General features: G+C 43.9%; 9 protein-coding genes across 12 annotated transcripts in view; 2 read left to right on the top strand and 7 right to left on the bottom strand.

Moving 5' to 3' along the window:
- Positions 1-38,422: 38,422 nt before the first annotated feature.
- On the bottom strand, positions 38,423-65,519 carry LOC311099727 (GDNF family receptor alpha-4-like; the record flags this gene model as incomplete). The annotated part of the gene is made up of 8 exons (XM_084140465.1): positions 65,419-65,519; positions 55,651-55,914; positions 55,450-55,542; positions 54,888-55,239; positions 53,920-54,029; positions 53,507-53,641; positions 41,911-42,068; positions 38,423-38,629 (listed from the first exon to the last, which is right to left on the bottom strand). The coding sequence occupies exons 1-8, from the start codon at positions 65,468-65,470 to the stop codon at positions 38,423-38,425; spliced, it is 1,371 nt and encodes a 456-aa protein (XP_083996591.1). The 5' UTR covers positions 65,471-65,519.
- Positions 65,520-70,017: 4,498 nt separating this feature from the next.
- On the bottom strand, positions 70,018-74,975 carry LOC311099549 (M-phase inducer phosphatase 1-B-like; the record flags this gene model as incomplete). The annotated part of the gene is made up of 15 exons (XM_084140248.1): positions 70,018-70,821; positions 70,925-71,036; positions 71,256-71,389; positions 71,502-71,600; positions 71,707-71,769; positions 71,862-71,957; positions 72,053-72,253; positions 72,355-72,438; positions 72,694-72,864; positions 73,235-73,300; positions 73,401-73,428; positions 73,801-73,843; positions 74,173-74,258; positions 74,504-74,620; positions 74,899-74,975. The coding sequence occupies 15 exons, from the start codon at positions 74,973-74,975 to the stop codon at positions 70,675-70,677; spliced, it is 1,524 nt and encodes a 507-aa protein (XP_083996374.1). The 3' UTR covers positions 70,018-70,674.
- Positions 74,976-81,398: 6,423 nt separating this feature from the next.
- Positions 81,399-84,385, bottom strand: LOC311099334 (putative nuclease HARBI1). The gene is made up of 4 exons (XM_084140055.1): positions 83,907-84,385; positions 83,693-83,808; positions 83,464-83,575; positions 81,399-83,372 (listed from the first exon to the last, which is right to left on the bottom strand). The coding sequence occupies exons 1-4, from the start codon at positions 84,337-84,339 to the stop codon at positions 82,981-82,983; spliced, it is 1,053 nt and encodes a 350-aa protein (XP_083996181.1). The 5' UTR covers positions 84,340-84,385; the 3' UTR covers positions 81,399-82,980.
- Positions 84,386-87,736: 3,351 nt separating this feature from the next.
- Positions 87,737-94,520, bottom strand: LOC311099300 (UDP-glucose 6-dehydrogenase-like). Of its 4 annotated transcripts, none has more exons than XM_084140022.1 (12): positions 94,357-94,520; positions 91,905-92,073; positions 91,572-91,673; positions 90,946-91,146; positions 90,636-90,833; positions 90,349-90,496; positions 90,087-90,181; positions 89,808-89,938; positions 89,552-89,694; positions 89,217-89,308; positions 88,917-89,027; positions 87,737-88,469 (listed from the first exon to the last, which is right to left on the bottom strand). In XM_084140022.1, exons 2-12 carry the CDS (start codon positions 92,064-92,066, stop codon positions 88,365-88,367), a joined length of 1,488 nt encoding a protein of 495 aa, XP_083996148.1. In that variant the 5' UTR covers positions 92,067-92,073; positions 94,357-94,520; the 3' UTR covers positions 87,737-88,364. The 4 variants fall into 4 exon arrangements, with proteins under 4 accessions (XP_083996148.1, XP_083996145.1, XP_083996147.1 ...); XM_084140020.1 differs by having other exon boundaries at positions 88,380-88,469; positions 88,683-89,027; positions 94,357-94,445; XM_084140019.1 differs by having other exon boundaries at positions 87,737-89,027; positions 94,357-94,445.
- Positions 94,521-95,967: 1,447 nt separating this feature from the next.
- Positions 95,968-100,058, bottom strand: wdr55 (WD repeat domain 55). Its single transcript, XM_084140743.1, has 10 exons — positions 100,022-100,058; positions 99,837-99,896; positions 99,664-99,720; positions 99,407-99,540; positions 99,214-99,314; positions 98,965-99,052; positions 98,592-98,771; positions 98,355-98,454; positions 98,040-98,209; positions 95,968-97,729 (listed from the first exon to the last, which is right to left on the bottom strand). The coding sequence occupies exons 1-10, from the start codon at positions 100,034-100,036 to the stop codon at positions 97,393-97,395; spliced, it is 1,242 nt and encodes a 413-aa protein (XP_083996869.1). The 5' UTR covers positions 100,037-100,058; the 3' UTR covers positions 95,968-97,392.
- Positions 100,059-101,501: 1,443 nt separating this feature from the next.
- Positions 101,502-133,138, top strand: LOC311100011 (uncharacterized protein; the record flags this gene model as incomplete). The annotated part of the gene is made up of 16 exons (XM_084140742.1): positions 101,502-101,589; positions 101,991-102,033; positions 102,161-102,224; positions 103,922-104,028; positions 110,658-110,716; positions 110,817-110,927; positions 111,032-111,162; positions 122,611-122,750; positions 123,415-123,514; positions 123,630-123,780; positions 123,919-123,942; positions 130,949-131,006; positions 131,418-131,455; positions 131,567-131,747; positions 131,876-132,052; positions 132,308-133,138. The coding sequence occupies 16 exons, from the start codon at positions 101,502-101,504 to the stop codon at positions 132,429-132,431; spliced, it is 1,596 nt and encodes a 531-aa protein (XP_083996868.1). The 3' UTR covers positions 132,432-133,138.
- A 1,451-nt stretch (positions 133,139-134,589) lies between these two features.
- LOC311100283 (ADP/ATP translocase 2-like) lies at positions 134,590-137,004 on the top strand. The gene is made up of 4 exons (XM_084141140.1): positions 134,590-134,832; positions 135,688-136,171; positions 136,273-136,413; positions 136,563-137,004. The coding sequence occupies exons 1-4, from the start codon at positions 134,722-134,724 to the stop codon at positions 136,718-136,720; spliced, it is 894 nt and encodes a 297-aa protein (XP_083997266.1). The 5' UTR covers positions 134,590-134,721; the 3' UTR covers positions 136,721-137,004.
- A 1,269-nt stretch (positions 137,005-138,273) lies between these two features.
- Positions 138,274-140,229, bottom strand: LOC311099852 (putative defense protein Hdd11; the record flags this gene model as incomplete). The annotated part of the gene is made up of 5 exons (XM_084140584.1): positions 138,274-138,383; positions 138,472-138,536; positions 139,323-139,432; positions 139,554-139,666; positions 140,037-140,229. 5 exons carry the CDS (start codon positions 140,227-140,229, stop codon positions 138,274-138,276), a joined length of 591 nt encoding a protein of 196 aa, XP_083996710.1.
- Positions 140,230-140,964: 735 nt separating this feature from the next.
- Positions 140,965-144,179, bottom strand: part of LOC311100225 (U3 small nucleolar RNA-associated protein 14 homolog A) — a 12,790-nt gene continuing 9,575 nt past the window's right edge. Inside the window, exons 11-15 of the mRNA XM_084141045.1 lie at positions 143,204-143,609; positions 142,653-143,062; positions 142,277-142,461; positions 142,048-142,147; positions 140,965-141,894 (exon numbers count right to left, since the gene is read on the bottom strand). Coding sequence (XP_083997171.1) covers positions 141,604-141,894; positions 142,048-142,147; positions 142,277-142,461; positions 142,653-143,062; positions 143,204-143,609 — 1,392 coding nt within the window. The 3' untranslated portion in view covers positions 140,965-141,603. The remainder of the gene's footprint in view (positions 141,895-142,047; positions 142,148-142,276; positions 142,462-142,652; positions 143,063-143,203; positions 143,610-144,179) is intronic.

The following is a 144,179-nucleotide window of genomic DNA, read 5'->3' as shown; positions in this document are numbered from 1 at the left end:
AACGTCCTGTAGGTTTTCACTACAACCCTGTTCCTGGAGAGCTAACGTACTGTAGGTTTTCACTACAACCCTGTTCCTGAAGAGCTAACGTACTGTAGGTTTTCACTACAACCCTGTTCCTGGAGAGCTAACGTCCTGTAGGTTTTCACTACAACCCTGTTCCTGGAGAGCTAACGTCCTGTAGGTTTTCACTACAACCCTGTTCCTGGAGAGCTAACGTACTGTAGGTTTTCACTACAACCCTGTTCCTGAAGAGCTAACGTACTGTAGGTTTTCACTACAACCCTGTTCCTGGAGAGCTAACGTCCTGTAGGTTTTCACTACAACCCTGTTCCTGGAGAGCTAACGTACTGTAGGTTTTCACTACAACCCTGTTCCTGGAGAGCTAACGTACTGTAGGTTTTCACTACAACCCTAATCTGGCACACCTGATTCTAATAATTAGCTGGTTGATAAGCTGAACCAGGTTAGTTACAACTGGGGTGCTGAATAACAACTTAAACATGAACTTACTCATAAAAACAGCAGCTCTTTGCCGAGTGGTGCAGTGGTCTAAGGCACTGCATCGCAGTGGTAGCTGTGCCACTAGAGATCCTGGTTCGAGTCCAGGCTCTTTCGCAGCCGGCCGCGACCGGGAGATCCATGGGCGGCGCACAATTGGTCCAGCGTCGTCCAAGGTAGGGGAGGGTTTGGCCGGCAGGGATGTGGGTTTGTTTCCCACGTGGGGCCAGAATGAAAAACAACATATAATAAATATATAATATAATGCCATTTAGCAGACGCTTTTATTCAAAGCGACTTACAGTCATACGTGCATAATTTTTTTTGTGTATGGGTGGTCCCGGGGATCGAACCCACTACCTTGGCGTTACAAGCGCCGTGCTCTACCAGCTGAGCTACAGATGTATGCATTCACTAACTGTAAGTCGCTCTGGATAAGAGCGTCTGCTAAATATCTAAAATGTAAATGTAAATGTATTTGTTGAGTCTATCTAGATCACACACAATGGCGCCGGAGGGGATGGCTGCCGTTTAATGGACTCTAAACCAACCGTGCTATTTTGTTTGTTTTTTCGCATTGTTTGTAACTTATTTTGTACATAATCTTGCTGCTACTGTCTCTTATGACCGAAAAGAGCTTCTGGACATCAGAACAGCGATTACTCACCTTGAACTGGACAAATAATTTTTCTTTAATGAGTCGACGAGAGCGATTTGCTCCACACACCCGACAGGGCCATCATCCCCGTCATTTGCAGTAGAAAGAGACAGAGATATCGCGGAAGGAGATCGGGGTGCCTGGTAAGGAGCCGGCGACGAGTGGCTAATCTGTCTTTGCCATCGATACTATTGGCCAACGTACAATTGCTTGATAATAAAGTGAACAAACTACAAGCACGTATATCCTACCAACGGGACATTAAAAAATGTAATATCTTACGTTTCACCGAGTCGTGGCTGAACGACGACATGAATAACATACAGCTGGTGGGTTATACACTATATCGGCAGGATAGAACAGCAGCCTCTGGTAAGACAAGGGGTGGAGGTCTATGTATATTTGTAAACAACAGCTCCTGGTGGCCAGGCCAGATTCATACTGGGTTTCAGTGAGGGACAATATCTCCTGGTGGCCAGGCCAGATTCATACTGGGTTTCAGTGAGGGACCATATCTCCTGGTGGCCAGGCCAGATTCATACTGGGTTTCAGTGAGGGACCATATCTCCTGGTGGCCAGGCCAGATTCATACTGGGTTTCAGTGAGGGACAATATCTCCTGGTGGCCAGGCCAGATTCATACTGGGTTTCAGTGAGGGACCATATCTCCTGGTGGCCAGGCCAGATTCATACTGGGTTTCAGTGAGGGACCATATCTCCTGGTGGCCAGGCCAGATTCATACTGGGTTTCAGTGAGGGACCATATCTCCTGGTGGCCAGGCCAGATTCATACTGGGTTTCAGTGAGGGACCATATCTCCTGGTGGCCAGGCCAGATTCATACTGGGTTTCAGTGAGGGACCATATCTCCTGGTGGCCAGGCCAGATTCATACTGGGTTTCAGTGAGGGACCATATCTCCTGGTGGCCAGGCCAGATTCATACTGGGTTTCAGTGAGGGACCATATCTCCTGGTGGCCAGGCCAGATTCATACTGGGTTTCAGTGAGGGACCATATCTCCTGGTGGCCAGGCCAGATTCATACTGGGTTTCAGTGAGGGACCATATCTCCTGGTGGCCAGGCCAGATTCATACTGGGTTTCAGTGAGGGACCATATCTCCTGGTGGCCAGACCAGATTCATACTGGGTTTCAGTGAGGGACCATATCTCCTGGTGGCCAGGCCAGATTCATACTGGGTTTCAGTGAGGGACCATATCTCCTGGTGGCCAGGCCAGATTCATACTGGGTTTCAGTGAGGGACCATATCTCCTGGTGGCCAGGCCAGATTCATACTGGGTTTCAGTGAGGGACCATATATCCTGGTGGCCAGGCCAGATTCATACTGGGTTTCAGTGAGGGACCATATCTCCTGGTGGCCAGGCCAGATTCATACTGGGTTTCAGTGAGGGACCATATCTCCTGGTGGCCAGGCCAGATTCATACTGGGTTTCAGTGAGGGACCATATCTCCTGGTGACCAGGCCAGATTCATACTGGGTGTCACTGGGGGACCATATGTCCTGGTGACAAGGCCAGATTCATACTGGGTGTCACTGGGGGACCATATGTCCTGGTGACCAGGCCAGGCCTCACATTTCCAGCAGCATACCGCCCTGCATCCCACTGCTGGCTTGCCTCTGAAGCTAAGCTGGGTGGGTCCTGGATGGGAGACCTGATGCTGCTGGAAGTGAAAGTGGTGTTTGAGGGCCAGTAGGTGGCACTGTTTCCTCTGGTCTAAGGAGAGCCCTGGGTTGTGATGGGGACATTACCTTTCATAGGGTGCTGTCTTTCGGATGGGACATTCCCCTAACCTTGACCCTTTAAAATAATGCCTAAACTTAACCCTAACCCTAACCCCTAACCCCTAGCCTCGCTAACGTTAGCCAGCTAGCTAACATTAGCCACCTAGGCAGAATTCGTAATATATCATACTTTTTGCAAATTCGTAACATATGCAGTGGGGGAAAAAAGTATTTAGTCAGCCACCAATTGTGCAAGTTCTCCCACTTAAAATGATGAGAGAGGCCTGTAATTTTCATCATAGGTACACGTCAACTATGACAGACAAATTGAGAAAAAAAAATCCTGAAAATCACATTGTAGGATTTTTTATGAATTTATTTGCAAATGATGGTGGAAAATAAGTATTTGGTCACCTACAAACAAGCAAGATTTCAGGCTCTCACAGACCTGTAACTTCTTCTTTAAGAGGCTCCTCTGTCCTCCACTCGTTACCTGTATTAATGGCACCTGTTTGAACTTGTTATCAGTCTAAAAGACACCTGTCCACAACCTCAAACAGTCACACTCCAAACTCCACTATGGCCAAGACCAAAGAGCTGTCAAAGGACACCAGAAACAAAATTGTAGACCTGCACCAGGCTGGGAAGACTGAATCTGCAATAGGTAAGCAGCTTGGTTTGAAGAAATCAACTGTGGGAGCAATTATTAGGAAATGGAAGACATACAAGACCACTGATAATCTCCCTCGATCTGGGGCTCCACGCAAGATCTCACCCCATGGGGTCAAAATGATCACAAGAACGGTGAGCAAAAATCCCAGAACCACACAGGGGGACCTAGTGAATGACCTGCAGAGAGCTGGGACCAAAGTAACAAAGCCTACCATCAGTAACACACTACGCCGCCAGGGACTCAAATCCTGCAGTGCCAGACGTGTCCCCCTGCTTAAGCCAGTACATGTCCAGGCCCGTCTGAAGTTTGCTAGAGTGCATTTGGATGATCCAGAAGAGGATTGGGAGAATGTCATATGGTCAGATGAAACCAAAATATAACTTTTTGGTAAAAACTCAACTCGTCGTGTTTGGAGGACAAAGAATGCCTACCTACTGTGAAGCATGGGGGTGGAAACATCATGCTTTGGGGCTGTTTTTCTGCAAAGGGACCAGGACGACTGATCCGTGTAAAGGAAAGAATGAATGGGGCCATGTATCATGAGATTTTGAGTGAAAACCTCCTTCCATCAGCAAGGGCATTGAAGATGAAACGTGGCTGGGTCTTTCAGCATGACAATGATCCCAAACACACCGCCCGGGCAATGAAGGAGTGGCTTCGTAAGAAGCATTTCAAGGTCCTGGAGTGGCCTAGCCAGTCTCCAGATCTCAACCCCATAGAAAATCTTTGGAGGGAGTTGAAAGTCCGTGTTGCCCAGCGACAGCCCCAAAACATCACTGCTCTAGAGGAGATCTGCATGGAGGAATGGGCCAAAATACCAGCAACAGTGTGTGAAAACCTTGTGAAGACTTACAGAAAACGTTTGACCTGTGTCATTGCCAACAAAGGGTATATAACAAAGTATTGAGAAACTTTTGTTATTGACCAAATACTTATTTTCCACCATAATTTGCAAATAAATTAATAAAAAATCCATAGTTGACGTGTACCTATGATGAAAATTACAGGCCTCTCTCATCTTTTTAAGTGGGAGAACTTGCACAATTGGTGGCTGACTAAATACTTTTTTCCCCCACTGTATATACATAAAATTAGGCTGTATGTATTTTTAGATATAGGCCTATTGTAAATGTGTATTATTGTTGCATCGCAAAAATAAATATACGTACAAATATAACTTTAAGCTACATATTATTTTGACAGAGGTAATGAATTGTCCATTGATCAGCACAGCAATTGATAAAACCCCTTTGTTATGGCAAGCCTAAATCAGTTCAGGAGAAAAATGTGCTTTACAAGTCACATAATAAGTTGCATGTTAAGTTAAGTTGCATTAATAGTGCTAAACATTATTTTTGAATGACTGCCTCATCTCTATACCCCACACATACAATTATCTGTAAGGTCCCTCAGTCGAGCAGTGAATTTCAAACACAGATTCAACCATAAAGACCAGGGAAGTTTTCCAATGCCTCGAAAAGAAGGGCACCTATTGGTAGATGGGTAAAAAAAAAATGACATTGAATATTCCTTTGAGCATGGTGAAGTTAGTAGTTCCACCACAAAGATACAGGCATACTTCCTAACTCAGTTGCCAGAGAGGAAGGAAACTGCTCAGGGATTTCACCATGAGGCCAATGGTGACTTTAATACAGATACAGAGTTTAATGGCTGTGATAGGAGAAAACTGAAGATGGATCAACAACATACTAACCTAATTTACAGAGTGAAAAGAAGGAAGCCTGTACAAAATAAAAAATATTCCAAAACATGCATCCTGTTTGCACTAAAGTAATACTGCAAAAAATGTGGCAAAGCAATTCACTTTTTGCCCTGAATACAAAGTGGTATGTTTGGGGCAAATCCAATCCAATCCATTACTGAGTGCCACTCTCCATATTTTCAAGCATAGTTGTGGCTGCATCATGCTATGGGTATGCTTGTAATCGCTAAGGAATGGGGAGTTTTTCAGGATTTAAAAAAACGGAGAGGAGCTAAGCAAAGGCAAAATCTTAGAGGAAAACCTGGTTCAGGCTGCTTTCCACCAGACACAGAGATTAATTCACCTTTCAGCAGGACAATAACCTAAAACACAAGGCCAAATATACAATTGATTTGCTTACCAAGAAGACAGTGAATGTTCCTGAGTAGCCGAGTTACAGTTTTGACTTAAATCTACTTGAAAATCTATGGCAAGACCTGACATTGGTTGTCTAGCAATAATTAACGACCAAGTTGACAGAGCTTGAAGAATTTTGCCGTACGGTAGCAGAGAGAACAGTCTATGACTTGAGTGGCTGGAGTCTTCGACAATGTTTAGGGCCTTCCTCTGACACCGCCTGGTATAGAGGTCCTGGATGGCAGGGAGTTCGGCCCCAGTGATATATCCGCAAGGCGCCTTGCTGTCGAATGCCGAGCAGTTGCCATACTAAGTGGTGATGCAGCCAGTCAAGATGCTCTCAATGGTGCAGCTGTATAACTATTTGAGGATCTGAGGGCCCATGTCAAATATTTTCAGCCTCCTGAGGGGGAGAGGCATTGTTGTACCCTCTTCACGACTGTGTTTGTGTGTTTGGATGATGATAGGTCCTTAGTGATGTGGACACCGAGGAACTTGAAGTTCTCAAACCGCTCCACGACAGCCCCGTCGATGTGAATGGGGTTGTGTTCGGCCCTCCGTTTCCTGTAATCCACAATAAGCTCCTTTGTCTTGTCTACGTTGAGGGAGTGTTTGTTGTCCTGGCACACCACTGCCAGGTCTCTGACCTCCTCCTTATAGGCTGTCTCATCGTCGTCTGTGATCAAGCCTACCACATCGTGTCGTCTGCAAACTTAATGATGGTGTTGGAGTCATGCGCGGCTACGCAGTGTGGGTGAACAGGGAGTACAGGAGGGGCTGAGCACACACCCCTCATGGGCCCCTGTGTTGAGGGTCAGTGTGGCAGATGTATTGTTGCCTACCCTCACCATCTGTGGGCGGCCCGTCTGGATGTCCAGGATCCAGTTGCAGAGGGAGATGTTCAGTCCCAGGGTCCTTAGCTTAGTGATGAGCTTGGTCTTGAACGCTGCGCTGTAGTCAATGAGCAACATTCTCACATAGGTGTTCCTGTTTTCTCAGCGGCGGCTGTGTTGGCGGCGGTAGTGCTGAAACAAAGACGGTTCTGCCGTCCACACTAATCTCTCACTTGAGTGTCTTACCTAGTTATTTTCAGATGATCTCATTTTGCTCTTTTGTAGCTTTGTCAACTATGAGTGTGTTTTCTATACCTGTTCGCTCCTCTCCCTGTAGGCTTTACAGACGCTCCCCACCCCTTGGCTGCAACCCTTATAATTTTGTGTACCATGCGCGCACAACCAATGTGGGGTTGCGGTGGTGATCATCATGGTGGTGGCACAGGGCTACGCATTTCTCCTAAGTGGAGATTTTCTATTTTATCCCTCTCTCACCTGTCTAGCTCCTCATTTGAATTCCATGCTGTCACTGTCACTGCTGTGAGTCATCTATCGCCCAACAGGTGCCCTTGGAGAGTTCCTCAAGCTCATTTCTTGACGATGGCTCACCGCTCTTCGTATTTGGCGACTTCAACAATCCGACGTCTGCCTTGGATTCATTTCTTTCCAACTCTCTCTTTCCCCTCCTTGCCTCTTTTGACCTCATCCTATACCAGTCCCCTCCCACTCACATGGCAGGCAATACACTTGACCTTATCTTTACTAGAGGCTGTTCGCCTACTAATCTCACTACCACCCCCTCCAGGTCTCTGATCACTACTTTGTTTCCTTTTCTGTCTCCCTTTCCTCCAACCCTAGCCACTCAGCCCCTACCCAGATGGTAATGCGCTGTCGCAATCCCACTACTCTCTCCTCTTCAATCTTATCATCTCTCCCTTCTGCTATTTCCTTCTTCTTCCTGTCACCTGATTCTGACACTTCAACCCTACTCTCCTCCCTTTCCTCCTGGCTGGCTTGGCCCTCCCCTCCTGCTCCATGGCTGAGTGACTCATTGCGAGCTTACAGAACAGGGCTGCGTGCAGCTGAGCGAAAAGGGAGGAAAACGAAACTTCCGGAGGACCTATCATCCTTTCACGCGTCCTCTTTACCTTCTCTTCCTGTGTATCAGCTGTTAAAGCCACTTTCTATCAATCAACATTTCAATCTTCTGCTTCTAACCCCAGGAAACGTTTTTCCATCTTCTCCTCCCTCCTTAATCCTCCACCCCTTCCCTCCTCCATTCTCTGCAGATGACTTTGTCAACCACTGGAATGAAGGTTGACGACTACCGTTCCTCATTCACTCAGCCTATTGAGTCTATTGGTCCCACTCACACATAACTACCCTATGCCTTGACCTCTTTCTCCCCTCTCTCTCCAGATTAAATCTTCCGACTAGTGAGGTCCAGCCGCCCGACACCCTGCCAGCTCGACCCCATCCCCTCCTCCCTTCTCCAGACCATCTCTGGAGCACTTCTCCTATTCCTCATCAACCCATCCCTGACCACTGACTGCGTCCCCTTTGACTTCAAATGGCCTGAGTCTCTCCCCTCCTCAAGAAACCAACGCTTGACTCGTCTGACGTAAAAAACTACAGACCGGTATCTTTCTTTCTTTTCTTTCCAAAACAGTTGAGCGTGCTGTCTCTGACCAACTCCCTCACTATGTCTCTCAGAACGATATTCTTGACCCTTTCCAGTCAGGCTTCAAGATGGGTCGCTCAACCGAGATAGCTCTTCTCTGTGTCACGGAGGTTCTCCCCCGTTCTCATCCTCCTAGATCTATCCGCTGCCTTCGAAATTGTGAACCATCAGATCCTCCTCTCTACCCTCTCAGGGCTGTGTGTCTCAGGCTCTGCACACTCTTGGATTGCATCCTAACTTCCCAGGCCACTCCTACAAGATGACGTGGAGAGGATGTGTGTCTGCACCACGTTCTCTCACTACTGGTGTCCCTCAGGGCTCGGTACTAGGCCCTCTCCTCTTCTCTTTATACACCAAGTCACTAGGCTCCCTCTTCTACTAATGCTATGAGGATGACACTTAAATACTTTTCTCCTTCCCCCCTTCTGACACCCATGTGGTGACATGCATCTCTGCGTGCCTGGCAGATATCTCAGCTTGGATGTCGGTCCACCACCTTAAGCTCAACCTCGACAAGACGGGGCTGCTCTTACTCCCGGGAAAGGCCTGCCCACTCAAAGACCTCTCCATCACAGTTGACAACTCCACGGTGTCCCCCTCCCAGAGTGCAAAGAACCTTGGCGTGACCCTGGACAACACCCTGCCACTCTGCAAACATCAAAGCAGTGACTCGCTCCTGCTGGTTCATGCTCTTCAACATCCGTAGAGTACGACCCTACCAGTGGATGCTCCTCAGAGGAGGAAGGGGAGGACCATCCTAATGGTTCATAAAAATGAAAAAATTGTTAAACATTAAAAAAGTTATCCTTTTAGATAAAACTACACTAATTATATTCACGTCACCAAATAATTGATTAAAACACACAGTTTTTTTCAATGAAGATCTACAGTAGCCTCAACAGCACTCTCTGGTGTAGCACCATGGTGTAGTGGACGGACAGCTAGTTTCCATCCTCCTCTGGGTACACTGACTTCAATACAAAACCTAGGAGGTTCATGGTTCTCACCCCGTTCCATAGACTTACACAGTAATTAACTTCCGTAGGAAATCCTTCAACCTATCAGAGCTCTTGCAGCCTGAATTGACATGTTGTCCACCCAATCAAAGGACCAGAGAATGACTGTAGTACTGAAAGCATAAGCTACAGCTAGCTAGCACTGCAGTGCATAAAATGTGGTGAGTAGTTGACTCAAATTGCGAGAAAGACAATAGTTGAACCGTTTTGAACAAATTCTTCAAATTGAAGAAGAAGCAAGAGAGAGAGCGAGAGAGAGAGAGAGAGAGAGAGAGAGAGAGAGAGAGAGAGAGAGAGAGAGAGAGAGAGAGAGAGAGAGAGAGAGAGAGAGAGAGATATATTTCGTTGTATTTTTTTCCCTTTCACTTACACTACCAGTCAAAAGTTTGGACACACCTACTCATTCAAGGGTTTTTCTTTATTATTTCTATTATTTACATTGTACAGTCGTGGTCAAAAGTTTTGAGAATGACACAAGTATTGGTCTTCACAAAGTTTGCTGCTTCAGTGTTTTTAGATATTTTTGTCAGATGTTACTATGGTATACTGAAGTAGAATTACAAGCATTCCATAAGTGTCAAATGATTTTATTGACAATTACAATTAAGTTTATGCAAAGAGTCAATATTTGCAGTGTTGACCCTTCTTTTTCAAGACCTCTGCAATCCACCCTGGCATGTTGTCAATTAACTTCTGGGCCACATCCTGACTGATGGCAGCCCATTCTTGCATAATCAATGCTTGGAGGTTGTCAGAATTTGTGGGTTTTTGTTTATCCACCCGCCTCTTGAGGATTGACCACAAGTTCTCAATGGGATTAAGGTCTGGGGAGTTTCAGTCTGTCCCTGATGTTTTTCCTGGAGAGATGTGGCTTCCTCGCTGCCCTTCTTGACACCAGGCCATCCTCCAAAAGTCTTCGCCTCACTGTGCGTGCACACTCTTGGCATTCTCTCAACCAGCTTCATGAAGTAGTCACCTGGAATGCATTTCAATTAACAGGTGTGCCTTGTTAAAAGTTAATTTTTTGAATTTCTTTCCTTCTTAATGCGTTTGAGCCAATCAGTTGTGTTGTGACAAGGTAGGGGGAGTATACAGAAGATAGCCCTATTTGGTAAAAGACCAAGTTCATATTATGGCAAGAACAGCTCAAATAAGTAAAGAGAAACGACAGACCATTATTACTTTAAGACATGAAGGTCAGTCAAAAACCATCAAGCGCTATGATGAAACTGGCTCTCATGAGGACCGCTACAGGAATGGAAGACCCAGAGTTAGAGTTATCAGCCTCAGAAATAGCAGTCCAAATGAATGCTTCACAGAGTTCAAGTAACAGACACATCTCAACATCAACTGTTCAGAGAGGACTGTGTGAATCAGGCCTTCATGGTCGAATTGCTGCAAAGAAACCACTACTAAAGGACACCAATAAGAAGAAGATACCTACTTGGGCCAAGAAACACGAGCAATGGACATTAGACCGGTGGAAATTTGTCCTTTGGTCTGGAGTCCAAATTTGAGATTTTTGGTTCCAACCGCCGTGTCTTTGTGAGACACGGTGTGGGTGAACAGATGATCTCCACATGTGTAGTTCCCACCGTAAAGCATGGAGGAGGAGGTGTTATGGTGTGGGGGTGCTTTGCTGGTGACACTGTCTGTGATTTATCACAGCATTTTGCAGCGATACGCCATCCCATCTGGTTTGGGCTTAGTGGGACTATTACATTTACATTTAAGTCATTTAGCAGACGCTCTTATCCAGAGCGACTTACAGTTTAGTCACATTATTATTATACTTTTTTTTGTTGTTCTTTTTTTTATTTCTTATACCCCCTGTGGGAATCGAACCCACAACCCTGGCGTTGCAAACGCCATGCTCTATCAACTGAGCTACATCCCTGCCGGCCATTCCCTCCCCTACCCTGGACGACGCTGGGCCAATTGCGCGCCGCCCCATGGGTCTCCCGGTCGCGGCCGGCTACGACAGAGCCTGGATTTGAACCAGGATCTCTAGTGGCACAGCTAGCATTGCGATGCAGTGCCTTAGACCACTGCGCCACTCGGGATGTCTATCATTTGTTTTTCAACAGGACAATGACGCAACACACCTCTAGGCTGTGTAAGGGCTATTTTACCGAGAAGCAGAGTGATGGAGTGCTGCATCAGATGACCTGGCCTCCACAATCCCCCAACCTCAACCCAATTAAGATGGTTTGGGATGAGTTGGACAGCAGAGTGAAGGAAAAGCAGCCAACAAGTGCTCAGCATATATGGGAACTCCTTCAAGACTGTTGGAAAAGCATTCCAGGTGAAGCTGGTTGAGAGAATGCCAAGAGTGTGCAAAGCTGTCATCAAGATAAAGGGTGGCTATTTGAAGAATCTCAAATCTAAAATATATTTTGATTTGTTTAACACTTTTTTTGGTTACTACATGATTCCATGTGTGTTATTTCATTGTTTTGATGTCTTCACTATTATTCTACAACTTGAAAATTATTTAAAAAATAAAGAAAAACCCTTGAATGAGAAGGTGTGTCCAAACTTTTGACTGATACTTTACTTAGCTAATGTATGCAGCTACAGTATGTAGTTTAGTCTACTCAAACACCCGGCTCAAACAGAGAGGGATACTATGTTAGCTAGCTGGCTAAGGATATCAAACACCCGGCTCAAACAGAGAGGGATACTATGTTAGCTAGCTGGCTAAGGATATCAAACACCCGGCTCAAACAGAGAGGGATACTATGTTAGCTAGCTGGCTAAGGATATCAAACACCCGGCTCAAACAGAGAGGGATACTATGTTAGCTAGCTGGCTAAGGATATCAAACACCCGGCTCAAACAGAGAGGGATACTATGTTAGCTAGCTGGCTAAGGATATCCAACACTTGAACTCTTTCAAGTCAAGGTAAGCTTTTGGTTTTATTAATGTATTGCCACCGGGGCCCGCCAATGTAACTGCTAAACTCCTTGCTGTACACTGTGCTGCATGATTGTAGCGGATTTACTAATGCGGTAGTTCTAGTAGCTATGTTGACTAGCTATGACATTAGCTAATATGGTGACAACGATATAGGCTGTGTGTAGCGGTTATGGTATGAAGATTTGGCTTGGTATTGTTTTTTTCACCTGGTCACATACAGCTGTTGTGTTGTGCACTGAAGTCCATAAGCGAAGGGAAAATGTGAGAGGAGGAGAGCGTGTAGAATCGAGAAGGAATTATACAATGAGCAAAGTGATGCTGATGTTTTCATGTGGCTGCTATGAAAGTGAACTGTAAGTGCGGGTAATCAGGGGTGTATTATTTCCGCCGACACTTTCAGTGTACAGGCAAAACGTCAGTATAGAGACAAAGTGGAGTCGCAATTCAACGGCTCAGACACGAGACGTATGTGGAAGGTCTACAGACAATCATGGACTACAAAAGGAAAACCAGCCACGTCGCGGACACCGACGTCTTGCTTCCACCTTCTTCGCCCGCTTTGAGGATAATACAGTGCCACCGACACGGCCCGCTACCAAGGACTGTGGGCTCCCCTTCTCCGTGGCCGATGTGAGTAAGACATTTAAGCATGTTAACCCTCGCAAGGCTGCCGGCCCAGACGGCATCCCTAGCCGCGTCCTCAGAGCATGCGCAGACCAGCTGGCTGGTGTGTTGACGGGCATATTCAACCTCTCCCTATCCCAGTCTGCTGTCTACACATGCTTCAAGATGGCCACTATTCTCCCTGTACCCAATAAAGCAAATGTAACTGAACTAAATGACTACCGCCCCGTAGCACTCACTTCTGTCATCATGAAGTGCTTTGAGAGACTAGTCAAGGATCATATCACCTCTACCTTACCTGACACCCTAGACCCACTTCAATTTGCTTACCGCCCCAATAGATCCACAGACAATGCAATCGCCATCACACTGCACACTGCCCTATCCCATCTGGACAAGAGGAATACCTATGTAAGAATGTTGTTCATTGACTATAGCTCAGCAATCAACACCATAGTACCCTACAAGCTCATCATTAAGCTTGAGGCCCTGGGTCTGAACCCCGCCCTGTGCAACTGGGTCCTGGACTTTACATTTACATTTTACATTTTAGTCATTTAGCAGACGCTCTTATCCAGAGCGACTTACAGGAGCAATTAGGGTTAAGTGCCTTGCTCAAGGGCACATTAACGTCATTTAGCAGACGCTCTTAGCCAGAGCGACTCACAAATTGGTGCGTTCACCCTATAGCCAGTGGGATAACCACTTTACAATTGGGGGGGGGGGGGGGGGGGGGGGGTAGAAGGATTCCTTTATCCTATCCCAGGTATTCCTTAAAGAGGTGGGGTTTCAAATGTCTCCGGAAGGTGGTGAGTGACTCCGCTGTCCTGGCGTCGTGAGGGAGCTTGTTCCACCATTGGGGTGCCAGAGCAGCGAACAGTTTTGACTGGGCTGAGCGGGAACTATGCTTCCGCAGAGGAAGGGGAGCCAGCAGGCCAGAGGTGGATGAGCGCAATGCCCTCGTTTGGGTGTAGGGACTGATCAGAGCCTGAAGGTACAGAGGTGCCGTTCCCCTCACTGCTCCATAGGCAAGCACCATGGTCTTGTAGCGGACTTCCTGACGGTCCGCCCCCAGGTGGTGAAGGTAGGAAACAACACCTCCACTTCACTGATCCTCAACACTAGGGCCCCACAAGGATGCGTGCTCAGCCCCCTCCTGTACTCCCTGTTCACCCATGACTGCGTGGCCAAGCACACCTCCAACTCAATCATCAAGTTTGCAGATGACACAACAGTAGTATGCTTAATTGCCAACAATGACAAGACAACCTACAGGGAGGAGGTGAGGGCTCTGGGAGTGTGATGCTAGGAAAATAACCTCTCACTCAACGTCAACAAAACAAAGGAGATGATCGTGGACTTCCACTGACGGGACCGCAGTGGAGAAGGTGGAAAGCTTCAAGTTCCTTGGCATACACATCACTGACAAAATGAAATGGTCCACCCACACAGACAGTGTGGTGAAGAAGGCGCAACAGCGCCTCTTCAACCTCAGGAGGCTGAAGAAATTTGGCTTGGCACCTAAAACACTCACAAACTTTTACAGATGCACAATTGAGAGCATCCTGTCGGGCTGTATCACTGCCTGGTACGGCAACTGCACCGCCCGCAACCGCAGGACTCTCCACAGGGTGGTGCGATCTGCCCAACGCATTACCGGGGGCAAACTACCCGCCCTCCAAGACACCTACAGCACCCGATGTTACAGGAAGGCCAAAAAGATAATCAAGGACAACAACCACCCGAGCCACGGCCTGTTCACCCCGCTATCATCCAGAAGCGAGGTCAGTACAGGTGCATCAAAGCTGGGACCGAGAGACTGAAAGACAGCTTCTATCTCAAGGCCATCAGACTGTTAAATAGCCATCACTAGCACATTAGAGGCTGCTGCTGCCTATTGAAATCACTGGCCACTTTAAGAAATGGAACACTAGTCACTTTAATAATGTCTACATATCTTGCATTACTCATCTCATATGTATATACTGTATTCTATACTATTCTGCTGTATCTGAGTCTTTGCCACTCAGACATTGCTCATCCATATATTTATATATTCTTAATTCCATTGCTTTACTTAGATTTGTGTGTATTGGGTATATGTTGTGGAATTGTTAGATATTACTTGTTAGATATTACTGCACTGTCGGAGCTAGAAACACAAGCATTTCGCTACACCTGCAATAACATCTGCTAAACACGTGTATGTGGCCAATAAAATGTGATTTGATTTGATTTGTACTGTAACTCATTAAAGCAATTTCCTGTTTTTGTCCCCATATCAAAGTCTTGATTGGCATGATAATGTTTCCCAAGCAGAACAGCAAAACAGGCCATGACAATATTAGAGCACGGAATAGCACAGTGACTTGCCAAATGAAGCACACTGAAAACCAAATAAATTGGTTAGCTGCAGCATCCTCTTCACAATCCGAGGAAACATAAGCATATGTGCTAAAGTCAAATGGCAAGAAACTATTCTCCGGTCTGTGGTCTTTGTCCAAAGTTGCCTGTCAATCTCCCTCAATCTTCTTCAACAACATACAGTACATATAAATTACATGTCTGAGTAATTATTTTTGGCTCATCATTTCTCACTGCTTCAATATTCATGATGTTAAATCAAAGTTTATTGGTCGCATACTCACATAGGCCCATGGAGATCGGGTGCACACAGTTCTCGTTGTTAATGTAATAACAACAGACTTCAGTAGTGAACTGCTACCTTCAAACAACTTCAAAAGTTAACATTTTCAGCCACCGTGACACTTTTAACACTTGACTTTACTTTTTGTTGTTGTTTTCCTCAGGTTTGAACATGGAGAGAGGAATCCTCATCCAGTCTCTCCTGTTGTTCTTCACCCTGACTACCGTCTATTCATACCCTAATACAACTCTCAACTCAATCCAAGATCTAAAGGACTTACATTATCTCCATCCCCTCCCCCAACCTTGGCTCAATTTGCTCTACTGGCTCGCCAGCAACAGCTACGACATGGACAACAACAACATCATGACACTCAATTTCGATCCAAGCAGAAATGACTATGGCTCTCATTATTATGGAAACAAAGAAAAGGTGTTACCTCTACTTTCGAAGGACACTGGAACATACTACTCCCTAGGAAATTGCAATTTGCCAAACTCTCAGCAATTCCCAGATTATGTCACCATGCCATTTTACAGTTCAAAATTAAAAAAGAAGCAGTTAGAGAACAATAGACAGAGGCTCATCCTCAGTGTCATAAGGAATCATAATACATTTTGGTTGAATCAGGTCTACCTCACTCAGCACTATCTACCCAACTTGGGGAGAAATCCTGTATACGACCCACAAAACACCTACCACATCAGCCTCAACCTCCTGAAAGAGATCCACACGTTCCAGAACCCCTCAACTACTGATATCCAAACCAGATACAACATATTTCAAATCCCAAACAACAAAAACAGATTACAATTCTTATATATTATGTCTAATTTTACAAAAGATATTTACAGCTTTTGCTATTTAAATCCCCGGCAACGCCGTCGCCGTGCAGTGAGTAATGAAGAGTGTGATAATTTAAAGATTAAGCTGGAGGTAAAGACAGCAAGTAAAGGGACAGCCAGGATCAGCTGGGATGACATCCCTAAGAAGTACTTGGATCAGCATCCGTTTGTGGTGCTTTATCAGAACAAAGACAGTGAGATCCAGCTAGGCAACACCGTGGTAAATAAGGCCTCTGGGAACTTCACCACAACTGCAGCTCTGAATCCTGGCCTGCAGGTCAGGCTTCACGAGAGCAGTATCAACTGTAACCTACAGAAAGTTCCCGGGGAGGAGATCTGGAGAGGTCGAGAGTTTCACGACAGAAACAGAGGGATTCCTGTTGACATAAGAGGTTATGACGCCAGTCTGCAGCTCTACGTTAAAGACAGCAAGGCCAGCGCTCTCCTGTACGTCAGGAAGTCTTTCACTGACTGGATGGAAGTGTTTAGTACGTCCTGGGTTGGTTTTTACTCAGATGGAAATACAGGCACCTCTAAGTTTCATGCATGGCAGTGGGCTGTATCTTTCTCCAAGGAAACCCGCTTCGACATACCAGAGTATGATGTGTATGTGTTTCAGTCTAGTATGGCCATGTCTCCTGGCGTCCATGCTAGATTCATATTCTGGAGACAATCTGGAGAAAAAGCCCGTACCTCATACTGGGAAATACAGAGACCTGCCAATATAAACATTGATATAAACGGTTATGACGCCAGTCTGCAACTATTTGTTAGTGAAGGCTATGCCTGCGCTCGCCTGTACATCAAGACGTCCTTCAGTAATTGGACGGATGTGTTTGAGAAATCCTGGGTTGGCTTCTACTCCAACGAAAATACAGACATGATGGATTTCGAGCTGTGGCAATGGGCCACGTATTTCTCCAAGGAAATTCAGTCTGACATACCAGACTATGATGCTTATGTATACCAGTCTGGTCAAGCCATGTCTGCTGGTGTCCAGGCTAGATTCATACTGGATAGCAATGAAATGGCCCGTACTCTACCCTGGGAAATACAGAGACCTGCTGATAGTAAGTCTCCTGTTGATATAAACGGTTATGACGCCAGTCTGCAACTATTTGTTAGTGAAGGCTATGCCTGCGCTCGCCTGTACATCAAGAAGTCCTTCAGTAATTGGAAGAATGTGTTTAACAAATCCTGGGTTGGCTTCTACTCCAACGAAAATACAGGCACGATGGATTTCGAGCTGTGGCAATGGGCCACGTATTTCCCCAAGGAAACCCAGTCTGACATACCAGACTATGATGCTTATGTATACCAGTCTAGCATCACCATGTCTCCTGGTTTCCAGGCCAGATTCATACTATCTGGTGAAAAGGCCCGCACTCTACCTTGGAAGAATTAGGGCTCGATTCAATCTGTAGTTCAGCACTAATGCGCAATATACAATTAAAAGTAATTTGCGATTGAGCCCAGATATGCGGCGTCTCTGTGAACCGAACGTTGCCTTAAAATGTATGTTGCTCATTAGCGCTTACTTCATGATTGAATAAAAATGTACAGTGCATTCGGAGAGTATTCAGACCCCTTGACTTTTTTCACATTTTGTTTACGGTACAGCCTTATTCTACAATGGATTAAATCATATTTTCCCTCATCAGTCTACACACAATACCCCATAACGACAAAACAAAATCTATTACATTTGCAAATCTATTAAAAATAAACAAACTGAAATATCACATTTACATAAGTATTCAGACCCTTTACTCAGTACTTTGTTGAAGCACCTTTGGCAGCAATTACAGCCTCAAGTCTTCTTGGGTTTTACGCTACAAGCTTGACACACCTGTATTTGGGGAGTTTTTCTCTCATTTCTTCTCTGCAGATCCTCTCAAGCTCTGTCAGGTTGGATGAGGAGCGTCGCTGCTCAGCTATTTCCAGGTCTCTCCAGAGATGTTAGATCGGATTCAAGTCCGGGCTCTGGCTGGGCCTCTCAAGGACATTCAGAGACTTGTCCCGAAGCCACTCCTGTGTTTTCTTGGCTGTGTGCTTAGGGTCGTTGTCCTGTTGGAAGGTGAACCTTCGCCCCAGTCTGAGGTCCTGAGCGCTCTGGAGCAGGTTTTCATCAAGGATCTTTCTGTGCTTTGGTCTGTTCATCTTTCCCTCGATCCTGACTAGTCTCCCAGTCCCTGCCGCTGAAAAACATCCCCACAGCATGATGCTGCCACCACCATGCTTCACTGTAGGGATGGTGCCAGGTTTCCTCCAGACGTGACACTTGGCCTTCAGGCCAAAGAGATCAATCTTGGTTTCATCAGACGAGAGAATCTTGTTTCTCATGGTCTGAGTCCTTTAGGTGTCTTTTGGCAATCTCCAAGCGGGCTGTCGTGCCTTTTACTGAGAAGTGGCTTCCGTCTGGCCACTCTACCATAAAGGCCTGATTGATGGAGTGCTGCAGAGATGGTTGTCTTTCTGGAAGGTTCTCCCATCTCCACAGAGGAACTATGGAGCTCTGTCAGAGAGACCATTGTGATCTTTGTCACCTCCCTGACCAAGGCCCTTCTCCCCCAATTGCTCAGTTTGGTCGGGCGGCCAACTCTAGGAAGAGTCTTGGTGGTTCCAAAAAAGTAATGTAATACAAAAAAAGTAATGTAATACATTTTAGAATAGGGCCCTAACATAACAAAATGTGAAAGTCAAGGGGTCTGAATACTTTCCGAAATGCACTGTATATTGCGCATTAGCGCTTACTTCAGTGATACATGATTGAATAAAGCTCTTAGAGGAGTCGCTTAGTGAGAGAGATGAGCTGTAGCCAGAGAATCAACAGATCTCCATCTCTTACCCAGTTCCCAACTGGCTCATTGAAACCCTCTCCTCTTGCCTGTAACGTTTTTATTTCTACCGTTTCAATGTATTTTATTTCCAAGCATTATAATGATCAGAACTTATCTAGATTCAGAATGTGCAAGTGTGTGAGAAATGTACGCTTGCTACGAGGACACTAAGTCCTTTTTTTGTGTATTTTTCTATCACAGCACTACATGTGTTTTACTCTCATTATAATCATATCGCAATAACACTTTAGCTGATGTTAATTTGTATTTGGAGCATATTTTAATTAAATCTTAATATCACTTCAGTATCATTTGTGGTTGATATGTTATTAATGCATTCATTATTCAATAGATCAGTATAATTTATATTCATTTTATACACATTTTATAAAATGTTTAACGGATTTCATTCTTTGAAAAGTCAGGCAAGCGAGCAAATACAAAATTATAAGTAGCCCCTCTTGTTAAAATACTATAACAACCTAAGTTCAGCACCTAGAGACCTAATCAATAAATGTTAGCCTCTTGGGAAAGCTAAAATAGGCATAGTTCAGCAATAATCCAAGAGGTAGTTGTTTATCTCTTAATAGAAACTTGAGGGCATTATTTTTGCAATTATCATGCAATTTTCCAGTACAACTTTTCTGATTTTTATTTAAATGTATTTTTCAGTAAAGTGAAGATGGGCTTCCGTTTAAAAAATACAATAATATGAACTTACCATTTTATAATTGACAGTGATTTCATTACGATGTTGTAGATATAACAGTTAATGTGTTAAAGGGACAGTAGATAACAGCAGATAATAGCACCTACCTGTGGTTCAGTCTGCTTCTCAGTGGGAAGGGACCTAAAACAGTACCAGCAGGGTCAATCTGTGGACACACTCACACACACAGGCAAGCACATTTGCTCTCACACACGGAAGTGGGGACATTTCAGGCTGAGGAGTTTCACACAGCCCCAGTTGATCTCATTGGTGTATTTCATTGCTAACTAAGGCCAGGAGTTGCTGGGTTCAGTACTGTCACACACATACTCCTCCGGACCAGCTTCACCCTCCTCAGACTGATGGAGGGAGGGAGAGGGAGAGAGAGAGAGAGAGAGAGAGAGAGATGGGGGGATGACAAAGCCAAACACACCAAGACAGTCGTGAAGAGGGCACGACAAAGCCTATTCCCCCTCAGGAGACTGAAAAGATTTGGCATGGGTCCTCAGATCCTCAAAACCTTCTACAGCTGCACCATCGAGAGCATCCTGACTGGTTGCATCACCGCCTGGTATAGCAACTACTCGGCCTCCGACCGCAAGGCACTACAGAGGGTAGTGCGTACGGCCCAGTACATCAAGCTTCCTGCCATCCAGGACGTCTATACCAGGCGGTGTCAGAGGAAGGCCCTAAAAATTGTCAAAGACTCCAGCCACCCTAGTAATAGACTGTTAACTCTGCTACCGCACGGCAAGCGGTACCGGTGCGCCAAGTCTAGGTCCAAAAGGCTTCTTAACAGCTTCTACCCCCAAGCCATAAGACTATCAATACCAAATTCAGTGTGGGTGGTTCATCATAAGGACGTCCATGATAGTGATGACAAGTTTTAAGTTGATAAGCCACTGTGGAGTGGATTTACAGTGGTTTAAATGGACACATAAAATCTGACTTTAGCTTTTCTGAAAATAAGTTAGGACATGTACCATGGGCCTACATTCCACATTTGGTGTCATTTGGTCCTATGGTTCATGAAAAGAAGATTTTTAAAGTATTTTTTGCATATTAGCGTATGTGCATCTACTGGTATATAGTGTGGCCATTTCTTTATGCATCAACGTTATTTTCTCAAACTCCTTAGGGACTATTTTGATGAATCCAAAGACCAAATTTGGAGTGAATCTGACTTTTATTTTAAGCATTAGCGTTACATAGTCAAAACAGTGAATTGTTAATAGTTTCCTTATTTTTCCAAATTTAACATGGTTCATAATGCTAATGTATTTGATGATCCTAAAAAGTTTCAAGTTGATAGGCCATTGTGCAGTGGATTTACAAAGGATTTCATGGAAACATAAAATCAGATTTCCTGATTTATTAATAACTCAGCCGTCTCTTAACCAATCCCACCTATAGACAAATTGGCACCATCTTATTATTTAAAACATTCTCCCCAATTTCGTGATTACAATCTTTTAATCATCGCTGCAACTCCCCAACAGGCTCGGGAGGCGAAGGTCGAGTCATGTGTCCTCCGAAACATGACCCGCCAAACCGCGCTTCTTAACACCCACCCGTTTAACCCGGAAGCCAGCCGCACCAATGTGTCGGAGGAAACACTGTTCAACTGACGATTGAGGTCAGCCTGCAGGCACCCGGCCTGCCACAAGGAGTCGCTAGAGTGTGATGAGCCAAGTAAAGCCCCCCCCGGCCAAACCCTCCCCTAACCCAGACGACGCTGGGACAATTGTGTGCCGCCCTATGGGACTCCCGATCACGGCCGCTGCGCCACTCGGGAGGCCCCTATGCTTGAGTTATTTGACCATGTCAAGGGAAAAAACATCTGTAAACCACTAATAATAATAATAACTTTATTTGTATAGTGCTTTTCAATACAGGTAACAAACTGCTTCACATCATAAATAATAAAATAAGTACTAACAAAGAAACAAAGACAGGAGGAATGAGAATTAAAAAAGATAGCTAATTAAAACCATACATTGAAATCATACATTATAAGCATCTTTATAAAAGTGTGTCTTCAGCAGGGATTTCAAAAGAGGCACTGATAGAAGCTAGTGACAACCACCTGACAACCACCCGCCCACAACAGGCCCAAAACAGGCTAGCCCACAACAAGCCCAACACAGGCTAGCCCACAACAAGCCCAACACAGGCTAGCCCACAACAAGCCCAACATAGGCTAGCCCACAACAAGCCCAACACAGGCTAGCCCACAACAAGCCCAACACAGGCTAGCCCACAACAAGCCCAACATAGGCTAGCCCACAACAAGCCCAACACAGGCTAGCCCACACCAGGCCCAGCGTACGATTGGCCTTACCTGCCTTACCGTACCTTCTTGCCCTTCCAAATAAAATACATGTTTGGCTGAAATGTTGCATCACTTATGTATGATATTTAGCCCATTTAAAGTTTAAATTACAAAAAAAAGTATTATATTTTTAGGCATAAACTGAATGTAATATGGCTCAAGTAATTATGACTGTGTTTTAGATCTATCATAACTAGGTCTATAACTATAACTACAACGGTAAACTATAGGCCTACATAACTATAAAGGTTGGCGAGCATCCACACTAGAGGAAATGTACAGTACACCCATGTCAAACAACTGATCAACGCACCCTACTGCACACTCTAGGCCTATTAATAAGGTGCTTGGAAACACAGACAATTCTGTGCTTTCAGGGTGTGTTCATTTCCATAGTGACAACTGAAAATAACACTTCAATGTACATGTAATGAAAAATAATATAGAAAATCGTATTTAAATGTAGCAATTCAACAACAAACGCCCACCGTTTAGCCAGAGCATATTCTACAGCATGTCATTGCTTGCCTCATTGCTCAAGTGGTTTGCAAGTGATTTCCATGTTTCTAATGGTTGTTAATTCATTTGGATCTTCTTTTTCACCGTGCTCATCTCTCTGGCTGTCCGGTGCAATCACACAGGCTAGCCTACACCAAGCCCAGCTAGAGGCGGGGGCTCATTAGAATATTTGGGGGCGTGGTTTGCACTCAGTTATTTTGCAACCATTACTGAGAGTGTCATTCCAGTTTAAGTGTTCTGTTGTGTGATGCCCAATTTTTCTATTACCCAGTACACTGCCAATGATGAAGTCTTTAAAAATACTTAAATAAGAACATGTGACATATGAGAAACTTAACAGTTTCTCCTGTACAAAAATATATGTATGAAAGTAACAACTTGGTTGTCTTTCTGATACAATGTATCGAATTCCCCAAATACCTTCAAGGCTTGAAAATTAAGCAATTCATGCATTGAATTAAATTGTAATACATTAAATACATTCCTATTAAAGATATTTTTTTGAAGTTTTGTATACTTTTTAGCCAGTAGTTCTGAAATCAGTGCCCAAGAGCCAAAAAGGGTTCCCGACAATTGTGTACAACGTCATCACGTAATTGCTCTCCAGCCTAAGGAACGTGTGTACAAAAACAGTGAAAAAAATTTAAGTGGTGTGCATATTGGGTGTGCATGTTGGGCTCACCTTGTAACCTCATTGGACAATGCTGTGCCGATCTCATCCTGCCTCCCACTTTAACTTTGCAAACTCATTGGACATCATTCCACTTGCCAATCAATATTGTCCTTCATGTTCAGTTGGGGCTATATCCCGTTGTTGCTTCAGACTAGTATGGAACGCAAGCGATTGTGATAATGTAATTTTATACAATGGAAAAGTTATACGTTTGCATCAAATTTCCTACTCCTTGAAAGTTGTGTATTGATTATATATAGCATTTGCCTTTGTGATGAATGACAATCGCGGGCAATCAACTTCAGTGTCAGATTATTACCCCATATCATGGAATACCAGTGTGAACGTTTAGAAGGACAAAAAGTGGACACATGGTATTATTTGATTTGGATGGATGGTTGACAAAACAGAAAAAAGTATTTGATCCCCTGCTGATTTTGTACGTTTGCCCACTGACAAAGAAATGATTAGTCTATAATTTTAATGGTAGGTTTATTTGAACAGTGAGAGACAGATTAACAACAAAAAAAACAAGGAAAAATGCATGTCAAAAATGTTATAAATTGATTTGCATTTTAATGAGGGAAATAAGTATCTGGCTACAATGCCATATTTAGCGCACATCATTTTCTGTTTTGTTTCCGGATAAATGTATTGAAAGAGACAAATTAAACAACTACCGAGGTCTAACAGATTTAACTTCTAATTTTGGATATTTTCTAACATGTGATGCATGGATTTGATAATGGATTGTATTGATATATTCAATGTATTTTCGCTGTTATCAAAATAACTAATGGTAAGGACAGGTCGAAATTTACTGGGGGGAGGGGTGGTCCAAAATAGGGGAGGGTTGTCAAACATATTTTTTTGCTTTGGGGAGGGTTGTGTGTTTTTTTTTTTTTTTTCCTGGTTTACATTTCCTCTTCTGCTCATATTTTCCCGATAAACAATGGCTTGACTTACTTTTGATATTACCCTAATAAAGTTTAGAAACGTTTGTGAAGGTTTGGTATGGTGTGGCTATCATTAAGCTTTAGCTACTGCAGGCCTATGATATGAAGGCAGTTTTTTTATTTATTTTTATTTTATTTAACCTTTATTTAACCAGGTAAGCCAGTTGAGAACAAGTTCTAATTTACAACTGCGACCTGGCCAAGATAAAGCAAAGCAGTGTGATAAAAACAACAAAACAGAGTTACATATGGGGTAAACAAAACATAAAGTCAAAAATACAACAGAAAATATATATACAGTGTGTGCGAATGTAGTAAGTTATGGAGGTAAGGCAATAAATAGGCAGTGCACCCCGGCGCTCCAACTGACTCCGACAGTTGAACTTGAGGTGAGGAAGACTGTTTCAGGCCTAGCAGAGTTACTCCTATAATCTAACAATACAATGCTTATCTTTATACAAAATACTGATCTAAAATTAACGAATTACGCTATTTCTGTACGTCTATATGTGTATAGCAGACGCAGTAGCCATCTGACATAAAGAAATGCATGTCGGTGTCATAGCATGCCAGCGGCATATCTCTATCTCGCAGGGGTAGGCCTAAGCTTCTCTTATATACAGTGCTATGAAAAAGTATTTGCCCCCTTTCTAATTTTCTCAACTTTTGCATATTTGTGATACTGAATGTTATCAGATCTTCAAACAAAACCTAATATTAGATAAAGGGAACATAAGTGAACAAATAACACAACAATTACATATTTCTTTCATTTATTTCATAAACAAAGTTATGCAACACCCAATTCCCCTGTGTGAAAAAGTAATTGCCCCCTTACACTCAATAACTGGTTGTGCCACCTTTAGCTGCAATGACCCCAACCAAATGCTTCCTGTAGTTGTTGATCAGTCTCTCACGTCGCTGTGGAGGAATTTTGGCCCACTCTTCCATGCAGAACTGCTTTAACTCAGTGACGTGTGGGTTTTCACGCATGGACTACTCGTTTCAAGTCCTGCCACAACATCTCAATTGGGATTAGGTCTGGACTTTGACTAGGCCATTCCAAAACTTCCAATTTGTTGCTTTTTAGCAATTTTCATGTAGACTTGATTGTGTGTTTTGGATCATTGTCTTGCTGCACGACCCAGCTGCATTCCACAGTAAGAACATCATACCAAAGGTCAAGCATGATGGTGGTGGTGTGATGGTTTGCGGATGCTTTGCTGCCTCAGGACCTGGACGACTTGCCTTAATAGAAGGAACCATGAATTCTGCTCTGTATCAGAGAATTCTACAGGAGAATGTCAGACCATCTGTCTGTGAGCTGAAGCTGAAGCTGAAGCGCAGCTGGGTCATGCAGCAAGACAATGATCCAAAACACACAATCAAGTGGACGTTTTGGAATGGCCTAGTCAAAGTCCAGACCTAATCCAAATTAAGATGTTGTGGCAGGACTTGAAACGAGCAGTTCATGCTTGAAAACCCACACGTCACTGAGTTAAAGCAGTTCTGCATGGAAGAGTGGGCCAAAATTCCTCCACAGCGACGTGAGAGACTGATCAACAACTACAGGAAGCATTTGGTTGGAGTCATTGCAGCTAAAGGTGGCACAACCAGTTATTGAGTGTAAGGGGGCAATTACTTTTTCACACAGGGGAATTGGGTGTTGCATAACTTTGTTTATGAAATAAATACAGTGGGGGAAAAAAGTATTTAGTCAGCCACCAATTGTGCAAGTTCTCCCACTTAAAAAGATGAGAGGCCTGTAATTTTCATCATAGGTACACGTCAACTATGATAGACAAATTGAGAAAAAAAAATCCAGAAAATCACATTGTAGGATTTTTAGTGAATTTATTTGCAAATTATGGTGGAAAATAAGTATTTGGTCACCTACAAACAAGCAAGATTTCTGGCTCTCACAGACCTGTAACTTCTTCTTTAAGAGGCTCCTCTGTCCTCCACTCGTTACCTGTATTAATGGCACCTGTTTGAACTTATCAGTATAAAAGACACCTCAAACAGTCACACTCCAAACTCCACTATGGCCAAGACCAAAGAGCTGTCAAAGGACACCAGAAACAAAATTGCAGACCTGCACCAGGCTGGGAAGACTGAATCTGCAATAGGTAAGCAGCTTGGTTTGAAGAAATCAACTGTGGGAGCAATTATTAGGAAATGGAAGACATACAAGACCACTGATAATATCCCTCTATCTGGGGCTCCACGCAAGATCTCACCCCGTGGGGTCAAAATGATCACAAGAACAGTGAGCAAAAATCCCAGAACCACACGGGGGGACTTAGTGAATGACCTGCAGAGAGCTGGGACCAAAGTAACAAAGCCTACCATCAGTAACACACTACGCCGCCAGGGACTCAAATCCTGCAGTGCCAGATGTGTCCCCCTGCTTAAGCCAGTACATGTCCAGGCCCGTCTGAAGTTTGCTAGAGTGCATTTGGATGATCCAGAAGAGGATTGGGAGAATGTCATATGGTCAGATGAAACCAAAATATAACTTTTTGGTAAAAACTCAACTCGTCGTGTTTGGAGGACAAAGAATGCTGAATTGCATCCAAAGAACACCATACCTACTGTGAAGCATGGGGGTGGAAACATCATGCTTTGGGGCTGTTTTTCTGCAAAGGGACCAGGACGACTGATCCGTGTAAAGGAAAGAATGAATGGGGCCATGTATCATGAGATTTTGAGTGAAAGCCTCCTTCCATCAGCAAGGGCATTGAAGATTAAATGTGGCTGGGTCTTTCAGCATGACAATGATCCCAAACACACCGCCCGGGCAACGAAGGAGTGGCTTCGTAAGAAGCATTTCAAGGTCCTGGAGTGGCCTAGCCAGTCTCCAGATCTCAACCCCATAGAAAATCTTTGGAGGGAGTTGAAAGTCTGTGTTGCCCAGCGACAGCCCCAAAACATCACTGCTCTAGAGGAGATCTGCATGGAGGAATGGGCCAAAATACCAGCAACAGTGTGTGAAAACCTTGTGAAGACTTACAGAAAACGTTTGACCTGTGTCATTGCCAACAAAGGGTATATAACAAAGTATTGAGAAACTTTTGTTATTGACCAAATACTTATTTTCCACCATAATTTGCAAATAAATTCATTAAAAATCCTACAATGTGATTTTCTGGATTTCTTTTTCTCATTTTGTCTGTCATAGTTGACGTGTACCTATGATGAAAATTACAGGCCTCTCTCATCTTTTTAAGTGGGAGAACTTGCACAATTGGTGGCTGACTAAATACTTTTTTTCCCCACTGTATGTAATAGTTGTGTTATTTGTTCACTTATGTTCCCTTTATCTAATATTAGGTTTTGGTTGAAGATCTGATAACATTTAGTATCACAAATATGCAAAAGTAGAGAAAATTAGAAAGGGGGCAAATACTTTTTCATAGCACAGTATATATACAGTACCAGTCAAAAGTTTTGACACACCTACTCATTCCAGGGTTTTTCTTTATGTTTACTATTTTCTACATTGTATAATAATAGTGAAGACATGAAAACTATGGAATAACACATATGGAATCATGTAGTAACCAAAAAAGCGTTAAACAAATCAAATATATTTTATATTTGAGATTCTTCAAAGTAGCCACCCTTTGCCTTGATGACAGCTTTGCACACTCTTGGCATTCTCTCAACCAACTTCATGAGGTAGTCACTTGGAATGCATTTCAATTAACAGGTGTGCCTTGTTAAAAGTTAATTTGTGGAATTTATTTCCTTCTTAATGTGTTTGAGCCAATCATTTGTGTTGTGACAAGGTAGGGGTGGTATACAGAAGATAGCCCTATTTGGTAAAAGACCAAGTCCATATTACGGCAAGAACAGCTCAAATAAGCAAAGAGAAACGACAGTCCATCATTACTTTAAGACACGAAGGTCAATCAATACGGAAAATTTCAAGAACTTTTAAAGTTTCTTCAAGTGCAGTCGCAAAAACCATCAAGCGCTATGATGAAACTGGCTCTCATGGGGACCGCCACAGGAAAGGAAGACCCAGAGTGGTCCTCTGTAGCTCAGCTGGTAGAGCACGGCGCTTGTAATGCCAAGGTAGTGGGTTCGATCCCCGGGACCACCCATACACAAAAATGTATGCACGCATGACTGTAAGTCGCTTTGGATAAAAGCGTCTGCTAAATGGCATATTATATTGTTATTATTATTGTTACCTCTGCTGCAGAGGATAACTTAATTAGAGTTACCAGCCTCAGAAATTGCAGCCCAAATAAATGCTTCACAGAGTTCAGGTAACAGACACATCTCAACATCAACTGTTCAGAGGAGACTGCGTGAATCAGGGCTTCATGGTCGAATTGCTGCAAAGAAACCACTACTAAAGGACACCAATAAGAAGAAGAGACTTGCTTGGGCCAAGAAACACAAACAATGGACATTAGACCGGTGGAAAGTCCAAATTTGAGATTTTTGGTTCCAACCGCAGTGTCTTTGTGAGATGCAGAGTAGGTGTATGGATGATCTCCACATGTGTGGTTTCCACGGTGAAGCATGGAGGAGGAGGTGTGATGGTGTGGGGGTGCTTTGCTGGTGACACTGTCAGTGATTTATTTAGAATTCAAGGCACACTTAACCATCATGGCTACCACAGCATTCTGCAGCGATACGCCATCCCATCTGGTTTGCGCTTAGTGGGACTATCATTTGTTTTTCAACAGGACAATGACCCAAAACACACCTCCAGGCTGTGTAAGGGCTATTTGACCAAGAAAGAGAGTGATGGAGTGCTGCATGAGATGACCTGGCCTCCGCAGTCACACAAACTCAACCCAATTGAGATGGTTTGGGATGAGTTGGACCGTAGAGTGAAGGAAGAACAGCCAAAACGTGCTCCGCATATGTGGGAAGACTGTTGGAAAAGCATTCCAGGTGAAACTGGTTGAGAGAATGCCAAGAGTGTGCAAAGCTGTCATCAAGGCAAAGGGTGGCTACTTTGAAGAATGTCAAGTATATATTTTGATTTGTTTAACACTTTTTTTGGTTACTACATGATTCCATACGTGTTATTTCATAGTTTTGATGTCTTCACTATTATTCTACAATGTAGAAAATAGTAAAAATTAAGAAAAACCCTTGAATGAGTAGGTTTGTCCAAACTTGACTGGTACTGTATATATATATACAGTGCATTGGGAAGGTATTCAGACCCCTTCTACCTTTTCCACATTTTGTTACGTTACTGCCTTATTCTAAAATGGATTCAATTTAAAAAATCCTCATCAATCTACATACAATACCCCATAATGACAAAGTGAAAATACGTTTTTAGACATTTTAACAAATTATACAAAATAAAAAACAGAAATACTTCATTTACATAAGTATTCAGACCCTTGAAATTGAACTCAGATGCATCCTGTTTCCATTGATCATCCTTGAGATGTTTCTACAACTTGATTGGAGTCCATCTGTGGTAAATTAAATTGATGGATATGATTTGGAAAGGCACACATCTGTCTATATAAGGTCCCACAGTTGACAGTGCATGTCAGAGCAAAAACCAAGCCATGGGGTCGAAGGAATTGTCCGTAGAGCTCCGAGACAGGATTGTGTCGAGGCACAAAAAATGTCTGCAGCATTGAAGGTCCCCAAGAACACAGTGGCCTCCATAAATCTTAAATGAAAGAAGTTTGGAACCACCAAGACTCTTCCTAGAGCTGGCTGCCCGGCCAAACTGAGCAATAGGGGGAGAAGGGCCTTGGTCAGGGAGGTGACTAAGATCCCGCTGGTCACTCTGACAGAGCTCAAGAGTTCCTCTGTGGAGATGGGAGAACCTTCCAGAAGGACAACCATCTCTGCAGCACTCCACCAAGCAGGCATTTATGGTAGAGTGGCCAGACGGAAGCCACTCCTCAGTAAAAGGTACATGATAGCCCGCGTGGAGTTTGACCAAAGGCACCTAAAGAACTCTCAGACCATGAGAAACAAGATTCTCTGGTCCGATGAAACCAAGATTGAACTCTTTGGCCTGAATGCCAAGTGTCACATCTGGAGGAAACCAGGCACCGCTCATCACCTGGCCAATACCATCCCTACGGTGAAGCATGGTAGTGGCAGCATCATGCTGTGGAGATGTTTTTCAGCGGAAGGGACTGGGAGACTAGTCAGGATCGAGGGAAAGATGAACGGAGCAAAGTACAGAGAGATCCTTGATGAAAACCTGCTCCAGAGCGCAAAGGACCTCAAACTGGAGTGAAGGTTCACCTTCCAACGGGACAACGACCGTAAGCACACAGCCAAGACAACGCAGGAGTGGCTTCGGGACAAGTCTCTGAATGTCCTTGAGTGGCCCAGCCAGAGCCCGGACCTGAACCCGATCAAACATCTCTGGAGAGACCGGAAAATAACTGTGCAGCGACGCTCCCCGTCTAACCTGACAGAGCTTGAGAGGATCTGCAGAGAAGAATGAGAGAAACTCCCCAAATACAGGTGTGCCAAGCTTGTAGCGTCATATCCAAGAAGAACTCTGGAGCTCTCTCAGAGTGACCATCGGGTTCTTGGTCACCTCCCTGACCAAGGCCCTTCTCCCCCGATTCTCAACCCTCAATGTTGCAGAATTTTTTTGGGACCCTTCCCCAGATCTGTGCCTCGACACAAACCTGTCTCTGAGCTCTACGGACAATTCCTTCGACCTCATGGCTTGGTTTTTGCTGTGACATGCACTGCCAGCTGTGGGACCTTATATGGAGGTGTGTGTGTCTTTTCTAATCATGTCCAATCAATTGAATTTACCACAGGTGGACTCCAATCAAGTTGTAGAAACATCTCAAGGATGATCAATGGAAACAGGATGCACCTGAGCTCAATTTCGAGTTTCATAGCAAAGGGTCTGAATACTTTGTGAATAAGGTATTTCTGTTTTAAATTTTTAATACATTTGCAAAAATGTCTAAAAGGCTATTTTCGCTTTGTCATTATGGGGTATTCTGTGTAGATTGATGAGGGAAATGTTTTATTTAATAAATTTTAGTATAAGGCTGTAATGTAAAAAAAAAAGTGGAAAAAGTCAAGGGCTCTGAATACTTTCAGAAGGCACTGTACATTTATTAAAATATGATTATCATACAGTGGACATCTAAGCCTATACGCCTTTGCATGCAATGCCCTGATACATTTAGTGCTAAAATCTCTGACAGCTGAACTGTGAAGTGGACATTTATTGTTTTAGGAAAGTAGCTTAAAAATCCCCCCCAAAATAGGCTATATAGTTTTGCATATGCTAAACATCGAAACATAACGAATAGTGTTTTTGCAACAACAACAAAAAATGACACCTTGAATTGGTGTCACGCCCTGGCTCTGGGGACTCTAATATGTTGAGCCAGGGTGTGTATAGTCTATGTGTGTTCTAGGTTTCACTTTCTGGTTTTGTAGATCTATGTTGGCCAGGGTGGCTCCCAATCAGAGACGGCTGTAGCTCGTTGTCTCTGATTGGGAGTCATACTTAGGTAGCCGTTTGGCACTCATTCATTGTGGTTTCTTGTTCTTATTTGGTTTGTGTATTACCATTGACTGTCACGTCATCGTTTTGTTGTTTTGATCGTGTGATCATTATTATAATAAATATGTTCGCCTTCAACGCTGCGCCTTGGTCCTCCTCTCTCACCGATGATCGTGACAGAAGAAACCACCAAGATTTGACCAAGCAGCGTGTCCAGGAGCCATCGCCAGGGAGATCTCTAGCAGGTCTCCTTCGCCTCCTCGACTGGGTCAAGCCGAGTGAGGAAGAGAAGGGCTTGACATTGTGGCAGAAGGGCGAAAGGCTGGCGAGGGACATGGAGACCTGGTCCACGGGTAGGAGAGACGCCCAGAAATTTTTTAGGGGGGGGCTAACGCCGTGGACGACGGGCCAGCAGGAGACCGCGGCAGAGCGGCCCAGCGGATTGGCAGAGGAGGCCGCCAGGTTACGGGGGCCACTGGTCGAAGAGGGGGTGGAAGGTGTAGAGGCACGGCGAGAGGTACTGGGGTGTGTTACCAGTCCGGTCCGGCCCATTCCAGATCCCTGCGTAGGGCCAGTGGTGTGTGTCCCCAGTACGGTCCGGCCTGTTCCTGCTCCCCGCACCAAGTCAGTGGTGCGCTTCGTCAGCCCGGCTCGGCCCGTTCCTGCTCCTCGCACCAAGTCAGTGGTGCGCTTCGTCAGCCCGGCTCGGCCCGTTCCTGCTCCCCGCACCAAGTCAGTGGTGCGCTTCGTCAGCCCGGCTCGGCCCGTTCCTGCTCCCCGCACCAAGTCAGTGGTGCGCTTCGTCAGCCCGGCTCGGCCCGTTCCTGCTCCCCGCACCAAGTCAGTGGTGCGCTTCGTCAGCCCGGCTCGGCCCGTTCCTGCTCCCCGCACCAAGTCAGTGGTGCGCTTCGTCAGCCCGGCTCGGCCCGTTCCTGCTCCCCGCACCAAGTCAGTGGTGCGCTTCGTCAGCCCGGCTCGGCCCGTTCCTGCTCCCCGCACCAAGTCAGTGGTGCGCTTCGTCAGCCCGGCTCGGCCCGTTCCTGCTCCCCGCACCAAGTCAGTGGTGCGCTTCGTCAGCCCGGCTCGGCCCGTTCCTGCTCCCCGCACCAAGTCAGTGGTGCGCTTCGTCAGCCCGGCTCGGCCCGTTCCTGCTCCCCACACCAAGTCAGTGGTGCGCTTCGTCAGCCCGGCTCGGCCCGTTCCTGCTCCCCGCCCCAAGTCAGTGGTGCGCTTCGTCAGCCCGGCTCGGCCCGTTCCTGCTCCCCGCACCAAGTCAGTGGTGCGCTTCGTCAGCCCGGCTCGGCCCGTTCCTGCTCCCCGCACCAAGTCAGTGGTGCGCTTCGACAGCCCGGCTCGGCCCGCTCCTGCTCCCCACACCAAGCCAGTGGTGTGCGTCGTCAGTCCGGCACGGCCCGTGCCTGTTCCACCGGTGGCTGGTCCGGCACCGGTCAGATGCTTCACGCCGGAGCTGGAGCAATCCGCTCCACCAGTGTGCAGTCCAGCTCCGGCCAGCGGGGCCAGACCGGACCAGGGGTACTTTGGGGGGTTGGAGAGGGAGCGGGGATCAGGCCCGGAGCCGGATCCGCCGCCTAAGCGGAGTGCCCACCCGGTCCCTCCCCTGTGGTGTTTGGTGGGCGCGGTCGGAGTCCGCGCCTTTAGGGGGGGGTACTGTCACGCCCTGGCTCTGGGGACTCTAATATGTTGAGCCAGGGTGTGTATAGTCTATGTGTGTTCTAGGTTTCACTTTCTGGTTTTGTAGATCTATGTTGGCCAGGGTGGCTCCCAATCAGAGACGGCTGTCATACTTAGGTAGCCGTTTGGCACTCATTCATTGTGGTTTCTTGTTCTTATTTGGTTTGTGTATTACCATTGACTGTCACGTCATCGTTTTGTTGTTTTGATCGTGTGATCATTATTATAATAAATATGTTCGCCTTCAACGCTGCGCCTTGGTCCTCCTCTCTCACCGACGATCGTGACAATTGGACCATGCAGCCAGGCAATCCCTGTTGGTTCAGAGCACGTGTTCACTACATGACAGGAACGAGCATGTAGATCTCATGCACTAAATGATGGCAGGTTAGAAGGTAAGGATTCTGTGCCTTTTTCTGCTGGGAGAAGACTGTAGATTGTTAATTATGCATGTATTAGCCATACATTGACCCTTCGAGTCCAAAACGGGAGGTTTAAAAAATAACGAGGTAGTTTTCAATCCTCCAGAGTATCTCTTTAGTGAGTGGGAAATAATTTAATGCATGAATCTAAGCTGATGTCCTTGAGATTTGTCCTTAAAGCTTTTCCAAATATGATATATCTCAATTCATAGATTTTGGGGTTTGGCAAGGTCCCTCCCTGCCTTTGTCCTGATTAGCATTACCTAATGCACCTGCAATAAAACTGCACCACCCAGTCATCAAACCCATCAATTCTTCTAACATTTAATCTGCTCAGATAAAGCTACAGATCAGTGTTGATCTATGCTCCAGAGAAAGGGGTAGGAATGTTGCTGAAATCATGAACTCCAGATCCCCAAAAAAGTGTAGACATGCAAAAAGTTGCACACAGAAAACAATAATTAGAGATGTTTTATTATTGTATGTCGTTTTTTCACACAGCATGGTACATTTCTCACTCTTGATGAAGAATCACACAGAGCTCACACATGTTTGTAAACCCACATCACCAGCTATGAATAGGGCTAGGCAGAATTCATGGCCAAGGAGGTGGATGGATGGTGACAGAGGTAGGGGTGAGCAGTGCACTGTGTGGCTTAAAGCAGCACTGATGGCTGGGACATTTTGGCATTGCTGAACTTTCTGAAGTTCTAGAAAACCTCATTATCAAAACAAGGATTAATGTCTCTGCTAATCCAGCGGCTGTTTCATGTTCAACTCAGCCCACCTAGAGTCCTTCGTTCCTCGCTCCAACTGAAGACTACATAGGCACTTCAGAGCAATGCGCTTTACTGTGTTACATGTATCATTTATTTCACTGGCCTCATCCATAAATAACAGGGGTCCATTTTCAAAATGTTGACCATTTTGATACTAATGGACAGAGCCCAAAACTGTTTTAGAAGGTTGGCAGAGAGGCAGGCAACTGCTCAAGTTGAATGTATTAACCAGCTTGCCAACTGAGGATCACGTTCAAGAGGTGGTCTTACACCATATCCACAGAGTGTTCATGCAACAACTCTCAGGAGTGGTGTGATTCAGACAGCTAATCCTATTTCACACGACTGAGAGGGGCTTGGTGGCATCGGCTGAGTAAATGAGCAGTTTGATTCTAATGTGGAACATGATGATCATCATATACCCGACAAAAAATGACCATCAACATGGATATCAAGGTCAAGCTATGGAGGTGCTGTCGTTACTGTTTTATACCTGTGCCAACGCCAGCAACATAAACGGAACACTGCAGAACAACAGGGTTACACTGTTACAAACAGACAGAGATACTGACAGATGCTTGACCATAATCCATACATATAACCACTTCCAAGAGGAATTACATAAGATCCAATATGTGCTGTAATAGGGAAGACCCAGCCCTATATGGCACAGCCCACTCTCAATGATTATAACGACAAGAGAAAACAAACCACACAAATGTATATACATTAGCTGTTTAAAGTATACATACCCCCCCCCCCCCAAAAAAAAAGCTTTGCAGGAATTTGATGGTACAGTGTTTGTTGTTTCCACATGAAAAGAAAACATGAGTAGTAGTAGATGTAGAGGCATTTTGTCTGTGAGGGGCGGCAGATGATTTTAAAATGGACCTGGTGACAGACAGTGATGGGAATGTACAGTATGTATGGGAGAGTGGTGCTGTCTGTCTGTGAGGAGAAGCTGAGGTGAAGGCAAATTAAAGCACAGCAGTAATGCAGTGGAACAGACACTCACCTCATAGCCACAGGCACGAAAATAAATCTCAGAGGCTTGACTACAACACTAATGCTACTGAGAGCCTTAGGAGCCAGCGCCGTCTTTCTCTCTCTAAGTCTCTCTGCATCTATGTCGGTCACTCTCCCCATCTTTCCCAAATCCCCCCTACCTCTCCCTTTATCCGTAGATTAATTTTAGTATAAAAACACTATATCGACTCCGCATTGGGTATGGTAATCGAACACAAAATCTGACATATTTGGATATTATTAAAAGCGTTTGGGCTGGGGAGGGAAATATGTGTACAGCTGTACAAACAAAACCAACGTTATAAATTTAGAGTTGGCACGCTCGATCCCTCTTGCTGTTCGCTTGTATGGCTTATGCTCATATTTATTTAGGATGTTTCAGTGTGTAAATCAAGGCTTGCCGCTCTCACATCACCTCTGGTGCTGTCACTCACTTTGATGATCACTAGCATAAGGATCCATTGCCAGGCAGTGAGAAATGACAGTGCCTATTAAAAAATAACAACAGTCATCATGAACGTCACTGTCCAGATTGGAGAGGGTGTTAGGCTGCACTAACGCCATCTTGCCTGCTTAATTAACACTCAGAATTAAGTCAAAGCTACTCCCCTCACCCTGGTCCCATCCATTCTTAGACACTGGTGGCAAATGATGCAATGATTTATTTATTGACCCTTATTTGACCAGGTAATGATTAGATGGCCATGATGGTATGAGATTGGGAATTTAGTCAGGACACCGGGCTTAACACCCCTACTCTTACGATAAGTGCCATGGGATCTTCATTGACCACAGAGAGTCAGAACGTTTTAACGTCCCATCCGAAAGACGGCACCATATGCAGGGCAATGTTCCCTTCACTACCATGGGTCATTGTGATCTCCTTAGACCAGAGGAAAGAGTGCCCCCTACTGGTCCTCCAACACCACTTCCAGCAATATCTGGTCTACCATCCAGGGACCAACCCTGCTTAGCTTCAGAGGCAAGCCAGCAGTGGGATGCAGGGTGGTATGCTGCTGGCGTAGATATCTGTAGCGCCGATATGCCCAGTAAATATTTATCTATTTTAAGCATCATGTATTATCTGTGAGAACATGAGTCATATCTAACATCCCCATCTAGAAGGGAAAGATGTAGATGAATAAACGTCACATTCACAATCCCACAGTAAAGTAGGTCCCCCTTTAACCATCACAAACAACATTATACCTACTTCCCCTCAGGTGGGAGCTAATTTTCCAAGTTCACAAAAACATTAGTGATGCAAGAAAGAAAAAAAACATTAACATCAGCAAAAGATTTATCAGGCAGAGAGAGAGTGAGAGAGAGAGAGAGAGAGAGAGAGAGAGAGAGAGAGAGAGAGAGAGAGAGAGAGAGAGAGAGAGAGAGAGATAGAGAGAGAGACAGAGAGAGAGAGAGAGAGAGAGAGAGAGACAGAGAGAGAGATTGAGAGAGAGAAAGAGAGAGGCTCAATGTAATGCTCAATGATCAGAGTTGCCAGAGGCGCTACAGTACCCTTCCCCATCTCCCCACTCTCTCCCTAATCAAACACAGTCAGGAAAAGGATGGCTAAGTGTGATACTGTCTCTCCAAAACTATAACAACACCTAGGGACTGAAAGCATTCGTGAACCTCAGACAGCAGTAAATTGGTTCCTCTCTCCCCTGAGCCCAAACCCAGACGGCCCCAGCACCTGCCCGCTGAGCCCAAACCCAGACGGCCCCAGCACCTGCCCGCTGAGCCATCTGATTTCATGTTTTATTGCTTATGTTGTTTTCCTATGCCATTGTCATTACTAGAGTTTTGTCTCATTATTGTGCCTGTGGTGGATTTCTCAGACCTCCTCAACTAAGTGGAGAATAAGTGGTGTATGAACTAGAGAGGGGAAACAATAGGCCAGTGGCATCTAGTCTGAGCTGGTGAAGAGGGAGCAATCAAGGGGAGAAACATAGAGATAGGAGGAAGAACTACAGAACTACAGAACTACAAAACTACAGAACTACAGAACTACAAAACTACAGAACTACAGAACTACCGAACTACATCATCCCTCAATCTATCTTTTCTTTAGTTATTGGCTTATGGCAAAAACAACATAGACAGAGTGGCTTACCCAACAACCCTCCTATCCAAGGGAACACAGCATGATGAAATAAGAGAAGATAATGAAGGAGAGAGATGTGAGGCATGGCCCAAAAATCTAAGTAACTAACTATCATGGTTCCACCAATCATTGGTCATGTTTTCTTTGAGATAGGTGCTGTTACTGGCCTTGGGCGATGTGGGCTCCTCATGAAGAGGGAGAGTGGAGCTGGATACCCAATCTTGAGGCAGGCACTGGACAGACAGCCACATCGATTCATCCAGACAGACCTTATTAATTCATCCATTTATTTATTTATCTGCACAGCTTGTTCAACTCCATGTCTACTGATGTGAGAGAGAAGAGCTAAGAGATGGGCAGCTAGGACTACTAAAGATCATGAGTAGTCGGAGCAGGAGAGATAGAGGTTGGAGAAAAACAACGGTGGAAAGTAACAAAGGAAAACAGAAAGTAAGAAACGAATGTAAGACAGAGTGCCATAGGAGAAAGCTGTGAATGTCCATTTCCTCATTGTGGTCGTTCTTCCCTCAGCCTTAAGTCTCCTCATCAGTCTCAGTGCCATGGTGGAGGTGACCCAGTGAATGTGATACTGTAGCTGAGTGTAAGACGGGGTAGTAGGGGGGCTCGTTATACCTGACACCCCCAGCCCAGCATAGAAGCAGGCAGCAGCAGCAGCAGCAGCAGGGGCAGCATGGGTGCTGTGTGGCCTGCCGCTCCTCTATGGCCCCCTCGGGTCCCGGAGCCCACACTAGACTTCTCCTTCTCAGAATACAGTGGGATAACGTTGAATTCCTGGCTTTCTTCCTCTACCTCCTCTTCCTCACTGTCCTCCACCTGAAAGACAGAGGGGATGTAATATAATAAATAATTCGGTATTAAAGTGAAAATCTCACTTTTAAAAGTTCATATTCTGTTAATTCATATCCAAATAATGCTTGTCCTATCCTCGTATTTCTGGCAAAAGCATAAATTGGAGAAAAACACGTCAAAAACCCCAACTCAAATATGTATCTCAAACTGACCGTTTAAAAAATGCTTGCTATTTCCTCATAGAACATGATGTCACCTCCCTGAGGAGGATGAGCTGGCCAATCAGCACTCTACTCGCATTAATATTTTTAATGACCGGTATACGCCCACAACATTCCAACACAGAAAAGCTTATTTCTATTTCATAGAAATCTGGAAACACTGGGCAGTTACTTTAAAATAGAGGGAGCAGAACTTGCAGGTAACTACCGCACATTGTGCATGCTGTATCTGCTTGGTAGAACTAAGTGTGATAGAAAATTGGATTAGAAAATCAAGTTTGGAAGAGACATTATTAGCAGTGAGCTTCCTAACAGACACAAAAAGCAACTCAGCGTTAAACCTTTTTTTTTTTTTTTACTTAGGTGTTGAATTCAGAATCCAAAGGTGTCAGCATATTTTTCATTAGAAATAATGGTGAGAGTCTTAGTCATGGTATTGGATCAACAGAGTGAGAAGTGTTACAGAGGATCATCTTGAACCTGCACTCAGATGGAGGGAGGCTTACAGCCTCTTCACACTTAATACACTAGTCGTAAAAATACTGTCAGCTACACACATTACTCAAATGTAAACTTGCATACTTGCTACGTCTCGACCGCTACCTCCAGAGGTAGTGCACGACACTCGCCCGACAGTTGCCCCCCTTGAAGCAGGGCAGTGTAAAAATTATTGTCTCATTGAGCCAACTCTCCTACAGTATAAATGGTAATAGCAGAGCAATGGTTTTGAAACAGCTGAAATGTATAGACATTTTCCTAATATTTGAGACTTGTTTTATTTAGTTTTTACCTGAAATTGCAGTAACAGCCTGTTACATCTCTGAAATTGTCGCAGTAGCTGCCGGCTGCACTGAGCCACATAAAACTATGAAGCCGATCCCCACCACCAAAAACATGTAAAATGTAGATCATACAAATAGGATGTGTTTTTTCATTTGTAACATTGTGTGGTGATTTCAGAGGTGGCACCACAGGTCCTAGAGTGGTGTGGGGGAAATTGTTTTCCTGGGACCTAAAGTTTTTCCTGATCTGTTAGTAGGCTAACCTAACCAACTCCGGACCCCAGTTGCATCGTATGACATAGTAATAAATCAGCTGTAAAAAAAAAAAGCTGTTTTATATGGGCTATGATATGGGCTATGATGGGACCAGATTACTTTTCTAATCAGGTCATATGTTGTTGTTTTTTACTACTGGAAAAACTCCCTAGTCCTAGGGAGGATGAAAACATTAAAACCCTTTACACAGACAAAGAGACAACAATTGCGATCTGACAAAAAAACGAACAGGTCTGAGCTGGCTGTATGCAGGGTTTCATCGTTAGGTCTTTGCATGTGTAATTAAAAAGACACTCATACAGTATGTCATCACTATTGTGTTGATTGATTAATTCAACCTAATAACTATGACACACCCCTCACTATTGTCATTGGTTGCACTACTTGCACTGTTTGTCTACATAACATGCTTCAAGCATTCATGATATTACCCTGAAGAAGGCACAGTGATGCTGAAACGTTGGTGTTTTACCCAATCAATTACTGGGAGTTGATATATATGGAGTGTGCGAGCGACTGTCTTTGTTTTTATAGCTTACGATTGATTAATTCCAGTCAATAATTGTGGATTAAAAAGGCCTAGGTCGCCTAGCCACCCGAAGTGTGAATGTAAACCACATTTGATCAAATTCACATTTTCTCAGAATACAAATAAATGGGCCTATTTTAGGCTACAAAAACATGACGTTACGTTTCCCCTGGCCAGGCCCAGATGGGAGAGCGCCTAGGCTTCTCCAGGCTACCTGCAGCTGTGGTTGTTATCAGTAGGCTACAGTTGATCAGACTGAATCACAGACTAATTGTGCACGTTGGCAAATCATGCAGCATTTTATTTTATTAATCTTTTTGGTGGCGGGCATGGGCTTCCATATAAAACAGCTCGTCGTGGTGAATTCACTTATACCTACGTTTTCAGTCGCAATTTGCTTTTCCCCACATGTAATGATTTACATGATATTAATAAAAATGAAGCCTGGTTTGTTGAAAGGTAGGCCTACTGTACTTTTTCTATTCGTGTGAGAGGGTTAATCATTCATTTTTGATAGGCTAACGTTACTTGATGAAGACTGTTATAGTAACTCTGTGCTTTTGTCTTGAAGCTCAAATGTAATGAGTGTAGCCTATAGATGAGAAACTAAAGCCTTTAATTGTCTGCACATACATGCTTGTGACTTGTTGCATTATTCAAGAGTGTAATATGGTTTGGTTGCATTATTCAATAGTGTAATATGTTTTAGAAAAGAAGTTTCTGTCATTGTTGAATAGTTTGTGCTTACTGGCTAGTGGCTACTGTGATATTTACGGTCAATTTGAGCTGCGGACCAAGAATGTTACCAGCCACAATGAAAGGTAAGACAATGACGTAATGTGAATTGAAAAGTAGAATTATCTTTCGCCAAACCCGCTCCTCAGACTCTCCTTCATATCTTGTAGTGGGAATAGAGACTTAGAGGTTAGTAGGAAAGAAGAGAGGGAGGGATTGGAACGGTGTAAATGAGTGCAGCGGAGGAGAGGAGAAAGGAAGTGAGGGGGATTAGGATGGCGAGAGAAAGGAGGATAGGAGACAGATGGGTGTGAATAAATGAATATCAACAACTCAAGAGGATTGATGCTCTCTCCTGCAAACACCTCTGGCTAATCCTTACACACAGTGAGAGAGAGAAGGAGTGAGAGGAAGATAGGGCCAGAGACATAGGGAGGAGAAAAGGTAAGGAGGAAATCCTGGGTCTCTGTTCAATGCCTCAGTGACGTGTTGCCTGTGACTGTGAGCCTTGTGTTGAGTCAGATGTGTTGGGAGTGTATCTCAGGTCAGGTCTGTGAGTGAGCTTTGACACTCAGGCAGCTCCATTGGTGCTCATGTCACACCGTGGGTCATCATGCAATTCACAGAGCATCCCTGACACAGTGAGAACCCACTTTAGAAAAACCCAAGGAACAAGCTTTTTGTCCACCATTGTTTTTAAGTTAGCGTACAGCCTTTATGCAGTCTGGGTTTGGTAAGGCAATGAAGAGTACTTACACTCACACTGTTGCGTTCTGATAAAATGTTGACGTTGACATTGATCTTGTCCTTGTCCTGAAAGATGCGTGGGGAGGGAGTGGCTGATGCGTGGCGACGGGGGGGCAGGGTCGTGCTCTCCACGAGGCGAGGGGAAGAGCCACCCAAATAATTGATAGCATTACCTGAGACAACAACAGACATCCTCATTATCGTTACCATCATCACATCATCATTACCATCCATCATCCATCATCACCATCCATCATCATTATCATCGTCACCATCATCACCACCGTCACCATCATTGTCACCATCATCATCACTATCATCCTCATCACCATCATCATCATCGTCACCATCCTCATCGTCATCATCATCGTCACCATCATCACCACAATCATCATCGTCACCATCATCAGCATTATCGTCACCATCATCATCGTCAACATCATCACCATCATTCCTCTATTTTACCCACTGCTGATGAAGCCATTAATTAATTAATCAACTGGGCATCATGCAATTCACAGAGCATCCCTGACACAGTGAGAACTTGAAGACGCCTAGGCTAGCTAGTAATAGCCAACTTATTTAGCCAATTAGCTTCAGGTGGCTGGTGTGCGACCGTGGCCGTGGCAAAGTTGGTTTAACATTGGATAGTCTATTTCTGGGGCTAGTTAGGGACTGTCAATGTAAATTAGACAATATTTTCATGTCGCAAATCCTTTAGCTGTCTCCTTAAATCCTTTAAATATTTGTGTAAGTGGTGTTACATAGATGCTATGTTCACGATTAATGATTAATACATAATTCATGGTTTATTTGATGTAGTAAATAAATAAATGATTTATTAATGTATAGGTAAGAATTTAAATGTGATGTAACAGGTAAAATTAACTTTAGGCCATTGTTTGTGTTTTTATGTTCCATCAAGGAACTAAGGTTCTCTGTTGTGTTACTGCTACGGAATTTGTTAATTGACTGTGTGCAATCTAACTTAAGCAGATCTTAGTCTGAGTTATAATTGTTGATGGCAGAGGCCAAGAAAGACAGTAAAGGGACTTTCATGGGACTTTAAGGATTCAAGAACCTCTTTTCAGGACAAGCAGCCAACGAGGTATTTTGTTCAACATGTAGAACTATGTTTATATTCGCGCCAAGTGCCATTTGTATTGTCGCGCCGAGCGCCATTTGTATTATTTTGTTTCAGTACTGTATACTTTATCAACGTTACTGTGTTCATTCAAATATATAGTTCTCACGGCGTGACGTGGATGCATCGGAGAAAAATACGTGCAAGGCAATAAACGCCCGTTTCAAGGAACCAACCTGTGTCTGTTGTCGTGAAGAGAGCTACAGTGAGAACTCGCCTGCTCAACACGGGTAGGAGAGACAACAAGACCGCCGCGGGTAACGTCGCAACGAAGATCCAGCAGATCAGATAAGCAAAGCCCATGACATTTTCGGCATAGCGACTGCAAGCAACGGTGATTGGACTGTGTTGAAAGCGCAACTTTTCAGGCCAAAAGCACTCTACCACAACATTCAAGTTAAGGTGGGATGAGAAGTGGTTCAACTTGGAAATTGCAACTAAGGACTCAGCTCTATGAATCTTACATACTGTGCTTAGCCTACATGTTTTGGGGATAAATCGAATGTGCTGGTGTTACTAGATTTAAAGGGAAACTTAACTCCATAAGCAAGTGAACAAGTTTTGAGTAAAGATAAAAGATAATCATAAATTGAAATTAAGATTAGTGTTTTATGAAAAGTGGTGTTAGCCAAGCTTAAAGGGCAATTTAAGCAAAGTTTAAATGGTACCTCCACTGATGTGAAATTATTTTATTATGTGAAGTGATACGTGATTTAATGCATTATACACATATTCATTCTGTGATTAAGGTTTATACTAAGTTTATTTGTACCAAAGTCATTTTCAATCTTATTTTGAAATTGAAGTCAACTTGAAGTCTAGCTAAGTTTAAATGCTGATAGTTATCTTGATGCAATATTGAAGTTTATATTTAGAAGTTAGGCTACCCACCTAGTCTTCACACAGTTAAGGAATTCATACAGTTATTAACCTTCCTGGCTAATCACATTTAGGCCTATTGTAGCTTACATTCACCCATAGCCTAATATAAATCCAATTCAAGCTCAATAGTTGAGACACATATACCACATCCATCTCAAAATGTCAGACACAAGCACTGAGACATGCCGTGTAATTACCAAATCACCTGCTCAACCCGACGCAACAGACACAGAGTCTGCAGAAAAAGTGGAAAGACTACGAAGAAGTGAAAGAACCCGATCCCTAACAGAGAAAGGAAGATAACTTCAAGTCTCCCGAGTGGCACAGTGGTCTAAGGCACTGCATCGCAGTGCTAGCTGTGCCACTAGAGATCCTGGTTTGAATCCAGGCTATGTCGTAGCTGGCCGCGACCGGGAGACCCATGGGGCGGCGCACAATTGGCCCAGCGTCGTCCAGGGTATGGGAGAGAATGGCCGGCAGGGATGTAGCTCAGTTGGTAGAGCATGGCGTTTGCAACGCCAGGGTTGTGGGTTCAATTCCCACGGGGGGCCAGTATAAAATAATAATAATAATGTATGTAAGTTGCTCTGGATAAGAGCGTCTGCTAAATGACCCAAAAAAATAAATAAAGATAGGCTGAAGAGTGTACAACGTCGGTACAGGATCATCCATGAGAAGTGGAAGTATCATGCAAGAATAGGCAAGGAAATATTGACTGATTCGGCCTCCGAGGACGAATTAAATGAGCTGATTGAGAACATGAAAAGCATCTGTTCTGGTGTACAGGTCATTTATGAAGAGTTACATAGAATGCAAACTCCTGAACCAAACCTGCGACGCAGAGTTGACACGTGCATTTCGCTTTCAGGATTTATCATTCAAAAGGCAGAAAGGCAACTTAAAGGGCATACAGCAGATGAGGAGGAAGAACCTTGGCCTGATGTTGGCTCCATCCTAGACTCAACAGGTTCTCTATCAAGGCCACCATCTCGTCGATCAAAATGTGGTTCTATCCACTCTAGCATCCACTCAGTCAAAAGAAATGAGGCTGCAGCTGAAGCTGCCGCATCCAAGGATATTTTGGCAGTGTTGGATGAACAAGAAAGGGAAGCGATAGAACTTCAAAGGCTAGAGGCTGAAGGAAAACAGCGGCTGACACAATTTGAATCTGAGAACCTAGCCAGACAACAGGCAATGCAAGACAAGCGTAGAAAGCTTGAACGTCTAGAGGAAGTGAAGAAGTTGAACGCTGCAAGCGCTCGAGTAAAGTTCTACGATCAAGTCGAAGACAATTTTGAGACAACTGACTTTCTGCATGATGTTGAACCAGCAGGAGAACTTCAAGTTCTTAACCTCACAGTTCCTCCAGACCGCCCTCAATCTCCACCAGTCACAACGCAAGCCCTCTATGGCTCAAGTCCCTCATTCATTCATTCATTCCTCAACCTATAAACCAGTTCCAAGTCAAGCTCCTAGTCCCCAAAGTCCACAATTGGTACCTCAAGCTCCACCAACTTCAGTGTCCATGCATCAAGTGCAGAGCAGCTCTGATCTGGTCAACATGCTAGCAGAAGCTATAAGTGCCAATCGTCTCCCAACACCAGAGCCTGCATTATTCACTGGAGATCCTTTGAAATTCAAAGACTGGCAGCTATCTTTCGAAACATTAATAGACAGGAAAAACATTCCAAAGAATGAAAAACTGTATTACCTAAGAAAGTACTTAGGTGGTTGAATGATTTTTCCTACTAGGCACTAAAGCAGCATACGACTCAGCCTGGCAGCTGTTGCAAAAACGTTTCGGAGACCCATTCATAATTGGGAAGTCCTTCAGAGACAAGCTGCATGGATGGCCAAAGATAAGCTCTAAGGATGGTTGTGAACTAAGAGACTTTGCAGACTTCCTCAAGAGCTGCGAGGCTGCAATGCCCCACATTAAGACATTGGAAGTTCTCAATGACTGCAATGAGAGTCAAAATATTCTGCTGAAGTTGCCAGATTGGCTGGTATCCAGTTGGAACCGCAAAACGATGGAAGTCAGACAAGCAAACGCTGGGTACCCACCATTCAAAGTGTTTGTAGACTTTCTATCGAAGGAAGCAGATCTCGCTTGCAATCCTATATCCTCAATACAAGCGCTCAAGAGTGTGGAAAGCGAGAAACCAAAGCATCCACGAAGTCAAACCATTCAAGCAAAGACACTGTCCACAAACACAACACAGAGCAACATCCCATCATGCATTTTTTTGCAAAAGAACAGGACATGTCCTCGTCAAGTGCAGAAAGTTCAGTGAACAGACGGTTCAAGATCGTGTCAAGTTTGTGCAAGCAGAAAAGCTTTGCTTTGGATGTTTGAAGACTGGTCATCACTCAAGAATGTGTGATAACAAGAGTACATGTGAAAGATGTCAGAAGAAACACCTGACATGTTTGCATGATGACAAGTTCAAGGAACATCAAAGGTCAACACTTCCAAAGGTAGACAACTACTCAAAGCACAGAGCAGACACCAAAGAAATAGCTGCAGCAGCAATTACCAACAGAGTCATACAAGAAGGCCTAAGCACACAAACGTCCTCAATCATACCAGTCTGGGTCTCGTCCACAAAACAGCCAGATCAAGAAGTTCTCGTCTATGCGCTCTTAGACACGCAAAGCGATACGACTTTCATCCTAGATGAAGTGGCCCAAGACCTCAACACAAACAAAGAGAATGTCCGTTTGTAGCTGTCCACAATGTCTACAAGGTCAACAGTCATACCCTGCCAGAAACTGACAAGTCTACAAGTGAGAGGGTACAACTTAGAGAAAAGTATCCCATTGTCACCACTTTTCACACGAGGATTCATTCCAGCAGACAGGTCGCACATTCCAACTGCTGAAACAGCTCTAAAATGGCCTCATCTGGAACAATTGGCAGACAAGATTCCACCACCACTGGATTGCGAAGTAGGCCTTCTGATCGGCTATAACTGTCAACAAGCCCTTCTGCCAAGGGAGATCCTGTCCGGTGAAGAAAATCATCCATATGCACAGCGAACTGATCTTGGCTGGAGCATTGTTGGCTGCTCGACTCAAGCAAGTGACTACGGTGATGCAATAGGAACCAGTCACAGAATCATAGTGCGACAAGTGACACCTGCCGTGCAGCCATCAGTTGAGCTGAAGAGAGAAGTACACTTTGTGTGCAAAACTCAAGTCAAAGAGATCAATCCAACAGACATAATCAAGGTCCTCGAATCTGATTTCACAGATCACACTGCAGATGACAACCCAGTTTCTCAGGAAGACCTTCTCTTCTTGTTTAAAGTGAAAGAAAGTATAAGGCAGAAGGAAGACGGCCACTATGAACTCCCACTTCCTTTCAAGACGGACAAACCTAATCTCCCAGACAATAAACGATGTGCAGTTCATAGGCTCACCTCATTAGAGCGACGACTGAGGAGAAATAAGCAGTATTATGAGGATTATGTCCATTTCATTAATGACATAATAACCCGAGGAGATGCTGAGAAGGTTCCACAGCCTGAACTCGATAACCAACCAGCATGGTACATTCCGCACCACGGAGTCTACCACCCCCACAAACCTGGGAAGATCTGTGTGGTTTTCGACTGTTCGGCACGCTGGCAAGAAACCTCCCTAAACGATCATCTCTTGACCGGGCCAGACCTGACTAACACATTAGTTGGAGTGCTATGTCGATTTAGAAAAGGTCCAGTCGTCATAATGTGTGATGTTGAAAATATGTTTAATCAGTTTCACGTTGCAAAGGAACACCAAGACTACCTAAGGTTCCTCTGGTGGGACAAAGGCGATCTAGACTCCAAACCCTCTGTGTACAGAATGAAGGTGCACTTGTTTGGGGCAGCTTCATCCCCTGGCTGCTCCAACTTTGGACTCAAGCATCTGGCATCGCAGGGTCATGGAAGGTTCAGTGAAGAGTCCATCAAGATCATCCAGAGAAGCTTTTAAGTCGACGATGGCTTAATAAGCGTAAAGCCACCTGCTGAAGCCATACATTTGGTGGAAGAGTCAAGAGCCTTGTGCAAAACAGGAAACCTTCGGCTGCACAAGTTCGTGTCCAACGACAAAGAAGTGATTACCGCTATACCACTTGCAGAACGTGCCCAAACCAAGGATCTAGACATGGTCCTTGGAGAACTTCACATCGAGCGAGCGCTTGGAGTTCAGTGGTGCGTCGAAACAGATGAATTCCAATTCAGGTTCGTAGTTAAGGAAAATCCACTGACAAGGAGAGGTGTTCTCTCAACCGTCGCTTCCGTCTATGATCCGCTGGGGTTTGTGGCTCCCTTCATACTAGTTGGCAAACAGATCCTTCAGACGCTATGCAGAGACAAAGTAAGCTGGGACGAAGATCTCCCCGAGCACATTCTGCCACAATGGGAGTCATGGCTTAATAATTTGCCTCACCTTGCAGCCCTGAAGATTCCAAGAAGCTACCTTTCATCAAGCTTTGGCGAGGTCAAGCGATATGAGCTTCACAACTTTTCAGATGCAATTCTCAATGGATATGGTGCATGTTCGTATCTCCGAGCTATAAGTGAAACAGGACATATCAGTTGCTCACTTGTCATGGGGAAGAGAGTAGCCCCTACCAAACTAACGACTATCCCAAGACTTGAATTGTCGTCAGCTGTGACTTCAGTCCGTAATGGTGATGTCGTCAAAAGAGAGCTCAAGATTGAAAACCTGCAAGAGTGTTACTGGACGGACTCAAAGGTGGTCCTTGGCTACGTGAACAACGACGCCAAGAGGTTTCACACGTTTGTAGCAAACCGGATCCAACGCATGAGATCAAGCACAAACCCTGAACAATGGCGATATGTCAGCTCTGAAAATAACCCAGCCGACTATGCCTCAAGAGGGCTGAGTGCAGTTCAGCTGAAAGAGTCTAACTGGCTGAAAGGACCCGACTTTCTTTGGCAGCGGAGTCTTCCATGTGAAGAGGAAATGGTGGGAGAAGTAGAAACAACCGACCCTGAGCTTCGCAAGGCCCATGTCCACGCATTCAAGACGAAAGAAGTGAATTCAATAGCGAATCGCTTCATTAAGTTTTCTGACTGGTGCAGAGCAGTGAGAGCCATCACCAGGATCCAGAAATTTGTCAGGGAATTCAAAGGACTTCAACCAAGAACAAATGAAGCAACTAGCCTTGAAGAAAGAAGAAAAGCAGAAATCTTCATTATCAAGCTGGTGCAAGAAGAAGCCTTTGCTGAAGACATCCATAAAATCAAGCTCCAGAAAGAACACACCATGAACAAGCGCAACAAGTTACACCAGTTGAATGCCTTCTTGGACAAAAACAATGTCCTCAGGGTGGGAGGACGGCTATCCCAATCAGCATTACACCATGATGTAAAACATCCCGCAATACTTCCGAAGAAATCTCATGTGTCAGCCCTGCTCGTCAAACATCATCATGTGCGTGTACACCACCAAGGAAGAGGCATGACTATGAACGAGTTGCGTGCAAACGGAATATGGATCTTGGGATGCGGAAATGTGGTCTCCTCACACATTTACAAGTGAGCACAATGTAGGAGATACAGAAGAACTACAGAAGTTCAACAAATGGCGGATCTGCCGGGTGAGAGAACAGAGACATCCCCTCCCTTTACTTACTGCGGTCTTGATTGTTTTGGCCCCTTCATCGTAAAGGAAGGAAGAAAGGAATTAAAACGATATGGATTGTTGTTTACCTGCCTATGCTCCAGAGCAGTGCATATTGAAACACTAGACGACTTGACAACAGACGCTTTCATAAATGCACTTTGAATGTTTGTAGCTATCAGAGGACCTGTATGCCAATTGAGATGCGATCGGGGAACACATTTCATGGGTGCTAAAAGAGTGTTGTTTGAGTTGCTCAAGGGAATGGATCAAGAACGTCAACGAGCAATCAGTTGTGAATTCGTTATGAACGTCCCATCAGCAAGTCACATGGGTGGAGTCTGGGAGCGCCAAATTCGAACGATTCGGAGCATTCTGACTAATATGCTCGACAAGTCCGCAAGCAGACTCGACACCACAACTCTGAGAACATTCCTTTATGAAACAATGGCTATAATCAACAGCAGGCCACTAAGTGTTGAACATCTTCACGATCCCAACAGTCCAGAACCTCTCACTCCTAACCACATACTAACTATAAAATCTTCAATTATTCTGCCCCCTCCTGGACAATTCTGCAAAGAAGACCTCTATCTGTGCAAAAGGTGGAGAAGAGTGCAGTTCCTAGCCAATGAATTCTGGCGAAGATGGAAACGAGAAAACCTGCTAAACCTCCAACAATGACAGAAATGGCAAAGAAAATCACGAAACTCACAAGTAGATGATATTGTGATTCTACAAGATGACAGCTCACCAAGAAACAAGTGGAAGCTTGTCAGGGTTGTAGAAGCTCATCCTAGTGCAGACGGCATGGTGCGAAAGCTGAAGCTACTAGTCAGGAAAACCACACACTAGATCAGTCCTCCTTGAAAGGCCTATTCACAAGGTAGTTACCTTACTAGAGGCTAACTAAATCACATACGTTCATCACGTTCATTCAGACTTAAAACATTTTATTCATTATTTTCATAATGTTTGTTTAAAAGAAAATCCCACATTCCAAGTTAATGAGTGATTTGGTGGGAGTGTAAGTGGTGTTACATAGATGCTGTGTTCACGATGCATGATTAATACATAATTCATGGTTTATTTGATGTATTAAATAAATAAATTATTTATTGATGTATAGGTAAGAATTTAAATGTGATGTAACAGGTAAAATTAACGTTAGACCATTGTTTGTGTTTTTATGTTCCATCCCGGAACTAACGTTCTCTGTTGTGTTACTGCTACGGAATTTGTTAATTGACTGTGTGCAATCTAACTTAAGCAGATCTTAGTCTGAGTTATAATTGTTGATGGCAGAGGCCAAGAAAGACAGTAAAGGGACTTTCAAGGGACTTTAAGGATTAAATAACCTATTTTCAGGACAAGCAGCCAACGAGGTATTTTGTTCAACATGTAGAACTATGTTTATATTCGCGCCAAGTGCCATTTGTATTGTCGCGCCGAGCGCCATTTGTATTCTTTTGTTTCAGTACTGTATAATTTATCAACGTTACTGTGTTCATTCAAATATATAGTTCTCACGGCGTGACGTGGATGCATCGGAGAAAGACGTGCAAGGCAATAAACGCCCGTTTCAAGGAACCAACCTGTGTCTGTTGTCGTGAAGAGAGCTACAATTTGTATATGAATTTCTACAATTTATAGTTGGTTTTTTGTGGCTGACTAAAAAGTATTTAGTCAGCCACAAATTGTGCAAGTTCTCCCACTTAAAAAGATGAGAGAGGCCTGTAATTTTCATCATAGGTACACGTCAACTATGACAGACAAATTGAGGAAAAAAAATCCAGAAAATCACATTGTAGGATTTTTAATTAATTAATTTGCAAATTATGGTGGAAAATAAGTATTTGGTCACCTACAAACAAGCAAGATTTCTGGCTCTCACAGACCTGTAACTTCTTCTTTAAGAGGCTCCTCTGTCCTCCACTCGTTACCTGTATTAATGGCACATGTTTGAACTTGTTATCAGTATAAAAGACACCTGTCCACAACCTCAAACAGTCACACTCCAAACTCCACTATGGCCAAGACCAAAGAGCTGTCAAAGGACACCAGAAACACAATTGTAGACCTGCACCAGGCTGGGAAGACTGAATCTGCAATAGGTAAGCAGCTTGGTTTGAAGAAATCAACTGTGGGAGCAATTATTAGGAAATGGAAGACATTCAAGACCACTGATAATCTCCCTCGTTCTGGGGCTCCACGCAAGATCTCACCCCGTGGGGTCAAAATGATCACAAGAACGGTGAGCAAAAATCCCAGAACCACACGGGGGGACCTAGTGAATGACCTGCAGAGAGCTGGGACCAAAGTAACAAAGCCTACCATCAGTAACACACTACGCCGCCAGGGACTCAAATCCTGCAGTGCCAGACGTGTCCCCCTGCTTAAGCCAGTACATGTCCAGGCCCGTCTGAAGTTTGCTAGAGTGCATTTGGATGATCCAGAAGAGGATTGGGAGAATGTCATATGGTCAGATGAAACCAAAATAGAACTTTTTGGTAAAAACTCAACTCGTCGTGTTTGGAGGACAAAGAATGCTGAGTTGCATCCAAAGAACACCATACCTACTGTGAAGCATGGGGGTGGAAACATCATGCTTTGGGGCTGTTTTTCTGCAAAGGGAACAGGACGACTGATCCGTGTGATGGAAAGAATGAATGGGGCCATGTATCGTGAGATTTTGAGTGAAAACCTCCTTCCATCAGCAAGGGCATTGAAGATGAAACGTGGCTGGATCTTTCAGCATGACAATGATCCCAAACACACCGCCCGGGCAACGATGGAGTGGCTTCGTAAGAAGCATTTCAAGGTCCTGGAGTGGCCTAGCCAGTCTCCAGATCTCAACCCCATAGAAAATCTTTGGAGGGAGTTGAAAGTCTGTGTTGCCCAGCGACAGCCCCAAAACATCACTGCTCTAGAGGAGATCTGCATGGAGGAATGGGCCAAAATACCAGCAACGGTGTGTGAAAACCTTGTGAAGACTTACAGAAAACGTTTGACCTGTGTCATTGCCAACAAAGGGTATATAACAAAGTATTGAGAAACTTTTGTTATTGACCAAATACTTATTTTCCACCATAATTTGCTAATAAATTCATAAAAAATCCTACAATGTGATTTTCTGGATTTATTTTTCTCATTTTGTCTGTCATAGTTGACGTGTACCTATGATGAAAATCCTGAGAGGCCTCTCTCATCTTTTTAAGTGGGAGAACTTGCACAATTGGTGGCTGACTAAATACTTTTTTTCCCCACTGTACATTGTGTAATTTCCTAACCAGCCCCATAGGGATATCTTATGTCAAACCAAATGACCATGGGCATTATGATCCGGTTGTGTACAGCTGCGCTCTGAATTGATGATTATTTGGGTGCTGCCAGCTGTGGGCATGTGGGCAGGATTGAAATAAACCCAGCCCAAGGAAAACTGTTACGGTGCCCTCCATTCAGTGACATACCATTTTTTTTCCTATCATCTCGTAAATCTCTGTTTTGGACGAGACTGACTTTATGACCAAAGTTATCCTATTTACACTTTGTAGTAAATTTTGACACTAGAATAAATGTTTCTGACTAATATCGATGCCACAGAGGCAGTTTTTCCAAATTAGAAGTTGCTTTTTAGGGGCAGTCGCTCTTTAATAAGGCTTGGCAATAATAATGTTATTCACCTCAGTTGCATGCTCAATACGTCAATCAGATGTGAATGAAACGATTTCATTTAACACCGCTGTCCATCAACATTTGTAATTAAGCGCTGAGCTACAGTAAACCATACAGAAAAAGTAAGCAGATCTCTAGGGCTACTGGGCTACAGACCACCCGCTAATGTATTTCTGTAATCTGCTGATTTCAAGTGGGCTTCACAGGACCAGGGCTATTGCTGCAGCAGCCTGTAGGTGGTGTCATTGTGGATGGTTGAGGGGGAGTATTACTCACGCAGACAGATGTTTCTGTGGAACATGTGCAGGATATGCAGACAGTCCTGCCACAGGTTCCCACTTCCCTCACAGCTGCACCACTGGGACACGTCCATACTGAGATTGTTTGCGTAGTTGGGGGTCATGATGGTGCCTGGTTCACACAGACACACACAGGAGCAGGTTGGGTTCATAGAGATGTGTCAGCAGACCTGATTTCAATACGAACTGGGAGCGTTTGATGAAAAGCCAAACAAGCCAATTGGCAATGAAATGAGTGCCTACCTACACCTTGGGGTTAGCAAAAGCTAACAACAATGACCTGATTAAAAGGCCCTTGGAGTCAACTCAGCACTCCTTCTCTAACATTGTTCCTTCCTTGTGTTGTTAATCCCTCTTCCATCCCCTCTTCCCTTTCTCTCTCCAGCTCACCTATGAGTCCTGCGTAGGCCTTAAGGCAGACGGCTCCACTCTCTCTCATGCAGCCAGAGGGAGAGTGGGATGAGGGCTGGCAGTTGTGCTGGAAATCAGCCAGACGAGATCTGATAGACATACACACCAACACACACATTCACACAAACACACACCCATACACAAACACACAAAGGGAGAAAAACATCATTGTAAACAGGTGCCAATCCTGGGTTGGCAACTTGGCAGTGTACATTTCTGAGGGCGTCTTTACAATTATGTTTTTTGGATTCAGTACCTAGCGAAACGCAGAATCCGTAGCACATGAAAGCATACAGAAAGAGAACCTTCCAGCTTGGAATTGTGTAAGCATCCGAAACATGAGACTCGAGGTGCTGCAATATTATTCTGAATATTCGATTTTTCCTGTATATATATAATATTTTCTGAATATTGACTTGATAAGAACACTGGAACATAGCGCCTGCTAGTCAAACCCAGTTGTGTATTCATAATTCCAATGTAGGTCACATTAACACCTCTCACCTGCTCCACAGACATACTCATCCATACAAAACACCACTGAGCAGCCAGTGGAATAAAAACACTGCAGCCTGTGTCAGAGTCGTCACAGAGCCTTATCGACATATCATTAGTCCTTATTATTATGGATGTTATCAACGTTATCAATGATGAAGATTAGTGAACAACCTCTTCTCTGTAGGGAAGTCAAACCTTGGAACTATTTGTACTGTAACTATTTATCTGAACCTCTTGCACTGAGAGGATTGCAAATGTTCAAATGGTTGATGAAATAGGTACATCCAGTCCTCTCCACCTCTGCCTCTCTAACATTACGCTAGTTATGAATCTTTGCATTGTGATTATAACTGTTAATGTGCCTTGATAGAGGACTTAATGTGGAGTGGAAAAGTTTAGCCTGATGTCACACCTCCCAGAAACCATGTTCCCCAGCCAGCTCAGCTCACCTACACAGCTCATCCCTGGCACAGTAGCCCTGCAGGCTGAGGCAGTTGGGTTTGCCGTCTCTCTCCTCATAGGAACACGACGGTACGATGGTCTTCCGCCGGCGCTCCCCACAGAGAGCATCGGAGCAGGGACAGAATAGCAGGGCGAAGCTGTACTCCTCTGGTACCCGCTCCAGGAAGCGACGCAGCGCCCGGTGGCACTTCTGTCTGTTACAGCTGCCGTCGGAGCCCGGAGCCCGCTTGGTGCAGGCCACAACATACTCCGACCTCAGAGAACCACACTTCTCATACAGACCACAGTCCTGGGCTGCTTTCAGACACTGGTTCTGTCCATCCAGAGGCAGAGAGGAGGCTGGGATGAGAGGGAGGAGTGGTAGGGTGAGGAGAGGAAGAAAACAGAGAGAAGAATGGAGGAAGGTGGGGTTTTGGGAAAAGGGGCAATGAATAAGAGAGAAAGGAAGACAAAATCATAAAAGACATGATTCTGGACATCCCAGACTGTCATAGTCATTATTATGCTCCAATAAGAGCGAGCTGTGTAGTGACGGGAGTGGAGCAGTACCTGCCATGATAGAGGCCATGCGTGACATCTCTATGTGCCTCACAAACTCCACCTCCAGATCCTCATACGGAGACACCTCGTACTCATCATACACTGCAGCAACAACACAGAGACATTCAAGAGAAAAACATCTCACACACACACACAGATAAAATGAAACACATAAAAAGACAAAAAAAACACACAAACAGTGAAACTCACCAGCGAATCTGACGGTCCAGTAGACCCTGAGGCAGAGCTCCTCCCGGCGGGAGCCGCGCTGGCACTTGCAGGCCTGGAGGGGCCCATACTGCTGCAGGGCGCTCTGGGCCTCCAGACACTCCCCCCGGGCATCTGGGCCCAGGGGCGACACGGCCTCCTCAGCAGCACAGTACTCCAGCACCCTGTACACCCCCATGCAGCCCTGATCCTGCACACAGCCTCGCTCAGCCTCCTGACAGTCTATGGAGCCTGCCAGCACGCTGCCTGGAAGAGGTGGAGGATTGGGAACATGATTATAATTGGTCACCTGTGGTCCTGACCGGCTATTTTTACAGTTTAGGAATCGTTCTGTGGGTTAGCACCTGTTTGACAAAGAGCGTCAGTGCTTATTTGGTGAAAAGCAAGAGCCTCATGTCAGAGGTGGAGTCGAGTGACAGTGTACATAACACTTCAGAGTATTGACTATGTTCTGTGAAGAACTGTGAAGAACTGGCAGCCCCATCAGTTGTCAGAATAAAGGCCAGGCAGAATCACAGACTGAAGAGGTTAAGTAAAAGAGTGGTTAGCAATGTTGTTTAATTTACAACTGTCAATTTTCAGTTTTAAGGGGAACTTCAATTCAGCTCATTCGTGGTAGCATTGAAATAGTTTTTGGCAAGTGGCAAATGCAGCTATTTCCCAGATGGTTTTAAGTGTCCGTCTACAAATGGGATCCGGATTTGCAGCTATATCCCCATTAAACATGTTTGTTATTCAGACTCTTTCTCTCTCTTGCTCACACCCACACATACTTGCAAACAAACAAACATAATGTATATGCCTATAGGCCAACATACAACCACACTCCTATACACACACACACACACACACACACACACGCGCGCGCACTAAGGGGCATCCTGATTAAATCGTCACACGCTTCAATTTAGCCCATGCTGGCTGGGAGCGCACAGCACAGCTGAAATCAAATTCCAGTGGCGCGTGGTTACAATCACAAACGCCCCATGAGGTCCACATCTCAATCTGGCAGGGGACACATCAAAAACAGAGTGATACGGTCCGTCAACGTAGGCAGGGGACCCTAGCAGACGAGACTGGCAAGGGAAGCACAAAAACTCTGGAGCTCCCAGCAAGATTCAGGACAATGAGCCATATAACGTTATATGGTAATGAGATGAAGTATAACGGATCACATTAATGACACCAAGTACTTAAATACATTCATATTAAACTAACTGCAAAATATGCATTTTTATGAACATCTACAACGCCATATACATCCTAATTAAGCATATTCAATTGAATAACCACATGCATTCTAAGCTCATTTGATAGGTTGGGGAATATGGAGTCCTATGGGGCAGCCAGCATGTTCATACAGATAAGAGCGCTGCCTTTATCAAAGTCCTCTGGTTACAGAGATAAGTTATAGAATTGATTGAAATGTGAAGAACAATAATTCCCAAAGAGTTTAACTCGTCAATTTGGAGAAGACATTGTTATTGTTGTCTTTTAGCTACCGCCATGTTCATGTCTCCTAGAAAAGTGTGGTGGATGAGGAGTATTAGGAGATGTGGCACACACACACACACACACACACACACACACACACACAATGACACCTCATAATAAAGTCATATCACAGAAAAGCAGGCGGGGCCCCTGGCTTAGGTTGTGCAATTAAACAGCCTGCCAGTGATCTCCATTACGGACAGTGGTTTGTTCATTACTCTCCACTCCAGCATGGCTGACCAGGACCAAGATAGACACCATCAGCAACTTTTGTTTCAGAGGGCCTATCTTAATACACAAACAACATCATTAGAACCCATGTCAGGTACAGACCAGCTCGGTTAAATCTTGTCAGGCAGTGAAGTCATAATTACGGTAATGTCTTGAGCATTCTTTATAGACACGATGATGAACAGTCGCCACGCTACATTGAGCAGTTTCACTGACGACAAAATGGGTGGAGGGAGGGAGGGGTGTGATGGGTGGAGGGAGGGAGGGGTGTGATTGGTGGAGGGAGGGAGGGGTGTGATGGGTGGAGGGAGGGAGGGGTGTGATGGGTGGAGGGGGGGAGGGGTGTGATGGGTGGAGGGGGGAGGGGTGTGATGGGTAGAGGGGGGGAGGGGTGTGATGGGTGGAGGGAGGGAGGGGTGTGATTGGTGGAGGGAGGGAGGGGTGTGATGGGTGGAGGGAGGGAGGGGTGTGATTGGTGGAGGGAGGGAGGGAGGGGTGTGATTGGTGGAGGGAGGGAGGGGTGTGATGGGTGGAGGGAGGGAGGGGTGTGATGGGTGGAGGGAGGGAGGGTTGTGATTGGTGGAGGGAGGGGTGTGATTGGTGGAGGGAGGGAGGGAGGGAGGGAGGGGTGTGATTGGTGGAGGGAGGGAGGGAGGGAGGGGTGTGATGGGTGGAGGGAGGGAGGGGTGTGATGGGTGGAGGGAGGGAGGGAGGGAGGGGTGTGATTGGTGGAGGGCAGGAGGGCAGGAGGGGTGTCATTGGTGGAGGGAGGGAGGGATGTGATGGGTGGAGGGAGGGAGGGATGTGATGGGTGGAGGGAGGGAGGGAGGGAGGGAGGGAGGGAGGGGTGTGATTGGTGGAGGGCGGGAGGGGTGTGATTGGTGGAGGGAGGGAGGGAGGGGTGTGATTGGTGGAGGGAGGGAGGGAGGGGTAAAAGGAAAGGACTGAACATCTTAAGAGTGAGGAGGAGAGATGAATACCTGTGATATGTAAGGCTTAATGCGCTCTATTGATTTCTCAGTGGGGCGAGTTATAGAATTTGTGAGGCAAAGCTGATGGCTTTCTAGCTCAGTGACCCGCTTGAGGTTAATGTCATAAGAGCAGCCACAAACCACATATCAACACACACACAGACTCACACACACACTGTTCCACATCATTTAAAGTACACACACATTTATTTATTCATCCATTCTCACCCATACACAATAAGTTAAACACACAAAACCCCTACACTGCCTAGTCACAAAGATAAGAATCACACAAAGTGAGTAGTTCTGCAACCCGTGAATTCCACCATCTAGCTTCTCTCGTCTACAACAATTCCTTAGAGGCGTTTTGGTAACCATTTCGGAAACATGGAAACGCTGGAGGAGTTTCAGGATCTAATACGCTCAGTGCTCACCCAGGGCACATCAGCCTTGTTTTACTGAGGTAATTGAGGGTTGATTATTGGATAATAACTGCTACAAACATAGTGTGAAAGAGAAACAAAATGAAATAAATTCGCTCAACCTCAGTGAACTCTGTAAAGTGGTGATGATGACAGACATGTTGGGTGGGTCCACTTCAGAGGTTCCCACTCCTGGGGTTTACATACCACAGAGCTACAAGGTGGGCCCAGTATAATGTTTCAAAAACAACTCCTTGCCATGGGGAAAGACATAGAAATACAATAATGAGCAGAACAAGCAGTACCTCCTCTTATAGCAAGCTTTCAAATATCTAGGGTGTTGAGTTCTTTTGTTTCAAAAAGAAAAGCCAAGTTATTAAACCTGTACAGCCTGTACACATATACAAAAGGTAGATAGTTTTGTCATTTTGACCTAAACCATAAGTACGATGAAATATTAATGAATGGAGAAAAAAAAAAGAAACAGCGTCCTGAAATCACTGATCATTATTTATATTTTACAGGCAAAGCCAAGATGGCCTATTTACTTATTCACAGCGACAAAACAAAGATGGAAGGATGAAGATAAGAGAGATAGAGATAAGAGGAAGGGTAAAAGGATAATCACTCCTTTACTTTGTGTTCCTAACGGTCTAAAAAAAGGGAGGACATATGCAATGATTAGTCAGATGGAAATAAACATGAAAATACATGTCATCTACTGGGATTTGTGGACGTTTGTCTTACATTTACATTACATTTTAGTCATTTAGCAGACGCTCTTATCCAGAGCGACTTACAGGAGCACTTGTGCTCTTGTAAGTGTTATACATACAAGACTTGTGGTTTTAATAAGACTGGCCAAGACATGTACAGCGGTCCTTGATAGGGCAGGGAATGAGGGGTGCATCTTGTGGAGGGGCCATACAAATTTGATGAACACAGCCAAATACTGGCACATACTCACCTAGGCCTAAGCTGTGAGCTGTGTGTGATGTGCACAAATACATACACGCAAAGAGGGCAAAACATCTCTCAGAGAACACCTGACATAGATGCACAAACACATACAAATGCAAGACACACACACACACAGGGCACACAGAGAGACACACACACCCACCCACTCTGGGCTACCCTCCCAAGCATGGATAGAGCTCTGTGCCATCTGCTCCTGGAGACTGACAGTGTGTTCCAAATCAAGGTTATCAACAAAATACACACGCAAACGTTCTCTCTATCGACTGACTGACTGACTGCCTGACTGCCTCACTGTATGTCTTTTTCTCTCTACTGGTTAAGTCATTTTCAAACATCTGCGTTTATTGGTTTTACACATCATGTCAACATTACTGCCAGCTGCCACCCAGTTTGTGACTCAGTGGTGTCCAAGAAGTCTCCGATGGCACTCTTTAAAGGCGACATCATTCTGTGTATCAATCTCCAAAGATTAGTGCACATTGTACATGGTTCCTGGTAGCGGGCAGTGAAGTAATCGTATCACAGTGTGTGTGTGTGCCCCATCAAACCAAGATTTTCCATGTCCTGTCTGCGATAGACAAAGGGGTTTACGGATAGGATGTTTTGTCACTACGGCTGCGTTTAGACAGGCAGCCCAATTCTGATGTTTTTTTAACTAATTGGTCTTTTGACCAATCAGATCAGCTCTGATCAGATTAGAAAAATCAGATTAGAAAAATATCTAATGTTAAAAGAGCTGATGTGATTGGTGAAAAGACCAATTAGTGGAAAGAATATCAGAATTGGCATGCCTGTGTGAATGCAGCCAAAGGAGCTCACAGATTACTGTTTAACAACAACAATAAATATATACAAACAAAGGAAGTCCTCATTGGATACGATGGACTAACATAAGCATCAACAACAGCAGCAGTGTGTCCACTTTATTCTGTAACAGGTTTGACTTTTAGAGATATTGACAAGACACACTTACAGTATGTTGTTGTGGTGTTATTCTGGCGGTGTACTGAGGTGGTAGTGTTGTCGTGGCATTATTCTGACGGTGTACTGAGGTGGTAGTGTTGTCGTTGCATTATTCTGACGGTGTACTGAGGTGGTAGTGTTGTCGTGGCATAATTCTGACAGTGTACTGAGGTGGTAGTGTTGTTGTGTTGTTATTCTGACTGTGTACTGAGGTGGTAGTGTTGTCGTGGCATTATTCTGACAGTGTACTGAGGTGGTAGTGTTGTCGTGGCGTTATTCTGACTGTGTACTGAGGTGGTAGAGTTGTTGTGGTGTTATTCTGACTGTATACTGAGGTGATAGTGTTGTCATGGGGTTATTCTGACTGTGTACTGAGGTGGTAGTGTTGTCGTGCCGTTATTCTGACTGTGTACTGAGGTGGTAGTGTTGTCGTGGTGTTATTCTGACTGTGTACTGAGGTGGTAGTGTTGTTGTGGCGTTATTCTGACTGTGTACTGAGGTGGTAGTGTTGTCGTGCCGTTATTCTGACTGTGTACTGAGGTGGTAGTGTTGTCTTGCTGTTATTCTGATGGTGTACTGAGGTGGTAGTGTTGTTGTGGCGTTATTCTGACTGTGTACTGAAATGGTAGTGTTGTCATGATGTTTTTCTGGCTGTGTACTGAGGTGATAGTGTTGTTGTGGTGTTATTCTGACTCTGTACTGAGGTGGTAGTGTTGTCATGGCGTTCTTCTGACTGTGTACTGGGGTGGTAGTGTTGTTGTGGTGTTATTCTGACTGTGTACTGAGGTGGTAGTGTTGTCATGGCGTTATCTGACTGTACTGAGGTGGTAGTGTTGTCGTGGCGTTATTCTGACTGTGTACTGGGTTGTTAGTGTTGTTGTGGTGTTATTCTGACTGTGTACTGAGGTGGTAGTGTTGTTGTTGTGTTATTCTGACTGTGTACTGAGGTGGTAGTGTTGTTGTTGTGTTATTCTGACTGTGTACTGAGGTGGTAGTGTTGTTGTTGTGTTATTCTGACTGTGTACTGAGGTGGTAGTGTTGTTGTTGTGTTATTCTGACTGTGTACTGAGGTGGTAGTGTTGTCGTGCCGTTATTCTGACTGTGTACTGAGGTGGTAGTGTTGTCTTGCTGTTATTCTGATGGTGTACTGAGGTGGTAGTGTTGTTGTTGTGTTATTCTGACTGTGTACTGAGGTGGTAGTGTTGTCGTGGTGTTATTCTGACTGTGTACTGAGGTGGTAGTGTTGTCGTAGTGTTATTCTGACTGTGTACTGAGGTGGTAGTGTTGTCGTGGTGTTATTCTGACTGTGTACTGAGGTGGTAGTGTTGTTGTTGTGTTATTCTGACTGTGTACTGAGGTGGTAGTGTTGTCGTGGTGTTATTCTGACTGTGTACTGAGGTGGTAGTGTTGTCGTGGTGTTATTCTGACTGTGTACTGGGTTGTTAGTGTTGTTGTGGTGTTATTCTGACTGTGTACTGAGGTGGTAGTGTTGTTGTTGTGTTATTCTGACTGTGTACTGAGGTGGTAGTGTTGTCGTGGTGTTATTCTGACTGTGTACTGAGGTGGTAGTGTTGTCGTAGTGTTATTCTGACTGTGTACTGAGGTGGTAGTGTTGTCGTGCCGTTATTCTGACTGTGTACTGAGGTGGTAGTGTTGTCGTGGAGTTATTCTGACTGTGTACTGAGGTGGTAGTGTTGTCGTGGCGTTATTCTGACTGTGTATTGAGGTTGTTGTGGTGTTATTCTGACTGTGTACTGAGGTGGTAGTGTTGTTGTGGTATTATTCTGACTGTGTACTGAGGTGGTAGTGTTGTTGTCGTGTTATTCTGACTATGTACTGAGGTAGTAGTGTTGTTGTCGTGTTATTCTGACTGTGTACTGAGGTGGTAGTGTTGTTGTTGTGTTATTCTGACTGTGTACTGAGGTGGTAGTGTTGTTGTTGTGTTATTCTGACTGTGTACTGAGGTGGTAGTGTTGTCGTGGTGTTATTCTGACTGTGTACTGTGGTGGTAGTGTTGTCGTGGTGTTATTCTGACTGTGTACTGTGGTGGTAGTGTTGTCGTGGTGTTATTCTGACTGTGTACTGTGGTGGTAGTGTTGTGGTGTTATTCTGACTGTGTACTGTGGTGGTAGTGTTGTGGTGTTATTTTGACTGTGTACTGTGGTGGTAGTGTTGTCGTGGTGTTATTTTGACTGTGTACTGTGGTGGTAGTGTTGTTGTCGTGTTATTCTGACTCTGTACTGAGGTGGTAGTGTTGTTGTTGTGTTATTCTGACTGTGTACTGTGGTGGTAGTGTTGTGGTGTTATTCTGACTGTGTACTGTGGTGGTAGTGTTGTGGTGTTATTCTGACTGTGTACTGTGGTGGTAGTGTTGTCGTGGTGTTATTCTGACTGTGTACTGTGGTGGTAGTGTTGTTGTCGTGTTATTCTGACTCTGTACTGAGGTGGTAGTGTTGTTGTTGTGTTATTCTGACTGTGTACTGAGGTGGTAGTGTTGTTGTCGTGTTATTCTGACTGTGTACTGAGGTGGTAGTGTTGTCGTGGTGTTATTCTGACTGTGTACTGTGGTGGTAGTGTTGTCGTGGCCTTATTCAGTGTACTTTTATTGAACCTTCATCTTGACAGGGAGTCAATGATAGTAATACTACATTATGTATGTCCCTTGTCATATAATTCGTAGGTACCAGACAGGGATAGAAATGGGCATCATAGTGAAACAACCAGGGTTAACTCTACACTGCAGCTGAGGGGTCTGAACCATTCTGAATAATGCTCAGACACCGATGCCAAATGGCCGTCTGTCAATCTCTGATCCATTAAAACAAGTGTAAAGACGATTGAATCCTCCAGTGTCATTACATTGAGTCCAAATCTTCACAGTGACCTAAGGTTCTTTTTACTATTTGCAGTCCTTGCTATATGGACAACTACTTGCCCCTATATGAGTTGCTAGGCAGAGGCACACAGTTTTTCCTATTTTGTTTGGTCCGGTAACTCACATTTTGTTGGAGGGATTCTAAATTTGATTCAAGTTTGATCTGATGATCAGACTATGGTTCATTGTTCAAGACAACATTTAATTATTCAAAGACAAACGTCCTGAACAAACACAGCAATTTGAATACTCTGATTGAAATATGTGAATGTTGAAGGGATCTGATTTATGATGATTGATTGGGTCATTACAATGTATTCTTCACAGGGCTATATTAATAGCCACAATCGAAACGATCAGTCTGGCAAGAGCCTGAACACTATTTTCAACTTGTACTGTATTAGCGGCTGGTGTGATAGCAGGGCTACAAAATAAGTCAGTGTTGGGGTGGCAGGTAACGTAGCGGTTCTACCCTTGAGCAAGGCAGTTAACCCCAACAACTGCTTCCTGGGAGCCGATGATGTGGACATCGATTAAGACAGCCCCCTGCACCTGTCCGATTTTGGTTGAATGCATTATGTCGTGCAACTGACTAGGTATCACCTTTACCTTTAAGTCACAATACAATAAGAGCAGGCCTCTCATGGCAGAATGCAGTTAAATTGTTTTATAGGGGTTTTCTTATTACCAGCCTTCTAGCTCACACCTTTGTGATAATTTGCCTTGGAAGAGCAGGCCAGTGCTTTTTCCAATAACATCACAATTAACTAGGGTAGGTACATGATGTTGATATCCAGCTGGATCAGTAAAACAACGTCATGAAAACAAGACATAAAAGCATTGTAAAACTGTAAAAGGAAGAGGCAGAACACGTGTTCCTGTCTGGTCGTGTAAGTATAAGAGCAGGATAAGACCTTCAAAATGATGTCATGGAGCTATGGTCATAACTATATCTATAACCATAGATCACCCCTCCTCATGCTCTCGCATGCCTTGATTTAAGTGCTTCAGTTTCAGGCACAAAGTCTTGGTATGAAAGATTATAACATTTTATAGGACCATCAATTAAATATATGGCTCATTTGTCAGCAATAGAAAGAGAGGATACATATATGAGTTTCCTAGACATGGAATATGCTATATTAAAATGAGCACAATAATGGAATTTTGTATAGGCATCATGAACTTGGAACTAAGGACAACACTGCATGCAATTCTTAAGTGACTTGCAATTTCATTAAAAAAACATGAAACACTTATCCATATTGCTCCTAAAAAGATTATTAGAAAGCTTATTGATGTTAAAAAATACAACGGGCAACTGGACTGAAGTTAAATTGATATTGGTTTAGATACGACTAATAATCGGCCTAGCCTACTGTAAATTATTCATATTGTCTTATTATAAAGGATTGTCAATATTCTAGCCAGGCCTACATTGTTAAAAAGTCAAGTAAAAGCATTGTAGCCTATTTAACTTTTTGTCTCATCCAATGAGTGCTTTCTTAACCAATGACCTGCTACATTTAGAAATAGAAGCACCGCTAATATGATCGCTGGAGATCCCTTAGAAAAAATAAGTCCCCTGACCGACTGTCCGTCGGTTGAACCCTTATATTCGAAAGTGACAGACAACCAGAAATGTTGTTAAAGGCTTTTACAGCGTTACAGTTTATGAGAGACTGGATTTTCTCAACTAGGTGGTACATTGAAGTGCAAAATGCGCTGGCTAATATTTCATCACTTCAGAATATACTAGTACAAGATGGAGAAAAATTACTATTAGTGGCTGAGTGTGTCGAATTTCGCTTACCATGACTGAGGACATTCATAAGTATTCCAAGGACAATCATCATGCACGGCATCAGGTAAGAGAGGTCGGGAGTTGGGGACTTCGTAGAGGCACTTGGTCCTCGCGCTCACTGACCCGCCGCCTGCAACATCCAGCCACACCGCGTATGTCCCAGGTTCGACTGAGACAAGGTAGCGGATACTTGCAAATGTGTGACAATTCCGAAACCTGTACTCGCACGAATGCAGTAATTGCAGTTGTCGCGTTTTTTTTTCTTTTTCAAAGAGAGGGTTGGCAGTAAAATAAATTACATGAATATTTTGATTAGCCTGCAGTGGTCAAGAATACTCCAAATACACTGCAAGCGTTCCGCGGTCACCACCAATTTAGAAAAATGTCGCTCCAAAGTTTCCAGATGCTGTCAAGCGACACCGAGGCCAGTCCACTTGAATTAGTTTTGAATAATTCTCAATTTCACTTATGTCGACTTGCGTCGTCGGTCCTTAGTTGCGCTTGCAAGAGTTGAAAATGGAATAGTCAGACTGCATGGAGCATCTCAAACACCAAGCAGTGTTGCGATTGGCCCCGGAGTAAATGTAATACACAGACAGAAAATGAGTGCATAGCCATACCACGATGTGCAGCCTGGTCTCATAGACTAGACGTAATAAAGTAAATGTAAATCAGGGACATCAAATTTGTAGGATAAGTCTGGTTGTTGGACAGGGTGGGCATATAACGGGAACATCTAGCAACCCAAAGGTTGCGATTTCGAATCTCATCACAGACAACTTTAGCATTTTAGCAAATGTTCAACTACGTACTACTTTTTAGCTACTTTGCAACTACTTAGCATGTTAGCAAACTCTTCCCCTAACACTAACTATTTTAGCTAACCCTTCCCCTCACCTTAACCCTAACCTTAACCCCTAGCCTAGCTAGCTATCATTAGCCACCTAGCTAGAATTTGTAACATATCATATGATTGTACGTTTCGCAAATTCGTAACATATAATACAACTTGTAATTCGTAACATATCATACGAAATAGGTGATGGACACCCACAAATTAATAGATACCATCCTAAACATATCATACTAAATGGAACGTCTCAATTTACGTACAGAATAATACAAAATGCTCTGAGACCAGGTTGCAACGTGATGCACAATGATGCTGCAGGCCTCTGTGTGTGTTTACTTAAAATAAAGCTACACATTTAGTTATAACTCTAATTACACTAGAGGAAAACAGATGTACCTGCATACTTCAGAGAGGATGGAGTAGGCTACATATGTGCTTCAGCATGATTAGCTGGAATTATTATTTTTTTTCATCCGACCACAGGCCTCAGTCATGCATGCATATTGTGTACAGTATGTTTTTAAAAATTAAAATTAAAATATGACAAATCGCAAACCAGTGCCTGGAAAACTAATTACCGGAAAAAGACATGTTTCCTACACCTCAAATGTACACCTCGCACACACACACACACACACACACACACACTAACTGACTGAAGAACATGATTCTCACACAATTCAAATACTTCCAGACTGAGACTACACAGGGTCGTTCCATGTCATTTCAGTAAGCCATGACACCCACCATCTCAGATTGTTCTGAAATCGTTGCTGTAGTTAGAAACAGATAAGCATTCCGGAAAAATTATTTTGTTGAAATATAATTTGATCTGAGAAAGTAAGCTAATTGATTGCACCCAAATTGGCCATTTTAATTTATAGGATTCATATAATATTCAATAATGATAGTCCCTAACATCAAATTTGGACTAAACATTTTTTTAACAATGAGTTAGACATGAGGAATCCAAAGAAATGGTCAAAAGCAATCCATGACCCCCCACACCAATCCCACCCAAACAACGAGTATATACAGTGAGGGAAAAAAGTATTTGATCCCCTGCTGATTTTGTACGTTTGCCCACTGACAAAGAAATGATCAGCCTATCATTTTAATGGTAGGTTTATTTGAACAGTGAGAGACAGAATAACAACAAAAAAATCCAGAAAAATTCATGTAAAAAATGTTGTAAATTGATTTGCATTTTAATGAGGGAAATAAGTATTTGACCCCTCTGCAAAACATGACTTAGTACTTGGTGGCAAAACCCTTGTTGGCAATCACAGAGGTCAGACGTTTCTTGTAGTTGGCCACCAGGTTTGCACACATCTCAGGAGGGATTTTGTTCCACTCCTCTTTGCAGATCTTCTCCAGATCTTCTCCACTTCTCTTGGCATCTCGAACCTTCGGCTCCCTCCACAGATTTTCTATGGGATTAAGGTCTGGAGACTGGCTAGGCCACTCCAGGACCTTAATGTGCTTCTTCTTGTGCCACTCCTTTGTTGCCTTGGCCGTGTGTTTTGGGTCATTGTCATGCTGGAATACCCATCCACGACCCATTTTCAATGCCCTGGCTGAGGGAAGGAGGTTCTCACCCAAGATTTGATGGTACATGGCCCCGTCCATCGTCGCTTTAATGCGGTGAAGTTGTCCTGTCCCCTTAGCAGAAAAACACCCCCAAAGCATAATGTTTCCACCTCCATGTTTGACGGTGGGGATGGTGTTCTTGGGGTCATAGGCAGCATTCCTCCTCCTCCAAACATGGCGAGTTGAGTTGATGCCAAAGAGCTTGATTTTGGTCTCATCTGACCACAACACTTTAACCCAGTTCTCCTGTGAATCATTCAGATGTTCATTGGCAAACTTCAGATGGCCCTGTATATGTGCTTTCTTGAGCAGGGGGACCTTGCGGGCGCTGCAGGATTTCAGTCCTTCACGGCGTAGTGTGTTACCTATTGTTTTCTTGGTGACTATGGTCCCAGCTGCCTTGAGATCATTGACAAGATCCTCCCGTGTAGTTCTGGGCTGATTCCTCACCGTTCTCATGATCATTGCAACTCCATGTGGTGAGATCTTGCATGGAGCCCCAGGCCGAGGGAGATTGACAGTTCTTTTGTGTTTCTTCCATTTGCGATTAATCGCACCAACTGTTGTCACCTTCTCACCAAGCTGCTTGGCGATGGTCTTGTAGCCCATTCATTGTGTAGGTCTACAATCTTGTCCCTGACATCCTTGGAGAGCTCTTTGGTCTTGGCCATGGTGAAGAGTTTGGAATCTGATTGATTGATTGCTTTTGTGGACAGGTGTCTTTTATACAGGTAACAAGCTGAGATTAGGAGCACTCCCTTTAAGAGTGTGCTCCTAATCTCAGTTCGTTACCTGTATAAAAGACACCTGGGAGCCAGAAATCTTTCTGATTGAGAGGGGGTCAAATACTTATTTCCCTAATTAAAATGCAAATCAATTTACAAAATTTTTGACATGCGATTTTCTGGATTTTTTTGTTGTTATTCTGTCTCTCACTGTTCAAATAAACCTACCATTAAAATTATAGACTGATCATTTCTTTGTCAGTGGGCAAACTTACAAAATCAGCAGGGGATCAAATACTTTTTTCCCTCACTGTAGTATCAGTTCTCTATGTTTGACAAGTTTATAGTAAAATCTTACATATGGGGCGGTTACAATTATTACACACAATGGCCTTCTCTACTGAAATTTAATTTGACCCTGCAGCTAATAACTGGACTCCAAAAACTAGCAAATTGTAGTCAGCTATGAGGTTGGATTTCCTCTCACTGTTAGCAGTTGAGCTTTTCACCTGGGATTCCTGCATATTGTGCTGATGGACAATAACTCATCTCTCCATCACCGCCACACCAATAACACCACTTAAATAAGATGGAATGGATCATTTCACTTTCCCTACTGCTCTATTCTGGACTGCAGGGCCTGTGGAGCAGGGATTAAGCAACTCTCAAAATCCATTGGCTCAGTGGAACTCAGCCTGTATATTCCAAACATTCCACTATGCCAGAAAGCACTATTAGACAGACAGTCATGGTAGCCTACAGGATGATTTTTTTGAGCAGGTGGCTTTCGAAAGCTGCATCTTGAGACCCCCACTTGGACATAAAGGTTGATAACGTGATTTCTTCATTCACAATCCTTTCCACCAATATCCTCATCTCCCCACTCAAAATGGCCTGTCCTCTCACTGCCTAGCCTGGGACTCGGAGTTGTTGTTGCCAGTGACTTTTGGCTGCAATCAGGGATCTGAGTATGTAGGCAGCCCCATAGGTGGCATTAAAAACCCACATAAAGCTCTGACTGCCAAAAGGTCATCAACTGCAACAGCCAGCACCACTTCATTCCTCCTGGGACAGGTCTGAAGTCTGAACCACAGCCATTCCCACCCTATCCCCTTTCAGCATAGCCGGATCCCACTTTCTGGGCCTGTGAAATCCCACAGTTCCGCATTACAGCTGCTGTGCAGAGAAGAGGGGGAGGGACTTTTTTAACAGAGGGGCATAGAGTTAACCCAGCTGTGTTGGAGGAGGAATCACAGCTGCAAACTAGACACACCTGCAGCACTGGCAGGGAGGGATCAGGACTAAGCATGTTCACACAACAAAGCCTCTTCAAAAATACCACTCAAGATTTTTCTCCTTCATTATGTTTTGATTTCTACTGTCAAGGGACCATTTCATATGATACCCATTCAAATAGTTACATTTTGTTGTGTGTTTTTTAATTATACATCTCATCGTTAATGCAGCAATTCATTTGCAACTACCTGACAAATCAAAACATTAAAACTGAGTTATTTAACAAATATTCAACCTAAACTCCAAGGTCATTCACTCTGGTAAAAAAACAAACAGTGTTATTCTTAACAGTTAAAATAAAGTCATGATTCCCATTCCCAATAATAATACAAATATACATCCATGATTTACACTGGAAATAATGCCACCCTTTTCTGCACTACAGTGTGGAAATGACATTAAAGCAATTTCAAAAGCTGAAAAATTAAAGCCATTAACCTGTGGACTCTACTGTAATTAAAAGATACTACAGTGACATTAGTGGATTACACATCCTGTTCAACTGGCAGGCATTAATGAATATGAGTGGACAGTGTTGTTATTATTCATGGACATCCAAACAAAATAGACAAAACTAGGCAGCAGTGAACATCACCATTATGCATAGTTTCCATGGCAGCATATGAAAAATATTATATTTGGAAAGGTATCAAACACAACAAAAGGTCAATTTGTTATCACATAGTACAGTAGGTTCTTGTGACTAAGATAATTAAACAGACAATCTCTAGGTCACTGTTTGGAGAAGCTGTACGTCTGAGTGGCTGTTCTTCTCCTGGCCTCCTCCCCCCAACGACTGCCTCAGAGTTTGAGTTTGACGAGAGTTTGGATATGGTGGCGTCTGCGGCGCTCCTCGGCCGAGGCTCTGCTGTGTGTGCGGCACCGCAGAAGCTCCTCTCTGTGGTCCTCGTGGTGCATGGGGCAGTAGGACTGGGGCTCACAGTGCTCCTGACAGACACACACAGACAGAGGAGACCAGGGGAGTGAGAAATAAACTGACTACAGCCTAGCCCAAAGACCACAGTCTATTTGGGTATTGTCAGGTCCATACCTGGTGAGAGTGATAGAAGTCTCTGTAGCCACCCTTCAGGATGTAGAGCTCAGGGTAGTGCAGGGCTGGGTACTCGTTCATACTGCGGTCCACACTGCGCAGGAGGTGACACCTACAGAGTGAGACAGACACTCTCATGAGGGACTTAATCTCAAATGGAATACATGCAGGGAAACCTAATTTCTGGTCAGGAGTCAAAAGCAGATAATAAGCAACCTGCAGATTTTACACACACACACACACACACACACACACACACACACACACACACACACACACACACACACACACACACACAGGAGGAAGTGACTGAAAGGTCTGCATGTCTCACGTTCTGGGTGCTCTTTCGGAGGAGAATTCACAGTGCAGCACTAGCACAAGCCTCTTTTCAGGAGAGTGGGCTTTTAGCCTCTGGGACAGCAGGTGATCCACAGCCTTGTCTGTGTTGGGCAGGCTCAGCGCCCCCTGCAGGTGAAGACAGGGATAACACTACCTCAGAAGAACACTCAGTACACACTCCACATTGAATAAAAAAATGTCAGCACTGTCCAGGGACTTTATTCTGTTAATCTCTCACCTTAATGTGTCCTCCCTGATACTCATATGGGTAGCGGCAGTCCACCACGACAAAAGACTCAACCAAGCAGCTGAACTTCCCTTCCAGAAGAGCACTCATCTGGGACAATGAGAGAATTCAGTTTGTGGTTGTTGTTGTTGATATAATTGCTCTTCCTGCAAATGTAACATGCACCGTTTGACGCACCATATCTCATTGCACTTACTGTGTGAACCGTGATGTACTTCAAGCCTTGATGTCTCCCTGTCACAGTGGGTAGGGCATGCACCTAAAAATGCAACAGTCATTTTAATTCACAGGACCATGTGATTGTGAAACTGTTTTTAGTGTGGATAACTAGTTGTAGTCTCAATATACTACCTTGCTGAAGTCTCCAATGAGTTCTGCATTGATCCCATCCCCACCCAGCTGCTGCTCCACGTCACACAGAGAGTGGGTCCTCTTATGCAGGTGCTGCTTGTGAGAGGAATACTAGTCAGTAGAGAAACAACCCTCCTCCCTACCACTACCTTCTACCAATATACAGTGTAGCACTCCTGACCCACCCTTACCCTCCTTTCATTGTTGACTCCAGCCCCTTGGTCTCCCTCTCCCACCTCCTCAGAGACGGCGGAGAAGGTGCAGTGTCGTTTGAGTGGCCGGGGGTTGGCTGGGGAGGGGGAGGTGGAGGTGCGTTTCAGCGGACGTGCCAACCGCTCTGGCATGGAAGGGGATCGGAAGAGACGTCGTCCCCCCTGGCGACACACTGAAACCTAGTGAAGGTACATGTCCTGTTACTCCTCGCAGCGCAGTAAAGTTCAAACCAATTGCAAGTCTGTGGATGTAAGTGATGATGGGAGAAGAGGATACTTACAGAGGAGAGATCCACTTCCTGGTTCATGAGGGGTTCAGACAGCAATTGTGCCATGCTACATGACATGGCGACAGCAATAGAACCCTGGGGGAGAGAATGGACATGAGGAAAGGTCAGGGCAGTGGAGATATTCAAAATAAAGAAGGGAGTCATGTTGGAAGACAGAAAAAACAGAAGTAGTAGGAAGCATTAAAGATGTAGCAACTGAGATTGAACTGTGCATTGAATACAGGAGCAGGAGTCACACTGGTGCAGACCTCGCTGCATGAACCATTCAGTGAAATAGATTAACAGAATGGGACAAGAGGTAAAAACGTCAGTCTATGAGATCCAAATCACCTCATCAGCTTCCTGCTCCAGGATTTCCATGAATCCATCTGCATCCCCTGGGGAGTGCCGGGTTAGGGAGGGATGTACAGGGAAGATGGGGCTCCCCAAGGCACAGGGCTCACCATCTGGAGCAGGCAACAAACACTCTGGCTTGCCCTGCACTCTCTGCCCTGGGGCCACCTGAACATAGGGGGAAACCACAGCAGTGCAGTAATTGTAATTCAGGTGAGATACAGAGAGAATGCGTTGAGTAACTCCTTAAAAACACATCCACATGCAATCCTCTGTTACAATGCTACAAGAGGTATTCTCTCTAGATTGAGCAAATCCCATACTGTCATCTAGTGGCCATAATTGAATAAGCCACAAAGGGCACTGAGCTCTTCCTAAACACGATGATTTCATAGGTCTTGTGTGGTTATGCCCTTGAGAGGTGCAATCTCTGATGACACAATTGAAATAGGGTATTGTAGTAGAAGAAACTAGACTGCATTTGCATGTGAATAAGTTAATCATGCATAACCCTGAATGTGAAAATACGTCCGCTCACATTCTCCTTGTTACTGAATGGACGTTCACTGGGGTGAAGCTTCGGACTGCTACACAGCAACCTGGGCTAAGAGACAGAAGACAGAGTGTGTTAATTAAAAACTCACACTGAGGTAATCATACAAAACCCATTTATACGGAGAGTAAATCCATAGACTGTTCTTTACCGGGAAGGACTGCAACTTTTTCATGCGACTGTTCCTGGAACAAAAAGGGGAACATTACTTTGGATGATGCAGGTAGCAACACAGTATAATATAATATGCCATTTAGTAGACCCTTTTATCCAAAGCGACTTACAGTCCACAGGGCCCATGGGGAGCAGGTACTCATCCCTCCACAAATGATAACATCATCATATTTGTGTTTCCAGATTCCAGAATGTTTCGAGCATGGGGCTTGCAATGCCAGGATTGTGGGTTCGACCCCCGGGGCCATCCATACGTAAAATGTATGTATGCATGACCGTAAGTCACTTTGGATAAAAGTGTCTGCTAAATGGCATATATTATTATTATATTATTCTAAACACGGTGTTCTTGAAGGTCAGAAGAATAAGTCTGGTACCTTGGTGCAGGAGATTCCAAGGCCACTGGAGAAGTAGGCTTGTCTGCAAACCAGCAGGAATAATGTTTAAGAGCAGTGTCAACTGAAATATTAAAATGGTGCAAAAAGTTGCTGAAAGTGAAAGTGCAAAGCCTCTGCTACAGTACCTACCTAAGTTTGTGGAGAGAATATGCATTGCACACCAGCATAGATAAATAGTCATACTCTGAACTTCTACCCAGCCAAGAGGAGCCTGGTTCCTCCCAAGGTTCCTACCTTGGGAGTTTTGCCTTGCCATGGTCGCCTCCGCTTTTTCTGCTGGGGTTCCCCCTGGGTTGCATTTTTTGTTGTTGTGAATGAATATGCCTACAGTATGTAAAAAGCATTGCTCACCTTTGTGTGGTGTTCCCTGTGCAGCAGCATTGTCTACACTCCCAGTGCTGAGGTTGGACAGGTCCAGACATCTCCGAGGAGTGTCACTGAGTAATGCAGGTGATGCATGAGATAAAAATGGGTAAATATAGTAGTATAAAGACCATGGGTGCGGTTTAATTCTGCAAGCCATTTTGAACTCTCAATCCTAGCTTCATCTTATTCACAATCCATGTAAACATGGCAGAGTAAGGGACTGGCCGGTAGCCATTCCCTCGATGTGGAGTCAGATAGCCACCCACACATAAAATCAGCTAGCCAACTAATGTAGTTCGAGGATAATAGCTTTTACCCTGTGTGAAAGGCGCTGAGTCCCGTAAAGCAGTTGGCGAGTTCTGACATTGGGGAGGCATGGTAGTCCGGTGAGTGAGGGCCAGGCATAGATAAACTGTAACCATCCATCGGTAGGCTAAGTGGGGGGAAACACATGATGTTGTTAGCTAAATATTTTCATGATAGCAGGAGAAGACCTACATCAGTTAAACCTAGATAGATAGATAGATACTGTAACTTCTTTATGTTGTTGTCTAGCTATTTAGCTAGCTAGCTAGCTAACTTGCTAGCTAGAGATTATTAGCGAGCTACTATAGTTTACTCATCATGACACATAATGATTACATAAGACGTTAGTTATGTTATCTAGCCACAAACTATACATAATATAATATATTTAGCTAAATAACTTACGATTCAACAATATCCGTAGCTAAAGAGAGTAGACAAATGGATTTTAAATGTGTCGCCAAAGAAACAACCAATGGCATGACATCTAACGTCACTTCCGTGTTGCGCAATATGCCTACTCATCGATTTGTCAGTGAAAATCACTCATCATCATCAAATCAAAAATGTGTCAACCAAAAAGCTTTACAATGTAATGTTATGAGCTAATGGTAAGAATATACATAGGCCATTTAAGGCAGTGCTGTCCAATCTTTAAAAATTGCAGTCTTGTGTTTGTTAGAGACTGTCACAAAATAATATAATATAATAATAATATGCCATTTAGCAGACGCTTTTATCCAAAGCAATTTACAGTCATGTGCGCATACATTTTTACGTATGGGTGGTCCCAGGGATCGAACCCACTACCCTGGCGTTACAAGCGCCATGCTCTACCAATTGAAATACAGAGGACCACAATTACAAAAGTAGCAATAGAATCTCATTCTATACTGAACAAAAATATAAATGCAACATGTAAAGTGTTTGGTCCCATGTTTCATGAGCTGAAATAAAATATCCCAGAAATGTTCCATATGCACAACAGAAAAAGCTTATTTTTCTTACATTTTGTGCACAAATTAGTTTACATCCCTGCTAGTGAGCAAGGTGATTAAACAGCATGATCATTACACAGGTGCAGCTTATGCTGGGGACAATAAAAGGCCACTCTAAAATGTGCAGTTTTGTCCCACAACACAATGCCACAGATGTCTCAAGTTTTGAGGGAGCGTGCAATTGGCATGCTGACTGCAGGAATGTACACCAGAGCTGTTACCAGAGATTTGAATGTTCATTAACTACCATAAGCAGCCTCCAACGTTGTTTTATAGAATTTGGCAGTATGTCCAACCGGCCTCACAACCGCAGACCACGTGTAACAATGCCAGCCCAGGACCTCCACATCCGACTTCTTCACTTAATCATCTGAGACGACAGCTGATGAAACTGTGGGTTTGCACAACCAAATAATTTCTGCACAAACTGTCAGAAACCGTCTCAGGGAAGCTCATCTGCGTGCTCGTCGTCCTCCCCAGGGTCTTGACCTGACTGCAGTTCGGTGTCGTAACCGACTTCAGTGGGCAAATGCTTACGTTCGATGGTCACTGGCATGCTGGAGAAGTGTGCTCTTCATGGATGAATCCCGAGTGCATTTTATCGATTACCTTATATGAACTGTAACTCAGTAAAATCTTTGAAATTGTTGCATGTTGCGTTTATATTTTTGTTCAGTGTAATTCTGTGGGTAGAAGTCTCTAGATCAAGGATGGGTAACTTTGATGAGGGTGGGAGCCACAAAGAAATCCTACACATTTTGCCATTGGGTGTAGAGAAAATGTTGCTACTGTGTAGTGTGCTGCAATTCTACACATTTTGCCATGGGGCGGAGAGAAGATTGACTATTTTATAACTAATTTAATTCACATTTAAGTGTTAAGAGTTTATTCCGTGCAATTCTACTCATTGGGGCGTAGAGGAAAATTAGCAGTTTTACAGCTAATTTCCTGCAATTCTACACATTTTGCCATAGTGTAGAGAGAAATGTTTGCAATTTTTTATATGATATCTGAGTGAAACTGACTAACAAAATCAATGGGGGTCCCCCAGGCTCTAATTCTACCTTGATTACTACAAATGTAGATAGCTGGCCGCTAGACTAATTTACCAATCTAAAAAATGTTAGCTGACATGGGCCAATTGAGTGACTATCAGTGACTGACATAAGAGAAAAACGGTTGATGCACAATCAAATTTCGAAATTGCACCTTATGTATTCTACTATTCTACCTCGCAACAGTAAGTTAAGACCCGGACTTGTCCACACAAGTTTTGATCCGATTCAAAAGTCGCCCATCACTGCTCTAGACTCTAGCAGGAAAGAAAGGTTCAGGTAGGCCTACATTTACATTTACGTCATTTAGCAGACGCTCTTATCCAGAGCGACTTACAGTTAGTGAGTGCATACATATTTTTATTTTTTTCTACTGTCTGGTCCTCAAATGAAATGAAATTGTATTTGTCAAATGCTTTGTAAACAACAGGTGTAGACTAACAGTGAAATGTCGACTTACGGGTCCTTTTTCAACAATGCAGAGTTAAAGATTAAAAAATATATAGAAATAGTGACACAAGGAATAAATACACAGTGAATAACGAATAACAATGACGAGTAAAAAAATAACATGGCTATATACAGGGAGACCAGTACCGAGTCGCTGTGCAGGGGTATGAGGTAGCTATAAAAATCTAAAAGTTACAATTCAACTAAGGCAAGAGCACCAGCCTCTGCCATATGGACACATCGATACACTGATCCATCTTCGACTAAGTAAAATACATAGGCCTAAAGCCGACAAATAAAAACAGTTGAAAATATCCTGATGAAAATGCTGGTTCTATCAATCACCTTCATTACTCTACTCCGCCTGTCTGCCTTCCTTTCTATATCTCTTGAAAAATTGACAACACTGGTAATGGTTATGAAATAAACCAAAACTTGTTTCTCACAAGTGTAGCAGGTTGTGAAATCCGCAAGTAAAGTTTCCAGTCTGAGAATGAGAACGGTAAATTAACATAAATTAATGTAAATGAGGGGGGATAAATGGTACATTTACTAGGCATACTGGTGACATACACTACCAGTCAAACGTTTTCTACATTGTAGAATAATAGTGAAGACATCAAAACTATATGATAACACATATGGAATCATGTTGTAACCAAAAAAGTGTTAAACTCTGGGTCTTCCATTCCTGTGGCAGTCCCCTTGAGAGCCAGTTTCATCATAGCGCTTGATGGTTTTTGCGACTGCACTTGAAGAAACATTCAAAGTTCTTGACATTTTCCGTATTGACTGACCTTCATGTCTTAAAGTAATGATGGACTGTCGTTTCTCTTTGCTTATTTGAGTTGTTCTTGTCATAATATGGACTTGGTCTTTTACCAAATAGGCTATCTTCTGTATACCCCCCCCCCCCCCCCCTCTGTTAATTGAAATGCACACCTGTTAATTTAAATGCATTCCAGGTGACTACCTCATGAAGCTGGTTGAGAGAATGCCAAGAGTGTGCAACACTGTCATCAAGGCAAAGGGTGGCTATTTGAAGAATCTCAAATATAAAATATATTTTGATTTGTTCAACACTTTTTGGGTTACTACATGATGTGTTAGTTCATAGTTTTGATGTATGTCTTCACTATTATTCTACAATGTCGAAAATAGTACAAATAAAGAAAAACGCTTGAATGAGTAGGTGTGTCCAAACTTTTGACTGGTACTGTATATATATATTTATTTTTTGGGGACCTACGGTTGAGTATGGAGGGGCTAGTTGATAAAAATGTCAAGTTCGCTAGCGACAGCTTCCATATTTGCTACAATGTTGCACTATACTAGCAATAGCTCAAGTCAAGACAAATAGAAAGGGAGGTAGACAGGCAGAGTAGAGAGATGAACGTGATTGAAAGAACCGGTATTTTCATCAGGATATTTTCGACTGTTTTTATTTGTTGGCTTTAGGCGTATGTATTTTACTTAGTTGTCCATAGAAGTTATAGCCCTACTGCTGCATTGGCCATAGGCTATCTCTGAGTTCTATGCTCTCATTTCTTTAGCCGCCAATGGATCACAGTGTATCAATGGCTGGTGCTCTCGCCTTAGTTGAATTTGAACTTTTTCGATTTTTATCATTTTACTTCAGATTTTTATGATTAACCACGTGACAATGATTTTGAGAAACAAAATCGTTATTATTGAAATGAAACTGTTCCACGAAAATGTGCATATAAAAATAATCATAACTTGCACACAGATTGGTAGAAATGGTAGGATAAATTGTAAGCTTCCACAAACTTGAAACTCAGGAACTGCCTATGGTCTTTACTATTACACGCATAAAAAAAAAAAAAATGGTGAACCCGCAAGCAAGCGCGTGTACACATAGGAGGTGTACACAAAAACGTGCCTGCCTATGGAAATCAAAGGCCAGTCCAACTGATTCGTTCTGGCGCTGGCCCTGTGTTGGAGTCATGTGGCCATGCAGTCGTGGGTGAACAGTGAGTGCAGTAGGGGACTAAGCACACACACCTGAGAGGCCCCGTGTTGATGGTCAGCATGGCGGATGTGTTGTTGCCCACCCTCACTGCCTGGGGGTGGCCCGCCAGGAAGTCTAGGATCCAGTTGCAGAAGGAGGTGTTCAGTCCCAGGGTCCTGAGTTTGGAGGGGACTATGGTGTTGAATTCCTGAGCTGTAGTCAATGAACAGAATTCTTACATAGGTATTTTGTCTAGATGGGTGAGGGCAGTGTGGGGTGCAATAGAGTTTGCATCATCTGTGGATCTGTTAGGGCGCCATGCGAATTGGAGTGGCCGGGTCCAGTGTTATGGTATTGATGTGAGCCATGACCAGCCTTTCAAAGCATTTCATGGCTATAGATGTGAGTGCTACAGGGCTATAGTCATTTAAGCAGGTTACCTTGGCGTTCTTGTGCACAGGGACTATGGTGGTCTGCTTGAAACAAGTTGTGTGCAGGCTTTTGATCCAGCCCAGTACTACACACCTGATATGCTGCCTGGGCCATAAACCAGGGACCCTGTACTAAATATGTATTTTGTTTTCACATACACTGGATAGGTGCAGTGAAATGTGTTGTTTTACACGGTCAGCCATAGTGGTACAGCGCCCCTGGAGCAAATTAGGGTTAAATGCATTGTTCAAGGGCACATCGACAGATTTTTCACCTTGTCAGCTCAGGTTTTGAACCAGCGACCTTTTGGTTACTGGCCCAACACTCTAACCTCTAAGCTAGTCTCCACATTAACAATGTTACAGGTTTGAAATTTCAGAGACTGACCCTGTACAGGCCAGGGCTTGCACTTGTGCCTGTGTGCCATAAAGGTCAAGACCTCTTAGAGGGTATAATGTCACTACTATCTCAGGGAAACCAATTCTTCTTATCTAATTTCTCAATATCATATGCATCTAGTTTTCTCTCATTTTCCGAATCTGTGTAGGTAGGGCATCATATTCAAATAATAAAAAGAAATAAAGATAAATAGCCTGAGCCAGGAGGATGTGTAAGTATCCATGACAACGATCACACCACGTGATAAAAAAATGGAAAAAGGAGATAGAGCAGCCTTTTTCACTGCTGCAGAGCAGCAAGTTATACTTCTACGGTTTGAGGACCTAAAACATATTTTCAATCACAAAAATAATACAACTGCTGCTGGTAAAGCGAGACAGGCAGCATGGCAGAAAATTGCCGATTCAGTCAACGCGTAAGTAGCTGCCATATCATTGAAATACAGTCTACCCAGTGAGTGGAGCTAGCTAACTAAGTTAGCTAGTGATGAATTGGTTGATAGCTCTCTGGGTAAAGAAGTGGGCTGACTAACTAGGTACTTCTAGCTTGTTACTCTAGCAACGTTCAGTACTTAGCTAGTTACAGTACAGCCTGACAAGGAACCATGAATGGCTTTGTAATTCCTGTCTGATAGAAAATATTGCTAACTAGCTGTCTGACCAGCATCTTCGAACAGCTAGTATAGCTAACGTTAGCTAGTTAACCTTCTAAAGATAACGTTAACTGTTAAGGTTAACGTTACTTGCTTTCCCTCATCCATCTAATCTGTGGTTATCCATTGAAATTGCAAGATATTAACCTAATGCTTGCGACAATATTGCAATTTCAAGTCAAACAGTGGAGATGAAAGTTGCACATAAACACATCATGAAAAAAATAAACAATCCACTGTTTTTGGATAGACTGTTTGTTGTGTGTACTCATTGATTCAGATGATACTATTTCACCTACCTGACAGGGTTAATCCATCTGGAGTAAAACGAAGTTGGCTGCAGGTCAAGGTGAAATACAAGAACATGGTACAAACAGGTGAGCTGCACAGTCTGTGCACTGCCCCATAGACTCCACTGTGACGTTTTGTCAAGATACTAATTTACAATGTAATCTCTGATTCCAGCCAAAAAAGCAGATAGGCAGAAGATCAAGGAAGGCCCACTGCAACCTGTCTTTTCTGCTGCAGAGGACCTGATGGCTGAAACCCAGAAGTTTTGTTCCTCTATAGACAGTATCACAGAGGAAACCTCTTCCACAGAGCTCGAGTCAACACTCTCCCGCTCAAACTTTGTGAGAGGCAAGTCTAATCCATTGGGATCATCGCTGCGTCTTTTATTAGATCTTGCATTGACCTCACCATGGTTTTAACACGAGCATTATACATTTGCAGTGCTAGCAAACCACATGACAGAGGAGATCGCAGCAGAATCTGGGTCAGAAGTGTCTTTGAATAATGTGAGTTGTCAAAAGCAATAGAAAACATTCAAGCAGTTGTTACTCAGCCTACAGACCTTTAGTTAATTTGACTACTTTGTATGTTTCAGGTACCAGTCGTATACATTGACAATGCAGAAGAAATCACGTCGGATTCCTCTACACACGAGGTAGGTGTAATATGGTTTATTCAGAAGAGATTTGTGTGGTTGGAAAATGTTCAAGTGGAATTTGTTAAATTAATGTATTTGATGTGTATACAGTTGTTATTATAGAAAGTGAAAAAGTATTCTGGAAGTGGCCTAATCAGTTATCAGACCTCATTGATAAAGATAATGGCCTAAACATTACGCCTCCATAGGGTCCAGGCATAAACGAGGCCACCCCATCCACTTCCAAAACATGGGACAGAGAGGTAAGGTGATTACACCCCCCAAAAAAGTGTTTGCCATATAAGGTCTGATATTTCTACATTATGAATACAATGTATTGAGAAAAGAATGGGTGTAATGGCAATAAAAATTACACATTTTGTTAAATCTCAATGTTTTTAAGGGGGACAAACCAAGAAAGCCCTCAAATGTCAAAGTGAAGGACTTGTATATGAAATACTTGCAACAGGAGATCGACTACAGGAGATTAAAAATGCAAAAGATGTCCTTGGAGATTAAATTACTTAAGAAACAATTAAATGTAAGTTCCACAACTTAATGTTTACAAGATGTCATATCACCCAAGCAGCATCATGTTGGTAGAATTGTAGGACAGTTAAATAAACAATCAACTAAGAGCTTTTGCATAAACAAAGTCAAACTTAGTGATATAAGGCCCAGGATTGGGGAAAGCTAACTGGATAGCTGTTCAGAATGTAAATTAACCTAAAACCATCCACATCACTTCAACAACCAGTTGTCATGTTTCTAATTTAACCAATTTCCAATTTATTCATGAAATTTTAATCTGTCAACCTTCGCTCATGTTTACGTTTCTCTTTTCTTCGCAGTCATGAACTATGAACGGAAATTAATCATGCTTATGTACAGTTATTGCAATCTTTCAGTTTTACTTTTTGAATAAATGTTACTTTTTCCAAAAACAATGTCAGATTCCTTCTTCCGATACCATTTACTGATCTCTGGAGGGCATATATCTGGAGTGGTACAGTGTCTGTATGTCGTCAGTGGCCTTTTCTCATTTGGGCAAAAGTCTGTCCTCCGCCCTCTCTCCTCCGTGACCCACAAACTGATAAGTGGTCAAGGAGTGTGTACATGTGTTAGTAGGCAAACGGAAGACGGTCCTCCCCTCCTCGATAGCCTCCTTTTGGCGAGGAAGCACAAGTGTATCCTACTGGAGTCCTTCACAGAATAGTTTTGACATCTGCCACACCCCCTTTGAATTAGCTATCGTTTTCTTGAACCAGAAAAGCATGCAAACATTTAAAAACAATATGCTACTTATCCTTTTATCTATAAAATAGCTTGCACAACTAGCTACATTTATCACTTCATACATTTTGGGATTCCACCCTGTAAATGTCATTTGCCTGATGACGCACGATTGGACGAGTCATTTCATTCCTCTCCTCGATTAGCTTTTTACCTTTTTTAAAAGGAGTCCAGAGAGGACGGAGGACATGGGACCCAGGAGTTGAGCAAATCCAATTGAGAAAAGGCCACTGTGGTTGTCACTTACGGGAAAGTCCTCTCTTACCCTCCTGTTTTTTCTAGGGTAAAAATGTCATCATGTGAAATTGTCATAACACTTGGCTGCATGACGCAAAGAGCTGAGCAGCGATGCTATCCCTGATTGCTGTACCATCTTGGTGATCACAGTAAACAGGCTCTGGCTTATTCCGGGGCATCCAACTAAAACAGGGTGGGGCCTCCTTACGAATGATGGCAACGTTATGAAGGACCATGCATGCCACTATTATGTCACACGCGCTCTGTGGCGACACCCGGAGACCCTTCAAACAACCAAATCGGGCCCTTAACGTGGTGAACGTTGTCTTAATGCATGCTCTTGTCTCGTACAGTGCCTCGTTGAAGCAGCTCTCTGCGCCTGGTTTAGGATTCAGGTATGGCGTCATCATGAATGGAAGACAGGGATACTCATTGTCAGCCACAAGCCACCCATCAAAAATACCTGAGAAGTAGGGGAGGTAAGAGAGATGCTGAAATCATAGAACTTGTAGGAAATTGTAACATTTGTCATTGTGCTTGTGTAATGTTGTCACCTTGCTGAAACTGATGGTACAGCGTACTCTTTTGGAGTATGTGGAAGTCATTCACAGATCCAGGCCACTTTGCCTCAATGTTTGTGATGAGACATTGCGAATCACAAACCATCTGGAAAAGATTTACATGCAGTGAGTTTTCACATGAGATTTGCTCTAGGAATATTTTTTTTAATGTAGAATTTATTTATCACAGTTAAGAAAGCATTTACAGCTTCCCCAATATTACCTGCACATTTATGCTGTGAAATGATCTCTGATTTGTATAATCAGATGCCTCTGGTCCTGAAGGCACTTTGATGGGTATGTGAGTGCAGTCCACCACACCAATTACATTAGGTAGTCCTGCAACAATCACAGGTGTTGATAATTATTTAGCTACTTTACAGTTTAACTTACTAGTACTACCAAAATCATTGGCCTACTATGAAAGAATACATAACCTGCTATTCTATAAAAGCTGTCTTTAACTTCTTGTTGAGAGCAATGACCAGGGAACTTCACGAAATCAGGGAGAATTCTCGCCAGTGCGAGGTATACTCTCCGTATGGCTCGACAAACTGTAGATTTGCTCAAGTTTTCAGCGTCACCGACTGCATGCATAAATTCTCCACACGCGAAAAAATGTAAACCAATGCACAGTGTTTGCATTACTGTAAGCGGATAGCTGCGGAGTGTATCGTTTCTCAATGACGGTGTCAACAGATCCGCCAGGTAAACTATACAATGAGACGAGAAGTGATACCTCTCATTAATGTATTCTTCGGAAAAACTTAGAGGATTTTGTCTGTCTTTGAACAAACGCTTAGTTCGTATTGTTTTTCTCACAATTTGTGCCCCGATGTCTATTGGATCTCGTAAAAAAGGGCAGGCCATTGTTCGAACCAAAATTCTGGGATTGACGAAATGTTCATTTGTTTTCTGTACTGACGGAACATCCGGAATGAAATCTTCAAAATAAAAGTCTTAGAATCTTCAAATTAAAAGCCCCCAAATTAAAAAGCCCTAGGATTCGATTATAGAATTGTGAATTAAATTTATTTTTTAAATTAACTGTAATAATTGTATCAACTATAAAAAATCACAAATTAATAAAATCAGTGTAAATACTCTCACTTGAGTCCAGAAAGAGTGGAAGATTAGCTAGCTACATGTTATTTTCCCCCCAGTCCCTATGAGGAATGTATTTTGAGTATTTCTAAATACAAATCACATGAATAGCCTACATGTAATTGAAATGCTGTTTGTCTCTGAATATGTAGTGGTAGTGATTGCATAAAAGTTTAAATCCTCCCCTCTTTGCATGAGCAAGGAAAGCTGTGGTGACTGTTACCAATGCAATCAATCCGCTTTGGCATGATCATCAATGGTTTTCGCTCTCAGCTGTAATTGAAAGGAAATGGCGTACTTGCGATTATGACTAGTGGATAGCACATACAGTGCCTTCAGAAAGTATTCATACCCCTTGACTTATTCCACATTTAGTTGTGTTACAGCCTGAATAAAAAATTTATTAAATAATGTTTTTCCCCACATATCTACACACAATACCCATAATGACAAAGTGAAAAACATGTTTTTTCAAATTTATTGAAAATGAAATACAGAAATATCTCATTTACATAACTATTCACACCCCCAAATCAACACTTTGTAGAAGCACCTTTGGTGGAGATTACAGCTTTGAGTCCTCTTGGGTATGTCTGTATCAGCTTTGCGCATCTGGATTTGGGGATTTTCTCCCATTCTTCCTTGCAGATTTTCTCAAGCTCTGCTAAGTTAGATGGGGAGCGGCAGTGAACAGCAATCTTCAAGTCTTTCCACAGATTTTCAATGGGGGATTCAAGTCTGGGCTTTGGCTGGGCCACTCAAGGACTTTCACATTCTTGTTCTGAAGCCATTCCAGCATTGCTTTGGCTGTATGCTTGGGGTCATTGTCCTGTTGGAACGTAAATCTTCGCCCCAATCTAAGGTTGTTTCAAATCAAATCAAATCAAATGTTATTGGTCACATACACGTGTTTAGCAGATGTTATTGCGGGTGTAGCCAAATGCTTGTGCTTCTAGCTCCGACAGTGCAGTAATATCTAACAAGTAATATCTAACAATTTCACAACATATACCCAATACACACAAATCTAAGTAAGGAATTAATTAAGAATATATACATATATGGACGAGCGATGTCAGAGCGGCATGGACTAAGATACAGTAGAATAGTATAGAATACAGTATATACATATGAGATGAGTAATGCAAGATATGTAAACATTATTAAAGTGGCTAGTGTCCCATTTCTTAAAGTGGCCAGTGATTTCTAGGTTATGTCTATATGCAGCAGCCTCTAATGTGCTAGTGATGGCTGTTTAACAGTCTGATGGCCTTGATATAATCTGTTTTTCAGTCTCTCGATCCCGGCTTTGATGCACCTGTACTAACCTCGCCTTCTGGATGATAGCGGGGTGAACAGGCAGTGGCTCGGGTGGTTGATGTCCTTGATGATATTTTTGGCCTTCCTGTGACATCGTGTTTGCACTCTGAAGCAGGTTCACATCAAGGATTTGCCTGTATGTGGCTCCATTCATTGTTCCCTCTATCCTTACCAGTCTCCCAGTCCCTGCCGCTGAAAGGCATCCCCATAGCATGATGCTGCCACCACCATGCTTCACAGTAGGGATGGTGTTATATGGGTGATGAGTTGTGCCTGGTTTTCTCCAGACATAGTGCTTTGCATTCAGGCCAAAGATTTAAATGTTTGTCTCATCAGACCACATCATCTTTTGCCTTATGCTCTGAATCTTTCACGTGCATTTTTGCAAACTCCTGGTGTGCTGTTATGTGCCTTTTTCTCAGGAGTGGCTTCCGTCTGGCCACTCTCCCATAAAGCCCAGATTAGTGAAGTGCTGTAGAGAGTTGTCCTTCTGGCAGGTTCTCCCATCTCAGCCAAGGAACTCTGTAGTTCTGTCAGAGTGGTCATTGGGTTCTTGGTCACCTCCCTGACCAAGGTCCTTCTTGCCCGGTTGCGCAGTTTGGTCGGACTGCTTGCGCTAGGCAGTCTGGGTAGTTCCATATTTTTTTTCCCATTTCCCAATGATGGAGACCACTGTGCTCTTGGAACTTTCAACACTCTAGAAATAGTTTGAAAAAAAAACTTCCACAGATATGCCTCATCACAATTCTATCTCGGAGATGTACGTAGAGTTCCTTGGATTTCATGGTATAGTTTCTACTCTGACAACCGCGTGACTTTCTATATAACAATTTGGGGGGTGCTTATATTTGTCCTGTTACAGCCAAGTGTGTAATCAAAATGTGTTGTTTTTTTGCCGCCTCCCAACTCCCCGAGACACCTGCAGGGAGTGGGGTCACAGCAAGGGTTGCCATTGTACAGCGCCCCTGGAGCAATTAGGGTTAAGTGCCTTGCTCAAGGGCACAGTGCCCAATTGTACATATTTTTGACCTTGTCAGCTCCAGTATTTGAACCAACAACCTTTGGTTACATGCCCAACGCTTTAACCTTGAGGCTACCTGCCGCCCGACAGCTGTGTTTCTTTCTAAATCATGTCCAAACAATTGAATTGGACTCCAATCAAGTTGTAGTGAAGTCCCAAGGATGATCAAAGGAAATTGGATGCCCATGCAATTGTCATAGCAAAGGGGTGTGAATACTTATGTAAATGAGATATGTGTGTTTCATTTTCAATACATTTGCAAAAAAATCTAAAAACGTTTTCACTTTGTCATAATGGGATAGTGTGTAGATGGGTGATAAAAAATTAAATATTTGATCCATTCTGAATTCAGGCTTTAACACCAACAAAATGTGGAATAAGTCAAGGGGTGTGAATACTATCTGAAGGCACTGCATGTGTGTCATAATTTGGGCCTTGTTGTGAAAGTGCATTTGTCAGAGCAGAACAGATGTTGAGGATTAGGTTCATGTGTCAAATAAGGCCACTGCCCCATGGCTGCTCCACGGGAAACCCAGCAGTGCGTCAAGACTGTCGACCGAGGTATGCAGTTCCGTGAGGAAAGTCTTCCCGTTTCCTAGAATTAACTGTCAGAATGACCGTGCAAATGTCTAACCATCCAAAAGACATCTAACTAATAAGGAGGGAAGGGGGGGGGCAACCTTGAGTTGAGTTGTTTGCAACCACTACATAGTACACAAAACTGTTTGAGAGAAAGTGACATAAAACAACTTATGTTTGAACATAATTGTAGTACAGTACTATTGATTCAGGGCCTGCTAAAAAAACAAAAACATTCACAGATACTAAAAATGCTTTTTATTCTGCATGTAAAAACTATAGATAAATGTTTTCCTTTACAGAGTTCATGCATAAAAATACATTTAATTATAATATTGCATTATCGGTTTCATGTTCACACTCACACCGCTTAAGTTCACATTCAACCAGCACCATCTCGTATAAAAATTGCTTTGAAATTAATCAAAACTAAATACATAATCTTTAGTAAGAAAAGTGGAATCTGTCATCTAAAAAATGCTTTCAATACAGGAATACTTTTAGGCAGAAAACTTGAAAAGGGGCAAATACAGAAACATATGAAATCAGTTTAAGTTGCTTTACCCCTTGTGTAAGTAAAACATCCAAACCCTTGTAGTTGTCCAACATGCACAAAACAAAGAAATGAAGCATAAGGTTGAAGGGATATTGTTGTGGCATGTAGACGACAAACAAGGTCATCAACCCTGACGCAAACATTATCCAGGCCTTTCTTTCATTGTAGCTAACATCATTATTTGTTTGAAGTCATCCTATCAAGTTGATGCGGGTGCTGAAACAACTGATTTAATATATTACAGCAAAATGATAACTTGGTTTAATATATTACTGCACGGAGCCGGCTCTGACGCTCCTGTCCCGTAAGAACACTTCACAGTTTGATCTTCTTCAATTGTTGCGGTTGGTCCATTTCTGACCTGTCGCCACTGGCAGTGAAGGGGATTCTTTGGTTAACTCTTTTCCCAATAGTCTCCACCTGGAAAGGACAAACAGTTACTTTGGAAACTACTGGACCGTCTATTACTTTTCAAATACTAATGGGACTCACTAAGCAGTTGAGAGGAGCTGCTGTAAATGGATCGTTGGCTTTTTGTCAGCACAGCCTTCCAAAAGCAAAGACAACCTTTTTTTTGGCCCTAGGGTGTTTTCCTAATCTCATCAGAATCCTAGACATTGTTCAGTGTCTTACTGTAGGACGGCAGGTAGCCTAGCAGTTACAGCATTGGGCCAGTACCAAAAGGCGCTGGTTCGAATATCCGAGCCGACGAGGTGAAACATCTGTCGACAGGCCCCTGACCAAGGCACTTATCCCTAATTTGCTCCGTACTACAATGGCGGACTCTGTAAAACAACATTTCACTGCACCTATCCGGTGTATGTGACAATAAAACATATACTTTTTACTGTAGCCGTGGTTACTCGCCTGGAAGCCAATATGCTGGAGTTGGTCGTGCAAGCTGTCCAAGATCCTTCTGCCGTCAAAGATGAAGGCAGGTTTCAGCATGGCTTTATGGATCCTCTCATAGTCCAGCTCCTGCAGTACAAATATGGACTCCATGGTTTACATTGAGAGATCCCTTTCATCGGTGAACAATCCAATGCAACTACTTTATGTTATTATATAAGTGGCACCAAAATATCTGTGTGGTCAGAGTCATCTCCTTGCCAGTTTTTATTTGATGTCTAATTGATGAGTGAGTAGCTTAAAAAATGAAATACACACCGTGAACACATCCCACTCTGTGCAGATCACAATTGCATGGGCGTTCTCACAAGCCTTGTATGGGTCAGTGACGATGGTGACTAGACGAGAAACTAGGATGAGCGAGTATAAATTAGGGTTACTTCATGCATACAAATACAACTTTTTCACACAATTGTACAACAAACATTAATCCCATCTCATTAGAATTAGCAAAAAAAAGTCTCCCACGTTATGTATGGAAACTAACACCTAACGCAGAGAGAACAGAACACCCCTTTGAAATATCAATATGTATTCAATAAACATAATAATGTTAATCTTCTTATTGCTTTACTATAGAACACTGTGGCTACCTGTGGCGGGGTCATGTCTTTCTGAGGGTGTGGGCTGAGTCAGGTCGTGCATGATCTGCTCCGCTTTAACCTTGGGGTCATAGATGTGTAGACAGGCCCCCTCCTCCAGCAGGTAGCGACTGATGTAGATACTAGAGGATTCCCTGAACACAAAATGCACACAAGGATATCTGAGTGTATAAGCTTGGAGGCAGAAGGACAATACGCTCATAGCTTTGGATGTAAGCAGATAAATATTTTAAATGCCCTTCCATACCTTGTATCGCCAGTGTTTTTCTTGAAAGCGAATCCGAGCAAGGCTATCTTCTTGTCTGTCACTGTGTTGAAGAGGCAGTTGATTATCCGTGAGGAGAATCGTTTTCGCTGGTAGTCATTTATCTCTATAACCTGGGAGACGCAACAATGAGATGTTCAACATTTCTGTCATTGTGATACTGTATTTTACTGACTGTAAAACAAAGTGTTACAGGAATGTCTTATCAAATGAGAAGCGAGTTCTGTATTGCACTACTATGAGTTGATGAAAAAAGCACACCTGTTGCCAGTATCTTGCAACCTCGGGTAAGTTCAATGCCTCGCATAGGTACACAAGATTGAGGACGTCCTTCTGGAAACAGCTGCCACCAAATCCTGTAAAACAAACACAGAATGTATCATGACGGAACTCATCCACTCAAATCCCACTTTTCCATAACTGAAACCCAACCACTCAGTCATCCAATGGTCTCATCCAACCACAACTGAACTGTTACTGCCCCACAACTCAACCACTCCAGCCTTGCTTCTCTCCCACTCACCCACGCTGGCCTTCAGGAAGCGGCTGCCTATTCTCTGGTCTGTCCCGATGGCATGCGCCACCTCCTCCACATCAGCACCGGTTACCTCACAGAGGGCACTGATAGAGTTGATGCTACTGATACGTTGGGCCAGAAAGGCATTGGCTGCCTATAAACATGGAAAAGGAAAAACCAAGGATAGAGAAGTGAGCCAATGAATAAAGGCAGGAAACGTCGCAGGAGGTGTCTGAGATCGTAATGCTGCTGACCTGAGATTGTACTGATATAACAGAAGGACATATAAATACCAGCTTGGAAAGCTCAGAGGACCAGGTATTGGTGGTGATGATCTTGTTCTTGGGGACCCAGTGTTCATAGATGCTCCGCAAGGCCTGAATAGCATGTTGGCCCTCAGGAGTCTCATCCCCCCCAATCAATACCCTGTCTGGATTCTTCAGATCAGTGATGGCTGTTCCCTCAGCAAGAAACTCTGGGTTTGAGAGAACCTGCAGGAGAACAAGATCATACTTTTAAAGACCTGAAGACATGGCAGGCAGATGAATGTAGACGTTTGATACACAGTCCGTCCACCCATGCAACCCTGTCCCCTGAAATCACCTGGAAGCTGAGGCTACTCTTGGTGTTGGCGTTGAAGATGCGGCGGATGCTCTCAGCAGCACGTACAGGAACTGTGCTTTTCTCCACAACAATCTTACAGCCGCTGGAGACATCGGCAATGCGCCGGGCACATGCTTCTATGTACTTCAGGTCCGCTGCTCGACCCTTACCAATCCCAAATGTCTTCGTAGGCGTATTGACCTGGCAAAGGAAGGGGGAAATGTTTCAGGTGGATTCAATCATGGATCTTTATCCATCACTCTGGGGCGGCAGGTAGCCTAGTGGTTGGCCAGTTAACGAAAGGTCGCTAGGTCGAATCCCCGAACCGACAAGGTGGAAAATCTGTCTGTGCCCTTGAGCAAGGCACTTAACCCTAATTGCTGACCCTGGTCGTGACCCCACTCGTCGAGGTGGTCTTAGGGGGAGATATGCAAAAAAAAAACATTTCCAATTCATGCATATAATACACACTTGTACATGTGTGAAATAGGACAAATATAAGCAACCACCAAATTATTACTATTACCTTCAAAGAAAGCAAAACTGAGACCCATTCTTCTTAACAATACTTCCAAGGAAAGCAATTGACATTATAAGAAAGGAAAGTGTTGAAAAGGAGTATTTACAGATATGAAGACCAGGTCTGCATTTTTTATGGCCTCATCAATGTCTGTGGAGAAGAAAAGGTTGACCCCACGGCATGAGTCCACCACTTCCTGGAGTCCAGGCTAGAATGAAAGGAGATGTTGTTAGAGCACAAGTGTCAAAAGTGTCATGAGAGCTCAAAAGTCAAGTGGCTGGAAATACTGGAAAGACCAATACAAGTTAGGACAGATCTTTGAGAAACCTGGACATGAATGAGTAATTGTATTTTACGTAATTTCCTGCAGTTGAGACAAGTTCTACTAAGTTGAGATCTATTACGATAGTTTCTTGTACTAATATCGTTTCAGACTCACCTCAAAGATGGGAAGGCTATCAGAATTCCAGGCACGGATGCGGTCCTCGTTCACATCCACCACGGTAACCGTCACCTCAGGGCACATCTGGGCGATGACGCTGCAGGTGGGACCGCCCACGTAGCCAGCCCCAATACAACAGATCCTCCTCACCTCCACCATTCTCCCACTCGAGAAAGAAAATACAATCACGTAAGATGGGGGTCTAAATACTATTTTTTTCAATGGATTGAGTGATAAAATCGCTATTATTCCAACATTTCCATTAAACAGAAACTAAGCAAATACAGATGGGTCTGTCATTTATTTTAACTCCTGGCACTACTGACATCCTTTAACAAGCAGGGTGTTAATTACAAATATGCATTTTCTTATAACTTGCCATAATAGTAAGTAAAGTTTTGTTTGTCATAGTGTACAACATTGGCATCTAAGAGCTGAATTGCAGTGTACATACCTAAATAATTAAATAAACAAAGTGATAAATGTCCTTGTGAGGAGGGAGGGAGCATCACGGTCATAGCCAAGGGAAAGCCTCGAAAATATTTATTTTAGGCCAGCACACATGGCCTTTGAGTTTGTCCTTTCCCAAGGATGTCTGGATCCAGCACATCATTGAGAAGGGCTCCAGCCTCGAGGTAAAAACGTTGGCATTGGCAGGGTTCTCCCCAGGATTTTATAACAAGGTGGTGCTGCTGAATACGGCCGGGGTGGAGGCCCGAGAGATTTTTTCATGGCAATAGCTTCAAGATTTCGAGTTGGATTCCCCAGTGGGTATCAATGGAATAAATAAGAACATTCTGTTGAGCAAATCAAGCCACCTCTATTTGGCCAGTTTGCCCCTCACTCTACCCATGCTGCCACGCTGTCTCTAAATCACAGAGGGCTCTATGTGCAGTGTGGTCAGATGGAACTCCCTGGGACTACCGTCACTCAACACACGAGCGTGCGCACACATGCACACGCAATTGGCCCCTAGCCGTCCACCGCACTAGATACAAAAGACACATTATTCCCAACTTTTACCACGTATAGGATCTGCCAGATATGAGTATAAACATATGCAACTGGCTGCCCTTTATCAGTTGTAAATCACAGAGAGTTATCACAGTAACCAGACCAAAGTCAATAATCTTTAGAGGGATGATTAGCAGCAGATCTGGATACTGAAGGACCAAAAGCAACCATAGAAAATTATTCAGTGAATAAAACGGCATTTCACAATCAGAACCCTTTTTGTGGTGTGTGAGTAATCTTTACTGCTATGCTGATGCGGGACTGGGGGGATTTATAGCTTTACAGGCCAAACCCACCATTTGTGTGCGTGGCCAAAGAGCTCTATTTTCACATCATCTGACCATAGCATCGCCTGGAGTTTGCTAAACAGCATTGGCACTTGGATTGGAACCGGTGCTATGGTCATGACACGAAAATAGAATGCATATGCAGAAAATACCTCATCCCTACTGTAAAATATGGTGGTGGATCTTTGATGTTATGGGGCTATTTTGTTTCCACTGGTCCTGGGGCCCTTGTTAAGGTCAACGACATCATGAACTTTACCTGTACATAAGTACCAGGACATTTTAGCCAAAAACCTGGTTGCCTCTGCCAGGACTGGAGGCTGACACTTGGCGCAAGTGAATCTTCAAGCAAGACAATAACCCCAAGCACACATCAAAATCTACAAAGAATGGTTAATTGGCCACAAAATCAATATTTTGCTATGGTTATCTGTCTCCGGACTTGAACCTCATTGAAAACCTGTGGTTTGAATTGAAGAGGGCAGTCCATATGCGCAGACGAAGGATATCAAGGATCTGGAAAGATTCTGAATGGAGGAATGGTCTAAGATTTCTCCCAATGTGTTCTCCAATCTCATAAAACTTTTTAGAAAAAAGGCCAGTGTGGTTGTCCTCGCAAGTGGAGGGTGCTGAAGTATTGAGAACAGGGGAGACTATCTTTGAGGTGTACTTTTTTTAAAACTTGTTAAACAAAATCTCTTTCCCGGAGCAATTGTATTGTAAAGTATAAAATAACTTTTTTGCAGCATACAATATAGCTACTGTAGCTCTGTATTTTTTTTTCAACATCTATAAAGGGATCCAATAATTCCGGACCCAACTGTGGTCTGTAACGTATAGACGTAGGGGTTTAAAACTTGCCACACGGTAATTTAGGGGGTTTAAAACTTGCCACACGTTTCAGTGGGAGCCAGCACTTCGATGTTATTAGCTAGTTACCTACCTACCTAACGGTATCTCGCTAACTTGCGCATGTACACCAGCCACCTATAATTTATCCAGACCTGTTATTTACATGAATGTAACCCCATCCATTCGATCATCAATGTGTTTAGCTTGCTAACGTTACAAAGCCAATTTGGATAGCTTTTTTTTATTTTATTTTTTTGTTCGCTAACTAGCTAGCCTGTTAAACACAAAACACTTACCAGTGTTTGATGGGTGCGCTGCTGAACCGAATAAAACTATTTCAGAGACTATCAACCACGTTAAAGTGATTCCGTATAATTTTATTCCAGGGGTATGATTGCTGGTCTGTGGTATTGATGGTCCGATGTGTAGAAGCTTGCTCCAGAGAAAAGAGTTTGGTATGCTGAGTGCCACTGTGAGACTTCTATCTAAATCTCAGACAGGGGGCGGCGCTTCAGATTCCTTTGACATCACATCCCCACTGACGCTTACCAGAAATTGGTTTATTCAAGAAGACGCAACCATTCAGTCTATGGTACAATTTACAGAAGTTCATATTATACAATTTATTACAGGGTAATTACATTGTTATGCCATTGTGTGCCTGAAAAATCTTGTAGTTCTAAGGGGTTAGGATTTTGTTCTTTGAGATCCAATTCATGTAGGCTAGGTATTGATTGCCTATCACTAGTTAGTACATGGGTGTGACAAACATTTGCAAATGTAATGAAAACACATTCTTTCACATATTGAGTATTATTTATAAACCTTGGAGACAAAACATGACGCTGAGCAAAAGACAACCATATCAGAAGGAATTTGATGAGATTTGTCTGGGAGAGGTGGTGGGAGTGTACTAACGTTACAATCTATTAGTCCAATGATAATACAATTCCATCACACTGACGTATGAATGCAGAACAGGATAGAAAAACATACAGTGGGATTTGTAACAGTGTCACAAAAGCAATCCACTCATCGTAATGATGTAATCGTAAACCCTATGAGGCACAACCCAGCTCAATTTGAGACCAGACATGCACTGACCGAGTAACTAAGATGGGTGGAGAAAAAACTGTCCGTTTCATATCCTTTTTTTTTTTTTAATCTATATTTTTCTTTCTGCATTGTTGGGAAGGGCTCGTAAGTATGCATTTCACTGTTATTCTACATTTGATTTGTTATTAAATGCCAAGGGAATAGTCTCACAGCCCTATCATAGTCTCTCATTCCATACACATTACGGTAGTTTTAGGCTAAGAAACCGTGGCGATTAGTGCTGTTCAATAAGTATATTCTAAGACACTCATTGCTGACGTGTTACGGTGCGGGGTAATTTTGTCCCCTTTCACTAGTCCGTCCCCCTCAGCATCATGACTGCTGTCTTTGTGCAGTGTTACTAAGCAAACAAGGCAAGGGTCCACCCACTCGTCAGATGAAGTCATACCCAGCTCCCCCAAATCGTTGCTAACCCAACCCACGAAAAGTTAGGAGTCATTACACACCATCAAAGCCCTCTACTCATTCACTTCCCGCTCTCCATCCACCCTCAGGGCAAATGTAATTACCTTAGCCTACTTTTATGTGCCCCTTTGTCTGAAGTAGAGCAGTGCTGGAAAAAGTATGCAATTGTCATACTTGAGTAAAAGTAAAGATACCTTAATAGAAAATGACTAAAGTAAAAGTGAGTCACCCAGTAAAATACTACTTGTGTAAAAGTCTACGTTTTTGGTTTTAAATATACTTAAGTATCAAAAGTAAATGGAATTGCTCAAATATACAGTACTTAAGTATCAAAAGTAAAAGTATAATTCATTTCAAATTCCTTATATTAAGCAAACCAGATGGCATCATTTTCTTATTTTAATTTACGGCTAGCCAGAGGCACACTCCAACATCATTTACAAATGAAGCATGTGTGTTTTGTGAGTCCGCCAGATCAGAGGCAGTAGGGATGACCAGGGGTGTTCTCTTGATAAGTGTGTGAATTTGACCATTTTCCTGTCCTGCTAAGCATTCAAAATGTAACGAGAACTTTTGGGTTCTGTATGGAGTAAAAAGTACATTTTCTTCAGGAATGTAGGGAAGTTAAATTAGTCAAATATAAATAGTAAAGTACAGATACCTCCAAAAACTACTTAAGTAGTACTTTAAAGTATTTTTACTTAAGTACTCTACACCACTGGTAGAGAAAAGAGTATCCACTTAACATCCCATTCTTGAGAAACATATGTTCTAGTTAACATTGGTCAAACGTAACTGCCCTCAAAAGAAGGAGCTGTGTAGATTAGACAAAACTGAAAATTAGATTTACGATGCCACCTTAAAAAACGAATTCTGGGCCATGTAATTCAAACCAAGATTGTGAGACGCTCTATTGAGGGAGCCTTATGGAGATAAATGGGACTGTTAAATGCTGCTGCCCTGTAGATCCTTGCGTTTGTGTCCTCTAAGGACTGGTTGTGTCTGTTTTCAGTCTACCTGCACAGACAAAGCTCTTGGAATGCATCTTCTGTTCTGGCACTGCTCTCTTTAGTACTATTGCCATTGGGGACTCCAACAGTCAACAGAACACCACACTTCTGCCATCACTTTACCTGGTCCTTACATTTTTTTATCGTATTTTGTACAAGATGCCAATGAGTGTTGATATACTTTAAAACAGGACATCAATCGAATCGAATGTAAAAATGTACATGTCTTTTTAAACGATGTTATGCTGTACATTACATACATGTGCATGATGTCATGCTACAATAGACTGGTAATAAGGCATTCAAAGATAGTACAGCAAACCAGGCCGAGGGGTCTCCTCTTGCAAGAGGAATCTGAACAGTGACACTTGACCTCTGACCCCATAAGCAGCCCCAGACTCTTCCTTGATCCTGAGTTCCCATAGCTCAGCTCTCCAATGGCAGATTCCAACCAGATCTATGGGACTCATTTACAAGGGCTCTACATTTAACATAAGTTTTTTTTTTTACAACATAACATATTTTAGCCTGGGATTGCACCAGATTTAAATTGACTTTTGAAGAGTCATGTTTCAGGAGAAAAATACACTGCAAGCTGTGGATGAAACAGGCTGTTCTCATCTCCAAGGCTATCCCTCAAGCGTACGCCATCTAACACTTCCACTCTGCCAAGATGTCCCTGTTTCAACAGTGCCGGTTGAGAGGAGTTTTCATTGGTGCAATGGTCAGGAGTTGTTTGACCAATAGCACACAACACCTCTGGCATCACATTATGACGGGCATGACTTCCACAAGTATCTTTTAATCGCTGTCACTTTCACTTTCTCCTTCATCCTCTTCTTCTTCTTTCTCTTCCTTTTTTGCCTCAGTCTCTTCCATCAGTCCAGAAAAGAAATCATCCCCAACTCCATAGGCTTTCTTGCTGAGGGACTTGAGGTTTCCATCTTTCTTCTTCCGCTTCCGGTAGTCACTGACTGTCATGTCGCGGAGACTTGAAATGTCCCAGAACTTGATCATCTGGTCGTGAGCACAGCTCGCCAGGAAACGTGAGTCGCGAGAGCGGGCAATTTGCTCAATAGGCTCCCCAACATGCTGCCCTATGCAGCCCAGTACCCGATTGGGCAGGAGGTTTATGGCACTGTCAAGAGGGAGAGAAAGACTAATTACAATCTAATGAAGTATAAACTTCAGTACTGCATCACTGAAAACAAAACATTTTTCTAAGGAAAAATCAAGCCATGTCATAAGTATGTTTGGCATACTCTTGCCCTCTATAGGAGATTTTGAAGAACAAAGCTTTGTAAAAGAATGTCACTCAAATCTGTGCTTTGCAGGTTATCATCTAATGCGGATGACAACTATAACTTAACATTCTTCTTTTCAATAATTAAAGTTTCCAAAACCATTAAACTCTTTAGATCCTATATAAAATCCAACTGAAAGCTTACCGTATAACTCCATCCATGGAGGCAGCACACAGTATACTGTCTGTAATGGGAACAATGCAGTCCACAGATTCTGCCTTCACAGCGAAGCGGTCACTGGTGGCTCCAAAGCCGTTCCAGTTGAAGATGTACATAGTCCCTTCACTGGAGCCACACACCACCTTCTTCCCTCGCTGTGTGATGAGGCAGGGAAGAGTGGAACAGTGGACAACTTAAGTTATTGACTCTGAATGTATTTTTAGATAGTGCATGGATTTCAATTGTCTCAGCCAGTATATCTGAAGGGTCAGGACTGGCTAAACAGGATGAGACACTCACTTTCATAATCGCCACAGAGGTAAGGTCCCCACTCTGGAACTCTGACAGGAGCTCAAATCGCCGCCTCTTGATGTTGAAGACCCCCATCGTCCCATCACCACTGTGACATAAAACATCATACATGTCAGTTGACAAGTCACATCTGTTCATGCTAGTCCCAATGAATAGAGACATTGAAAACACGTATTACCTGTAAGTTATCCATCCCCATCCCTCGTGTCTGAACTGAACTCTTACCTCGAGGTGAGAAGCATTCTCTTGGCCTGGTCAATAGCGATGCCGCTGATGTAATCATCATGATGCTTCAGATCCATGAATGACGTGCCCTTCCTCATGTCCCAAACCTTCAGTGTCCCCCCATCATCCCCTGTGGCGAGCACATTCTCATCCACCAGCAGCAGTGCATTGATAGGGACACTGTGGTCAAAGATGTGTGAAGGTGAGGAACAGAGATTCCACAATAATGCAATACAACCATTAGTCTCTCTCTGCTTTGGACAGTCTCAGAGTTAAGCAATTGGGCTACAGAACATGGATCAAGTAAGGGTGTAGAAAAATCAACAGAGCCCTAAACTAGTGTTGAGACATCAATGGCCTGAAGAGACTTTACCTGTGGGCTTTGGCGATGCGTGTGACAAGTTTTCCCCCTTCCACATCCATGAGATGGACTGACTTGTCTTTTGAAACGCTGAACAGTTCTACAGACACAGAAATTGAACTACTGGTTGATGTTCAACCATTTAGTACATAACATTAGACTGAAGGGCCCAGCAAGTTGTGTTCACCAACATGATGATAAAAATGTATCACGGGCAAAATAAATTCAAGGCAACCAAACCCTACCAGTGATCACACTTACTATGTCCATCATGAGAGAAAGCAACTTCCCTGCAGGACTTGAGGTGATGTCCAGACGACCATAGCTCCTTGCTCTCCCCCTCTGTGCATGAGTAGGAGTATCTGGGGATGCAAAACAATGACGTTCACATCCACAATGGCACTTACATTTATGTAAAATGTTCATAAGCATCACAAGTGGTTATATTTCTTACACGTAAATATCACCGTCAATATCCCCGGCAGCAAAAATATCTTGTTTTGGATGGAAGGCCAATGTGTTGACAATTGCGTCGAGTTTGATGTCCTCCGGCGTTTCACGAATCCTTGGTTCTCTTGGTTCATCTTCCTAGGAGAATATGATAGAAAAAAACTACTATAATAGGCTGTCATTAAATGTGGTGATACCGAAGCACATTAACTTTAGGAGTGGAGAAGCCATAACCTAGTTGCATGCATGTTTGTTAATTACCTCGGAATCTTGATCTTCTGTTTTCAAATGATATTTTGGTTCCTCTGCCGATTCATCCTACAGAAAGGGATAGAAAAAGACTAAGATTGGCTTACTAAACTGGTTGAAATGTGGTGATATCCACATTCGGACTAGAGCTGCAGCATGCATGATTGGTTAGCTAGCTAAGTTACCTCGGTATCTTCTGTTTTCAAATCATCAGAACCAGTCATTATCGAAATAGCCTCGACTTCCTGAATAATGTAAGCAAAAACAACACCATTGATAAGTCACAATCACGTTTAGCCATTGACAAAAACGTGTTTAAAAGAGGGCTAACACCAGAATTATCGTATAATAAAGAAACTCGTGGTCTCACCAAGGAAGCCGCCATTATGTATTCTGTAGACGTCAACCAAGCCAAAGATGCATTCAAGCACGCAAACTTTGCAACGTTCCTAACGTTGCGAAATTAACCAAAACGTCGCAAAATTAACCAGGCATACCCTGAGTTGGGCCAAAAGCAGACAGTGCCCATTCGGGCAGCAACAAACGCAAACAGAAAGAACATTTTTTATTTTATAAAAATACATTCTGCTAAATAAATGTATCTAGCTAGTTACACTGAAATAAAAAGTTGAAACTTTTTTCGAATGACTCCAACACATAGACTGTAAAAAGCTCCAACGACTGCCACAGGAGGTCTCCCTCCGCCAAATCCTACACTTTTATTTACTGTTGCAATGGTCGATTACATTTTCTTGCTGAGGTTAATATCACGTCCCTTTGCTCCTCATGTAGCCTACTGCTCTACAGATCATTGTTCACCAGATCAAGGTTTTTGGTGGCCCTAAAGCAACATTTGATCTTGGGGCCCCACACATTTACATTTACATTTTACATTTAAGTCATTTAGCAGACGCTCTTATCCAGAGCGACCTACAAATGTGTGCATTCAATTTAGGTTAACCAGTGGGACAACCGCCACGGGGAGGGGGGGGGTTACTGTTATACTATTCCAGGTATTCCTTAAAGAGATAGGGTTTCAAGTGTCTCCGGAAGGTGGTCAGTGACATCAACCATTGATCTCTTTCTTGCAGACGCCCATTTGGGTCAAGCACCATATAACTGACTGCGATTCTAACCAGGGTCTCCTGTGTGCCACAAGTCTGCCGAGCTAAAGGCAAGGCATCATCTCAGGGAGCTAACACAAGTCTTCAGGTCTCAGACAAAGTTAATCACCAGAGCGTTGTTCACCGAACAACCTCTGTTAATGACTGTGGGTGCACTTTGTGTTTTGCCCTAGCTGTACACACCTCTACCCAGGAACAGGATTAAGAAACACTGGTGTAGCGAATGGTGGTGGGAGAGAGTATATTGCATTAGCGGGAATTAAAATCGATCTAACCGATATATTGCTTAATTAATTAATGTATTGATTGACTGATTCATTCATTCATGTTGATCACATCTCCGAAAAATAGCCGCCATGAGAAAACATAATGTGGATATTACTATTATTATTATTAATGTTTTATGTTTGTATACTGTTTAGGCTATCATCATTTGGAAGTATGACGTAGCCTACCTGATCATTAAAATACAAGGACTTGTGAAGGCGCTAGGACCCAGGACTTTTGTTTTGCCTTTTGAATGCGGGTGTTGTAGGGAAAGAGGGAGGCTGTCTGTCATAGTAACCTCTATCATCAGTTCGTGATAATTAGCGGATTTTGATGACCTGATAATGGCAGAGGTGTTATCAGGCACATGATATGCTATAGGCTTTTGCTATTCGGCAAACACTGGCGGCCGGACAAGGTCGAAAAACGGAAAAATAGACCACGCATCTAATTTACACCATGGCTACTGAGTTCACCATTTCAGAATCAGCAGTCCCGTTGAGTGAGCCCCATCAGGTTGAAGACGAAGAACATTGGCTGTATGGGGGTGAATATACAATGTATCCACATGGATACACAAGGCATGCGCTAAACAGTTCCCTCAGATGTTGATCAAGATTAATTGAAACAATGCACAAACGCACAACACCAGCTACCGGCTTCACGGATGATGCTTGGTCCAAAACACATAGGAATTCTGCGCATCGTACATTTGTGCACGTCTAGTGGTGTCTTTTTTGTGGAGTGGTTTGATTTCTCTTAGGATGCACACATAAAATGATTGTATCATGTATATTTCCCCCTGAAAAATCTGTAGTATGGTATGCAGCTCAGCCCAAAACAAATTAGCTCCAAAACGCTCTTGTCTTTAATGCTAGGCGACTGTCATCCTATGCCATGATGGCAATAATTGCATCGACCTTCAATTATCATGTCATCTTTTCTTAGGGGAAAACACCAAGAAACAAAATGCTCCCGAGGGTTTGCCTGGGTAAGAATTTCTCTTTCCTGCTCACTTGATCCTCTCAGCCAAATTCACTCAAGGCACATGATGTTCCAAATATTATTTTACATGCTATTACAATGTAACTACAATAATTTCCCCCTCTGTTTACTAGGCCTGGTGACTCCCTTCAGCTGACTTCAATGGGCAATACAGAGGAGAAGGATGCTGCATCACAGGCATGGCAATGGGGCAATGTCATCTACATTTCTTATCACATAGATAAATAGTTAGTTCTACAACGTTTTTACAATGTAGGCTACCCCCGGCAGAGTTACCATTGTATCTTAACAGCTGTTGTAAGTTGTTACATAGTAGTACAACCGGTGTTATTAGTTGCATCGTTTTGCTCTCTGAGAAAATGAATATTCCAAAACCTCTGATGGTTCATTCATACTGTAACACAGCGATGAGATCCAACCAATGGAAATATAGGAACCTCTCATAGGCAACCAATGAGGTGTGTGTTGGTTTAGGTAATGGGTGTGCAGGTGTGAGCGTTCATTTTGTAGCGTTAACCCTATCAGTCCCGAGACTCCAGCAAAAATCTGCTTTTCATTTATCTGCATGTCCAGACTTTATATTTAGCCTCACAATTAAGTGTTTTACCATTGTCTTTTCAGGACAACCAAGGCTAAAAGTAGAACACAAAACGATTTGACATAAACAGTTGTATTCATGCGTTTTATTGACAAATGTCAATAAAAAAAATAAGGTCTGCCAAAGCAAAAACCTGATAGAAATGTATTTATATGAATACTGTAATTACAGAAATGGTTTGCTCACTGGGAAATGAATATCCAACTAGCTCAGCTGGTAGAGCACGGCGCTTGTAACGCCAAGGTAGTGGGTTCGATCCCCGGGACCACCCATACACAAAAATGTATGCACGCATGACTGTAAGTCGCTTTGGATAAAAGCGTCTGCTAAATGGCATATTATTATTATTATTATTATAAATGTGTGGGGTTTGGAGTTTGTGACAGCAACTATATGTGAGCTTATTACAGTATTAAAGACACTATGTCCTGTGATTTGCTATGATCTTCTATGTAGAAAAACCCCTTACCTTCTAATGACTCTTCCCTTACGAAAAAATATTGCAGTTGGAGTGCAGTATAACTGCAGTATGCTACAAATACTGCGACCAAAATACCACAGTCGACGACTGCAGTTACTGCACTTTTACGGCAGTTTCAAAACTTCAATCTTTGTAAGGGTTGTGTAGCTTGTTAGCGTCACAGAGCAAAACATACTTGTTTGTGAGAGTCTCATCTTTTCATAGATAGCTTTTAATAGTTGTGACGAGTACTGAGGATACAAAGAGGCAGGACGCAGACGCAGGAATCAACAAGGTAAAGGTTTACTTAACACTGAGCAAGAGAACAACAAAGAGCGAGTACAAGACACTAACAATCACACACAACACAACACTGAACTGTCCAGGGCTATATAGGGGTGGTGATGAGATGATGAGGTGCAGGTGCGCTGGAGGTGATTAGGGTGCGTTGGGTTTCCATTCCGGTGTTGCCGAGGTGGTGCGCTCAGACCGGTGGCTCAGTAGACCGGCGAATCAGAGCGCCAGAGGGGAGCAACGGGAGGAGACGTGACAATAGTTTGTAGCTTAAACCATTCAGACCATTCGGTATCCGCCCTTGTCTCACAAACACCGTTGTAGCTCAGCCCCCGTTAATCACACAGACTAATGGTTGGTATCTACGGATGCAGCAGAAATAGACTAATACAATGGTACAATCCTGTAATCCAATGGTACAACCCACTGTAGCGCAAACACACAATGTTTAAAAGGGGTTAGAAGTCCAAAATGTGCGACTCATTGGGTTAATATTACTATGCTCCTCTCTGTTTTCATCAGGAAGCCAAAGGTACTGAAGGTGATGAGGAGGAGGACAGTGACAGTGATGACGATGATGACGTCAAGGTCACCATTGGTAACATCAAAACTGGTGCACCTTCCTACATGTAAGTGTACTTGCGCATCCCCAGAGACAGTTGCTTTTCCAAAACACAGTGTTAAGTCCGAATGGTATATACAGTGCCTTCAGAAAGTATTCACACCCCTTGACTTTTTCCACATTTTGTTGTGTTACAGCCTGCATTTAAAATTGATTAAATTGAGATTTTGTGTTACTAGCCTACACACAATACCCAATAATGTCAAAGTTGTCACGACTGCCTCCGAAGCTGCCACCTCTCCTTGTTTGGGCAGGCTTCGGCGTTCGTCGTCACTGGCCTTCTAGCCACTGCCGCTCCTCATCTCATCATTCCATTTGTTTTGTCTTGTTTATTACACACACCTGGTTCATATCCCCTCATCAGTACCTGTATAAGTGTTCCCTCTGTCCCCCTTGTCTTTGTGTGTGATTGTTTATTGTGAGGATAGTGAAGCTTGGTTGAGCTCCTTGTATTTTGTATCGCCGGGTTATTTTCCCCGTGTGCCTTGTTGGTTCCAGTGTGCCTGTTTTGCACACTGGACTGTTTTGACGCATTACTGCGTAACTCTGTATTCCGGAATAAATCCTGTTATTCTGTGATTTACCCTCCTGCGCCTGACTCCTTCAAATCACCCATCACAGAATCACACACCCGCCATGGAGTCAGCAGGAGAGGAGCACATGCCTGGAGTCGTGGCACGGGTCCGGGAGCATTCAACGATGCTAGCCAGCTTGGGAGAAGCGATGGATCGGGTTCTCCAGGTCGTCCAACGTCTGGAGAGGAGAGGACCCGATCTGTCGGGACCAGCTGGACGACCGGATCCAGCCACCCACACCCCAGCACCCAGAGGAATCCATATATGCCGACTACAGGATTTTGACGGGACAGCTGCTCTCTGCCAGGGATTCCTCCTACAACTGGAGTTATATTAATAAAACATCAGCCCGGCTCCATCGGAGCGGGAGAAGGTGTCCGCCCTCGTCTCCTGCCTCTCGGGGAAAGCCCTGGAGTGGGCCAATGCGGTCTGGAGTGAAGGAGGAGCCGCGTTGGACAACTAGGGGGAGTTCGCTCGCCTATTTCGGGCCGTCTTCGATCACCCGGGCGGGCGACTGGTCCACCTGAGGCAGGGGACGAGGACCGCGCAGGACTTCCCCCTGGCGTTTCGACTCTAGCAGCTGGGTCCGGGTGGAACGAGCGGGCCCTCATCGACCACTTCCGGTGCCATCTACGTCCGAATGGAGCTAGCCTGCCGGAACACCATGTTGTCCTTCAATCAACTGGTGGACATGGCCATCCGGTTGGACAACCTGCTGGCTGCTAGAGGAGGGGGCCTGGAAGGGGCCTGCCCGTTCCACCCCCCCAACCCGGTTCACGAGCTGATGGAGCTGGGTGGAGCGGCGATCCGGGATAGTGGAGGCGGCAGGCAGGGCACTCTCGCGTCACCCCAGGTATCGAACACCCACACTCGTTCAGAGCCCTCTGCTGCGCACTGTGTCCTACCCATCCACTTTCCTGAATACACAGTAGTTCCCCAGTGTAAGGCGCTGGTCGATTCAGGCGCAGCTGGGAACTTTATGGACAGGTCATTTGCACATTGTCTAGGCATTACATTGGTTCCCCTATCCATTCCACTCTCCATCAGAGCACTTGACAGTCGACCATTAGGGTCAGGGTTCGTTAGGGAAGTTACAGCACCAGTCACTATGGTTGTGCACGAGACCCATAGAGAGCAAGTCACCTTTTTTATTATTGAGTCTCCTGATTTCCCTGTTGTGTTAGGTCTTCCCTGGTTAGCACTACACAACTCCAACTTTTCATGGCCGCAGAGGGTTCACACGGGGTGCTCGCGAGAGTGTCAGGGTAGGTGTCTAGGTGTTTCCGTTGGTGCTACCACGTCCAGACACTACCTCCACCGTGCGCATTCCCCCCAAATACCTCGATTTGGCGCACGAGTTTTCCAAAACGCAGGCGACCAAATTACCACCTCATCGGATGGGGGATTACCTCTGGGTAGACGCTGTGCCTCCCAGGATTCATGTGTATCCCCTGAAACGGAGGCGATGGAGACATACGTCTCTGAGTCCCTGCATCAGGGGTTCATACGTCCCTCCACTTCGCCCGCCTCCTCGAGTTTCTTTTTTGTGAAGAAGAAAGACGGAGGTCTGCGCCCTTGCATTGATTACCGAGCACTGAACAAGGGGACAATACATTAGTTATCCTCTACCCCTCATTCCATCTGTGATCGAGTCAATGCATGGGGCGCGCTTCTTCACAAAATTAGATCTCCGGAGTGCGTACAACCTGGTGTGTGTCCGAGAGGGGGACGAGTGGAAGACAGCATTCAGCACAACCACGGGGCATTATGAATACCTGGTGATGCCTTACTGTTTGATGAATGCTCCATCAGTCTTCCAGACCTTTGTGAACGAGGTGTTTCGGGACATGCTTGGTAGCGGTGTAGTGGTCTACATCGCTGACATTCTGGTGTATTCCGCTACGCGGGCCGAGCATGTGTCCCTGGTTCGCAAAGTGCTGGCCCGACTGTTGGAACATGACCTTTATGCCAAGGCAGAAAAGTGTCTGTTTTTTTCCAACAGTCCATCTCCTTCCTCGGATACCGCATTACCACCTCAGGTGTGGAGATGGAGGGAGATCGCATTTCAGCCGTGCGTAATTGGCAGACTCCAACCACGGTAAAGGAGGTGCAGCACTTTATTGGCTTTGCCAACTACTATCAGAGGTTTATCCGGGGCTTTGGCAAAGTAGCAGCTCCCATCACATCTCTGTTGAAGGGTGGGCCGTCCCGGCTCCGCTGAGGCTGACATGGCGTTCAGTAACCTGTGGGTTCTGTTCACCTCAGCCCCGGTACTGGCCCATCCCGATCCATCACTACTGTTCGTAGTGGAGGTGGATGAGTCCGAGGTAGGGATAGGCGCTGTCCTATCTCAACGCTCGGGCACGCCACCCAAGCTCCGCCCATGTGCCTTCTTCTCCAAGAAGCTCAGCCCGGCAGAGCAGAACTATGACGTTGTTGATCAGGAGCTGTTGGCTGTTGTCCGAGCTCTGACTGTGTGGAGGCACTGGCTCGAGGGGGCGACACAGCCTTTCCTCTTCTGGATGGACCACCGTAACCTGGAGTACATCCGGGCAGCGAGGAGGCTGAACCCTCGCCAGGCCAGGTGGGCCCTATTCTTCACCCGGTTTGATTTTACTCTATCATACATCCCGGGTACGAAGATCGTAAAGGCAGACGCTCTGTCACGGCTGTACGACACAGAGGAGAGGCCCAGAGACAACACCCCCATACTCCCAGCCTCCTGTATTGTGGTGCCGGTAGTATGGGCGATGGACGCGGACATAGAGCGGGCGTTAAGCACAGAGCAATCTCCACCTCAGTGTCCAGCTGGGCTGCAGTACGTGCCGTCTCTTGTCCGTGACCGTCTGATCTATTGGACACACACGTCCCCCTCCTCTGGTCACCCAGGTATCGGTCGTACAGTGCGCTCCATGACCGGAAAGTACTGGTGGCCTACCTTGGCTAAGGACGTGAGGGTGTATGTCTCCTCCTGCTCGGTGTTCGCCCAGAGTAAGACACCTAGGCACCTCCCAGCGGGTAAATTACAGCCCTTACCAGTTCCACAACGGCCATGGTCCCACCTATGTATTGACTTTCTCACTGATCTTCCCCTCTCTCAGGGTAACACCACCATCCAGGTCGTTGTGGACCGCTTTTCAAAAACCTGCTGCCTCCTTCCTCTGCCCGGTCTCCCCACGGCCCTGCAGACGGCGGAGGCCCTGTTTACGCCATCTTCCGGCACTATGGGGTACCAGAGGACATAGTGTCTGACCAGGATCCCCAGTTTACATCCAGGGTCTGGAAGGCATTCATGGAACGTTTGGGGATCTCGTCAGCCTGACCTCTGGTTTTCACCCAGAGAGTAATGGGCAGGTGGAACGGGTGAATCAGGATGTGGGTAGGTTCCTGCGGTCCTACTGCCAGGACTGGCTGGGGGAGTGGTCAGTGTTCTTGCCAGGGGCAGAATATGCCCAGAACTCTCTCCGCCACTCCTCCAGTAACCTATCGCCCTTTCAATGTGTTTTAGGTTATCAGTCAGTTATGGCACTGTGGCATCAGAGCCAGACCGAAGCTCCTGCGGTGGATGACTGGGATGACAGGTTTCGGCGAGCGGAAGAGACGTGGAACGCTGCTCATGTCCACCTCCAGCGCGCCGTGCGTCGCCAGAAGGCCAACGCTGACCGCCACTGCAGTGAGGCCCCGGTCTTTGTACCGGATGATCGGGTCTGGCTCTCGACCCGGAATCTGCCCCTCCGCCTGCCCTACCGGAAGCTGAGCCCGCTGTTTGTGGGGCCGTTCAAAGTCCTGAGGAGGATAAACAAGGTTACATATAGGTTATTACTCCCTCCAGATTACCGTATTAACTTCTTATTCCATGTGTCTCTCCTCAGGCCGGTGGTGGCTGGTCCGCTCCAGGAGTCTGAGGTGCGGGAGGTTCCTCCGCCCCCTCTGGACATCAAGGGGGCCCCGGCGTACTCCGTCTGTTCCATTCTGGATTCAAGGTGTCGGGTGGGGGGCCTTCAGTACCTCGTGGAGTGGGAGGGGTATGGTCTGGAGGAGCGGTGTTGGGTTCCGGTGAGGGATATCCTCGATCCCTCCCTATTGTGGGATTTCCACCGTCGCCATCCGGTACTGTCACGACTCCCTCCGAAGCTGCCACCTCTCCTTGTTCTGGCAGGCTTCGGCGTTCGTCATTCCATTTGTTTTGTCTTGTTTATAACACACATCTGGTTCATATCCCCTCATCAGTACCTGTATAAGTGTTCCCTCTGTCCCCCTTGTCTTTGTGTGTGATTGTTTATTGTGAGGATAGTGAAGCTCGGGTTGAGCTGCTTGTATTTTGTATCGCTGGGTTATTTTCCCTGTGTACCTTGTTGGTTCCAGTGCACTGGACTGTTTTGACGCTTTACTGCGTAACTCTGTATTCCGGAATAAATCCTGTTATTCTGTGATTTACCCTCCTGCGCCTGACTCCTTCAAATCACCCATCATAAAAGTGGAATTATGTTTGATACATTTTTACAAATTAATTAAAAATGAAAAGCTGAAATGTCTTTAGTCAATAAGTATTCAACCCCTTTGTTATGGCAAGCCTAAATAAGTTCAGGAGTAAAAATGTGCTTAACAAGTCACATACAGTAAAAGTTGCATGGACTCACTCTGTGTGATATAATAGTGTTTAACATGCTTCTTGAATGACTACCTCATCTCTGTACCCCACACATATCATTATCTGTCAGGTCCCTCAGTCGAGCAGTGAATTTCAAACACAGATTCAACCACAAAGACCAGGGAGGTTTTCCAATGCCTCGCAAAGAATGACACCTATTGATGGGTAAAACAAAAAGCAGACATTGAATATTCATTTGAGCATGGTGAAGTTATTAATTACACTTTGGATGATGTATCAATACACCCAGTCACTACAAAGATACAGGTGTCCTTCCTAATTCAGTTGCCGGAGAGGAAGGAAACCACTCAGGGATTTCACCATGAGGCCAATGGTGACTTTAAAACAGGTACAGAGTTTACTGGCTGTGATAGGAGAAAACTGAGGATGGATTTACAACATTGTAGTTATTCCACAATACTAACCTATATGACAGAGTTAAAAGAAAGAAGCCTGTACAGAATAACAAATATTCCAAAACATTCATCCTGTCTGCAATAAGGCACTAAAGTAAAACCGAAAAAAAATGTGGCAAAGAAATTAACTGTCCTGAATACAAAGCGTTATGTTTGTGGCAAATCCAACACAACACATCACTGAGTACCACTCTTCATATTTTGAAGCATGGTGGTGGCTGCATCATGTTATGGGTATGCTTGTCATCGGCAAAGACTAGGGAGTTTTATTTTATAAAAAGAAAATGTAATAGAGCTAAGCACAGGCATAATCCTAGAGGAAACCCTGGGTTCAGTCTGTTTTCCAACAGACACTAGGAGACAAATTCACCTTTCACCAGGACAATAACCTAAAACACAAGGCCAAATATACTTGAGTTGCTTACCAAGACGACATTGCATTTTCCAAAGTGGCCTAGTTACAGTTTTGACTTAAATCGGCTTGAAAATCTATGGCAAGACTTTAAAATGGCTGTCTAGCAATGCTCAACAACCAACTTGACAGAGCTTGAAGAACTTTGAAAAGAATAAAATGCAAAATTGTGCAATCCAGGTGTGCAAAGCTCTTAGAGACTTACCCAGAAATACAGCTGTAATCGCTGTTAAAGGTGATTCTAACATGTATTGATTTAGGGGTATGAATACTTACGTAAATGAGATATTTCAGTATTTCATTTTAAATACATTTGCAAAAATGTCTAAAAACATGTTTTCACTTCGTCATTATAGGGTATTGTGTGTAGATGGTTGAGGGGAAAAAACGATTTAATACATTTTGAAATCAGGCTGTAACACAACAACATTTGGAATGAGTCAAGGAGTGTGAATACTTTCTGAGGGGACTGTGTATACTGCTGTAATGAATAATAAAGACAGTATCACACTTGATTTAAAATCTGGGCAACTAATGAAGGCCACTGGATGGATTTAAAGAAATCTTTCTGAATCTCTGCAGTGGAACGGGCATGAACCTGAGCTTGAAACCAGCTCGTGGCTATGTCTCAGCAGCAGCCAGTGAGTGAACTCATCCTGTTTTTGGGGTTTATTTAAGGTGGGCAATAATGGTTTTATTGTATTTGTTGACTAATTAATTATTTTACTGTTTTGCTACAAGTTAAGCTGCAGCCCAAAGGGATAGATATAGAGACACTAGGGGCCTTCAATGGTGCACCAGTTGTGGAGGTGGAAATGGACATATTTGAGGACAAACCGTGGAGAAAGCCAGGTAAGGGTTTTGCTTACTTATACTGAACTGATCATTTGAATCTTTGAAATAAAATTGCTGCAGATTGTTACAACATATTATTTTGTATGTTGTTCTGTCTCTAGGTGCCGACCTCTCAGACTACTTCAACTATGGTTTTAATGAGGAAACGTGGAAGGGGTACTGTGAGAGACAGCGCAGACTACAGCTTGGCCTGGAGCCCAGTGCTTCTCTCAGTTTTCAAAACAAGATAACAGTGAGTCCTCAAAACATAGATTAATTATACCAACTTATCACACTACTGTAAAACATTGTGATATTAATTAGCAGTAATTTCGATCCGAATGTGCAAATTGTCCAAACAGATCCGCATGGTAGATGGATTATTTTAAATATGTTATTGGACCATAAACAGATATGGCTCATTATTAACCTTTATGGACCAAATAATCATGATCCACACTTCTTTGACAATAATAACTATAGTAACTTATCAACCCTGCAAGCAATACAAGACTCTATTATTATGATGGGAGATTATAATACCATTTTAAATAGCTCAATGGACCGTAAAGGAAATCACACTACAAACTATCACCCTCATGCTCTTAAGGAAATCATGAATGTCATGGATATATTGGAACTAGTAGATATATGGAGGCTTAAATATCCTCATCTAGTGAGATATACATGGTGGAGGCTCAATCAAGCTAGTCGTCTTGACTACTTTCTTATGTCATTCTTGTTGGCACCAAAAGTTTAAAGTGTTGATAGGGGACAGAATGCGGTCGGACCATCATATAATTGGCATATATATTACTCTTACTGAATTTCCACGTTGGCGAGGATATTGGAAATTTAATCAAAGCCTATTGGATGATAACTTGTTTTTAACTAGGACAGAGGGATTTATAACAGATTTTTTTAGACATAACATAGGTACAGCAAATCCCCTTATTGTATGGGATGCTTTTAAATGTGCCTTTAATAAGCAAACTGGATGGAATATGGGGAAAAATGCACCAAATTATTTTAAAATTATCAACATAGAAATGCTACAAAAAGAATTTACTGAAACTGGTTACAAATGACGGAGTCACCCATGATTCACCAAATGATATTTTGAAGGAGGAAACACAGTACTTTAAGCATATGTTTTCGTTTTAGTCGCCTCCATCTCCTCTAACTGAAGCTAATTGTAGATTTTTTTTTTCTATTGATAATGTAAAATTAACAGCCATACAGAAAGACTAATGTGAAGGTGAAATTACAGAGGAGGAACTTCTGGATGCAATTAAAGACTTTAAGTCCGGGAAAACTCCAGGGTTGGATGGCATACTAGTCGAGGTATACCAAACCTTTTTTGATATACTCAGAGGACTGTTATTAGCATGTTTTAACCACTCCTATGTAAATAGTAGATTATCAGACACTCAAGAAGAAGGTCTGATTTCATTATTACTGAAACAGGATACAAGTGGAAAATATAAAGATCCAGTCCATTAAAAAAATTGGAGGCCCCTTACACTTCAGTGTTGTGATGCAAAAATTCTAGCAAAATGTATAGCACATATAATTATAAAGGTATTGACTGATATTATTCATTCTAATCAGACAGGTTTTTTACATGGACGATACATTGAAGATAATATAAGGCAAGTACTGGAAACAATAGAACACTATGAAAAATCTGGGAAAACAGGCCTGCTATTCATAGCAGACTTTGAAAAGGTTTTGATAAAGTACGACTGGGGTTTATATATAAATGCCTGGAGCATTTCAATTTTGGAGAATCTCTTATGAAATGGGTTAAAATCATGTATAGTAACCCTAGGTGTAAAATAGTAAATAATGGCTATTTCTCAGAAAGTTTTAAACTGTCAAGAGGAGTGAAACAAGGTTGTCCACTATCGGCATATCTATTTATTATGGCCATCGAAATGTTAGCTATTAAAATCAGATCCAACAATAATATCAAGGGATTAGAAATCCAGGGCTTAAAAACAAAGGTGTCATTGTACGCTGATGATTCATGTTTTCTTTTAAATCTACAACTTGAATCCCTCCACAGCCTCATAGAGGATCTAGATACATTTTCTAACCGCTCTGGATTACAACCAAATTATGATAAATGTGGATCACTAAAAAATACAATTTTTACATTACCATGTAGTTTACCAATAAAATGGTCTGATGGTGATGTGGATATACTCGGAATACATATCCCAAATGAAATAAATGATCTCACTCCAATACATTTTAATAGAAAGTTAGCAAAAATAGATAAGATCTTGCTACCATGGAAAGGTAAACACCTGTCTATTTGTGGAAAAATCACCCTGATTAACTCTTTAGTATTATCCCAGTTTACCTATTTGCTTATGGTCTTGCCTATGCCTAGCGAACAGATTTTTAAATTATATGAGAAAAAATATTCTATTTTATTTGGAACGGCATGCCAGACAAAATTAAACGGGCCTATTTATATAAAGAATATGAATTCGGAGGACATAAATTATTAAATATTAAAGCATTAGACCTATCACTAAACGCTTCAGTCATACAAAAGTTATACTTAAATCCAAACTGGTTCTCTAGCAAATTAGTAAGATTCTCACCCTGTGATGAGTGATTTGAAGGAGTCAGGCGCAGGAGGGTAAATCACAGAATACAGAATTTATTCCGGAATACAGAGTTACTCGGAAATGCGTCAAACAGTCCAGTGCACAAAACAGGCGCACTGGAACTAAACAGGCACACGGGGAAAAATACCCCGGCAATACAAAATACACGGAGCTCAACCAAGCTACACTCTCCTCACAATAAACAATCACACACAAGGACAAGGGGGCAGAGGGAACACTTATACAAGTACTAATGAGGGGATATGAACAAGGTGTGTGTAATCAACAAGACAAAACAAATGCAATGATGAGATGAGGAGCGGCGGTGACGACGAACGCCAAAGCCTGCCCGAACAAGGAGAGGTGGCAGCTTCGGAGGAAGTCGTGACACACCCAATGTTCAAGAATGGTCTTTTTCCCTTTATTCAGATTACAACCCCTCACTTTCAAGTATTTGAAAAGGAAATCATCTCCCAAATATCACTATTTCTAAAACAAGCCATAGAAAGTTGGTTGCAATTTCAATTTAATCCTCCAGAAACAACAGAACAAATAATGCAACAAATATTGTGGTTAAACTCAAATATACTAATTGATAAAAAAATATTATTTTATGAAAATTGTTTAAAAAAGGTATAATCTTCGTAAATGATATCATTGGTAGGACTGGTGGAGTTATGTCGCACACGCAGCTAACAAAAACATATGGAAATGCTCTACCCAAAATTACAACCAAATAATTGCACCATTACCGCAAACATGGAAGAGGAAAGTGGAAGGGGTAAAAAGTAAGGAACTTGTCTGTCGGCCTTGCATTAAAGAACATAATTGGTTAAAGAAAATTGTGATAAATAAACAGTATACCAGTTTCATTTAAGGACTAAAGGATTGACAGCCGTCCCATATAGATTGCAAAATAGTTGTGAATAAAAATGTTATGTACCGATTCCATGGCATTGTGTTTATGAACTGATATGCAAAACGACGCCGGATTCAAAACTTCAAATTTTTCTATTTAAATTATTATACAAAATTATTGCTACCAATATAGAATGTTATTTATATGGGGGATACAATCTTCCCAGCTCTGCAGATTTTGCTGTGAAGAGACAGAATCATTAGATCATTTGTTTAGGTACTGTCCATTTGTAGCTTGTTTTTGGACACAGGTCCAGGAATGGCTAAAAGATTGCAATATTTACCTGGAGCTAACCCTGCAGATAGCACTACTGGGTGATCTGAAAAGTCATAGTCAATCGATCAATAATATAATAATACTTTTAGCAAAAATGTTTATTTTCAATTTACAATCTGTAGAAACAATGAGACTAGAACTGTTCAGAACTTTTGTAAAACATCACAGTACAGTTGAAAATATATGGCAAGTAGAAATCCAATATGGATGGTGTTAAGAGATAGATGGGTGGTGTTGAATGTAGTTGAAGGATGGGACTAATAACAACTAACAACAACTAATAACAACAAGATAACTAATGTAAAGTATACTGTGTCCATAATAAGTATATAGGTAATAGGTTGAGAGCTTTTGTGAAAGAGCACAGTTAGAAAGATATGGCAAACCGGATGGACATCATGAAAATGATCGGAGAGGTTGAGGGTAGAGGAAGTTCAGGAGTAAAAACAAACAAAATAGAATTATTGTAAAACTGACTGTCTCCATAAAATGTATATAGTATGTATAATCTGGAAGTAGAGGCCTAAGCATTGTTGTTCACTAGTTTACTCCAATTAGGGAAGGGGTTGGAAAGTAATAAAGGGAAATATATATTTTTTAAGGATATGTATATATATGTATTTATATGTATGTATGTGTATATGTATGTGTATGTATGTATGTGTATATATATATATATATATATATATATATATATATATATATATATATATATATATATATATATATATATATATATATATATACATATTTATATACACATTTGTGCGAAAAAAAACAACATATGGGGGATTAGAAGTGATGCAGACAATTACATTGATGGAAGTTACAATCTATCTGCAATATTAAAACTGATCTGCCCCCTAAAAAAATAAAAAATAAAAAGAACGTTGTGCTTGTCTCCAAACAGTGATGATTAAGAGTAATTAACCTTAAAGCTAGAATCCTTAATTGAAACGATAACAAAGCGTCACCCCGCCTCATTTTTGGTAAAAAGCTGAGGGATGGTCCTGGAGAAATGTAACCACTCTCAAATTCATAGACAGGTTGTTATTATTATTACAAATTATAGTTTTAACAATGTTTTCAGGCGATATAGTGTTTGTTTACATTTACATTCTTTACAAACACTTGAGTGAAACAAGTTTATATTTTGGGTTATATTCTTCAAGAATCAATGGGTATATACAGTGTCTTCAGAAAGTATTCACATCCCTTAACTTTTTCCACATTTATTTGTGTTACAACCTGAATTTAAATTGACCTGAATTCAATGACCTGAAGAGAGCTGGGACCACAATCTCAAAGAAAACCATTAGTAACACACTATGCCGTCATGGATTAAAATCCTGCAGCGCACGCAAGGTCCCCCTGCTCAAGCCAGCGCATGTCCAGGCCCGTCTGAAGTTTGCCAATGACCATCTGGATGATCCAGAGGAGGAATGGGAGAAGGTCATGTGGTCTGATGAGACAAAAATAGAGCTTTTTGGTCTAAACTCCACTCGCCGTGTTTGGAGGAAGAAGAAGGATGAGTACAACCCCAAGAACACCATCCCAACCGTGAAGCATGGCGGTGGAAACATCACTCTTTGGGGATGCTTTTCTGCAAAGGGGACAGGACGACTGCACCGTATTGAGGGGAGGATGGATGGGGCCATGTATCACGAGATCTTGGCCAACAACCTCAGTAAGAGCATTGAAGATGGGTCGTGGCTGGGTCTTCCAGCATGACAACGACCCGAAACACACAGCCAGGGCAACTAAGGAGTGGCTCCGTAAGAAGCATCTCAAGGTCCTGGAGTGGCCTAGCCAGTCTCCAGACCTGAACCCAATAGAAAATATTTGGAGGGAGCTGAAAGTCCGTATTGCCCAGCGACAGCCCCGAAACCTGAATGATCTGGAGAAGGTCTGTATGGAGGAGTGGGCCAAAATCCCTGCTGCAGTGTGTGCAAACCTGGTCAAGACCTACAGGAAACGTATGATCTCTGTAATTGCAAACAAAGGTTTCTGTTCCAAATATTAAGTTCTGCTTTTCTGATGTATCAAATACTTATGTCATGCAATAACATGCAAATTAATTACTTAAAAATCATACAATGTGATTTTCTGGATTTTTGTTTTAGATTCCGTCTCTCACAGTTGAAGTGTACCTATGATAAAAATTACAGACCTCTACATGCTTTGTAAGTAGGAAAACCTGCAAAATCGGCAGTGTATCAAATACTTGTTCTCCCCACTGTATATAGGGCAGCAGCCTCTAAGGTGCAGGGTTGAGTAACCGGGTGGTAGCCGGCTAGTGATGGCTATTTAACAGTCTGATGGCCTTGAGATAGAAGCTGCTTTTCAGTCTCTCAGTCCCAGCTTTGATGCACCTGTACTGACCTCGCCTTCTGGATGATAGCGGGGTGAACAGGCCGTGGCTCAGGTGGTTGATGTCCTTGATGATCTTTTTGGCCTTCCTGTGACATCGGGTGCTGTAGGTGTCCTAGAGGGCAGGCAGTGTGCCCCCGGTGATGCGGTTGGGCAGACTGTACCACCCACTGGAGAGCCCTGCGGTTGCGGGCGGTGCAGTTGGCGTACCAGGCGGTGATACAGCCCGACAGGATGCTCTCAATTGTGCATCTGTAAAAGTTTCTGAGGGTCTTAGGGGCCGAGCCGAATTTCTTCAGCCTCCTGAGGTTGAAAAGGCACTGCTGCGCCTTCTTCACCACACTGTCTATGTGGGTGGACCATTTCAGATTGTCAGTGATGTGTACGCCGAGGAACTTGAAGCTTTCCACCTTCTCCACTGCGGTTCCATTTATGTGGATAGGGGCGTGCTCCCTCTGCTGTTTCCTGAAGTCCACGATCAGCTCCTTCGTTTTGTTGACGTTGAGGGAGATGTTATTTTCCTGGCACCACTCCACCAGGGCCCTCACCTCCTCTCTGTAGGCTGTCTCGTCATTGTTGGTAGTCAGGCCTACTACTGTTGTGTCGTCTGCAAACTTGATGATTGAGTTGGAGGCGTGCGTGGCCAGGAGAGGGCTGAGCACGCACCCTTGTGGGGCCCCTGTGTTGAGAATCAGCGAAGTGGAGGTGTTGTTTCCTACCTTCTCCACCTGGGGGCAGCCTGTCAGGAAGTCCAGGACCCAGTTGCACAGGGCGGGGTTCAGACCCAGGGCCCCAAGCTTAATGATGAGCTTGGAGGGTACTATGGTGTTGAAGGATGAGCTATAGCCAATGAACAGTATTCTGACGTACAGTTGAAGTCGGAAGTTTACATACACTTAGGTTGGAGTCATTAAAACTCATTTTTCAACCACTCCACAAATTTCTCGTTAACAAACTATAGTTTTGGCAAGTCGGTTAGGACATCTACTTTGTGCAATTTTTCCAACAATTGTTTACAGACAGATAATTTTCCTTATAATTCACTGTATCACAATTCCAGTGGGTCAGAAGTTTACATACACTAAGTTGACTGTGCCTTTAAACAGCTTGGAAAAATCCAGAAAATGATGTCATGGCTTTAGAAGCTTCTGATATGCTAATTGACATCATTTGAGTCAATTTGAGGTGTACCTGTGGATGTATTTCAAGGCCTACCTTCAAACTCAGTGCCTCTTTGCTTGACATCATGGGAAAATCAAAGGAAATCAGCCAAGACCTCAGAAAAAAAATTGTAGACCTCCACAAGTCTGGTTCATCCTTGGGAGCAATTTCCAAATGCCTGAAGGTACCACGTTCATCTGTACAAACAATAGTACGCAAGTATAAACACCATGGGACCACGCAGCCGTCATACCGCTCAGGAAGGGGACGCGTTCTGTCTCCTAGAGATGAACGTACTTTGGTGTGAAAAGTGCTAATCAATCCCAGAACATCAGCAAAGGACCTTGTGAAGATGCTGGAGGAAACAGGTACAAAAGTATCTATATCCACAGTAAAATGAGTCCTATATCGACATAACCTGAAAGGCTGCTCAGCAAGGAAGAAGCCGCTGCTCCAAAACCGCCATAAAAAAGCCAGACTACGGTCTGCAACTGCACATGGGGACAAAGATCGTACTTTTTGGAGAAATGTCCTCTGGTCTGATGAAACAAAAATAGAACTGTTTGGCCATAATGACCATTGTTATGTTTGGAGGAAAAAGGGGGTGCCTTGCAAGCTGAAGAACACCATCCCAAGCGTGAAGCACGGGGGTGGCAGCATCATGCTGTGGGGGTGCTTTGCTGCAGGAGGGACTGGTGCCCTTCACAAAATAGATGGCATCATGAGGAAGGAAAATTATGTGGATATATTGAAGCAACATCTCAAGACATCAGTCAGGAAGTTAAAGCTTGGTCGCAAATGGGTCTTCCAAATGGACAATGACCCTAAGCATACTTCCAAAGTTGTGGCAAAATGGCTTAAGGACAACAAAGTGGCCATCACAAAGCCCTGACCTCAATCCTATAGAAAAGTTGTGGGCAGAACTGAAAAAGCATGTGCGAGCAAGGAGGCCTACAAACCTGACTCAGTTACACCAGCTCTGTCAGGAGGAACTGGCCAGAATTCACCCAACCTATTGTGGAGAGCTTGTGGAAGGCTACCTGAAACGTTAGACCCAAGTTAAACAATTTAAAGGTAATGCTACCAAATACTAATTGAGTGTATGTAAACTTCTGACCCACTGGGAATGTGATGAAAGAAATAAAAGCTGAAATAAATAATTCTCTCTACTATTATTCTGACATTTCACATTCTTAAAATAAAGTGGTGATCCTAACTGACCTAAGACAGGGAATTTTTACTAGGATTAAATCAGGAATTGTGAAGAACAGATTTTTGAATGAACCACCTCATCCCTGTACCCCACACATACAATTATCTGTAAGGTCTCTCAGTTGAGCAGTGAATTTCAAACACAGATTCAACCTAAAGACCAGGGAGGTTTTCCAATGCCTCACAAAGAAGTGCACCTATTGGTAGATGGGTAAAAAAAAAAAAAAGCAGACATTGAATATCCCTTTGAGCATAGTGAAGTTATTCAGTACACTTTGGATGGTGTATCAATACACCCAGTCACTACAAAGATACCTTCCGAAGAGGAAAGAAACCGCTCAGTGATTTCACCATGACAATGGTGACTTTAAAACAGTTCCAGAGTTTAATGGTTGTGATAGTAGAAAACTGAGGATGGATCAACATTGTAGGTACTCCACAATACTAACCTAATTGATAGAGTGAAACGAAGGAAACCATTACAGACAAAAAATATTCCAAAACGTGCATCCTGTTTCCAACAAGGCACAAAGTAATACTGCAAAAAATGTGGCAAAGCAATTCACTTTTTGTCCTGAATTCAGAGTGTTATGTTTGTGGCAAATCCAATACAACATATTACTGAGTACCACTCTCTATATTTTGAAGCATAGTGGTGGCTGCATCATGTTAATGGTAAGGCTTGTAATCGTTAAGGACTAGGGCGATTTTCAGGATAAAAAAATTAATGGAATGGAGCTAAGCACAGGCAAATTCTAGAGGAAAACCTTTTTCAGTCTGCTTTCCACCAGACACTGGGTGATGAATTCACCTTTCAGCAGGACAATAACCTAAAACACAAGGTCAAATCTACACTGGAGTTGCTTACCAAGAAGACGGTGAATGTGTCTCAGTGGCAGAGTTACAGTTTTGACTTAAATCTGCTTGAAAATCTATGGCAAGACTTGAAAATGGTTTTCTAGCAATGATCAACAACCAATTTGACAGAACTTGAAGAATTTGGAAAATAATCATGGGTAAATATTGTACAATCCAGGTGTGCAAAGCTCTTAGAGACTTACCCAGACAGACTCACAGCTGTAATCGCTGTCAAAGGGGATTCTACAAAGTATTGACTCAGGGGTGTGAATACTTATGTAAATTAGATATTTCTGTGTTTCATTTTCAATACATTTGCTAAAATTTCTAAAAACATATTTTAACTTTTTCATTATGGGATATTGTGTGCAGGTAGCTTAGTGGTTAAGAGCGTTGTGCCAGTAACCGAAAGGTCGCTGGTTCTAATCCCCGAGCCGACTAGGTGAAAAATCTGTCGATGTGCCCTTGAGCAAGGCACTTAACCCTAATTGCTCCTGTAAGTCGCTCTGGATAAGAGCGTCTGCTAAATGACTAAAAATTAAAAATAAAAAATAGATGGGTGAAAAAATATATATTCATCCATTTTGAATTCAAGCTGTAACAAACACAACAAAATGTGGAATAAATCAAGGGGTATGAATACTTTCTAAAGGCACTGTATCATTAATATACACTACCGGTGAAAAGTTTTAGAACATCTACTCATTCAAGGGTTTTTCTTTATTTTGACTATTTTATACATTGTAGAATAATAGTGAAGACATCAAAACTATGAAATAACACATATGGAATCATGTAGTAACCAAAAAGGTGTTAAACAAATCAAAATATATTTTGAGATTCTTCAAATAGCCACCCTTTGCCTTAATAACAGCTTTGCACACTCTTGCCATTCTCTCAACCAGCTTCACCTGGAATGCTTTTACAACAGTCTTGAAGGAGTTCCCATATATGCTGAGCCGGTTAAGAGCGTTGTGCCAGTAACCGAAAGGTCGCTGGTTCTAATCCCCGAGCCGACTAGGTGAAAAATATTTTCCTTCACTCTGCGGTCCGACTCATCCCAAACCATCTCAATTTGGTTGAGGTCGGGGGATTGTGGAGACCAGGTCATCTGATGCAGCACTCCATCACTCTCCTTCTTGGTAAATAGCCCTTACACAACCTGAAGGTGTGTTGGGTCATTGTCCTGTTGAAAAACAAATGATAGTCCCACTAAGCCCAAACCAGATGGGATAGCATATCGCTGCAGAATTCTGTGGTAGCCATGCTGGTTAAGTGTGCCTTGAATTCTAAATAAATCACAGACAGTGTCACCAGCAAAGCACCCCCACACGATAACACCTCCTCCTCCATGCTTTATGGTGGGAAATACACATGCGGAGATCGTCCGTTCACCCACACCGCGTCTCACACGGCGGTTGGAACCAAAAATCTCCAATTTGGACTCCAGACCAAAGGACAAATTTGGCCCAAGCAAGTCTCTTCTTCTTATTGGTGTCCTTTAGTAGTGGTTTCTTTGCAACAATTTGACCATGAAGGCCTGATTCACACAGTCTCCTCTGAACAGTTGATGTTGAGATGTGTCTGTTACTTGAACTCTGTGAAGCATTTATTTGGGCTGCAATTTCTGAGGCTGGTAATTCTAATGAACTTATCCTCTGCAGCAGAGGTAACTCTGGGTCTTCCATTCCTGTGGCGGTCCTCATGAGAGCCAGTTTCATCATAGCCTTGATGGTTGCGACTGCACTTGAAGAAAGAGTGTGCTAAGCTGTCACCAAGGCAAAGGGTGGCTATTTGAAGAATCTCAAATATAAAATATATTTTAATTTGTTTAACACTTTTTTGGTTACTACATGATTTCATATGTGTTATTTAATAGTTTTGATGTCTTCACTATTAGAACATTTTTAAAACAATGAAAAACCCTTGAATGAGTAGGTGTTCTAAAACTTTTGACCAAATCATACCATATTAGAGAGACAGGAAATTGACAACGTTTATTTATGTGAACTGAAATAATATAGACTGGCCCAGACAAGGAAAAGCTGCTTTTTCCTGTGTCAGATTTCTCATTCCACACTTAAATCAAGGCCAGACCTCTCTGGATTTGGCCCCAAGTCAAATAATACATTAATAATTCCATTGATAATACTATTATAAATGTTCATATAAAATAATGGTTTATCTTATCTCTAAATGTGATACAGTACTAACATAGATTCAATTATATTAACAGTGATATTTTGCGGGTGGGAAATAATTGGATAATTGTTTTATTTTCGAGGTTCAGCAGGGAAGGGTAACCACTTTAGAAAAGGATACAGAACCGTCTTCCATCAAGCCTGATTACAAGCCAGACTTTCCCTCTGCTTCAGTCCTGGCCCTCGCCGCCAACAGACTGAAGGCAGGACCCCCACCTAACAGGTAAACATGTAAGAGGGATTAAGAATACCTGTGAATAAAGGTATGCTTAAATATGGAAGTAATAACCTTTTTACCTGTTCAAGCATCACACCAGCTCAGTCTTGTCTCCCACAATGTTACAATGTTCCAGCTTAACATGTCTGTACGTATACAATGTCAGTTTGGCATAGAGGAGTTGGGACATCCGGTTTTCTTACATCATTGCCTTATCCACTTGTTGCCCTAGCATAAACATTCCCGGACACAAAATAGTAGCTAGCAAGATGGAGATCACAGAGGTTATTTTTAATGAGTGCATTTCGCAAGTGGATAGTTTGCATCAACTACCTTCACTAAAACCACTGCAAAGGTTTTGCCTGCAAACATTGGTTTCGAATGGCGACGTTCTGGCATACCTGCCTCGTGATTTGTTGGCTTTTTTTTGTTTTTTGTCATCCGTCATTAATCCCAGACCAAGAGCTGTTGCTGCCCTAGGTCTGGGATTTCCGAGACTAACTCAGATCTGGTACAACATTTCCCTCAAAAGAACTGGATTGTAATTAGTTACGTTTTTTAAATACTTATTTTACACTTGGTAGAGAAAGCATGTGAAGCTATCAATTGGCGGCTCTAAATGGCTCCTGACTGCAGTGAGAGTACAGATGGCTGTCATCTCTTTCTGTAGGAAATTGGGTGGAACTATTGATGTGATTGGTGGACAGACAGGAGCCATTCGCCGGGTTGAAGGTCGAAGGAGGGAAATGCAGGAACAGAATCCCATCCAGGTTAATCTGTTCACACATTCAGTGATTTTATTTGATGAAGTCAGGCTGCAGGCTAAGGAGTGTAAAACACACACCTATTGTTCTGCATCATTCAATGTTCTCAACAACTCTGCAGGTGCTTGGAGACCATGGTAACAAGATACAACCCTTGGTTCCACCAGCAGGACCTCCCCCTCCTCTTCCTCTTCCAATGGGTATGCCCCCCCCACACTTCCTGCATCCTCCTCCACCAGTATCTGGTATGCCCCCACCTCTTCACCCCCCAGGTAAGGTATCATCCTTTATCCACACCATGAATGAAAGCATACCAAATGCATAGTCTTGAGATATGATAAGGAGAGCCAGGAGAAACTGACTATAACATAATGTTTATAATACCTTTACATGTTTGGTCTCATTCTCAGGTATACCCCCACCTTCCATTACAGGTAAGTATTTATAGCTGGACCACAAAACGATTAGTTACCGGAGTGTAACTCCAGTTCTATGAGTGGAGCGGAGCCCCATAGGGGAGCTCTGCTCCTAGTGGTTTACCCTCTGCCCTAAGGCAGCAACAGCCTGAGACAAAATTATGCACACACCTGCAGCCAATAGGAGCACAGGTGTCCCTATAAGAGGGGATGCCTCCCCTCAATCAGCCTCCCGAGATATTTATCTTCAGCGAGACTAGAGAGGGTCGGCAGGGCCTTAAGTCCTATGGGGCTCCGCTCCACTCATAGAACTGGAGTTACACTCCGGTAACTAATCGTTCTATATCGTGGAGCTCCGCCCCATAGGGGAGCTCTGCTCCTAGTGGTTTAAGGCGGAGCGTAGCGCTCCAAAATGTACTCCCTGCCGAGCCTAACACTTCCCATCGAAACGAAAAGGTCAGGCCTAGCAATGGCTGCAACCAAGTCCCGCAGTACTGCAACTAAAAACCCCTACGGGCGTCACAATATACCGCGTCATCGGTTAAAGACCCGCCCCACCTAGTCCAATGGCAATGCCAATGACTAGTGGGCAGATCACCAGAATAGAAGCCATACTAATCTGTACTAACAGATAGATGTGCCTCAATATCCTGTGAAAACACTACCGACCACTAATGGAATGACACCAAGTGTCACTCTACATTGTGAACGCGGTAGACCGCCTCACTCACTCAATGGAATCCCAGAGATTAGTGGGCAGGAACAAAACATGGGTCATACTAAACTGAACAAGCAGATAGATTACCTCACATTCTGTCAATCAACACATGCCTCTACTGTACTGAACCTGTCAGTCAGGAGTCATGCCACAAAATATGTTTTTTATCCAAAGCGGACCTGATGGAAACCTTGTCCATAGTCCTGCTTTTTCCTCTCTTCCTAGCTCAAGATCTCCCTTCAGTTATGCTGAGTACAGACCGAGCCAAAGAGTTAGAAAACACATCTGTCAAAAACACATCTTCCTAACCAAAGCGGACCTGATGGAAACCTGTGTCCACAGTCCTGCTTCTCCTCTCTTTCTTGCTCAAGATCTCCCTTCAGCCATGCTGAGTACAGATCGAGCCAGAGAGTTAGAAGACATATCTAAGAGATAGAAACAGATAAATGGAGACGGCGTCGACCAGGATGCTGCTCTACAGATATCCTCTACCCCTGTTCCTCTGAAAAGGGCAGTAGAAGCCGCTACTCCACGAGTGGAGTGAGCTCTGATACCCTGAGGCAATTGCCGCCCGCTGCCTCATAAGCTGTCTCAATGCCTTCACAAAGCCAGTGAGACAACCGCTGTTTTGAAAGTGGTCTACCTAGTGCAGCCGCACCGTGACACACAAACAACTGAGGCGATGACCTAATCGCTGCTGTGCGCTCTACGTAACACGCCAAAGAGCGTACCGGGCACAGGCGATGGAGCTTTTCCTCACTCCTCTCTCAATGAGGAGGAGGAGAAAAAGCCCACAGCTCCACGGTCTGTGACCTATATGAACTCTTAATAACCTTCGGCACAAATGCCGGGTTAGGACGTAACACTGCTCTGCTCAGGTCACCATTGATGGCCAGGCAGTCAGGTCTCGTCGAAAGAGCACACAAATCACTGACCCGCTTAGCTGTAGTCAAAGCGAGCAACAGTGCTGTCCTGATAGACAGCATCTTGAGGGGTATTTGATTCAATGGCTCGAACGGCGACTTACATAGCGCTTCGAGTACCAAAGCCAAATCCCACTGAGGAAGCGTGAGTCTAGGTGTTGGCCTAAGTCGCCGCGTTCCTAATAGGAAGCGTTTCACTAGAGGGTGGCTAAAGACATTGTCTCTGCCAAACCCCTCATGACAAGCTGAAATTGCTGCTGAAAACACCCTAATAGTGGCAGGCGATTTTTGCTTATCAAACATGAGCTGTAGAAAAGAGAGAATACTCTCCACCTGACAGCTCATGGGGTCTACACCTTGTGTGACACACCATCGTGAAAACACGTTCCATCTACTGGCATACATCTTAGAAGTGGAACTGGCACGTGAACCCTGTATGGTCCTGATCACTGCATCAGATAACCCACGGCGCTCTAGCCTGTCCCTCTCAGCAGCCAGGCCTTCAGTGGTTGGCCGATTATGGGCAATTTCCCTATCGTGCCTCCCGCCTGAGACAACGCGTCCCGTCGATGTGGAATTGGCCAAGGTGGCGCAATCAACATCTGACTCATCTCCGCAAACCAAGGAGCCCCCGGGCGATCGGGCGCTATCAGTATCACTGACAGCCCCCCTGGCCTCACCCTGGCTAGCAGTGGGAGAATGCAGGACAGCGGAGGGAATGCATACAGGAGAACTCTCGGCCACGGTTGGTGCGCAAAGGCGTCCCTTCCCAGTGGCGGTTCGTCCTGTTCCCTCAGAGAGAACCACAGAGGACATTGCGCGTTCACGCGTGACGCGAATAGGTCCACCTCGGCTCTCCCGAATTGTTCCCAAATCTGAAGAACAATGTCCGGATGCAGACACCACTCGTCGTCTCGAGGACCCCCTCTTGACATGAGGTCTGCTCCTACGTTCAAGTAGCCCGGAATGTGTGCTGCTCTCAATGAGCGAAGGTGCTCGTAAGCCCACAGCCACAATTCCTCTGCCGCCCGATGGAGAGCAGGAGACCTGACTCCTCCCTGGCGATTTATGTGAGCTACTGTGGTCCGGTTGTCTGACCAGACCAGCACATCGCGACCCCGAAGGGTAGACGCGAAGTGGGTCAGAACCAGTCTAACCGTTTCCAACTCCAAGAGGTTGATATGACGACCTGATTGAGGCCACACACCTCCTATCGCTTGGGTCTGACATGTCCCTCCCCATCCCGTCAGGGACGCATCCGTGAATACTGGGATGTGAGAGGACACCTTTCCTATCGGGACTCCATGCGTGAGAATGCGCAGGTTTCTCCAATAGTTCAGATCTGCACTGAGCGAGAGGGGAACCACCACCAACCGATGACGTTGATGCAATGGGTCTAGTCTTAGTTGGGCGAACCATCGCTGCATCCTGCGCATATGCAGGAGTCCCAGCGGAACCACAGAGTGGGCTGACGACATGAGACCCAAAAGTGACATGATCGACAGCGCCGTCACCGTGTGATTCGGACGACACTTCCTCAGGGCTAGCAACAAGGCTACCTTTCGGGGGTCCGAAATTCGAGCCCTCATCCTCACAGTGTCTAGCTGTATCCCCAGGTAGTCAATCTGATGAGTGGGCCAGGGCGCGCTCTTTTTCCAATTCACAGCAAACCCCAGACTTGTGAGATGCATCACTGTCTGTGTTGTGTGAGTGATCGCCAGCTCTGCTGACGGGGCGAGAACCAGTAGATCGTCCAGGTAGGCTAGTAGCCGTATTCCCTGACGACGCAACGGTTCCAATGCCGCCTCCACACACTTGGAAAATGTGCGAGGTGCCAGGGCGTATCCAAATGGCATCCTCGTGTATTCGTACGCCACCCCTTGAAAGGCGAACCGCAGAAACTTCCTCTGACGCGGCTGAACCGGCACATGAAAGTACGCGTCCTTTAGGTCTATGCTCGTACAAAAGTCCCTTCTCTGGACACATTCCAGCAGGCGTTTTGTCGTTAGCATTCGGAAGGGCCGTTTGGTTATGCTCTCGTTGAGAATGCGTAAGTCCAAAATCGGCCTCACTCCCCCCGTCTTTTTGGGCACTAGGAAATAAGGCGAATATAGCCCTTTGTTCCTTTGCTCCCGGGGAACTACTGTCACCGCCTCCTTCGCCAAAAGTTCCGTAATCTCTGTCATCAGAGCGGCCACTTTGTCTGGCGTTTTCATCACCGTCTCCACCACTCCCCTGAACGGGGGTGGGGTCCGGTGGAATTGGAGAGCATAACCCTTCTGCAACGTCTGTTCTAGCCAGCGTGAGAGGGTGCAGCTTCTTCGCCACTGCCAGCAATGCAGAGAAAGCGGCTGAGCACGAAGCTGTGGTGCATCCAGTAGGAAGGACCTGTATTCCTCTATGGCCCTTACCGCCACTGTTCCCCAACATTGAAGTGGTGGAACAGCCCAAGGTGGGCCTCCCGTGAAAGGGAGTGGAACCATCAATGCGTTCTGAGAGAGAAAGAGGAGCAGGGACGTCGGTTAAACTCGTAACCGTCGTATTCCTGCCCTCCTTGAACGCATCGCGGGTCTGAATTGCGCTGACCGAGGTCACAGCCTGCGGCAGGGCACCATCCCCAGCAAGCGATTGCATCATCTTAGGTGACTGCAATTCGCTATCAGAGCCCTTCACTACAGTACTCCTAGAAGTCTGTAGTATGAGGTCTCTATGAGGTAAAACAAGGCGGCGCCTTGATACCTTCTTAACTTTCACCTTCTGTGTGTGTTCAACTCTGCACCCCTGGTGGGTTGATTCACACTCAGTGTGGTGAGTACTAGCTCGTTCTGTCAGGGGAGCCGATACGTTGGTTATACCCATAACCCTAGTAATCCGGCCCTACGTGAACGTAGCATGGTTCTGAATCGCATTAACCGAGACCTTGGTCTGCGATAATGCGCCGTCCCCAGATAGCTGCTGTGTTACAATGCCTGGGGGCGCCGATACTCTGGACACCTTCGTGACCGCGGTAATCGGGCCCTCCGTGAACGCAGCATGGGTCTGGCTCGTACTAGCAGAGACCTTAGTCTGTGCTAGTGCGCCATCCCCAAATAGCGGCTGCGTCCTCATGTCAGAATCTGACAGAGACTGCTGCCTGCTATGTAAAGCACTTCTTATACGTGAAGTGTGATGTGACGACCTGATTGAGGTCTTATGGATACCTACTCTAAGTGCCTGTTCAGCAACGCACCCTCAGTGGGCTGAATGGCTCTTAGAGTGGTAAGGAAGAGAGGGTGAGATTTGAACGCTCTCGGACGTATTATGGAAAAGAGGCTCTTTTTTGACAAAGTCAGGTGGAGCCAACTCTTTATTAAACACATCAACAAAGGCATTTACATCAACACCCATCCCTTCAACCGAAGGGTGGGGGGGAACAGTGGGCACGTTCGACACCATCGACGCGTCCTCCATCCACTCCCCCGCGTCCCGTCACGTACGCCTCCTTTTGCCTCCCTTGGAGGGCCAGGTCGGCGTCCTCGTCACCTCCCTCGCCGGCTGAAGTGGGGCTACTGTAGCTGCTGGAAGGGCGGGGCCCGTTCCCTTGCTGCTCGCTGCCGCCGGATGACGCCGATTACACCGCCTCGCTGTAGACCCCGGTCTACTTTGAGGGGCCGAGGTAGATGGCCTCTGGGACGGAGCGGGCCGAGTCGTCCTGCCAACGGCAGGTGCTTGGCCAGCTGTTTCTTCTCCTCCTCCAGTTTGGAAAAACGCTCCGTCGCCTCCTTGACTGCGACCCCAAAGAGGCCGTCGTCAGAGAGGGGGGCGTTCAAGAGAGACGTCCTGTCTGCCTCTTTCATGGAAGTCAATGACAACCAGAGGTGTCGCTCCCCGACCACCGAAGTGGCCATAGACCTCCCCGCGCAGACTGCGGACGCCTGTGTTAGGTGGAGTATGGCGCCAGAAATTCTGGACGCCTCCTCCACCTCCTCCGGTGCCAGCTCTGTCTTGCCCGTGGTTAAACGGGACAGAGCGGCCGCCAAGAGGCCAATGTTATTAGCTGCTGCTACAGCTTGGGCTCCCAACCCAAAGGACTTCTCTAACAGCGACGCTGTGAGTCGGTCCTTCTGGGATGGCAATGTGGCCTTCTTGGAAGAGGGCCAAGGGCTCGAACCCGGTACAAGATACGCCTCCATGGCGCTCTCTAACCTGGGGATTCCCTTGCCCTGGAACCTTCCTTCCACTCTCGTGAATGGGAGGTACGCTTTCACTGGCGAACGCGCCGCTAAAGGTGCCTCCCACGAGCCCTCAACATACCTGGCCAAAGAAGGCATGGCAGGAGCCACTGGCTCTGCCGCCTTCTAGGCCTGGAATAAGGACCGCCCTCCATCATATCAACCTCCGGTGCGGAGGGAAGAGGGGGCAGCCTTATCTCCAGACGTTGCGCAGCTCTCTCAATAAGACCCGGAAAATCCGCTCTCAGAGAGGCTGCAGCGAAGGACAGGGCTTCTGATCTCTCAGAGCTCGTGTCCCCTTCGCTATAGGGACTACAAGCCCTCTCGCTTTCCAAGGGAAAGGGGGGCTTGAAAATATGAGGGATGGGGTCTGACTGTTCCATCGGAACGCCGGACTCCTCCTCAAAATCCCTATCCTACCCCGAGTCTGCGCCGTCGGACGACGCCTCTGAAGCAGAGGCTAGTATCGACAGCACGTCCTCAAGGGGGATGTCCTCCCTAAAAAACGCCCAACGCTGCTTCCTCTCCTTGAAAGAAAGGAGGGCGCAGGAGGCGCAATTCGGGGGACTGCAGACGCCTTCCTTGGCATGCTGGGATCCCAAACACACGAAACACAGGTCGTGGTGGTCACCGGCCGCCATAGAAGTGCATCTGCACTGAGCTCTGAAAAGAGCTTTTGGGGGTGGGAAATCTCCCGGTGTGCTCATTTAGACGACGTTGATGACTGGAATATCAACGGCGTTTTCGTCCTGAGTCTTCGTGCTTCGTCTCTTCTTGGCTCTTCAGTCTAGTCATCCAGTCGCTGAAGAAAAAGGGAGGCTGATTGAGGGGAGGCATCCCCTCTTATAGGGACACCTGTGCTCCTATTGGCTGCAGGTGTGTGCATAATTTTGTCTCAGGCTGTTGCTGCCTTAGGGCAGAGGGTAAACCACTAGGAGCAGAGCTCCCCTATGGGGCGGAGCTCCACGATATAGAACTCTGTGTAATCCATAGTTTCTCAGAGGATGCAAGAGAAATGCATTTAATTGTAGTATGATAATATTATACAACATGCTTTGAAATGGCTGTAAACATACATAACCATGAATCTAGAATTGTAATCTGAATTTGTATGTTACATAGTTATACAAATATTTGTTGTTAGTGATGATTACATACTGCTTTTCCCCTAGGCCTGTTCCCACCTCCCCTTGCTCCTCCCCCTACCTTGATGATGCCACCAGTGGATAGGTACGTGAGAGTCAATAGACTAATTAAAATGTACTAACGCATTAATAAGGCAATATGTTCAGACGCTGCTCTAAAGTCACGCCCAACTCAAAAATGTCCACAAACCGGTTTGCCTGGCCACTCTTTTGATGATAGATCAGGTACCTCTGCTGTGCTATCAACCATAGCTGCAGGAAGTAGGGGTGCTGAGGTTGCTGCAGCACCACCTGAAAAAAAATGTCTCACAAAAGTAGTGCACTGGGCCTTTAATAGTCCTGTATTAGCAGACCAATATAGCAGTCTGTAGCGCAAGCAAAAAAATATTTCAGAAACAAATTGCAGCACCCCCACCCCCAAACATCTTCCTGCTGACTGCAGGGAGGCATCAGACTCAGAGAACTTCTGTTTCATAACTTCTTCCCTGAATTACAGCAGTAGAGCCCCTCTTCCTTTCGGATACAACAGTGGAGGTATGTATGGTGGTTACCTTGCAGGTTAAAAATACAATTGTCATGCCTTATGCTCCACACATCAAATAACTTCCCCTTGTATTGCAGTTAATGCAGTGTATTTTCTTTCAGAGCCAAGCTTCATTAACTACCCTCCAGTCTCATCATCACACATGCCGTGGGGCTCTGTGCTGGAGAAGGGGGGTGGGGAAGACGGAGGGCGAGGGCATTGGGAGTACCAAGGAGGTCATAGAGAAAGAGACAGAGAGAGGGATCAAGAGAGAGATCATACTCCAACCACCAGCGAATATAAGTGTGTAAACAAAACAAATAAAATGTTAAACAGTGTAGATACTGATCCATTTGCTTATGATGTTTTGTGGGAACTTTAACCTTTCGCATGCCTTAACTTTCTCCCATCTGTCCTGATATCTGGCCTAGTGAGGATGACCGTTACCACTACTACAGCCATGATCGAGAGAGTGAGCGAGAATTTGAGCGCAGTTACCTTCATGTTCACGACAGCAGCGGTGAACGTAGCAGGGAGAGGGAGGAGCATCAGCGAGACAGACGCCATCGTGACAAGGAGGAGAGTGGTAAACACAAGTCTTCCAAACGGTGAGGGAAAGTTAGTATTGTCAGATTGAGAAAAAGGAAAATACAGTAGGACAGACAATTTGTGATTTAATGCAGTGCACACTGGTTAGTTTTTACTTTACTGGCCTACATTTATGAGATTGATGGACATAAGCTCCATTGATGAGCTTGTGGTTCTTATAAACTAGCAACGTGTGGTTACTCACTTTAAGACTTAAGATAAACACTTACAAAAAATAAAAACAGAATTATATTATATTATTAATTTCCTTACAGCAAGCAGCATGATGATGAGGGGGAGGTGCATCGCAGACACAAGCACAAGAAAAGCAAACGCAGCAAAGAGGACAAGGATGACCCAGAGGATATGGTGGGGCGTGGGGAAGAGCACAAGGACTGAAAAAAACAGAACACTGCGGCTCCATGGCTAGTTCTTACTTTTTGTAAAAAGAAAATGACCATGGCTAGACAACTTTGATTTCTTGTAAGGAAAAATTGGATATGAAATGTCCATTTCAAGTGAAGTGATTGGAATCAAGACAGAGATTCCAATCTAACTGCTTCTTAATAAATAATAAATAATATGCCATTTAGCAGACGCTTTTATCCAAAGCGACTTACAGTCATGCGTGCATACATTTTTTTTGTGTATGGGTGGTCCCGGGGATCGAACCCACTACCTTGGCGTTACAAGCGCCGTGCTCTACCAGCTGAGCTACAGAGGACCACAAGTTGTTTCAATGGTGTGTAGCCTAAAATACAAATGTAATCACACTAGAATGATGATTTTTACTCATGCATTGATCATGGACATTCTCAATTGCATCATTCCATTGTCCAGATTCCCCATAATTGTCAGCGTTAGGACAGGCCCCATCTTGCTTTGTCATATTGTAAATATATAGAATGTCATTTCTTTGCCAGAAGCCATTTCAAACACTGTGTTGATACCACTTTTTCTATTAAAAATATTACTTGATACAAATATGTCATCATGTAGATTAGATTCAAACTATCTTCTGACATTCTGGCACAGAGTAGCAAGGTATAATAGAATATAATGCTGTATACTATAACCTCTCTTTACATTAAACTAAATCCTGACCTGGGCTCTACTATTTTTTTGTAATCTGTGACCATCAACCATTTTGACTATGCGTAGCGTAGTTTGTAATCACAGCAGTGTTTGAGGCCTTGCTTTATTGCGCTGATTTTTTTTCTCACAATGCACTTTTTTTTTCTTTTTTTTTTTTAACCTTTATTTAACCAGGTAAGCCAGTTGAGAACAGGTTCTCATTTACAACTGCGACCTGGCCAAGATAAAGCAAAGCAGTGCAATAAAAACAACACAGAGTTACATATGGGGTAAAAAACATAAAGTCAAAAATACAACAGAAAATATATATACAGTGTGTGCAAATGTAGCAAGTTATGGAGGTAAGGCAATAAATAGGCTATAGTGCAAAATAATTACAATAGTATTAACACTGGAATGCTAGATGTGCAAGAGATTATGTGCAAATAGAGATACTGGGGTGCAAAAGAGCAAAGTAAATAACAATATAGGGATGAGGTAGTTGGGTGGGCTAATTTCAGATTGGCTGTGTACAGGTGCAGTGATCGGTAAGGTGCTCTGACAACTGATGCTTAAAGTTATTGAGGGAGATAAGAGTCTCCAGCTTCAGAGATTTTTGCAATTCGTTCCAGTCTTTGGCAGCAGAGAACTGGAAGGAATGGCGGCCAAAGGAGGTGTTGGCTTTGGGAATGACCAGTGAGATATACCTGCTGGAGCGCAGACTACGGGTGGGTGCTGCTATGGTGACCAATGAGCTAAGATAAGGCGGGGATTTGCCTAGCAGTGATTTATAGATGGCCTGGAGCCAGTGGGTTTGACGACGAACATGTAGTGAGGACCAGCCAATAAAAATGCAGCAATAATCTAAATTCAAATTTTGGCTATGTCCAACAATTGCATGTGAAGTGGTGGTGATGAACCATCAGGTCATGATAGACTTCTCATTTGACATTTGTTACATTTTGAAGGGCACTATGACAATGTTGACTAGGCATATTCAATTTTATTTTATGGGGTTTAGATTATAATAGGAAAACATGTTGCATTTTATATGCAACGTTTAAAATGCTTGCGCCCCACTGAATAAACCCCTTATTACATAGGCATTCAGAGTAGGAAGAAGTTGTAACTTCCACTGATACAGTGTCGGTCAGATATATTCTGGGTCCCGTTGATTGTTGAGATTAAGGATGGGTATGATGATCTGATCCTAGATCTGGGTTGTCACCAGTTACCACAGCCACAAAGTTGTAAAAATCGTAAAAATTCATGAAAACAAAATGTTGCTTTTTGGTCTTAATTGAAGGTCAGGGTTAGGCATAAAGTTAGCAGTGTGGTTAGGTTTAAAATCAGATTTTAAGACATCATTATGACTTTGTGCTTGTGGTAACTAGCGACGACCCTAGATCTGTGATTGCGGATAACTTCTCCCCTGCCCCCATCGTCAGATGACAATGAAATATGAGTTCCCGCTGTGTCTCGCGATCTTCTGAATTCATAAAATTCCTACACGTCTATAAAATCGGCCATTTCGTGGTAGGCCATCCGCTGTTGCAGGGCAAGTGGGGTTATCGCTGTGTTCTTCTGTCTGCAAGTCAATTTACAACTTCGCACAATGAATGAGACCGCAGTTTCATTTGCCAAGGATTTCTTGGCTGGTGGCATCTCTGCTGCCATCTCCAAAACGGCGGTTGCTCCCATCGAGAGAGTCAAGCTTCTCCTTCAGGTAGCTATTGGTCCATAGCTAGCTAACGTTATGCCGCCGCTGCTACATGCGAAGCATCAGCTAGCTAACTTAGCAAGCTAGCTGTTTTTACTGGCTAGAGAAATGTACGCTGCTTATTATCACCCTTGCGGTAACTTAAGTGTAGCTAGCTATGTGTTTTCTTTTCAGTGTCTTAAGACTGTTATATTGATATATGTTTAATAAACGCAGGATGGGTGTTTAGCATCTTCTGTTGGTTGCCATAATTCGAGGTCATGAGATGTTTCAAATGACCTACACACGAGCCGAGCTAGCCGGTTGGCTAACGCAGTCATCATTAGCACAGGTTGGCTAGCTCGGCCACACAATGCTAACGTTAGCTAGCTAACAAAGCCAGGGCCAGTCTATGACATTGGGCAATTCATCTTTCTGTCTGGCACCTGATATAGTTAGCTACACAACTCACTAACATGTCGTAACAATTTAGCTACGTTACTCAACTAACTAGCTTGGTTTAGTAGTAAATCATACCGGTGAAATGTCCATTATCACGAATTGAACAATCGAGCTGTTAGGTAGGTAGCCACGGTGGTAGAACTGAGGTTAAACTAGCTACCTGGTTGGCATTGAAAGTCTGCAGGGTAATTTGACCGGCAAACATTACCCACCAAGTATTGGTCTGTCTTGTTCAATTAGATAGTTGATGAAAATCGATAGCAATCAGAAAGACCGGATTTAAGCAGGTGGCAAGGTCGAGACGAGCAGAGCTCAGGGATGGCTGAAGGGCTTACGTCAGTTGTACCAGCTTGCCATTTAAGGGTTTATATAGTTTATCAACTGATAAATGTTATTCAAGTTTTCTCCTATTCTTCACAGGTCCAACATGCCAGCAAGCAGATCAGCAAAGAAATGCAGTACAAGGGTATCATAGATTGTGTTACCCGCATTCCCAAGGAGCAGGGCTTCCTTGCCTTCTGGAGAGGTAACCTGGCCAATGTCATAAGATACTTCCCCACCCAGGCCCTCAACTTCGCCTTCAAAGACAAGTACAAGAATATCTTCCTTGACGGCGTAGACAAGCGCAAGCAGTTCTGGAGGTACTTCGCTGGCAACCTGGCCTCTGGCGGTGCTGCAGGAGCCACCTCCCTTTGCTTTGTCTACCCTCTTGATTTCGCCAGAACCCGTCTGGGAGCTGATGTCGGAAAGGCTGGCGCGAGAGAGTACAACGGTCTGGCAGACTGCTTGGCGAAGACGTTCAGGTCTGACGGTATGAGGGGTCTGTACCAGGGCTTCGCAGTGTCTGTCCAGGGCATCATCATCTACAGAGCTTCCTACTTCGGCATTTATGACACAGCTAAAGGTATATTCTTTTTTAAACACTGATAACATTTTCACTGAAAGCTGTTGGTTTCTGGACATTTGTGGATATGCATATGTAATATTATGTGTGGTATGTAACAGGTATGCTGCCAGACTCCCAGAAGACTTCCATCTTAGTGAGCTGGGCAATCGCTCAGTCTGTAACTGCTGTGGCCGGCCTGACCTCCTACCCCTTCGACACTGTCCGTCGTCGTATGATGATGCAGTCTGGCCGTAAAGGAGGTGAGTTTTTCCTGTCTCCCAAACCATTTAGTGTTATCACGTTTAAATGATTAGGGAGAAATTGCACATCTGGAAGACTGTAGTAGCAACATGCTATTCCAAATACTAAATTGGCATTACGTCCTAACTTGCGTGACCTTTTTCTCCAGCTGATATCATGTACTCTGGGACCATTGACTGCTGGAAGAAGATCGCTCGTGATGAGGGTGGCAAGGCCTTCTTCAAGGGAGCCTGGTCCAATGTTCTCCGAGGCATGGGTGGTGCCTTTGTGCTGGTCTTGTACGATGAGCTAAAGAAAGTCCTTTAAATTATTATTTTTTAACATCACTGTTGAATTTACATTAAATGGCTAAATGTAACTTTACTTTCCACTCCTATGGATCCTGCATTCTGCCTTATTTATGTGAACCAGCTAGTGGTATTCTACTAGTTGAGGGCGGCTGCTGTAAGTTGTGCATTTTATCATTCAAACGTTCCATTCTCATTTACCAATGTCATTCCTGTATAAGAAACCTCAAATACTACTCCTGTCCTCCAGCGGGTATGTTTCTAACCACCACTTGAATAAATTCATTATAATGGACAAACCTACCCTGGAAGGTTGTCAATGGTGTTTTCTTTTGTGGGGGGGCTGCTAAATTAACTGTACTATTGGTATGCAGGTTTGTTGAATGTCTGGGATTCAGAGATTTTGGGAAATGAGCACTGATTGGATAATCAAATGCATGAAGTGGATTACACCACTTACTGCTATATTTACATGTGCTAATCTCCTACTTAGCCTCTTCATTGTGGCCACGGTTATGGTTGTAGTCTACTACAATTTATCATTTTAGCATGTAATAAACTGTTCTGGGTTGAGTTATGGCGTAATGATCCAAGAAGTGAAATATAGTTGCTGACAAGTTTGAACAGCCTTAACATAATATTTACTTCGTGCCAATGGTGTCAGATGCCTTGTTGGCTAGTCTTGCCATAGGCGTGTTATAGGATCCCAGCACATTCCATTTTGGCTTGTGACAGCTCACACAGCTCCCATTTATTTTATTTTTTTCTACAGTTGGAATGTAGTTGAACTCCTGTCTACATTTTATGGGATACTTTTCTTCAGTTCTAATGGAGTAGTCTACACTGGTGGGTAATCTGGTGTAGTTGGCCTATTTATGGTAGACAAAGTATGCCCTCTAGTTGTCAGAGTAAACACAAACTCCTACATTGTCCAGTTTCCAATTAAGCCCCATTTATACCTGGTTCTGTGTCCTTTGTCCTGATCTTGTCCACATTGTGTGCTCACATTTTTAGACTGGTGTAGACGATTAAAAGACATTGATCAGATCTTCCGTAGCTAGTCAGTCATTGTGTAGACTGATCTGGACAGTAAACTATTTAAATAATTATCTGCCTTAAAACAAGTGATTGACTGGTGGCACCATTGGCTTATGGCATCAATGTGTCTTAAAATAAATAGCTGTCAAATAATTTGCATACAGGGAGGAACCAGGAAAACTGGTCAATGTGTCAGTGGACAGATATTACATTTTAATACAGTAGACATTTCTGAAAATATGGGCACAATCAGAATTTGGACAAGATCAGGACAAAGAACGCATGTTAGCAGCACGTATAAACGAGGCTATATTGAGGTAAAATAATTAGGATGGATTTAGTGGCCAAATTGAATCAGGGCAAAACAAATGTATCACAAATAGCTGCATGATACTGTACCTTTTATTAATCAGTAAAACTATATGAAAAGTACTTTTTTCTAATACAATGTGTTAATTATGCAATCAAAATATGTTTCCCAATGAAAGCGGGTGTTGCCAGCTGCTTCGGTAGTATCAAAATGGAATGTAACTACTATCTTGGGAGCATCTGTGACACCAGCAGACATGGGGCAAGGAGCAGCAGAAATCCTTTACTGGCCATCCCTGGATTTCCACCTGCAGCCAGACCAATGCCCTCTGATCCTGAGACACAAGACACAATAGAAAGAGGTCAGCGCAGAGAAAGTGAGATGGGTCATAATCTAATTTACCATAGTACATTCACACCCACCTTTGGTCAAAATTCCTGACCTGATATTCAACCAGTAGACAGTGCGCTGTTGGGCTACAGTGGCCCTGAAAAAAAGTGCAATGCAGATTAATGAAAGCTTGCCTGTCAAAGTGCTGTTATTCAAGCTGTGTGAGGTAAAACATTTTTTTGCTGACTTTTAACTTAAATTGGCACATCATTAGAATTTAATGGTAAATGTACCTTTATTCTTAGAATTCTTATAATACATTACATTAGTTAACATTGTCATATAATTTGTGTAATACGTGCGGAGGAAAATGGATAATCTAGTTTTATAGACTCACAAAGGGTTCAAGATTAGATTTGGGGCTCTAGTCAATCTGTATCGCTGAAGCCTAAAGATTGCGCACTGGAAATGTAAAGCTTATTCCCGATTGAGCATACATATGCAGTGTTTCCCGTGAATGCAGTCTTCGCTAACGCCGGAACATTGCTTTTAACATTGCTTTTAACATTGCCTCTGGAGGTAGCGGTCGAGACGTAGCAAATACGCAAGTTTACATTTGAGTAATGTGTGTAGTCGACTGTATTTTTACGAAAAGTGTAGTAAGGGTAATGAGGCTCTAAATTTTATCAATTACGTAAAGCTGAACTTCAGCTATACACAGACCCGTCGCCAGACCTCAGTCTTAAGGGGGGCATATGAAATGCATGGGAGGGCAGGGCACAATTGTTATTAGTCTACAGTACATATATTTAATAATAAATTCCCTCAAGTGGGGGGGCACAAGCATTTTGGGGGGCGGGCCCGGCCCCCTATGGCCCGCCCATAGCGATACAGATTGGTGGCTATACAGATTGAATAGAGCCCTTGACGTTCACGTTCTTACATGAAGTAGATAGTGCTGGTGTTGTTGGGTGGCATCCAGGTAAACACAGTAGTGCCGTCTTTCAAGTTAGTATTGGCATGGGTGATGGCACCTTGTGCATTTCCTGAGCACTTGGAGACACAATCATAGTTGTCAGCCTCTTTCTAAAATGTTTAGTTTACTCTTGGAATTCTGACCCTTGGGTCCATGCCAAACCCCAATTAGGTTAAGGATGGGAAGCTAGGAACATACCTGCAAGAATTTGGTATCTGGAGGAGGAAGTTGCCAACTTCCTAAAGCATTAGTGCTGGCTGCTGATCGGGCCTCCAGAAGCACGCCTCTGTAGTTTTCTCCAGTTATGGTCACTTATGGGGAAATACACCAACAAACAGTATAGGGTGATACAGATGTGCCATTGCGTTCCCCTTCATCTGCAGAAAGGTGGTATCTTGAATCAATGCTAAGGCATGGTAAAACAGAAAATGTAAGAGGCCTCAGACACACCGAAAAGTGCCTAGTTGTGGCCACTGTCATTGGCCTGCCTTATCCCTTCCACTATGAATTATGAACTGTATTTTTAAGACAACACATTTTTCTAATTTGTGAACTATTTGTTAGGGTTATTTCATAACGTCAGCAGACAAGTGTTACTGGTCCAATCAAATCAGAAAACACACCTAGTTCCTTGGACATGTCCAAAGCTGTAAGGTGTGGGTAGGATGTCCAACATCTTACCTGTAATGGGCTGGCCAGTCTGAAGGGTCCTGGTGCTGGTAAGGATGGTGTAGGGTGCTGGGGTGGGCTGTGGCTGCACCCCAGAGTGGCGAGGGACCATGTCATCACAGGCAGAGGTGGGTGCACCATTGGGAAAGCCAAAGCAGGGAGAGAGCACTTGTAGTAGGACCAAACCAAACATCAACAGCTCCATCAGGTCAAATCAAAATAATCCAGCACAGCAGCACTATGTACAGAGGGCAGGTGGGGGAAGAGTGAAATGGGAGCCTTGAATGAAGAGGGTCTTTTGAAGCAAATTACTGCTGAGTCACTCATGCACATGCCTGTGCACTAACAAGGGTGAGCCCTTGACATGCGCAAGAGCAACAGTCCCCATATTCTATTCTCCCTCTTCTCTTTTTATGGCAAAACAAAGCAACTCTTTATCCACACAGCTGTGAAAAATTACAATTATTCTCACCAGACTCGTGCACATGCCCGTGCACCAACAGGGGTGTCAGGTGAACCCTTTACCATGCGCAAGCAACAGTCCCCTGTTCCATTTCCCCAAAAATATGTTTATCCTCTTGCCGTTTCATGGAAAAACAATGCAACTCTTTCTTCTCCACACACAGCCGTGAAAAATGACAATTATTCTCACCAGACTCGTGCCTTGATGTCAGATTATCCGAACTGCAATGGAAAGTTATTGTGCAATGTTTTATCTCCAAGTCATGTCATCAACAGCAAGCATTTACACCATGATGAGGAAAGGCTCTAATCTATGGATTACTGACCATTGCTCTGGATGAGTAGAAAAATAATATTCCTACTAGTGAAATATTTCTCAAGAATCAACTCTTTCCAGCAAAAGCACTCCACGTAGCAAAAAGTGAAGCATAACAGTAAAAAAAAGAAAACAGCACCTCATACAGAATAGTCCTGAAGGTGCCAGACAGTGAGGTTTATTAGGTTTCATTTGTTTTATTAAGCACTTGAAACCAACAAAACAATTTCATAAAAATACATTTACATGAAAGTTTACTTTTATATCCTCTGATTAACTGATTTTTGTTGATATATCATCACAGATTCACAATATAATTTCATGAGGTCATGGTCTCATTTGAGCTTCTATTTTAAATCAGGAGTGCACAACTCCCTAAGAACCAACAGGCCAACTGACAATCCTTACAGAGGCAGGTAATGGTAAATAGTCACAATTGCCCAGAAAGCACACAGCTTGGTTTCCTCTCATCTGAATCAGTCACTAAAATAGACAGACAACCAGTAGACACAGAACCCTCAACACTGAAATATAACCAGAGGGCTCGATTCAATCTGTAGCGCTGAATATCAGCGTTACAGCGTGCTTGACATTTAAAAGGCAATGTTTCTGCGTTCGCGGAGACGGCATTCACTGGAAATGCTGCATACGTCAGCTCAAATCGGAAATTACCTTTATATTTAATCGCACAATAGCGCTGAACTTCAGGGATACGGATTGTATCGAGCCCCTAACCTAATGAACAGAATGAGTTCTTATCAACAGTCTCAGACATTTCAGTGATGACAACCCGTAGGACCATCAGTTCTTTTTGTGTTTGTGTTTCTTCTTTTGCTGCGAGCGTCTTTTCTTCTGAGCGCCTTGGTCTGACTCCAGGTTTATATTGGGCCCTTTCCCTGTGACTGCCTGTCTGTTGTCCTTTATTAAGTCCTCCCGAGCAATTGGCTCAATGATGGCACCTAACTGGGTGACGACCTTTGGCGCCGTGATCTTCTGCACTGTGTTTTGGGTGTTCCAGGTGCGGCCAACAGGAGAACGGATGGTGCGCTCAAACTGTGTGGGGTTCTCAAATGGGAACGGTAACTGACTCACCTGCAAGAGATGAAGAAAGAAGAAGTCAAACCATAACACAATGTCATACTTGTTTCTTTTTTTGGGGTGGGGGGGCTTCCTCCACCTCCACCCCCATATGACAAAGTCATATCTTTCTAGTAAAATAGTATGCAAGTCACTGAGCTAGGTCACCTGGTGTGCAGCAATGGAGGAATCCCGCTTCTCTGAGATGATGATGTTAGGGAGCTTTTGGTCTTGCCTTGGTGGAGGAGGAGCAACTTTTACCCGGAATCTTCAGTAAGACAAAAAAGCAAACCATATTAGGGGCACAAACTCAAAAATACCTCCACTAAACCTGCATGATACTACTTGGAGCAGTTTGTCAAATGACCACAATTCGATGCCATTGCCATCTACCTACCTCTTGCGTTTGCTACGAGAGGGTTGGAGACCGAGGCCTCCCCACTCTCCCCATCCAGGCAAAGTCAGGTCAATAACCTTCGGCCTTCCTGCTTCCTCCTGTTTCCTTTTGTCCTTCAGGAAGTCGGAGATGACATCATCCCCTGCAAAGGCCTCTTTAATGATGACCCTCTGTTCCTCCTTGTCCTGAGATGGCCATACATTACATGACAGAAAAGGCAGAGTTTAATTTCCCAGATAACAGCATAGAATACATAAAGATCTTTTTGCAGGCAGGTGCGCTGATTGGCGCATTGAAGCCTCCTGCAGATTAAAGGGCACTCGTTTCAGATGCACCTTGAAAAATACATGTATTTGTCTTGTACTGTGTCCCTTACCTCAACATCCTCGACAGCTGTTGGAGCCAACGGCACTTTGATGACCTTCGCCTCCTTGGTCAGAACCTCATTTGGATCAATCACTCTCTTTCTCTTTCTCTTTGTCTGTTGAGTTGCAGACTGAGGGTCTGTTTCCTCTGTGCTTGGCGTCTGGGTGATTAGAGGTGCTGGGTCATTGGCAGAGACGTCCTGACTGAGCAGCTCCACATCCTCCAGGGTCCTAACCCGCACCAGGCCCTCCTCCAGCAGGGCAGGGCTCTCCCCCTGGCCTACACCTGCCCCTGCCTTGGGCAGCTCAGCTGGAGGCTCCACGTGGTTCTTCACTAGCCCATGGAACAGGCTGGTGAACTCTGAGAGCCCAGCCTCCTCATCATCGTCAGAGATCTCTCCAGTCTCAGCTTTCTTCCCATCTGGAGTTTGAGTGGAAAAGGAGTTGTTGTACTTTGTGAGAGACAACACAAACACAAAACTGGGAACTTTACATTTCACTCCTGATCATGAGTATGAAACTAATCTGCAAAGACGTGACCCTACATCAATATCTTCATTACCGTCATTCTCCACCATAGACATGGGTGCAACCTCAACATCTTCAGTTTGACGCAATTTCCGCCTCTCCTCAAACCCTCTTAAAAGTGCATCTTCTTCGGTTTCCTCCATCTGGTCCTCATCCTCCTCTTGGTCATCCTGTCCTTCTCCTGGTTTTCCCACTTCTCCGTGACCAACAACAGGAGACTGTATACAGCTGCTTTCCTCCTGCACCGTAGGCTCTGTAGAAAGCTTGCCTCTCATCCATGGATTCACCTGGTCCACTATGGGCTCTGCGTCATTCACAAAGTCTGGCAAGGTCTCTGCTGAATCCTCTTCATCCTCCTCCTCATCTTCGTCAGCAGGTATTACCAACTTCTGGGTCAGATCTTTGTTCACTTCCAGCTGCGTCTGCATGGCTTTGCGAGCCTGGGGACCAAGAGAAACCAAATTAGTCTCCATCAATTTATTTCAGGCATGGGGTCTCATGACACATACCTATGGCGATATATTTGAAACATTTGATAGAAATGTATGTAGCGAGTCACAAACAAAAAAGTGTTGTGCAAATGTACAGTGGCTTGTGAAAGTATTCACCCCCTTGGCATTTTTCCTATTTTGTTGCCTTACAACCTGAAATTAAAATGGATTTTTTTGGGGATATGTATCATTTGATTTACACAACATGCCTTCCACTTTGAACACGCAACATATTTTTTTATTGTGAAACAAACAAGAAATAAGACAAAAAAACGGAAAACCTGAGTGTGCATAACTATTCACCCCCCCAAAGTCAATACTTTGTAGAGCCACCTTTTGCAGCAATTACAGCTGCAAGTCTTTTGGGGTATGTCTCTATAAGCTTGGCACATCTAGCCACTGGGATTTTTGTCCATTCTTCAAGGCAAAACTGCTCCAGCTCCTTCAAGTTGGATGGGTTCGGCTGATGTACAGCAATCTTTAAGTCATACCACAGATTCTCAATTGGATTGAGGTCTG

This window comes from Coregonus lavaretus (assembly GCF_964263955.1).
Source record: "Coregonus lavaretus genome assembly, chromosome: 24".
NCBI lineage: Eukaryota > Metazoa > Chordata > Actinopteri > Salmoniformes > Salmonidae > Coregonus > Coregonus lavaretus.
Note: the sequence above shows the minus strand (reverse complement) of the source record. Positions and strands in the feature narration are given on the sequence as shown.

What these genes read in the sequence shown, in the direction of transcription:
- LOC311099300 (XM_084140019.1), bottom strand. Translation starts at nt 92,066, where the DNA reads ATGGTGGAGGTGAGGAGGATCTGTTGTATTGGGGCTGGCTACGTGGGC. An exon ending in AGAGTAGCCTCAGCTTCCAG is followed by an intron (nt 90,834 to 90,945) that starts GTGATTTCAGGG and finishes GTTCTCCTGCAG; the next exon opens with GTTCTCTCAAACCCAGAGTT. An exon ending in AAAAACACTGGCGATACAAG is followed by an intron (nt 89,695 to 89,807) that starts GTATGGAAGGGC and finishes TTTTGTGTTCAG; the next exon opens with GGAATCCTCTAGTATCTACA.
- wdr55 (XM_084140743.1), bottom strand. An exon ending in CAGAAGATCAAGATTCCGAG is followed by an intron (nt 99,541 to 99,663) that starts GTAATTAACAAA and finishes ATATTCTCCTAG; the next exon opens with GAAGATGAACCAAGAGAACC. An exon ending in TCCATGGATGGAGTTATACG is followed by an intron (nt 97,730 to 98,039) that starts GTAAGCTTTCAG and finishes CCCTCTTGACAG; the next exon opens with TGCCATAAACCTCCTGCCCA.
- LOC311100283 (XM_084141140.1), top strand. Translation starts at nt 134,722, where the DNA reads ATGAATGAGACCGCAGTTTCATTTGCCAAGGATTTCTTGGCTGGTGGC. An exon ending in GAGTCAAGCTTCTCCTTCAG is followed by an intron (nt 134,833 to 135,687) that starts GTAGCTATTGGT and finishes TATTCTTCACAG; the next exon opens with GTCCAACATGCCAGCAAGCA. An exon ending in CATTTATGACACAGCTAAAG is followed by an intron (nt 136,172 to 136,272) that starts GTATATTCTTTT and finishes GGTATGTAACAG; the next exon opens with GTATGCTGCCAGACTCCCAG.
- LOC311099334 (XM_084140055.1), bottom strand. Translation starts at nt 84,339, where the DNA reads ATGGCCTGCCCTTTTTTACGAGATCCAATAGACATCGGGGCACAAATT. An exon ending in CAGCTTTTATAGAATAGCAG is followed by an intron (nt 83,809 to 83,906) that starts GTTATGTATTCT and finishes TGATTGTTGCAG; the next exon opens with GACTACCTAATGTAATTGGT. An exon ending in GTACCATCAGTTTCAGCAAG is followed by an intron (nt 83,373 to 83,463) that starts GTGACAACATTA and finishes CCTACTTCTCAG; the next exon opens with GTATTTTTGATGGGTGGCTT.